The 138,862-nt window shown below is 51.5% G+C and overlaps 5 protein-coding genes across 18 annotated transcripts; 2 read left to right on the forward strand and 3 right to left on the reverse strand.

The window, feature by feature from the left end:
• Positions 1–6,797: 6,797 nt before the first annotated feature.
• MED15 (mediator complex subunit 15) lies at positions 6,798–72,047 on the forward strand. 4 transcript variants are annotated; one of them, XM_034642825.1, is made up of 18 exons: positions 6,802–6,974; positions 30,796–30,883; positions 43,026–43,077; positions 44,816–44,845; positions 46,440–46,652; positions 53,425–53,660; positions 54,786–55,118; positions 56,208–56,336; positions 57,715–57,780; positions 67,061–67,197; positions 67,295–67,422; positions 67,623–67,757; positions 67,853–67,916; positions 68,798–68,864; positions 69,393–69,553; positions 69,666–69,832; positions 70,265–70,363; positions 71,044–72,047. In XM_034642825.1, the coding sequence occupies exons 1-18, from the start codon at positions 6,907–6,909 to the stop codon at positions 71,178–71,180; spliced, it is 2,310 nt and encodes a 769-aa protein (XP_034498716.1). In that variant the 5' UTR covers positions 6,802–6,906; the 3' UTR covers positions 71,181–72,047. The 4 variants fall into 4 exon arrangements, with proteins under 4 accessions (XP_034498718.1, XP_034498716.1, XP_034498717.1 ...); XM_019801100.2 differs by lacking the exon at positions 57,715–57,780 and having other exon boundaries at positions 6,804–6,974; XM_034642827.1 differs by lacking the exons at positions 69,393–69,553; positions 69,666–69,832 and having other exon boundaries at positions 6,798–6,974.
• Positions 72,048–72,745: 698 nt separating this feature from the next.
• LOC100465414 (coiled-coil domain-containing protein 74B) lies at positions 72,746–86,341 on the reverse strand. Its single transcript, XM_034642183.1, has 8 exons — positions 86,277–86,341; positions 78,144–78,589; positions 76,735–76,776; positions 74,485–74,647; positions 73,479–73,656; positions 73,325–73,404; positions 73,172–73,243; positions 72,746–73,018 (listed from the first exon to the last, which is right to left on the reverse strand). Exons 1-8 carry the CDS (start codon positions 86,339–86,341, stop codon positions 72,880–72,882), a joined length of 1,185 nt encoding a protein of 394 aa, XP_034498074.1. The 3' UTR covers positions 72,746–72,879.
• A 15,110-nt stretch (positions 86,342–101,451) lies between these two features.
• SMPD4 (sphingomyelin phosphodiesterase 4) lies at positions 101,452–123,945 on the reverse strand. Of its 9 annotated transcripts, none has more exons than XM_019801099.2 (20): positions 123,723–123,945; positions 121,509–121,592; positions 119,994–120,080; positions 119,235–119,377; positions 119,010–119,085; positions 118,354–118,462; positions 118,194–118,246; positions 117,543–117,694; positions 115,571–115,703; positions 112,927–112,998; positions 109,657–109,743; positions 106,959–107,104; positions 106,129–106,219; positions 105,405–105,505; positions 104,810–104,913; positions 104,147–104,352; positions 103,568–103,801; positions 103,252–103,383; positions 102,988–103,116; positions 101,452–102,891 (listed from the first exon to the last, which is right to left on the reverse strand). In XM_019801099.2, exons 1-20 carry the CDS (start codon positions 123,795–123,797, stop codon positions 102,562–102,564), a joined length of 2,544 nt encoding a protein of 847 aa, XP_019656658.2. In that variant the 5' UTR covers positions 123,798–123,945; the 3' UTR covers positions 101,452–102,561. The 9 variants fall into 9 exon arrangements, with proteins under 9 accessions (XP_019656658.2, XP_002920628.2, XP_034498367.1 ...); XM_002920582.4 differs by having other exon boundaries at positions 104,810–104,973; positions 123,723–123,942; XM_034642476.1 differs by having other exon boundaries at positions 104,810–104,973; positions 123,748–123,940.
• An 803-nt stretch (positions 123,946–124,748) lies between these two features.
• MZT2B (mitotic spindle organizing protein 2B) lies at positions 124,749–132,273 on the forward strand. 3 transcript variants are annotated; one of them, XM_034642681.1, is made up of 4 exons: positions 124,749–125,000; positions 125,228–125,376; positions 126,288–126,467; positions 132,012–132,273. In XM_034642681.1, the coding sequence occupies exons 1-4, from the start codon at positions 124,837–124,839 to the stop codon at positions 132,167–132,169; spliced, it is 651 nt and encodes a 216-aa protein (XP_034498572.1). In that variant the 5' UTR covers positions 124,749–124,836; the 3' UTR covers positions 132,170–132,273. The 3 variants fall into 3 exon arrangements, with proteins under 3 accessions (XP_034498572.1, XP_034498571.1, XP_011224978.2); XM_034642680.1 differs by lacking the exon at positions 126,288–126,467 and adding an exon at positions 131,797–131,902 and having other exon boundaries at positions 124,750–125,000; XM_011226676.3 differs by lacking the exon at positions 126,288–126,467 and having other exon boundaries at positions 124,756–125,000.
• An 837-nt stretch (positions 132,274–133,110) lies between these two features.
• On the reverse strand, positions 133,111–136,270 carry LOC100470688 (tubulin alpha-3 chain). Its single transcript, XM_034642679.1, is given in 3 exon segments — positions 133,111–133,760; positions 135,540–135,588; positions 135,590–136,270. Coding segments are annotated over 3 exon segments (891 nt in total). The 5' UTR covers positions 136,135–136,270; the 3' UTR covers positions 133,111–133,463.
• Between the last annotated feature and the right edge of the window lie 2,592 nt (positions 136,271–138,862).

Here is a 138,862-nt window from a genome sequence, read left to right on the forward strand (position 1 = left end):
AATAGGAAATCTGCTTCTCCCTCTCCCTCTGCCCCTCCTCCCTGCTTGTGCCCTTTCTGATTCTCTCTCTCAAATATAATAAATAAATAAAATCTTTTTTAAAAATTCATACAAAACAATAAAAAGGATATTAGGATTCCATTAGATAGGTGGAAATGGACATGAATAGATAATACTCAAAAGAGAATAAACAAATCATTTAATCCCTGAGAGAATCATCAACATCAGTGAAAGTAAAAAAAAAAAAAAAAAGCAAATGATACAATCTATCAGTGAATAATTTTACAACATATATAAAGATATATACAACAGACAAAAGACTATTATCCAGAATATATAAAGAACTTCTAAAAACCAATAGTTAGTCAACCGGCTAAATATCTGGTAAAAGATACTTACTAGAAACTCACAGAAAAGGAAGTCCCAGTAGATATAAACAAAAGAAGTCAAGTTCAATCTCATTAATCATCTGGAAATGCAAATAATACACCACATTTTCATACATTGTTAAAGAAAAAAATCATTCTGAGACCTGTTAAAACAGGAGGGAAGACTTTCAGGAAGACTATGGCAACAGGGGTATGTCAAGAGGGAGAGAGATCCGGCTGAATGCTGAATACGGTAAAGACAGCTGGGGATTTATAGCTAAAGACCGGACTGAGGGGATCAGCAGATGTAAGTTTACTAACACTAGACTTCAGGGGAGGGGGATTCTTGCTAAACTGTCCTAAGGGTCTTATCAGAGCTGGAGGATGAGGAACCTGACTAGATATCAAAGGTGGGGGGAGGCTCCCTGAACTGATTTGGTAGAATTCTTTGTTAAGACTGAGCTAGACAGGCCAATGTTGAGGCCTGGTTAAGAAGAGTGCTCAGACTGGGGCGCCTGGGTGGCGCAGTCGTTAAGCGTCTGCCTTCGGCTAAGGGCGTGATCCCGGCGTTCTGGAATCGAGTCCCACATCGGGCTCCTCCGCTGGGAGCCTGCTTCTTCCTCTCCCACTCCCCTGCTGTGTTCCCTCTCTCGCTGGCTGTCTCTCTGTCACATAAATAAATAAAATAAAATCCTTAAATAAAAAAAAAAAAGAAGAGCGCACAGACTAACCCGACTAAAGTTTGGTCAAGCTTTGTCAACATCTGCACGGCAAATATTAATAAGATGAAATCCAGTGTTGGTTGGTGAGGGCGGAAATGTTCATACATTGCTGACGAGAAGGTAAATCGGAGCAGCTAATTTGGAGCATAACAGTGTTTTCAAAATATATCTGCAAATTCTTTGACTCTCCTCCCTTCCAAAGGTAAAGCCCAACCTCCTCCCCTTGAATGTGGGCTGGACTTAGTGGCTGTGACTTCTAAGGAACAGAATGGGGCAGAAGAAAAAGCCTGTGGGTTTCAAGGCCAGGTCACAAAAGGTGTTGCAGCTTCTGTCTTGCTCAGTCTGCAGGAAGCAAGCGACTATGTCATGAAGACACGCAAGCAGCCCTAAGGAGAGGCCTCCATGGAACCGAGATCGCTGTCAAAGCCAGTACTGACTTCCAGCCACGGCAGATCCCCCCCGGTCTCAGCCAGGCCATAGTTTTCTGAAGTCCCACATCTGCCTGGAACCTCAGGAGACACTGAGCCAGGACCTGGCTAAACCTCCCCTGAATTCCTGACCCATAAAAACTGTGAAAGATAATAAATGTTGATTACTGTCATTTTAAACAGCTTGGCTGTGGAGTAATTTGCTATGCAGCAGCATTAAATAACTAATACCCCAGAACAACTGGCAGTAGCTATGAACATTTAAATAAAATATAAAGTGGCTCTCTGCAAACCAATAATTCCACTTCTGGCTGGCTGTATTGGAGAAATACTCCCAGGAGGAGGCAAGACAATATGGTGCAGGATGTTCATTGCAGCATGTTTTCAATTGTAAAAAAGCAGAATCAAAGTGAATGTCCATAAACAAACCACGGTGCATTGCTACTGTGAATGACCTGCAGCAGGTGATCTGGGGCGGGCGGAGGCGTAGCAATAACTTCTATTAAGTGACAAGGACAAATTGTGGAAAGATACGTATCCTATCATTGATGCCGAAAACAACCAGCGTTTGAGGACTGAAGCCATCCTAAACTTTAGTTCACTGTCTCTGTCAAGACGACTTATTGTGCCATACTAGGTGAATAGGACTTTATCCAGAAGGATGTAGTTGTGAATAACTCTATTGTTTCTTTCAGGAACTTCCTGAGAATCCATCTATCTGAACAATAGGTTACTCAACTAGCCATCTTCAGAAGGAATAGTCCTATGTCGGAAAACAGCTCAAAATAGGATGCCTTCAAGCCTAGTTGACTCTTCAGGGCTGCTTCCAAACCTCCCCTGGCTGTACCCATCACTCCTGAACTATTATATACCAGGAGTTCTGCCCCATTCTACGCTGGCTGCAATGTTGAAAGACCTGCCTCCCCCCCCTTTATAAATACAGTTGACCTTTGAACAACTTGGTTTTCAGCTCCACGGGTCCACTTACATGTTGATTTTTTACAGTAGAGTACTATAAAATGTACTTTCTCTTATGATTTTTTAAAAATTAATTAATTACTTATTTAATTATTTTTAAGTAGGCTCCATGCACAAAGTGGGGCTTGAACTCACAACCCTGAGACCAAGAGTTGCGTGCTCTATCGACTAAGCCAGTCAGGCACCCCCTCTTAACAATTTTCTTAACATTTTCTTTTCTCTAGCCTACTTTGTTGTAAGAATAAGGTATATAATAAGTATAACATGCAAAGTATGCATTAATTGATCTTGTTATCCATAAGAGTCTTGGTCAAACCTAGGCTGTCAGTAGTTACTCAAAAATTATATGTGGATTTTCAACTGTGTGGAGTTGGCACCTCTAACCCTTGACTGGTTCAAGGGTCCACTGTATAAACATCCTGCCTTTGACCTCCTCCCCCCACACAATTCCATTCTCACACACACACAATCAACAATTTCTTAATATCACCAAGTAGTCAAGTGGTCACATTTCCCAATTATCCTACACATGTTCTTCTTTGTTGCTTTTTTGGGTGTTTGTTTTTTAATTTCTATTTTTTTTTAACTAGGTTCCACTCCCAGCATCAAGCCCAACTTGGGGCTTGAGCTCACAACCCCGAGATCAAGACCTGAGCTGAGATCAAGAGTCAGATGCTTAACCGACTGAGCCACCCAGCTGCCCCTTAGGTTTTGGTTTTGTTTTGTGTTGTTGCTTTAAAGTTTATTTGAATCAAGATCCAAACAAGGACGTCACACTGCATACAGTTGGGATACCTTCAAAGTCTCTTTTAATCATTGGGTTCCCTTCCATCTCGTATTTTCCTTCTTGTTGAAGAAACCAGGTCCTTCGGTCTGTAGCTTCACCCAGACTGAATTATGTAGTCTATAATGTGACCACAGCTGGTGGGTATGCAAAGTGCTCCCTTCTTAGAAAAAAGGTAAAAAATTGTAAAAATTATGTGATGGGCCCTTAAGGAAAATTTCATACTTCAAGGGGGTATTGTGCTTTGTATAGAATACACCCTTCTCATCTATCAGATTCCAGTCTTTCCTTGCCCTAGCTGATTTACAACTGTACCATGTAGATAATAGCAGTGCAAAATAATTCTTATCCATAGACATGCAAATCATACCTGGCGGAGATTCAAATGATTTCCCTCCCCCACTGTAGGAGAGGCCAGTTTTGTCTCACTTACATATTCATTGTAATATTCCCCAATACTAAAAAACTGGTAAGATGTTACCAGCTTGTTGCTTTTAAGATTTATTTATTTATTTTAGAAATAGAGAGAGAGACAAAGAGAGAGCATGAGCAGGAGGGGCAGAGGGAGAGGGAGAAGCAGACTCCCAGCTGAGCCAGGAGCCGGATGTGGGGCTCAATCCCAGGACACTGGGATCATGACCAGAGCTGAAAGCAGACGCTTAATCATCTGAGCCACCCTGGTGCCCCCATGTATTGCTTTTAGAAGAAATAATCACCGCCGCTGCCTGCGCCACACCCCCTCCCTCACCATTCACACACAGAAATGATTGCATGCTCTAGGCTAACCACAGCAGAAGGGTTACACTGGGCAGGTGCTAGGGTGGAAGGAGGGGCAGGTGAGCACCATCTGTGGACTGAGTACCAAAGCAAGGAAGGGAATCGGAGAGGTTCTCAAGTCCAGCTGAAGGGACACAGAGACAGAGGCTCAAAGAGCATGTGCAAGTCTCCCTAGAGGGAAGTTTCATCTGCCCCAGAAGCTTCTAGTTCCCAGCTCCCAGCTCCTGCAGAGCCCTGGATGGTATTCACAGTGTGTGACTAGGCACAGGATCCAGCAATGGCAAGGTAGCCTGCAGGAACCAGGAGGGCGGAAACTTAACCACCCTCAAGTGGTATGGGATACATGTCGAGCTTGGGCATAGCTTCAGCTCCCTCCATCATTCCTCCTCAGGGTCTAAACCACCCATATTCACACTAGGGTCCACAGGAGCGTCTGTGGATGCTGAGAGAGTGCAGATCCATTTCAGGATCCACCTTCCCTTGGACTTCTTTTTTCCCTGAGGCTAGGAGCTCTGTGGCTATCTCTGCCTCCTCTCCTTCCCTTGTCACCCATCCAGATTCTAACTGAAGACCATTGCCCTAGGAGTCACCACTTCTGGGCCTCAAACAAAGGGACAAGTAGAAATAAACCTCTGGAGCAAATATCAAAGGGGGTAGCACTTAATTTTATCCCAGTGACAAACTCTTGGCAGTCTCCCGGCCTCTGTCTCTCTGTGAATCTGTGTGTCTGTGGCTCTATCAGCTTTCCAAAACCAGAGTGCAGATGGGGAAAAGATGTCCTAGGGATCCTATTCACATGCTCAATTGGGTTGGAGGTGATATGATGTCCACCCTTTTCTTCCAGAGCCCCAGGGAGTCTCATTTGCCCAAGGGTTTGACAACGAGGACTGGTTTTGCCAATGAGGTTACGGGACTAATATTTTCCATAAATTGATGAATGGAATGTGCAAGGCCAAGGATCTAAATAACAAAATGCATTTGAAGCCCATATACAATATAGGATACACTGCAGTCACACCATTAGAAAGATATTTAGGAAAATATTTAGAGGTCAACCTAAAAATGTGCAAGCTGGCTCAGTCGGTAGAGCACGTGACTCTTGCTCTGGTGGTCATGAATTCAAGCCCTATGTTGGCTGTGAAGCCTATTTTTATTTTATTTTATTTATTTTATTTTTCAAAGATTTTATTTGTTTATCTGTCAGAGAGAGAGAGAGAGAGCACAAGCAGGGGGAACAGCAGGCAGAGGGAGAAGCAGGCTCCCCGCTGAGCAAGGAGCCTGATGGGACTTGATACCAGGATCCCAGGATCATGACCCAAGCTGAAGGCATATGCTTAACTGACTGAGCCACCCAGGCGTCCCTGAAGCCTACTTAAAAAAAAAAAAGTTAAAAATGTGCAAGAGAGCGGTAATAGTTGTATAATCTCATGAATATGTTAATAACACTAAGAAACAGTGGATTGTATACTGTAAAAAGGTGAATTATATCTCAGGGTTTTGTTTTTTTTTTTTAATGTGCAATAAAGATATAGATAGGGTGATCAATCATGCCAGTTGGCCTGGGATTCCAGGGGGTCGCAGGGATGCAGGACTTCTGTAGCTAAAACCCAGAGAGTCCTAGGGAAACCAGAACAAGTTGATCATCCTAAATACAGAGTTTTAAAAAATTATTTTAAGGAGAATGAACAAAAAAGTTTGAAGATGTGAAAAGGTCTCCTATTAACACAAGACCTAAAACCCTGTGGGCAAGAGGGGCCCATCTGGGGAACCTGCTCACATTCTCTCTCCCTGTGCTCCACCCCACCCCACCCTAAGCTCCTGCCTGGTACACGGAGGCAAGGGGTGTACACAGCCCAGCCTGGGCCTAGCACTTAACACGCATCAGTAGATGCCAGTTCACACTCTCTGAAGCCTATGTTGGTGATTGCCCACTTGGCACTTGTGGACCATTTGGGCTTAGGATTTTTGCCACCGCCCCCTCCAAACCCCAGAGGTGCAGACAACAGCCACATAGATTCCATCTGGCAGAACTCTTATCCTCCTAAAATGATCCTCAGGCTCCCCCACCCCCTTGCATCCTACCTCCAGGTCACTTGCCTCCACCCAAGTTTGTGTCAAACAGGACATGGCTATTGGGCCAAGCAAGATTGCCCATGTCAGTTTTTTAATAAATGTGTCTTAGGCTCCTTATATCACCAGCCCCTACAAAATACAGTGGGATATGAGAATCCAAAAGTCTGTTTAACAGAGAGCAGTGACGAAAGTCTATCTGGTCACAGTTTGATGTGGCGCTGTAAGGAAGTGGCGGGAAAGCAAAGCCTGGATCATGCTGGCACAGTACTCGGCCCACAGCAGGTGCTGAGAAATAGTTGATAAATAAACAATCTCTCCATGGCATCCGTTGTAGATTGCTAGCAGCTCGGCCGAAGGGTGCGGATCTCGTGGAGTCAGGCCAGCACACAGTAGGGTCACACGAAATTCAGGTGGCCAGCGTGGGCCTGCTGCGGGCAGTATCAGGAGTATTATGCAGCTATGGCTCTCCCACACCCGTTCTGGTCAGCCCGGAGCATATGGAGTCCCCGTCCCGCGCGACATTGCGCTGGGAGAAAGGCCAGGCACTTGAGGTACGCCGGAGTGGGGCTGCCGAGATGACGCCCCCGTGAGGCCCGGAAACTCCATTTCCCACAGGCCCGTGCGCACGACTCCATTTCCCACAATTCCCGGTCGGCTTCCGGCGCGGCGGAGGCGCCTCCGACGGCTTCCGGGTTTGGGCCTGGCGCTGCGGTAGAGGCGGCGGCGGCAGCGGCGGCGGCAGAGTGGGACGCGGACGGTGGAGCGAAGGGACCGGCATGGACGTTTCGGGGCAGGAGACCGACTGGCGGAGCACCGCCTTCCGGCAGAAGTTGGTTAGTCAAATGTGAGTAGGGGCCGGGCTAGAGGGCGAAATCTCCGGACCTTGCCCCTTCAGCCCTTCCGCGCGCGGCGGGCGAGGCCCGAGTCGGACTCGCGGGAGACCTAGGGCACGAGGACCCACTGGGGCCTGGGGGCGCCAAGAGGCCGATGGCTCCGGGGACTCGCGTGAGTCGCAGGGCCCGGCTGAGCCCTCGGGCGTCCCTTCCGTTCTTGGCGGATACAGACTGTTCTTTACCTTTCCCGGGGCTGAACTCTGCAAACCAGCGAGCCCTGGCTTATGAGTCATCGTCCTGAGCTTTCTCATTCGTCATTTGTGTGCTTTGGTTGCAGACTTTTCCCTGCTTTGAATCACACTGAATTCGAAAAAGGAAAGGGGCAGCCGTGGCGGCTTTGGCACATCTGGGTGTTTTGTGATTCGTCTTTAAGAAAAGCGCATCAGAGTGAGAGAAAGAGATTGGAAAGGGATGGATGGAAGATGAGGTTGGGAGGCTAGGTACTTGGGGCTGTGGGCGGTGGGTGATGGAGAATCTGCGGGTATCCTGCCTCCCCTGCCCCCACTCCCTCCCCAGCGTGGATTTTGCTAAGGGTGGCAGGAAGAGGCCGTAAGGAAGCGATCGTCGGTTGGGAGGAGGGAGTGAAGAGCTGGGGTTAATACCTCTTCCCCACAGTTTCAGCTGCTGAACCCCTCAATGCAGGGGCTCCCAGTGCGCTCTAGGCTTCACCTAGTGGAACTCCAGCTCCTCACCACCCACCGCTTTCATTTAGCAGTTTTTTACTGAGCTTACTGGTATGCTAGCCACAAATTTGCCTGAGACAGCCCCTGCCCTCGGGAAACGCACTACCGTAAAGGAGCAGTTACAATACAGTCTTTCTCCTAGAAAAAACTGACGGTTTGCTTGAGCCGGGCAGAAGGAGCCTTCTGGAGTAGGTGGCGAGTAAATTGAGCCCTAAAAAGACAAGTAGGAGTGTGAAAAGGCCATCATTCCAAGCTGAGTGGTAGTGAAGTGTGAACTCTCACTGCATTGGAGGACATTGCTATAGACTGAGTTCTGGGGATTGAGGAGAAAGGAGGTTCAGGAGATGGTAATGGAATGAGGGTGAGCAGGTGCTAACATGTTAGTGGTGGGAGTGCTGTGCTAAGGAGTTGAGCTTGTATTTGGCTTGTGGCCTGCTTTGAGGTGGTGAAATGCCAGAGTTGGGAAGATTCCCTGAATCCCTGGAGATGGATCAAGAACAGAGGAGAGAGGCCAGTTAGGCCATTATGAGTTTTGAACTCTTGGGGTTTGAGGACCTGTCATTTTTCATTACTCTGTTCCTTCTGCTAGATCACTGCCTGTCACATTGCTCCATAAAGTGGTTGTGGAATGACCTAATCGGCAAGAGATTATAAAGGCCTGCACTAGACAGTGGTAGAAACTGAAAGAGGAAGACCATTCCAGAGAAAGGGGAGAGCAAGCATAGGCAGTCCTTGATGACTAAACTGGATGCAGGGGGTGGAGTGCAGCAGTGCGGAAGGAAGTGGGACGGAATGCTGGGAAGCCTCTTAGTACAGTGGAAGGCGTGGGGAGTGTAGAATAGTGGCTCTGGGCACTCTTATGGAATAGTCTGGGAACAATTCTGCAGATAGTGCAGAATTAGTAAACGTTGTGTTGGGTTTTTTTGGGGGGGGGGAGTGGATCCCCTGGAGTTGTCTATAGATGAGATTTTTAAAATTTATTTGAGAGAGCGAGCACAAACAGGCGGGAAGGCAGAGGGAGAGGGAGATCAGAGAGCCTGAAGCAGGGCTCGATCCCAGGACCCCAGGATCATGACCTGAGCCGAAGGCAGACCGCCCAACCAACTGAGCTACCCAAGCGCCCCTATAGATGAAATCTTGAGGGATGGCCTGCTTCAGGGCTCAGCAAGAAAAGCCCTCAGGGCAAAGATTCTTCTTCAGGTTTGGGGAGACCAAAGAACCAGAAGAATGACTTGCCATCAGAGGAAATTGGGGAGGGTGGGGGAGAGTCAGAGGGCAGGAGGGCAATTGAAGAGTCTCTGGGTGTCAAGGACTGACTGGATACTTCATACAGGAACTTCCTTCTGCTTCTAGGCAAGCTGGATTCTTTCATTTATTTGCCAGATTGCTGCCTGTGTATTAGTTTTTCTCTTGCTGACATAACAAATGACCACAAATATACTGGCTTAAAACAACACAAATTTATTACGTGGCAGTTTCTGTAGATGCAAGGTCTAGGTGGATTCAGCTGAGTCTTCCACTTAGGGTCTTACAGGACTGAAATAAAGATGTTGGTTAGGTGTGCATTTCTTCTAGAGGCTCTGTGGTAGAATTTGCTTTCAAGCCCATTCAGGTCGTTGGCCAAATTCAGTCCATGAGGTTGTAGGACTGAGGTGTTCTTGCACCTTACTATTTGTCAGCCAGTGGTCAGTCTTTGTTCCTAGAGGTGGCCTGTATTTGGTCTCATACTTTCTATGTGGCCCCCTCCATCAGGGATGGGTTCTTCAGCTGCATCTTTCTGACTTCAGCCAAGAAAATTCTCTAGGTTAGATTGGGTCCGCTCAGATAATCCAGGATGATGTTCCTATTTTAAAGTCTATAACTTTTATTCCATCTGGAAGGTCCCTTCTGCCATATAACATAGCATGTGCCCAGGTTCCTGGGATTAGGGCATGGACATCTTTGGGGAGCCCTTTGGGGTTTCAGAGGTTGTCTGCCTGATACGATGTGGTGTTCTCAGTTCTCAGATTTGTGTGTTTTCTCTCCAGGGTTCACCTTGAAAGTCATGATTCTTGGTGCCTTGATTTGTTGTGTTCACAGGGTTAATTCTACCTTCCTCTGATATTTATGCTGTTGCTTGAAGGTGGGTATCTTGGGAAATGTTTTGAACCCAAGTAATTTGTATAGATGAGGGGGTAAAGAAATCACAGTGAAGCACTGGGGAGTTTCAATAGAAGGAGAAACATCTGATAGCTGGTTTACTGTCTCCACCTGGCTCTTGAGTATCTACCAAGAGAGAACAGTGCTTGAGATCACAGGCCCAATAATAATCTAGTCTCTTGGCTACCATGAGAAAAAGCGGTTTTGATTTGGGGCTGGTTAGGAGAGTCCTTGCTGGGACTCCGTATAATCTCTTCTTAGCCCTCCTCTACCTCGACCTCATCTGGACCCATCCTGGACTGCTGCCAGTCGTGACTTCTCTTAGCATTAGAACAAGACTCCAGATGGCCCACCCTCCCAGCCCCTCACCATGGCCTGGCCTAGCTACCTCTTTTCAATCCCCCCAGTTTGCTCCAGCCTCTCTGGTCTTTCAGCTTCTTGAACATTCCAAGTTCTTTTTTTTTTTTCTTCCTCTCTCTTTTTAAACAAGTTATTATCAAGTATTTAGGGTATTTAACAATGGGTAGACTTCCCCCTACTACATTTATGACCAGTTTCTCTTCCTTTTCTTTAGATGTCTGCTTAAATATCAAATCCTTCAGATCCTTCCCTGCCTATCCTGCCTAAAGTGGGTCACCGGCTCTGATATGTTGGATCTCAGCCCCTTGTGGTTTCCCGTAGGACCCCAGTCCTATGAAGCCTGGCACCAGGCACATAAAACACTTGTCGAAGTGTGCAAGAGTACGTGTTTTCCTGAGGGCTGTGTGTGCTGCCTCTCATACTACGGTGGTCTTCTTTACCTGTGCCAGCAAGCATTGTGAAGCTCTGGAACCCCCACTTTCTCCACTTGTTAGCCAAGTGACCGTGGGCAGGATACCTAACCTTTCTGGATCATCTTCCTTATCTATGAAATGACTGGAGTCCAGTCTGTGTCACAGGGAAGATGGGGGGAAAATGAAAAGACCTCCACCTGAGCCCTAGCAAATGCCTTCTCCTTAGGTTCTTGCAGGAGTAGGAGCCTTGGAAGGTGAAGGAGAAATCCCCAAGCCTGGTTAGGCGAGTTGATGACACTCTAAGGAGCCTGTGGGGAGGGTAGTTGTGACACTGTTGGTGAGTTCAGATCATCTCTTCATTGAATATCCACTCTCCCCACAGCACTGCAGGGGAAGTCCCCCCCCCCGCCTTTAGAGTTCTCAGGTGGCCTTTGTGGGTCTTGGGCCTTCCTGGGGTGATTGTTGGGTTAGTGTTGAACATGTGTCTGATCTATAGGATTCCGGAGAGCAAGCATGTATCTGTAGTAGCTGGCACTGCCCCTGACATAGAGTGGGTAAGTAGTGAATGAATGAAAGGGCTTCGTCAATCAGTTCTTCCCATTCTTTTACATTTTCCTGCCATCTTATTCTTGATACTTTTATGCCTCCCACCTCTCAGTACAGCAGATTGCATATATAGAAGTGAAATAAATAAATGTCTGTTGGGCTGAACAGATTGCAAAGGGGAGGAGATCCGGGGAGGGGGGAGTGGGTGGTGGGGAAGGGCAGTGTGTATCAGGGCTCTACTCAAGTGCCAGGAGATAGGGAGCATGGAGCAGAGTCAGGGCAGACAGGTCAGCCATCTCGTCTTCGTCTGGTGAAGCCCCCAAAGGAGATGTGAGCTCCAGGTTGGGACCTAGGAGATGCAGAGCTTTCTGCCTGGACTGTAAGGGGAAAGTTGAGTGCTCTTTAGCTAGAAGCATAGTGAAACAAAGCAAAAAAACCCATAAGGAACAAAGAACAGACAACTGAACAGCAACTTCCAAGGGCCTGGAGAGGCCTTAGGACAGTGGGAAGTGCCCTGAAACTTGCATGTCTAGATTCTGCCTGTGGGTTATGTTCTTTTGTTTTGTTTTTAAATATTTTATTTATTTATTTATTTGAGAGAGACAGAGCACAAGCAGGGGGAGGGGCAGAGGGAGAAGTGGACTCCCCGCTGAACAGGGATCCTGACGTGGGGATTGACCCCAGGACCCCAGGATCATGACCTGAACCGAAGGCAGGTGTTTAACTGACTCAGCCACCCAGTGGCCCCCTGTGGGTTATGTTCTATCCTCCAAGCAGAAGTGAGGGGTCTTGGCTGAGCCTTTTCTGTGGCTTATCCCACTCAGGCTTCCCAACAGCCCCATGCCCTCCTGGTGTGATTCTGGCCCGTTTTCCAGTGGGGAAGCTCCTGAGCCCCACTGCTTTCTTCGTAGCCTGGTTGGTATCTAAGCAACTGGGCTGGCTTGCAGCCTTCTGTGTATAAGCCACCACTAAAATGTCCATTCCCTGAGGCAAGGGGCTGTCTCTCTGACCACCTCCAAGCCTTAGTGTCCCTGATGGCAATCAGGAAGTGATTGTGGAGCTATTGACTTCAGAGTCCTGAACCTTGGCCCTACTGCCTCTTGACCAGGAGTGACAGTGACCTGAGGGGATGTGGGCCCTCATCTGCTCAGGGTTCAGGACTTTCTCAACAGCAGCAGCAACAGCAGCTGATATGAACCCTCACTGCAAGAGTTGACCTATGTTAGCTTGTTGACTTCCCACTTGCACTGTCAGTTGATGTACTTGTTACTCCCATTTTTAAGATGAAGAAACTGAGGTCTAGAGGAAAGGTCACTGCTGCTTACAGTTATACTCTGCATGTTACAAATGAATGCTTGGTGCACCATAGCAGGACAAGAGAGGCAAACTGCCTTTTAATTTTTGAAAGACATGTCGTGCCTTTTGGGAGTAGAGGGAAGATGGCAGTTGGAAGTTAACCCAAGCCAAGTCCTGAGGGGAATCCTGTTGGCAATTTGAACAACTCCCCATGAGTCAGTGGGGCTTAACAGTGGCAGAAGGGCTAGCCAGCAAGCCTCCGATGATCTTTGGCCTCCGCACAGGCTATAGCCAGCCTCCTAGCCTCACCAGCAACCTTTTGTAAGAGACCCCACCCACCTACCACACCTGCAGCCCTTGCATCCGTTCCGACCAGAAGTCTCCCAACTCTCACTGCCATTTGTGACAAGGTGGCTGTGGTTAGTCCAGGCTCCGTGTGGGACATTCCTGGGTGGTCACATGATCATCTCCCCATCACTGTCACTTTATTTATTTTTTTTTTAAAGATTTATTTATTTATTCGATAGAGATAGAGACAGCCAGCGAGAGAGGGAACACAAGCAGGGGCAGTGGGAGAGGAAGAAGCAGGCTCACAGCGGAGGAGCCTGATGTGGGGCTCGATCCCACAACGCTGGGATCACGCCCTGAGCCGAAGGCAGACGCTCAACCGCTGTGCCACCCAGGCGCCCCATCACTGTCACTTTAAAGCATTCCTCAGGGTAATAATGTTGGTTACATACCAGAAGGTACATTTTTTGAGGAATTGTGATGAATTTTTAAAAATTCAAAATGGAAAGTTTAAATCCTAAAACCAAGTAGTGTAAAGACCCCATGCCCATGTATCTACATTCAGCTTCAAGCTATCAATTCTTGCTTCATGGACTCCACCCCCTGCCCCCAATTATGTTGATGCTGGGAATGTTTGAGAGGCTGCCCACCACTTATGGGTTCAACTCTGAGCCTGACTTCCTCCTCCAGGGTCTGGCCCACTGTACTGGCAGCCTGTGAATCCTCAGAAGAGCTCAGCTCTTTCTTTCCCTGGCTGTTTTGTGTCCTGTTTGTTCCCCTGCCTGAGAGACCCATCCCTATCATGGCTGAACATTGCGGTCCCATCCCACTCACCCTTCCAGGACACCAGGCTACTGCTGGTCCCTCCTCACATTCTGTGAAGAGTTACCAGTTTGCACTTGAATAGTTTGAACACTCATTTCCCTACGGTCTGAATTCCTTATGGGGATTCCTGCCTCACAAGGCGAGTGGATTCCCAAGCACCGCCAGAGGCCTGTTCAGGCTCAGTGGTGATAGTGGTCTAACTTGATGGGTGTTCACTTCAGAGTTGGAGAAAGTCTTTTTTTTTTTACGATTTTTTTTTTTACTTTTTTTTTTTTAAGTAATCTCACACCCAACATAGGGCTTGAACTCATGACCCTGAGATCTAGAGTCCCATGCTCTTCCGACTGAGCCAGCCAGGCGCCCCAAGATTTTATTTCTTTATTCATTCATGTATTTATTTTTAAGTAGGCTCCACGCCCAGCGTAGAGCCCAATGTGGGGGTTGAATTCATGACTTAGATCAAGACCTGAGCTGAGAACAAGAGTTGGACACTCAACTGGCTCAGCCACCCAGGTGCCCCTTATTTTTAAGTAATCTCTATATACAATGTGGGGCTCGAACTTAAAACCCTGAGGTCAGGAGTCGCATGCTCCTTGACCTGAACCAGGTGGCCCCCCAAGTTGGAGAAAGTCTTAATACTGTGCATGGGAAGATGCAGGCAAAACGACATCCTCACAAGCTGCTGCTGGAGGCAGGTAAATGAGGCCATTTTTCTGGAAGCCTGTTTGGCAATACTGTTTATTCCAGTAATCTTAAAATGTCTACTTCCTTAGGCATTTCCTCCAAGGCCATACGCAGGAGAGTATTCAGAGCCTGTTGGCAGTGTGGATGCTTATATCCACATCAAGTCAGGAGTGGAACAGGGGGAGATAAGCCAGCAGTGGAGCTGGCTTAGATTTGTTGTGGGAGCTGGAGATGGCAGGTTCAATGCTGCTGTTAAAAATGACATGGGAGAGGGGTGCCTGGGTGCCTCAGTTGGTTAAGCCTCTGACTCTTGATTTTGGCCCAGGTCATTGTCTTGGGGTCCTGAGATTCAGCACCATGTCAGGCTCCCCGCTTGGTGGGGAGTTTGCTTGAGTTTCTATCCCTCTGCCCCTCCCCCCCACTCATGCTCACACTCTGTCTCTCTCTCTCCCTCTCTCAAATAAGTAAATAAGTCTCAAAAAAAAAAAAAATGACACCCAGCTGGCTCAGTTGGTGGAGCATGTTACTCTTGATCTTGGGGTTGTAAATTTGAGACCCACTTTGGGTGTAGTGATTACTTAAAAATAAAATCTTTTTAAAAAAAAAAGGACATGGGAGATGTTCCATAACCCGTCAATACTGAGAAGAGCAGGTTAACAAGCAGGACACGTGGTCCACAGTGAGGTTTTTTTTTTTTAATTAAATATTTTATTTATTTGAGAGAGCGAGAGTGCATACACAAGTGGATAGAGGGGCAGAGGAATGGGGAGAAACTCCCCACTGCGCAGGAACCCCAACTCGGGGCTCGATCCCAGGTTCCTGGGATCATGACCTGAGCCAAAGGCAGACAGATGCTCAACTGACTGAGCCACCCAGGCGCCCCGGAATGAGTTTTTGTTAAATAGACATTGTTAGCTGGTTATCTGAGTAATTTTCATTTTCTTTGTAACTTTCAGTATATGTGTATATTTGTTAACAATAAACATATGTTCCTTTTGTAGTCAGAAGTCTTGAAGAAGAGGTGGGCCCTGCTTACCCATGAGGAGGAGGGAGCCATGGTCACAGATAGCTTACCATAAGGTGGAAAATCACATGTGCTCAGCCTTCAGGGTGGCCCTCACCAGGGCCCTGAGTGCCACCACAGCCTTCCTAAGATGATTCTTTCCTTTCTGCGCCTGCTAGGAAGCATTCTCCTTTCGATCTGAAACTGTCCTTTCAGATGGCCTTCCCTCCGTGCTGGTATGAGAGGCCTAGCCAGATGCTCCCTGCTCCATGCCAGGCCCTCTGGTTTCACTCTTTTCTGTTCTTTCTCTTCCCCATTGGAGGTTTGGCCTTAGCCTCATCTCCTCATGAGCCCTGATGGCTCAGCCCATGGTAGTTCTTACTTCGTCTTGAGTTTGTAGGGCCCACACTGTGTGCATCCTGCATGTACTGAATAGATGAATTCTTTTTTGCTGGTTTTACGCTCATTATTATTTTTTTGCCTTGCCAACAATTATTATAAATTCCTTGAGGGTAGGACCTGATCTTATACTTCTGCCTCTTGTTGAGCTCCTGGCACTGTGCCTTGGCTTGGATAAGAGGTGCATCATAATCGCAGGTAGGGTGGTGGAAAACAGTGCTGGCTTCTTTTCTGGTGGCCTTCCAGGGGTTTCTCTCATCAGTACTCCTCCACATTGAACCACTTCTCATTTGGAGCCTTTTTTTTTTTTTTTTTTAATGGGAGACATTTATTTGAAGACGGAATCTGGAACAGTTACAAGGTGGTTCTCTTTAACAGATAAATAAATGAGTACCCAGTTCTGGAGAGCAAAGAGGATATACCAGAAGCCCAGGTGTAACGATCTGGAAACCCACCCTGTGAGGGAGATGCTGTCTTCCACTTTAATAATGACTCTCTTGCTAACCGGGGCGGGGGGGTGCAGTTAATAAAGATCCCTGATTAAATGGGTTAAGTATCTTGAGGTGGAGTAGCTGTTACTTAGGGCAGTGAGTCCTTGGAGAAGACATTAGACCTCTGGAAGTCCCCATTGTCCTTACTTTGAGCTTTCTATTTTGAGAGTGTTCCAAACATGCAAAGTTGTAAGGGTAGTATAGACTTATGCATTCTCTCATCTACACACCTCAGTGCTCGTACTTGGTGGATAGCAGCTGAGTTCTGTCTTGCTCCCTCCACCGTCTGGACCCTGTTTCCTCTTAACCCTTGGCCCCACAGGCTTCTCTGAGTTCTCTGCCTGGGAATCTGCTGGAGGTGTGGGGGCGGGTAGTGAACAGGAGTGACCTGGCTGCTGGTTAGCCTTTGAGCTGAGCCACTTGCATCCAGTCCAGGAGACGGAAGTCTGGAGGTGTGGAGAGGATGCTTGTTGGTTAAGAAGTGGCTCATCCCCTATGGGGCACCTGGGTGGCACAGCGGTTAAGCGTCTGCTTTCGGCTCAGGGCGTGATCCCGGCGTTATGGGATCGAGCCCCCCGTCAGACTCCTCCTCTATGAGCCTGCTTCTCCCTCTCCCACTCCCCCTGCTTGTGTTCCCTCTCTCGCTGGCTGTCTCTATCTCTGTCAAATAAATAAATAAAAAATCTTTAAAAAAAAAAAAGAAGAAGTGGCTCATCCCCATCCCCACTGTCCTTCTTTTCTGCTCCCCACCCCTTTCCAACTTTGCTTCAGTCCTGGGGCACCTGGTGGCTCAGTCAGTTGGGTTTGTGTCTGCCTTCGGCTCAGGTCATGATCTCAGGGTCCTGAGATAGGCCTGCATGAGCTCAGCAGGGAGTCTGCTTCTCCCTCTCCCTCTGCCCCTCCCCTGCTCGTGTGCATGCATGCTCTCTCTCTTTCAAATAAATAAATAATCTTAAAAAACAAACAAAAAAATTCCTTTGCTTCAGCCCTCATCAGAGGTGATGTTTGAGGAGGCGATCTAGCCACTGTGTATGGGATGGAGCTCCTGTTGTAAACTAGAAAGAATGCCAGATTTGCCTTGAGAAGCTCTGATGGATCACCCTGGGCCCTTCAAAAGTTACGGGTCTGCTTTGATTCATGTTGGGGAGGATTCATGCTTATGAAAGTGCAGAGGGAATCGCTCTGTACTCACAATTCAGGCACAAGGCCTTTCCAGTCCAAACCCGGGGATGGGGTCAGGGCTTAGGAGCTCTGGTCATCTCACATGGTGCTTTTTTTTTTTTTTTTTTTTTTTTTTTTTTTTTNTGATTGATTGATTGATTTTAGACAGTGTGTACGTACTCATGTGCATGAGCTAGCACGCGAGCAGGGGAGGGGCAGAGGAAGAAAGGGAGAGGGAAAGAAGCAGATTCCCCTCTGAACATGGAGCCTGATGTGAGGCTGGATCTTAGGACCCTGAGATCATGACCTGAGCTGAAATTAAGAGGCTGAGGCTTAATTGACTGAGCCCAGTGCTTCTTTATATTGAAGTATAACAGACCTACCTCTGTGAATGACACAAGGACACCTCTTCAGCGTGATGCCGCCAGATGAATGTTTACATGTAGCCATAGCCTGGGCCTGCATCTGGAACAGGCCTGGCACCCAGCAGGCTCCTCTCCTTGAGCTTTAGCCAGTGCAGATTGTGCCCCCACTCTTCTGGCTTCCGGGCCATGGAGACATGTGTTCTTAAATTTCCTGTCATTGGAGTCCAAACTGTGTCTGGCTTCTTACATTCAGCATCATGTCTGTGATGGGTGATCATCCTAATGGGTAGCAGTTGTTCTTATTTATGCCATGTGTCGTCTGTTATGTGACTCTACCCCAGGTTACTTTTCTGTCCTGTGCTTGATGGACGTTGGGGTTAATTCTAGTTGTTGGTTATGTGAAGACAATGTCAGGGTGTTCGGGGTCATGTCTTCTGGTGGGTATATGCACTTACTCTCCGGGCTGTGCATCCAGGCTGGGTTGAGAGGAGTGGCCTGAACATCACTGTGGTCTGCCAGATGGTTTTCCCAAGTGGTATGTACCCATTCCTCCCAGCCATGTGGGGGAGTTCTCCTGTCAGACATACTTGCCAGCATCTGGCATTGTCAAGGAACCTGCCTTTAATAACAGGCATCCTTGTTGATTTTGAAAGCACACTCAAATTTGAGACCTAATGGGTGCCATAACAATGGGAATGGAGAGGGTGGTTTAGGAGGGAGAGAGCCTGTAAAGAAAGAAGCTTTGGAATTTGGTGACTGTGTGTGTGTTCACTCAGGAGGAAGGGAGGAAAGAGACACAGGTATGCACCCTGAGGGAGAGGGACCGTGATTCTGCGCTGCTTCTGAGGGGTGGGGTACAAGGTGATGGTGTGTGGAGTGTACGGGGGTGTCAGCCCTTCCAAGGAGAGAGTCCAGCAGCCAGTGGGTGGTGCAGGGAGCGAACCTGGAAGAGCAGTCAGCTGCAGGAGTGAAGTGGGTGGGGGCGGCAGAAGAGGCTGAGCAGAAGGCCCTGGCGGTGGCTGGGGTGGGCAGAGTAGATGAGTGGAGAGACTGAGGTAAGGCAGTGTGGGCACGGGAAGCCAGTCCCAGCAGCTTGGGCCCGCCTCTGTCTTCTGTTTTGGTCCCTGTGTTCAGTACTGGTGGATGCAGTACTTGATTCCTTTTCAGATAACATTATAGAGGATTTCAAAACAGGAAGATGTTTTCCATAGTCTTTCTGCCCAGAGATGGCTATTAGTGACATTTGATTTTTGCCCTCCAGTCCTGTGTCTGTGGGTGGATATCTTGATATGTATGTATTTTAAATATGTAAGTACATGTATATACCAGTATTTTTTAAGTGGAGTTAGACTGGAGGTCAGGTTGAGTTTTGGCTTTTTCACAGCTCAGGTTGTGTTTGTCTCCTGGGGGGGGGGTGACTCTGGCTGGGACCTGTATGCTTATGTCCCTGGTTCATACAAGGCACGGGCACAGCTAGACTTCTGGCTGATGGGACTCTTCCCGTAGTTGGGCTCTGTCTGGGTAGCGAGGGACTGGACTGACCTCTGGTGTGGAAGCAGATTTCTTAAGACTTTTATTGGTTACTGCCCTCCAGAGGGCCAAGGTTCTCCAGGCTTGGGGGGGGGGCGCACTGTGCAGCCGGGATGACTCAGAGTGCATGGTGACTCCCTGTGTGACAGCCAGGATGGCCTCACAGTGGGGCGCTCTTGGGAGTAAGCCTCCTCCGGGCTCCTCTGAATAGTCATCCTGCATACTTGACGTGAGCATTTTATTTACTATCTTGTTAAAAGTTCCATTATGGCCTTTTCCAAACATTCACAGAAGTAGGGATGGAAGAATGATCTCCCAGGTACTAGGAGAGTTAGCAACATATGGCCAGTTTCACCCATCCCTCTCCACCCCCTCCTGGACTATTTTCAATCACATTCCAGACACCGTATGATTTCAACTGCCAGTCCTTGAGTGCAGATCTCTAGAAGATAGGGCTTTCCTCTCCCCCAGATACCACAAAATCATGTGAGATAAGCATTTTAATAAATTCTTGGGTTGGCGGAGAGTGTCCTCACCCCATGGTTGCCTGGTGGTGAGTGGGATATGCTGGGGGCTGGAACTGGGGCTGCTGGCATGGTCCCAGGCCTGGAGCCCAGAGGCCAGCACCTGAATAGGGATCTCAAGGTCTCTCCAGTCTCCTGGTCCTGTGGAGGGCAAACCAGCAGATTGGAGTAAATGACAAAACTTGTGTAGTCTTCTGAACTAGCTCAAATAACAGCATTCCCTTTTAAGGACAGTGGTATTCTCTTTAGTAGTTCTTCCATTGATCTAGTTCGTTGGGGATTGAGAAATCTTAGCAGAATTTGGAGAGCTTGATCAAACAAACCAAGAGGAATGTGAAAAGAAAGTGCTTTCAGTCTCTTGTGTTTGTATGATTAAGAAATTTCTTTCTGCAAGACTAAAATACTCTTTCCTACATGTAGGTGGCTGGTTAAATTTTGAAATACATATTTTTATCTGGTTAGAAAACACTTTGTTTCTTCAAAAAGTCGGAGAACCAGAATGCAGAAGGGTGCCGACAAAGACAAGGAGGCACTTGCAGTCTGGGTTACTGTTTGGCAGACATGCTAACGGCTACCTGTGAGGTCAAGAAGGCCCCACTCCCTGTCGAGACCAGGTGTTTGCATTGGTTCCTGTTGGGAATTGAACAATTGGTGTGTCTAGTCATTTCCTGCCTCCGAGATGAAAGCACCTGAGGCAATGGGGCAGTAAACCGCCGCTGGGGAACCAAGAGGAGGGGAGCCCAACGGAGGCGCGGAAGGCTGCTCTGGAGCTTTCTAAGAGCTTGGTGAAGGTCGGAAGACCCACTGAACAGTCCTTCATTGGTAGGGGACAGGGAAGGGGCCTTTCCAGCCAGATGGGGGTTGCAGGGGACTCCTTTGCCCACGGCCTCTCTGACCGAGGGCCCACTGGGAGAACGGTGAAATGTGTGCTAGGGTTTTCTGGGATGCTCCTGGGGTCAGACTTGCCAATGAAGTATGAGCATCCTGTCTCCAGGTTGCCTAATTTCTAAAGTTTAGAAAGGTGAAGGTGACGTTTTTCTTTTTCTTTTTAAGTAAACTCTATGCCCTACATGGGGCTTGGACTCGGGACCCTGCGATCAAGCACTGATGCTCCTCTACCCACTGAGCCCGCCCTGCACCTCTGGGAGGCCTTTATTAACATACGGCGCTCACCAAGTATTTCTGTATGGCAGAGTCTGTGGCACACTTTTTATGTGCATTTTGTCATTTAACTTTTAATTCTTATTTTATCAAAGTAATATAGATGCATGTAAGTATTAAAAGTCAAGGAGTGGTTAAAAAATAAAATAAAACATGAAACCGGGGTACCTGGGTGGCTCCGTCTGTTAAGCCTCCATCTCTTGATTTTGGCACAGGTCATGATCTCAGGGTCTTGAAATTGAGCTCCATGTGGGGCTCCGCACTCAGTGGGGAGTCTGCTTGAGATTCTTTCTCTCCCTCTGCCCCTCCCCCAGCTGGTGCGTGTGTGTGCTCGCTCTCTCCCTTCTCTCTCTCTCTAAAATAAATAAAATCTTGGGGCGCCTGGGTGGCACAGCGGTTAAGCGTCTGCCTTCGCCTCAGGGCGTGATCCTGGCGTTATGGGATCAAGCCCCACATCAGGCTCTTCTGCTAGGAGCCTGCTTCTTCCTCTCCCACTCCTCCTGCTTGTGTTCCCTCTCTCGCTGGCTGTCTCTATCTCTGTCAAATAAATAAAAAGAGGGGCGCCTGGGTGGCAGAGCGGTTAAGCGTCTGCCTTCGGCTCAGGGCGTGATCCCGGCGTTATGGGATCGAGCCCCACGTCAGACTCCTCCGCTGTGAGCCTGCTTCTTCCTCTCCCACTCCCCCTGCTTGTGTTCCCTCTCTCGCTGGCTGTCTCTATCTCTGTCGAATAAATAAATAAAATCTTTTAAAAAAAAAAATAAATAAATAAATAAAAAGAAAATCTTTAAAATAAATAAATAAATAAATAAAATCTTTAAAAACAAAGAACAACCTCCCCCCCCCCCGAAACCATGGTGGGTCCCCACTCGCTGAGCCCTCCTCTCCAACTCCGCTCTTTCTCCCGGTGTGTGCCTGTGATTCTGAGTCATGTGCACGTCCTGCTGTCTTGGGTCATCACGTTGATGAGTTTCATGAATTATGTATTGACTTTCTCTATAGCTTCCTTTACATAGCCATTATCTCTGCTGCTCCCTGTTCTACCTGTATTTTACCTCCTGGGTAAATCTGTAAGGAATACTGACGTTTATGCCCACGCAAATGATACTCTATGGACGACTTTTGTGGCATACTGTGATAAGCCGTTTTTTAAAATTTTTTTTCTCCAGAATAAAATTGCTTTCTTAAAAATGTGCCCAGCTTTCTGTGTACCTGTGGCTCACTTTTCCCGTACTTTCCAGCTGCCTCTCAGTATAGTTATCCCCGTGCTCAGTGCTGCCAGGCTGGCTGTCAGCTCCAGCTTTTTCTCTTCTGGAACTCTCAGGGCATAGGCCAGAGGCAGCGTTAGTTTCTCAAGTTGCATGGCTCCGGTGCTTGGTTTCTTGTTTCCTGTATCCTGTGATGTGTTCTTTTTGGTTCCTTCCTTCCACTAGCTTCTAGAAAAAGAACTCAATTTCTGGAGACCATGTCCATTTGGGTGCACATGGGCTTCTAGGTCGGAAATGCTTGGTCAAGGATTGAGAAGCACGTCCCTCTGCGTTGCTGTTTGTGGTGCTGCTGCTGTGCAGCCCAGCACTTCTCCTAGTAAGCTGAGGGCAGCTTGCCTCACTCGCAGGCCTCCTGTCCAGCGCTGCAGGGCAAGTTTCTTCGAATCATGTTTCAGGGAGCCACATTTCCTCTGCTCCCTGTGTTTCCTCTGCCCCCTGTGTCTGAATGTTGGCCCCTCGGTCCTCTTCTACTTTATCTTTTGTCTCCTGTATCCATCGTTTTGTCTTTTGGCGTCACTCTCTGGGAGATTCCTTCCATTTTATCTCTGGCCTTTCACTACCGACATGCTTTTATTTCTAAGAACTCTTTCTTTGCTTGCTTGCTTTCTTTTTTTTTTTTTTTCCCTTTCTCTCTTTTTTTGGTAATCTGACTTCCTGTTTTTAGAATCCTGTTCTTGTTAAATGGATGCAATGTCTTATTTCTTTGGAAAATAAAGATTTTTTTCGGCATTTTTTTCTCATGGTCTTTCTCTGCCGTGTGAGGGTGTCTGGGAGCCCTTGGTTGGTGGCTCACTCTAAGAGAGGGGCAGGGGGAAGACAGGTGGACACTCTGAGCACGAGGGGCTTGTCCACTGCCAGCTTCCCTGGAGGCTCATGTAGCTTCAGGTTCTGGGTCTTTCCTCCAGAACATGGTCTTCCAAACACTGGGCTGTAGGGTGAAGACCTGGGTGCCACCCTGGAGGAGGCCACAGGTGGGCAGAAGGGCAGGCGGGTAGGCGTCAGCAGTTAGTGTGGATCTAGACACTCAGTGGGCACATAGTCTGCTTCTTTCATTATCCTCCCCGAGCCTTCTCGGCTGGGTGGGTTGCCCCCCTCACAGTCCAATGACTCTCCATTTTATGCTTTTCCAGAGAATAAATCTCTGGTGTCTGCTAGTGTGGAAGTGGTTACCCAGCAGTGTGAAGTGGAGGAGGGGATGCTGAGAAGCCTTTCACCCAGGAATCTTTCCATTTATCTCTGGTCCCTGAGTGCCTGGCACACCCGTCCGGAGCCTTACGAAGATCTGGGGCTGGCACTGGATTGGCTCTCAGCCCTCCTCACTGTCACTTACTTAGGACTCCGCTTTCTTGGTTGACTTGCTATGTCCATCACCACTGGGCCATCACTGTTCCAGATTCTAAAATCCTGTTGTTGGAGCCATCACTTCTGACTTTTCTGGCTTTGTGAGTTTGTGTTAAAGAAAAACAAAATCCCCCCTTTTCTGTAGTTTTAGTGGGGTTTTGAGAGCAACAAAATTAGACATGCAAGTTCAGTTCCTTATGCCAGCCTAGAGGTTCATATCTCATTTAATTTTATTTTTAAATGAAATTGTTGTAGGGAACATATTTATTTAGACTGTGGCTTAAGCTAGCTTAATTTAAGTCAAAGTTGTGTTTCCTGCTCAGGGCCAGTATAGCGATTTGCTTTCCTTCTGGTCTGTCTTCATTTCCTGGCCCTTCTCCTGGGGGCAGGCTCACAGGATTCCTTGACGCTGCGGCAGGGCAGAAGCTTCGGGCTAGGTCTCAACCACGGCAATGCTTGGACTCAGCTGGCATTTAGAGAGGGTGGAATAGTTCTCTCTTGTGCTGGCCCGAGCTCTGGTTTACCAAACATAGTGTATTCCTAGGCTGTACCACAAGTGCTGGGAGCTTACTTCCAAACATACAGGTCCATTGCACAGGAATGGGGTGTGGGGGGTGGGTACTGCCCTGAGCGCCTGATAGGGAAGCAGGGCTGCCAGAGCCTTCCTTCTTAGACATCAGGGGCGGGCTCGAGCTGCTGAGGGCCGGGAGTATCAAGGGTACCTTTTCCTTATCTCTTTGGTAGATGGTTGGTTAAAAATGTGGTAGGAGGGGCGCCTGGGTGGCACAGCGGTTAAGCGTATGCCTTCGGCTCAGGGCGTGATCCCAGCATTCTAGGATCGAGCCCCACATCAGGCTCTTCCACTATGAGCCTGCTTCTTCCTCTCCCACTCCCCCTGCTTGTGTTCCCTCTCTCACTGGCTGTCTCTATCTCTGTCGAATAAATAAATAAAATCTTTAAAAAAAAATGTGGTAGGAATCTTTTTTAACTTGGCAAGATCTTTTTCCCTATATGGTATCTACTTTTTGATGGTGTGCTTAGGAAAGCCTTCCTCAGCCCAATATTATATAACTATTCTCTTGTTGTCTGGCACTTTTATGATTGGGGCTTTTACACATACAGGGTGAAGGGTCACCGAGGCAAGCTGCAAGGTCTGTCCCAGGTGGGTGAACAGACTCTTTTTACACACAGGTGCCACTTCATCTGGAAGCTTCTCTTGTAGGGTGGGGTGAGGCAGGGCTGGCAAAACTCCTGCCCCATGAGAGGTCAGTTGGTTGGTGAGTGTGTGGTTCTCAAAAGAGGGGAGGCTTCCTCTGGGCAGAACAAAAACCTCCCATGGATGGGTGGGCATCTTGTCCACCTAAGGCAGGAGGGTGAGTCTGACGCAGAGAGGAAAACACCTTCCTGGTTTAGACAGCAGCAGGAGACCAACCAGATGGCCTTGCTCTCCTGCGAACAGGCACGTGTTCAGCAATGGAAAAGGAGGTTGAACCTGGAGAAGGCGGTGTTGAGGGGGGTGCTGTCAGGAGAGGTGGGAAGGCCCCTGCATGTGGCCCTTTGGAATGGAGCAGGAGGGGAGGGCCAGGCAGCTGGAGGGCAGAGAAGGCCGCTGAATGCTTCTCATCAGCGTACCTTTGCACAGGCCCTTTCTGAGAAGTGTTTTGCCGGCTGGGCAGCTGAGGGCATGCTTCCAGGTGGCTCAGCTTCAGGGGGACAGCAGCTCTGCCTGAGGGAGCCGCACGCACTCACTGCTGTCATCTGCTAGGAAGGGGGCGACACCAACGTCATTGAACGTTGGAGGTATTTTGGGATGCAGTCTTACTGTGCAGTTAGGCACAGTAAATTTCTGTATTTCTGTAACACACCCTACTGCTTCCTACGTGCCAAGTGCCTGACGTCGTTAAACTACTATAATCCTCAGACCAGCCCCATGAGGTGAGAACGTGCAGGCCCCGCAAGGTGATGCCTTATCCAGGGTCACCGGCTTGGGGGTGGAGTGGCGAGGGGCAGGCTGGAGCATTAGCATACTTGGAGCTTACATCCACGTGTACCTTCCCAGCACACACAGTTTGCTAGTTTTTTAGCTTTATCTTGCACTGATTCAGATTACAAAGACTAGGAACCAGCTCCAGGTGATGAATTGAGTTTCCCAATTTGGGGACAGGGAAGAGGTGAGGCAGCAGAGCAGACAGATACTGGACAGGAGCTGCAGTCTGGGCCGAGGCTGTGCACCCTGGCCACCTCTGTGCGCCTCCCTTCATCCTGGCCACAGCCCTTTCAGAGAGTTCCTTTAAGAGGAGCATGTGTGTGGGGGATAGAGCGTCTCTCCCAAGACCCAAGCTGGCCAGTGGCCAGGTCGGAATTTGAGCCCCGATCTGTGTGAGGTCTGTCTGATTCTGGAGCCCAAGCCCTTCCTCCTCTGTCTACTTCCTGCAGGGTCCAGTGCCCAGCACTTCGCCCATCCCAGCACATACTTTCCCATCACCCTGACCTCTGCTGTCTGGACATGCTCGTTGAAGACCTGGTTTCCCTATACCTATCACACTGATTCTCGGTTCTGCACATCATGTCCCATCAAAATGCATGGCATTACCACTCCTTGTGTTAAAAATAGCCAATTATTTGTCTGGTGCCACTTACTGCCTGCTGCATACCAGTCCCGGCTCTCAAGGTGTTTGTAGGACGGCAGGGCTGACCAGCAGGGAGCCAGCAGTTCCCCCAGGAGGTGCCACGGGTGTTGCCAGGGTGACCACAAGGTTTCTGTGAGGCAGAAAGTGGGGTGCCTTGGAGCACGGCCAGAGGGCTTGACAGGCTGGCGGGATGGTTGAGCATCAGCATGCTTGGCAGCAGGGCCCTGGAAGAGTGAGGGAGTGGGCTCCATGGCTGCCTGCCTTGCTGGTAAGGAGTAAGGCCCTTGAGGCAGTCAGGAACATAGCCTGGACCGCTTCCCACTCCTCCTGGCTTAGGGTGCCGGTGGAGGTGTTGGGGGTGGAGACAGAGGCCCATCAGGAAGGACCACCACAGGTGCAGTGAGAGATGAGGTGAGGGTTTAAACTTCAAGGAACAGAAGTCAGAATTGGGAAGTGAAGAGGGGGTTCCCAGGTTTCCAGTGTGCACATTCGGTGGACACAGAGCTAAGGTTACAGAGTTGTTTTTTTTTTTTTTTGGTGTGTTTTTTTGTGTGTGTGTCACTGCCCTCTGCTCAGGCAGGGTCTGGACAAGAAGGGGCTTCTGCCACCTCGTGGTGGTGGAGTTCACAGGGCCTGTGGGATGGATCAGGTCCCCCCCCCCCCCAGGAGACTCGAGTCTAAACCAGATGCCAGTTGAACCCTGACCAGGCAGACCTGTGTAACCATGGCGACCAGGAAGAAGCTGTACCTGGGGAGCTGGGGAGCCCTGGTTGAAGCAAGGGGCTGCGAGCTCTGAGCCAGTGTCAGTCCTCCATCCATCTTCTCAGAGGGCTCGGCACGCCCAGGCAATGGCCAGGAGACAGGCCCCTCTGTTGTGCTGGCGCCTTCCTGGTGGCCTCAGGTTTGGGGACAACTGCCTTAGTATTGGAACTGTGGCACGATAGCCACAATTAGGGTCCACCCTTGTGAGCTGACCTTGGTTTTGCTCCCTGACCTCCCCTGACTGGGCAGGCCCTTGTATTCCCGGAGCTGACCTCAGGCTGGCTTGTGTGTGGGCGGAGCTCACTAGGACTTGCTAGTTCTTCTAAGTTGTTTCTCTGAGGCTGTAACCACCACTCTGTCTTTAGGGCTGTCTTTTTGTGTGCTAGTTTGCTTTTGTTTAGTGACGGTTGCTGGAAGGGTTTTGTTTTCTGGACACAGAGGCTGAGGAATGGCCATCCAGGTCCAGCTGCTCCTGTAGGCATCCTGGGGACAGAGCAGAGGGGGAGAGCAGCCGGTCCTGCATCTGTGCGGGGGCTGCCCTGAATGTGGGGCTGGGACCCACAGCAGGCTCATGCAGTGGGCATGCTGGTACTTGGTACGGAAGGAGGGAGGGCCACCACCCGTAAGCACTGATGCGAGAAGCTCTTCCCTGTGCAGTTAGAACCAGATAATGGATGGGCGCCCTTGACAAGATGCCGAGCCGGCTGAAAAGGAAAGGACAGGGCCTCCTTGGGGGCAAACGTGCGAATGGTAACAGAGAGCAGAGCTGCCAGGTTTCTTTTTTGCTTCATCTTCTATTTTGTGGAGCATGATCTGCAGACTAGAAACAGGAGCAAAAACATTTTTTTAAAATATGGTTTGCAGAACTGAAAACAGTGCTCAGGGCGCCTGTTCATTCTTCAGCCAACAAACACGCAGGGTCTGTTTGGGCAGACGTGGCGTGCAGCCATGGAAGGGACACGTACGAGACACGGGCATGGTGCTGTCTCGCAGAGCTCTGGCGCCTGGCTGAAGAGCAGCCTTCCTTCTTGGCTCCGTAGCTGTGCAGCCCCTTCATGGGTGTTTACCCCAGTTGTGTTTCCTCTTGCTAAGGTGTGTATTCTACCTTGTCAAGACAGGCCTGATTCTGGCCCCCTGTCCTGACAGTCTTCCTTAGGCTCTTTCAGTCACATAACAGCCAGTGCCCCCAATGTCTGTGTCATCAGTGATGTTGTGTGGACCCGGAGGGGACAGGGTTTCTCCTCCAGCACATCCCTTGGCATCTGGTGCCTTCGGGCCTGGCGAGGTCCCCCCACCTCAAAGCTCTTAGGCTGGTGTCTGTGTATTGTCTCTGGGGATTGTGCCAGGTGTCTTTGCTGCGGTCAGGGTTCACAGAGTTTGTGTGGGGCCTGTGAGTCTGCCAACTCCATCAAAGTGGCCAGCCAGCAGCTTGGGGAGGGCTGCTTTTTTTTTTTTTTTTTTTTTTTTTAAGATTTTATTTATTTGACAGAGACAGCCAGCGAGAGAGGGAACACAAGCAGGGGGAGTGGGAGAGGAAGAAGCAGGCTCCTAGCAGAAGAGCCTGATGTGGGGCTTGATCCCATAACGCCGGGATCATGCCCTGAGCCGAAGGCACACGCTTAACGGCTGCGCCACCCAGGCGCCCCGGGGAGGGCTGCTTTTAGCCAGCCAGGAGCCTGCCTGAGCCCTCGGGGATTGCTCATCTTGGGCACAGAGCCCATGTGCATAACTGAGTCCCATCTCGGAGCTCTCAGGCCCCCTCTCTGCCTTTTTGTGCTTCACAACTTGGTCCTGGCTCCACCTTCTACCCATGACCTCTCCACTTCCCTATAGCCAGCCTCCAGCACGTCCCACGGGCTAGCAAGTGCCCTCTTGGCTGTGTCCATTGCTCTCTCCGTTGCTCTGCAGCTTTGTGGCCCTCAGTCCTGGGAAGCCTCCATGACAGGGTTTGCCTCCCACTGCTTTTGGAAAGTGGGGAAGGGAACAGGTATGGCCCTGGGGGACACAGGTGAGGTGCCCTTCTGAAAGCTGGTTTGCTTAGTCACTTCTCTTGTCGGAGATGCTCAGTGACTTAGAGCCTAACCAAGTGACGACTCTCGATCTCTGTGTGTGGACTCCCGCCTCACACTGGCTAGGTCCTCTGTGCCTGCCTCTCTCACTTCCTGGAGAGTTGGGTACTGCGTTGTCCTCCTGCATTGTTCCTTTCACCCTGCTCTTTTGGCCGTGATCACATTGCCCCTCATGGGGGTGTCTGCTCCATCCGGGCTGCCTTGCCAACAGGAACTCGTTGCTCCTGCTTTGCCTCAGTGCAGCTTGAGGAAGCAGACGGGGGTAGAGACTCTGCACTCATGTGTTTAATGAGTTATCCAGCAGTGGGGGGGGTCAAGGTCATTTTATGTTTCTTTACACATTAATACAGATTTGTCCAAGTCTCAGCACCGAGACTCCTTTCTTGATTTCTTTAAGGATCACAAACATGACCGTGCATCCCATGTGCACACTCTTTCAGTATCCTGGGGTTGGTTGGTTTGCTTTTTCATTTGTTTGGAGTGGTCAGAAGGCTGTCTAGCACCAGCTGGACTGTTTGTTTAATTCTCTTGGGGTGAGGCAACAGATCTTTGACATGCTCGTTCATTTGTTTATCAGCGTGCTCTGCTCTGGGAAGAAGGCAGGCTGTGAGCAGACGCGCCAGGCCCTGAGAGGCCCAAGTGTAGTATGCCCCTTCCTTTCTAAGAGACGCACACCTGTTTTTAGCTTTGTGTGTGTTTCTCGGGCTGTGTGCTGCCATTCACAGGGAGCTCAAGCTTGCTGGTGTGTGTGGCTCCCTCCTAGCAGAGCATCAGTCGGTAAAGACTAGTGATTGCCTTCCATCTCTGATTGGACATGTTTTGGCAAATATGTGTTTTTTTGGTTTTTTGTTTTTTAAGATTGATTGATTGATTGATTGATTGATTTAGAGCATGGGGGTGGTGGAGCAGAGGGAGAGAGAGAGCATCTCAAGCATACTCTGCACAGAGGATGGAGCCTGACCTTGCAACCCTGAGACATGACGCAAGCCCAAATCAAGGGTCAGTTAACTGACTGAGCCACCCAGGTGCTTGTTGGCAAATGTGTTTTTAAGTAGTTTCCACATTTGTGAGATTTATTTCCTTGGTCCCACTTGGAGAACCTGCACATCCTACATAAGGACCTTTACTTTGGGACACCTGGGTGGCTCAGTCCGTTAAGCATCTGGCTTTGGCTCAGGTCATGATTCTGGGTCCTGGGATCAAGTTCCGCACTGGGCTCCTTGCTTAGTGGGGAGCCTGCTTCTCCCTCTGCCTGCCGCTCCCCCTGCTTGTGCTCTCTCTCTTTCTCTGACAAAATAAATAAAATCTTCAAAAAAAAAAAAAAAAAGGACCTTTACCTTGGGAGGGACTGTGAGTTGACATTGCATGGCCCCTTTGTTTTATAGAGGAGAAGACCGGAGCCAGGGTCCCACTGTTCTTAATGCCAGAGTTGGCTGGGCGGGGGGAGACACCCAGGCCACTCAGAGGGTAGGAAGTAGAGGGTGCTGGCCCCTCAGCCATCTGCGTATACCTGATTTTGTGCTTGTTGTGAGCAACTCCGAGGGCCTGGCTGCTCTCATCCTTTCTGCCAGGGGTAGCTGCTTTGCTTTGTGGTGTCTACCTTTCCTGTTTCTTTCTTCTCATGGCTCTTCCCCCTTACCTTGCTCAGCTTGCCTTTTATCACTCTGCTGAGAGTCCCTCCTTATATGCCTCTCCTGGACCTTAGCCAGGCTGTTACGCTGGAGGACAGTACCTCTTCCACCCAGGGGTAGCTGCTGAGCAGGGCCTGCTGGCCAGGAAACCTACAGGAGCAGACTTACAGGTATGTGTGAACATCTTTTTTTCTTCTGTGTTACAGTGAGGATGCCATGCGGAAAGCTGGTGTGGCCCACAGTAAATCCAGCAAGGATATGGAGAGCCATGTGTTCCTGAAGGCCAAGACCCGGGTAAGGCCCTTGTGGGTGGAGCAGAAAGCTCAGAGGCTCAGGAAGGGGAGGATACAAGGCAGACTCTGGAAGCTCTCTGCCTGCGGAGTGGGGGTGGGGTGGCCACTCACTGATTGACCATGGGCACCATCAGGTTTACCTGCAGCATGCTGTGGGTCTTCCCACACGTTCGTGGTACAGTTATAGGGAGGGTACTTGGGGGGACATGCAGGATGCAGGCCCAGCCTTGACCACAACCCTGTTGCCAACACCCTCCATTCGTGGTCAGCTCCCAGGAATCTTGTAGGATGCTCATGGAGGTCCTCTGAATAAGAATGCTCCCCAGGGGATCCTCACTAAAGCTCCACAGGGCCCTGACACGTGGGCCCACAAGCGTTCCCATCCTGCTTTGTTAAGTGCTAAAGGCGATGCTTGTGGAGGTTGAGGCCTTGAGCCTAGGAATGTCACAGGTGGAGTAGTTGGGAAGGATTTCAGCTGTGTGAGCTCTTGTCCTGGGCTGGGTGCCATGGGCTTCATGTGACCACCTCCTTTCATCCTTTCATCAGAGTGTTCTCCCCAGGGCAGAGCTGTTTTAGTAGAAGTGAAGCAGAACAGGCACAAGGAAGCCAGGGACTTGTGTCGGGTTACCCAGCTTGCGCAAGGAGGGGCTGATGCCCGCGTCTTTTCTTCTGCACCCGCCCTGCCTCCCTTGCACATCCTGACCGTGCAGTCCCTCAGCTGTGCCGGGTCTGCTCCTCAGCACTTTGTGCCTGAGTGTGGTATTGGGAGTTCTGGGACATCCTTGTGCATCAAGAATTAAAAGCCGATCCTACTTATAGCCCTTGGTGGGATACTGGTTTGGATAAACCAACTGTCAAGACATAGAGAGGTCAATTCAGGAGATTTGGACATGGTCTGAGTGTTGAGATGAGGTGAATATTTTTCAAAATAGAAAGATAGAGGTCACCAGCTGGAGAAAGCAGTATCCAGAAGAGAAGCCACCTGCATAATCTGGTCTTAGAGGTTAGAGCACACAGGTGTGTGTTTGTGACCACATGGAAGTGTAAAGAAGAGCTCTGGGCACTGAGGTGCAGGGGCTCTGCACTCTGGATATACATAATAAACATTTTCCTTTGTTTTAATAACTTTATTGAGATCTGTTTCATATACTGCACAATTCACCCATTTAAAGTGTGTAATTCAGTGGTCTTAAGGATATTCACAGAGTGGTACAACCATCACCACAATCTGAATTGTAGAACATTTTCTAAAAGAAAATCCATTCCCGTGGGCTGGCGCTCCCCATTTTCCCAGCCCTGGGGCACCACTTTCTGCTTTCTGTTGCTATGGATTTGTCTTTTCTGAACATTTCATATAAATGGAATCATACAGTAAATGTTTTTGTGCCTGGATTCTTTCACTTAGGATAATATTTTCAGGTTTCATCCACGGACCATTTCGTTGCATGTTGTTCATTCCATTTTACTGCTGAATAATATCCTGTCGTATGGATCACTGCATCTTGTTTATGTTTATCCGTTGATGGTCATTTGGATTGCTTCTACTTTTGGGCTGTTACCAAAAATGCTGTACACATTTGTGTACAAGGGGCACCTGGCTGGCTCAATCAGTGAAATGTGCGACTCTTGATCTCCGGGTTGTGGGTTCGAGCCCCACGTTGGGAGTAGAGATTTCATAAAAATAAAGTCTTCAAAACAAAACAAACCCAAAATCGTGTGTAGAAGCTTTCCTGTGGACCTAACATTTCATTTCTCTTGGGTAGATACCTAGGAGTGGAATTGCTGAATCAGATGGTAACGTAACACAGCCACACTGTTTTTGAAAGCAGCTGTATCATTTTACACTCCCACCGACAGGGTATGAGATTCCCGTTTCTTCACATCCTTATCAACACTGATTATCGTTTGTCTTTTTTATTATACCCATCATGATGAGTGTGAAGTAGCATTTCACAGAAATTCTGGTTTTGATTTGCATTCCCTGGTGACAAACGATACTGAGCATCTTCATGTACTTGTTGATCATTTGTATATTTTCTTTGGAGAAATGTTTATTCAGATCCTTTGCCCATTTTAAATTGAGTTCTTGTTTTTTTTTTTAATTGATTGTAAGAATTTTTAATGTGTTTTGGATCTAAGTCTCTTATTAGATGTAGAATTTGCAAATATTTGGGGGGGATGGGATGTTATTACTGGTTTTGTTTGTATTTTCTTAGAATTAAAAGAACTTTGGTGAGGGCTTATTGAACTATTTCAGCTTTTGAAATGGAGAACTTGTTGGTTCCTTATTGTTTGTTATCTATTGTTTGATAAGGAACTACCATAAAACTTAATGACCTAAAGCAATAAAGTATTTTTCCTGATTCTGTGGGTCAGCAGCCAGGGCAATTGGCATTGCCTAGCTGACCATCCTGCTGATCTCCCGTGTGAGCTCTCATGCAGCTATATTCAGCAGGCGGCTGTGCTGACCTGGAAGGTCCATCAAGGCTTCACTCCTGTATCTGCACATCAGTTTTACCACGTGGCCTCCACGTGGTGTCTCCAGCAGTACAGCCTGCACTTCTTACTACCTGACAGCTGGCTTTTGAGGAGGGGGATGTGGAATCTACCTGTCCTCAGAAGTCCTAGAAAATCACTCTGATACAGCAGGTCCTAAGGGCAGTGGGAATTACCTCCTTTTTTTTTTTTTTTTTAGTTTTATTTTTAAGCAATCTCTACACCCAACGTGGGGCATGAACCCACTGCCCTGAGATCAAGAGTTGCATGCTCCACCTAACTGAGCCAGTCAAGCGCCCCTCACCTCTGTCTTTCGATATAAGCAGTTGCCTGTTTGTACAGGGAGGCCAGTGATTATTGGTGGCCCTCTTGGAGATCGGCTATCACAGACACTCTCCTATCATCTGGGATGCTTTCCATCCCAAAGACGGCATCGAGCAGCACAACAGCCCCCTCACTGTCTCAGCCTCTGCCTCGCCCACACTCTGAACCTTAATGACCGCAGTCCCATTTCCTTTGGTTAAGCTGATTCTAAATCCCTAACTCCAAAGAGGAGAGCCCCCCCCCAACTATTTGGAAGAGAAGTATTTTTAACAGGTGTTGAAAATTTCCTGTCTTTTTTGCAGAGACAGACATACTGCTTGGGCACCGTTGTCTGATGCCCAGCTTTTTACTACTGCCTAAGCTCCTCGTAGAGCTGGGTGCCAGTCAGTGCAGTGAGGCCCTTCTGTGAGGACTGGTCAGATGGCACCCCGGGAACTCTTATTGCCCGCCCTTCCCATCTGAGACTCCATCAGAACAACTGTGAAAGAATTGAAAAAGTGGGGCCCCAGGGGCGCCTGGGTGGCACAGCAGTTAAGCGTCTGCCTTCGGCTCAGGGCGTGATCCTGGCGTTATGGGATCAAGCCCCACATCAGGCTCTTCCGCTATGAGCCTGCTTCTTCCTCTCCCACTCCCCCTGCTTGTGTTCCCTCTCTCGCTGGCTGTCTCTATCTCTGTCGAGTAAATAAATAAAATCTTAAAAAAAAGAAAAAAGAAAAAAGTGGGGCCCTAGAGCAGGGAGAAGGACGGGGAAGAGTAATTTCTCTGTTTCTGGATTCTAGGAGGGACTGAGCGGTGTAAGAGGCCACAGTGAAGGGGCTGACCTTCCCGGGGAATCCTGGCAAGCTGGCAGGTCCAGAGGTGTCCACCCTGAAGGAAACTGGGGTGCTAATGGATACCTCAGGCTGCCTAGTGTATACCCCAAGGCCCTGTTCTGTATCCCACATCAGCTGTATGAAGCAAAAACACTACCACTCTCCCCAGTTTCAGAGAAGGAGGCTCTGGCATGCAGGTGCTAGTTAATTTAGCCAGGAGGTCACAGATCTGGGTGGAGGTAGAGCAGGGAATGGAACCCAGATGGTCTGGTGTCACCACACTCTTAACCACTTCTTTTACTGCCTCCCATCTGTCATAGCAAAAGATACCCAAACAGCCACTTTAATTCCTTTACACCTTTGATTCCTACAGATGGGACTACTTTCTGCCTAAAGGAGGCTGATGGAAGCAAAAATAATTGTGCCTGGGGATGGTGGGTTGTGAGAGTGGCAACTCCGAACACTTGAACGAGCCTCTGAAACAGATTTGGCAGCCACTGGATGAGAGCACAGTCAGGGGTCCCAGGAGCTCTGTGTCGGTGCCTACTGTGGCAGTGTGTAGTGATGCTTACTAAAGCTGGGTGCATTTCCGAACCTTTGCTTATTACTTGGTTGTTTTTACATTAAGCCTGTAAGTTAAACACTCATGTACTCTTTTGCATTTAATACAGTGTTATGCAAAAGTAGTACATGTTTCTGGTTTACAGTGTAGAAAGGACTAGTACAGAACGAAAACCCCACTGGGAGGCCAGAGTGAAACACGGGGACTAGGGAAACTGAACATCAGAAGTGGGAAACTACCTTGGGATTAGCCAAAGAGGAGGGCCTGAGCTGAGCAGCCAGCCAGCTGGAATAAATGGGGACCAGCACAGCCTGGGAAATAGGATCGAGCTCAGCCGTGCTCCCAGCCAGGGAAGAGGAGCATGTCTACATACATCTGATAAAAGGAGGTGTTTTCCTACCTTCAGCCTTTTTAAGGGCCCTCACAAGCCTGGAGTCTGGCTTTGACTGAATCTGAATATACCTTCTGCTGTCCCTGTTTCATGAAGAGCAGCTACTGGACCACCCAAGAATTCAGGCATTAGAAGCACTGCATCTTGGAGCTGAGAGAAGCACAGCTGTGCACACTGAGAAATGTGAGCACATGAAAAGACAGCCATTTTCTTTCTTTTTTTCTTTTAAAGTAAGCCCTGCGCCCAACATGGGGCCTGAACTCCACGACCCTGAGATCAAGAGTTGCATGCTCTACCAGCTGAGGTAGCCGGGCACCTCAAGACTAGCATTTTCTTAACAATTGCTGAGATCTGCTAGGAAAGCCTAGCTGGGTGTAGCTGGTTCATGAGAAAGGTCTAGTAGGCAGTGCTCCTTCCCTCCGTTCTGTCCAAAATGTGTGGCAGTCGGGGCTCCTGCACCATCCTTAGTAAGCATACTTGTTCAGAAGCTTCTCTGTCAGTTCTGATTGTTTCGTTTTCACCAGCTATGTTTGCTGTAGCGTGTTTTGAGGCTGAGAGAAATACACACTTTAGCCCTTGTGACGCTTTCTCCTGTTCACCTGTGAAGAAACAGCTATATAGGGCAAGTCACTTGTAGTATGGGGAGCTAGCTTGCTTGTTCACTTGCATTTTTTTCTGTTATTTTTATTTTTAATTTTAATTTTTATTTATTTTTGGTTTTGGGGTGTGTTGTTGTTGTTGTTTTATTTTTAAGTAGGCTGCACGCCCAGCCTGTGGCCTGAACTCATGATCCTGAGATCAGGAGTCACATGCTTTACCAGCTGAGGCAGATGGTTGCCCCTCTGTCTTATTTTTACATGTAAGCTGGGTAAGAAGACCACTGGCATTTGTTTTATTATTCATTTTTTGTATGTCTAAAATATTTTAGAATATATAAAAATAAAATGTTAAAATCCATGACTCCCAATGCGATGCTTATCCAAGGCCTCCTTTTGCCAAGAGCACTGGCTCTGGAGTACCTGCTCTGGGATTTGATACATTTTTCAATATATGAGGAAAACTTCAAAACAGACTTTGTAGAAACTGACAAACTGATCCTAAGGAAATTCAAGGGACCCAGAATACTCAAAACAATCTTGGAAAAGAAAACAGTCAGAAGACTCCTACTTGTGAATTTTTAAATGTACTACAAAGCTACAGTGATCAAAACGAGGTCATACTAGCATAAGGATGAACATACTAATCAATGGGATAGAATTGAGAATCTACAAATAAGCCTTTGTGTTTACAGTTAATAGATTTTTTTTGACATGGGTGCTAAAAGATTTCAGTGGGGAGAAATCGTCTTTTCAACAAATGGTGCTGGTACAACTGGATTACCATATATAAAATATTGAGGTTAGATCCCATCTTCACACCATTTACAAAAATTATCAGAATCAAAAAATTAACTCAGGATCAAAGGCCTAAATTTAAGAGCTAAAACTATAAAGCTCTTATAAGAAAATGTAGGCATAAATCTTTGTGACCTTGGATTAGGCAACAGTTTCTGACATGTGACACTAAAAGCACAAACAACAAAAGAAAACCTAGGTTAGTTTGACTCATCAAAATTAAAAACTATTAAAAAGAATTAAAAACTCTTGTGCATCAAAGGACACCATCAAGAGTGAAAAGACAACCCATGGAATGGGAGAAAATATTTGCAGATCATTTATCTAATAAGGGACTGGTATCCAGAGTATATATAAAGAACTTCTCCAACTAAACAATAACAACAAAAAACCTAATTTAAAAAAAAAAAAGGGTAAAGGGCTCTAACAGACATATCTCCAAAGAAGGCGTACAAATGGCCAAGAAGTACATGAAAAGCTTCTCAGCATCACTTGTCATTAGGGAAATGCAAATCAAAATCACAAGGAGACACCACTTCACACTCATGGTGGCTGGAGACCTTGGAACCTCCTACGTTGCTGGAAGGAGTGTAAAATGGTGCGGTCACTGTGGAAAACAGTGTGATGATTCCTCAAAAAATTAAACAGTTACCAAATGTCCATAAAAACTTGTACACAAATATTCATAGCATCATTCATAATTGCCAAAAAGTGGAAATAACTGAAATGTTTATCAGCTGATGAATGGATACACAAAACAAAAGGAGGTATATTCATACAATGGAAATGAAATACTGATACATGCTGTAACACGGATGAATCTCGAAAACACCATGCTAAGTGTAATAAAACAGTCATAATGGTCCATATTATGCAACATGATTGCGTTTGTGTAAAATACCTGGGATAGGCAAATTGATAGGGACAGTGTATTAGTTTCCTATAGCCGCTGAAACTGATTACCAGACTTGTGGGCTCCAATCTCCGGGCTCATGGCTTTGGCCTCTTGGCCTGAAGCTCTGCCCTTGTGATCATCTTTCCTTTTCTTGAAGAGTAGCACATGTTTGCAGCTGAGTCATTTTATCAGCCTGTTTCCTGCCTATAGAATTTTGGGTATCTGTCACCCTTCTTTGATTTCATCCAGTCTCTCTCCTTTTCAGGCCAAACTGTCAGTGTTTCTGCGGTTGTAACACTCACATGCCTTCTTGGGTTTCCCATGTATGTGACAGGATTCACACCATTAGACAAGGGGTTTCTCCACCGATCTTTCCTGTATAATTTCGTCCCTGCCCTTGTCTTCTGTGAGAGGATTCATGATTGAGGGGATCCGTGAATTCTGTGCCCACTCTCTCTGGCACTAGCAAAATTTGTGTTCAGCCACACCCTAGCTTTTTCTGCAGGAGTGCACCTTCGTAACAGTGAACCTCCTCAGTTTAGCTTGATTTTTTTTTTTCTTTCCCCGATTTGGATAGCCTAGGAGTTCCCAAACCCATCAAGTCCAGGTTCCTTTTTGCTTAATAGTTCTTACCTCAGTTTCTCTGTCTCCTCCCGCATTTTACTCTGAGCAGCAAGAAGCCAGGCCAGACCTTCAACATTTTGCTTGGAAGTCTACTCAGCCAAATCTCCAAATTCATTGCTTACAAGTTCAAGTTCTGCCTTTCACACAACTAGGATACAATTCAGCCAAACTTCTGCCACTAAATACCAAGGATTCTCTCTGCATCAGCTTCCAATGACATGTTCCTCATTTTCTCTGAGCCCTCCCCAGAAACACCTGTAACATTCGTCTTTCTACCAGCGTTCTGGCTTTGATGATACACATGTATTCTTTAAGATGATATGGAGCTTTCTCTGCCAGGTTCCTCACTTCCCTGTGAGTCCTAAGTGGCTGAGTCTTTGGCATGTGTGTTTCTACCAACAGTTTCCCCTATTGTCTGACTCCCTCCCTTTTGCCCCTTATTTCTTGTGAACTGAGTGTTAGATGGGAAGAGCTCAGGATTGCAGTGGAGTCATGAGTAAGAATATGTCTGAGGTGGTGCCCTGCATTCGTATTTCCCCACGAGACCACAGTTTGTCCGGAGTTCAGAGAGTGACAGCCTGACTCTTCAAAAAAGTTCCCCATCCACTTGTCATCTGATGGTTCCACCATTTAATGGGATGTCGCAAAATGGTAATTGCCCTTAATTCCGGACACATTTCCTTACACATTTATTAGAAGGAATTTTTCTGCAAAGAAGGGGTTTTTTTTCATCAACCAAGACTTCTTGGTTGCTTGAAACACAGCCTCTTCTGGGTGACCAGGAATGCTTTCCTGTCCGTTGTCCCTTTGTAGCCCAAGGACTTGCTACCCTTGGTTACCCCCAGGGGCGATCAGTAGGGCGTGGGGATAGGAGTGAGGGTGAGTTCTCTTCCTGTGACTATTATGAGCTTGGGGCTCTGCATCTTGTGTGTTTCAGTCCATTGCAGTGGTTCATTTCGATGCTTCCGTGGTCCCTTCCTCATCCAGGGGCAGCCCCCAAGCACCCTTTATCCCTCTTAGGGCCTCTTATCACAACTCCTTTTGTCTTTTGCAGCTTACTGCGTCTTGGTCCTGGAATGGGCCGTTCCTCTATGGAGCCCTGGTTCCTTTTTGAGGGTGAAATGGTATTAAGAGCATGCAGTGTGGGCACTGGTGCTGATGGCTTCTGCACCTTTTTGTGAACAGAGCTAAGAAGTAATACGTTTTGGTGATAACAAGCAACAACCTCAAAACCCCCATAATTTCACACTGATATTTCCCATTCCAGTTTAACCTTACAGGGTTTTACTTTCATTTTAAACTTGTATCTTTTCTCTTAATGTGACTATCTTGGCTTCTAATATCATTAGCATAATTACTTGCTCTACTCTAAAATACTTTTGGGGGGCGCCTGGCTGACTCAGAGGAGCATGAAACTCTTGATCTCGGGGTTGTGAGTTCGGGCCCCACAATGGGTATGGAGATTACTAAAAAAAGTAAACTTAAAAACATAAAACAAAATACTTTAGAAATGAACAGATTAATGTTATCGCTAATATTGGTAACAAATAGTAACAAAATGTGGAATGAAGTGTAAGATGTCTTTGCACCTCTGTTAGTCCTTAAAGTATATCCCTTCCACTAAGGAAATGCAGTTTTTTGTTTTGTTTGCTTTTTTGTTTTTTTAAAATGATCACTCAAAGGGCTGTTTTCCCTCTATGATTCTGATACCAACTGGATAGTGAGCTCATACATTTCAATTTATTTTGAATTTTTAGGAATTGTACTTTTTCTTTTGGTTTAGCTTTATGTTCAATTTGATTAAAAAATGTACATGCTTCCAATGTGAAAATCATATAACAAGGTGTGAAATCTCATTTTCAGCCCAGTCCCTGATAATTCTGGGGGTAACTGTTTATCTCCGATTTTGGTTTATCCTTCCAGCATTTGTTTTTGCAGATACAAGTGCATATATGTATTCAGATTTCCCATGTCTTATACAAAAGGTAGTGTACAGTGTGTAGCGTGTGGTGCCTGGAATTTTATATGGAGCCTGTGTGTTTCCCTGCTCCTGTTGCTCCTTCCACATCCATGTGCATCCTTCACCCTTGTCATTGGGCCTTCATGCTAGTCTTGCACAGGTCAAGCAAGGGTTTAAACTATAAAGCTTTTCCCCACACGTTCCTGTCTTCTCATTTGCAAACCAGGCACCACGCACCTGCTTCAGTAGGTGGTTGGAAGAATTAAATGCATTGATAAATGTGAAGGTTTAGAGCTGTGCCTGACACCACGTTAAGTGCCAGAGTGTTAGCTGGTATTACCTTGGTCTGGTAGCACCCAGCCTCATGTTGTAGCTGTGACACTTAGATTTTTGATGTTGAGTGGGGGAGATGGTCAAGACTGAGTGAAGGTAAGGGATGTCACATGGTCTTCAGCCCTTTGTCTGGGGCAGTCCCAGAGAGGTGGGGTGCCTTGGAGCAGAAGAGGGTGGCAGAGCCTGAGAATTCTCACACGGGGGTAGGTCAGTCAGGACTTCGGAGTTAGGAGCCAGGGGAGTGAAGCAGCCCGCCCTGGGGGACACGAGAGGTGCAGTCTCGGACCCCGGGGCCTTCTGAGGGAGAAACACTGGCAGCGGATACGCAGCCCTCAGCTCCCACTGGTTCCTGGGGGGCCTAGCCTTTGCAGGAATCTTGGAGATGTATTTAACCTGCAAGAAAACCTCTTGGTGGCTGTAGGACTAACTGCTTCCTCTGTCCATGTCTCCTGTCAGGTGGCCACATTCCTCCCCCCCTCCCTCCCCTGTCCCCAGGCCTATCATGCTGGTCTGGTCTGGTTCCCAGAGCCTCCGCTCTACCCACCAGGCAGTGGGTGACCCCAGCTGAGAGCAGATCACGTTGGCCATCCATGTGTGGGCACAGGACTGCAGCAGGGCTCTGAGCACCTCATCCTGGTTCTATATTAAAGGCTTTGGGGACATGCTCCTGAGCTCCATTTTTACTGTATGTTGTGTCTGAATAAAAGTAACTGGTTGCTTTTCAACCTATTTCCTCATTTTATCTTTTTTGGAAGTGGAGAAAACTCTACAAATTCTTTTAAGGTATCCCCAATTTAACAGATGGCCCATGGCCTTAACAAGACGTCAGAAATTGACCTGGAAAGCTCCCAGTCCTTGTTCCCTTGTACTTAGCCACCTCATTTCCTGAACTTCCTTCAGGCTCCCCACCTTCCTTGCTCCCTGCTCACCACACCACTATCCTTGAAGGACCAGCCTCAGCAGGTGATCCACAGGCAGGAGCCCCAACCGCAGGGGGCTTCCTTTACCCCTAGCACATAGTCTTTCCCATCAGAAATTGGTGGGGGCAGTTGGCAATGGGGAGTGTTGACAATACCTGCTATTCGTCCCTTTGCTCCAGCAGAGGCTCACTGTCCCTCTTCCTGTATGTACCCCGTTTGCATGTGCTCACCATCCGGCTTTGCCTTTCCCCTGGGCCTTTTCCCCTCATGTTTGCCTCTGCGGATTCCCCTGGCCAAAAGAGAGTGGTGGGGTGAAGTTTGGAGGTAGTTGAAGAGCAATGAAGATTTACAGTGTGCTTGTATTTTTGTATTCGCCTGAGACCACTTTTCGCTGAAGGTGTCTCTTATGACAGTAGGTTTACTGTTTGTGCTTTGGCTCACTGGCCTTTGTCCCCAGGGTAGTAGCACCGCAGGTGGCGTGGCTGGGGCCTGGGTTGTGTGGGTGTCATTCCATCAGTCTGCTGTCAAGTGGACTCTCAGTGTTGCAATGACTTAGGAAGGAGGGTTGTGTGAACAGGGCGGAGAGCAAAGACTTTTCCCATGCAGGGATGCCTTGCCGGAAGGATGGGTACTTAGGGGGGCGGGGGGGGGGGAAGGATGGTACAGCTTCTCTGAAATAAGATTTTAACTCAGACATGCCTTCGTTGACCGCAGGACAAACTCACAGTGGTGATTTCCCCAAAACCCTAAGGAGCGAGCGTTCTTGGTTGCAAAGAGGACAATCGGTAGAAGGCAGGTCCTGCTGTGCAGTTCCAGAAACCCGGCAGCTGGGAAGAAGAGGGCCCTCAGCAGCAGCCGCCACCTGCCACCCTTGAGTGGCCTTGTGCCCTCACCCTTGCCTGTGCAGTAAATTCAGATTCGCGCAGATCTCTGAAAAGCACAGCCAGGGGCACACATCCAGATTTGCAAGCAAGCACGTCAGCAGTGAAAGAGCAACAGGCTGGGTATTAAAAGCGAAAGTACTTGGATACAAATAGTGCAAAGACAAAAGCGGCCTGCCCATATCTACTGCTGATGTGCCTTGTGACCTCAGGCCGGCCCCTCGTCCCCTCTGTGAAAGGAGGGGCGGCTGAGCTGGCTGGCGGCCCTCTTGGTGGAACATTTACCCCAGAGTGGAAGGAGCAGCAGTTTGACGCCTCTCCGTATCCCTTTTGGCTTTTTGTTTCTTTGTGCTTTTTGTTGGCCTGCTGTAGCTGAGCACTGACAGCTCTTCTCTGAGAGATGGATTCCAGAGGCTGAGCCAGGCAGGCCAGCAACCTTTCAGGAAGAACCCTGTGCTTGGTGACACGGCAGTGCAGGGGGGGCGGGAAGGGGCGTTACACGGCTTCACTTCTTCATCTGGGATTAAACTGCTTCCTGTTTTTACTTTTAGGACGAGTACCTTTCTCTCGTGGCCAGGCTCATTATCCATTTTCGAGACATTCGTAAGTAAAAATTTACATTTCTGGGTGGTTTTGATGGCCAGGAGGGGCTGGCCCTTTCTTGGGACTGGGGGGGCTTTCTTGGCCACAGTGCCTACGGCAGAATGTCTGTATTAAAAAGCTCCTACTTCCTGGGAAGTTCTACATTGCTTTGCATTTTATTCCGTTTCCCATCTCCTCAGAGCCTCAACCTCAAAAATGCTGATTTTGGCATAATGGAAATGTTAGCCTCCAAGTGGTCTGGCCTGCTATTTTTGCTTGTCCATGGACGTCTCCTTTTTCAAAAGACTGTTGCCTTTGTCTCTAGGCAGTTCTTAAATAAGCCAGGTTTACCCTGGAAAAGAAACTTCCTTCCTTAGGAGTCGGTTTCATTGACCCATGGGGGTCTGACCTAAATGCATGTTCCTGTCAGGCTGGAACTTCATGAGTCTTGCCTCTGGCTCCCTGTCCTGCTGAGGGTCGCCTGGCGCCTGCTGCATTCCACCCCCTCTGATTCACAAGGTCTTGCTGGGGTAGCTGGGATCCTGTCAGCCCAGCCTGGCAGCAGCAGTGGCTCTTTAGAAGTGTGTCCTTGCAGACTGGGCTCAGGGATCTTGGTGGTCTTCTGTGTGTTATACATAAGCATGGAGGACACTGAGTATTCCTGGATGGTCGGTCACAGTCTCTAAAGGAAACCAGGTCAGCGGGGCCCTCTGCGGTTTCAGCCAACAGTGCCTCCTGCCTGCCTGTCTGCAGTTGTGTGACCAGGAGATGGGCTCCTCTTGACACAGCCTGTCTGTGGAGTGCACACTTGGCACGTCCGGTGGTTTCTACCCGTGCTTGTAGAGGTGGCAACAGCTTTAGTCAGTAATCTCAGACAAAAGGAGATGTTGCAAACCCCAGAGTCCCTGTGTGGCCCGTAGTTTTTGCTTCTTTCCATACTAACTTTCTACGAGAATGGCCAGCCAGATGAACTTCACTTGATTCTACTTTCTTTGGCATGTTTGGGAAGGTCCTATGGTGTTTAGAACAAATTGTTGAAACTAGGAGCCTGGGGAATGAGCCGCCTGGATGAGATGCCTTGGTTTGTCCTGGCAAGTGGCTCTGCTTATTGGGGCTGGGTTGTCCTGGCCTGTTTGGGAGGCGGCCCTGGCAGAGGAGCACACAGCCCTGGGGGCCAGGCGTGTGCCCCACCTGCTCACCGCTCATCACTCACCAGGGGAGGGAGGCCCTGTTGCAGCGCTTGTCTCCTGGTGCTAGGGGCAGCTATAGATCCGGCTTCTAGCCAGCCTTGGACAGACTCACTTTCCTCATGGAGAAAGTAGGGATGCTGCCTCATCAGAGTGGGCTGAAAAAGGAGGTGTCTTGGAAGTCTCAGCACCACTCTGGACCATCGTGGATCCCTGCGGCTCTCGTGTTTGTTACTTGGGGCCCCACTGAGGCCCTGCACCTGGGAAGGAGGGAGAGCCAGAGTAGGCCCACAGCGGGCTTCTGCCTGGGGGCAGTTCTCGGAGGCCCTGGGTTGACCTTGGGTGGTTCTGTACCCTCTTCCCTCAGACCCCCTTGAGTGTCAGCTCTGCCAGGAGTGGACACACATGCGTGCACACATGCATGCATGCACACTTGAGAGATCTTCTATCTTGTGTTTAGTTTCTGCAAATGACCTCTAGGCAAATGCCTACAAAGCTGACTTACCATGGAAATATGTGGTTATATAAAACCTTGTTTACTCTGTTTTTTGTTTTTGTTTTCTTAAATACAGATAACAAAAAATCTCAAGCTTCCGTCAGTGGTAAGAGTTTTTCCTGTTTGAATTAAAGTTTTATCCCAGCCTTGGGTTGGGGGCGGCAAGAATGCGATTGTGGATGCTGCATGTGCCTGGGTTAAGCTGTTATTAGAGGAGAAAGTTCACAGAAAGAAGAACTCTGGGTGGCGGTGAGAACTGCGAGCCACGCCCGACCCTCCTCCGAGCTTCCTCTTCCTGGGTGGCTGCAGTCAGACCTCCCCATCCCATGTCACTCAAATACTGTTTTCGTCCAGCAAAAAGCTGATTAAAAACTCCCACACTTATGGAGACATCATCTAAATTTTTGAGCTCTCTGGAAGAAAATTACCATGATCTATTTACTATAATAATCTGTAGTAGTGTTTTTTTAGAGAGTAGCTGTGAATTCACTTCCTCAAGTTACAAAGTTTCTTTGTAAGTTAAGAATTACTTTTTTTTTTTTTTTTTTTATTTAATTTTAAGACTTTTATCACATGGGAACTCTGTTGATTCGGCCCTGGTCTTGCTGACTGAGCTGCCAGTGAAGGGGTTTAGCGAATCCATGACAGCCAGCTGAGCTCTGATCTGTCTGGAAGGGAGCCAGCCCGGCATGCTGTTTGTCTTACCACAGGCAGCAGAGCTGTAAATGCTGGGTGCCCAGGCTTGCCTCGGCCGAGCTGGCTGCCCCTGTCTGTGTGGGCCCCGTCTCCCTGCTGGGTTCTCTTGGCACGGGCAGGGATGATCTGCCAGCCAGGGCTGGGTGGGATAAAGAACATGTGGCCAGGAAAATGTCTGGGTTCTTGGCCTTGGAGTGTAGGTTCCTTTGGCACCCAGTTGTGTGCAGGGTACCCTGGTTGGGCCATACCTTATTTGCCGTGAGTTTACACTGTTCTGACGAGAGTCTTGGGCTCCTTGTTCCAGGTCATGGCATTGCTCACTGTGAGCAGAGTCCACTGCCTCCTGGCAAGCGTCACTGTGCCTCGTGGCAGGCACTCTGTGGACCTTTTCCCCAGCCCTCCTACACACCTTAGCTTGTTTCGGTGTGGTGTCCTGAGAACTCCTTAGCGGGGGTCCACACAGACTTAGCAGAGGTGGGCTTCTGGTGTACAGGGAGACTTCTAACTTCCCCGAGAGAACATCTGTCTGTGCCCCCTCAGTTCTCTGGCCCACAGGGTCTTTCTTACCATGAAGAAGGACCTGCTGTCCTTTCTTGTCTTTGGGGTTCCCATCTGTATCTCACCCAGCAGGAGGGGTATACAGCCAGGAGGGGTGTACAGCCAGGAGGGGTGGGGGCTGCCCCATGCCTTCAAGGGCTTGTTTGTCCCTCAGCATTAGGACCCTGGCACACACCAGCCTAGGGTTTGAGATGTGTTCCCTGCCTGCGAGGGTTCACAATCCAGGAGCAAAGACATACACACTGGCATTTGGGCTCCTGGGGTGTGATGGGCAATTGTGGGCCCAGAGGCTCCCGGGATTCCGGCCTTTCACCGCTTGGGGCTTTGAGGGAGTCGTGCCTGTAGGTGGAAGGAAGTGTGTGCTCTCTGAGGCCTCCTAGCCTTCGGCGGAGCCTTGCGGTTCAGCCAGCATTCGGCTGAGACTCTGTGCCCTTGTGTTCCCACAGACCCTATGAATGCGCTACAGAGCCTGACTGGTGGGCCCACTGCGGGAGCAGCTGGAATCGGCATGCCTTCTCGGGGCCCAGGACAGTCTCTGGGCGGGATGGGTGGCCTTGGCACCATGGGGCAGCCAATGCCCCTCTCAGGGCAGCCACCCCCTGGCACCTCGGGGATGGCCCCCCACGGCATGGCTGTTGTGTCTGCAGCAGCGCCACAGAGTGAGTACCGGGCCACTTCCTTTGCAGGTGATGTGCATTTTATTCCTTTGCTTAGGATGGTATTGAGAAAAGCTTGGAGAAATTGCAGGTAGCTCTGTCTTTTCATCTTTATTGTGTATGGAGAGAAAAAGTTCCAGATCTCCTTCGGGCTATCAGAAGGGTTAAGTGACACCGAGGCCCTCCTCCTGCCCCTGAGTAGGAGTGGAGGACTCACAGGAGGTTGGAGTAGTCTGGGACTCCATCCAAGGGGTTGTGTTTTGTAGCTGAAATAGACACAGTCATGTCTCAGGCTGTTGTCACCCACAAAGCAGTGCTGTCAGCACCCCGCAATGCCCAGAAGGCCCTCATCTCAGGAGCCATTTCTTCCAGTGCTGCCCTTGCCTGTTGGCCAGGCTTCCCTTCCCCGATAGGAGTTGCCTCTCCCTCTTTGTGCTTCCCTGCAGGACCCAGCCCCTTGTCTCCTCTGTGCAGCTACTCCAGCTGGGAGTGAGTGTGTGGCTCCGGTCTCCCTCTTCTTTCCAGGGCCTGTCTTATTGGCCCTTTGATTTTCATAAACGGTGATTCAGCACTCGGAGTGTACTTCAGTACTGCAGAGTGTTTCGGTACTTTTTCCCCCTTTGTATTTATTTTTTTGTATGTATTTTTCAAAATTGTTTAAGAGTCACAGGAAGTTGCAGAGTGGCATAGAGAGTACCCATGTGCCCTTCACCCAGCTTCCCCGATGCTAGCCTCTTACTACATTGTCAAAACCGAGAAATGAACGTTGGGATGATGCTGCCAACTCAGGTGGCCTTTTTTCCGACATCACCAGTTTTTACATGCATTGTTGCGCACGAGCTAACGTGCGTGTAGTTCCATGAGATTTTATCACGTGTGGTATCACCACCACCGTCAGCATGCAGGACTGTTCCATCACCAGTAGCAAGCTGTTGTGTTATTTCTTAATAATCCCACCCGCCCTCCAACTTCAAGCCCTGACAACCGTGGAACTATTCCCCGTTGCTACAGTTATGTCACTTTGCAAATGTTACAGCAGTGGAATCGCACAATGTTTGACATTTGAGACTGGTCTTTTTTCACTCAGTGTAATGCCTTTGAGATGCTCCAAGTTTCAGCAGTAAATCGTTCCTGTTCATTGCTGAATTGTATTCCATGGACGGGGGTGTACCACGGTTTACTTATCCACTCACCCGTGAAGGACGTTGGGTTGTTTCCAGGTTTGGGCTGTAACAAATAAAGCTGCTGTGTCCATGATTCATGTACAGGTTGTGATGTTTTGATGTATTTTTCTCACGCATCTCTCATAATAACCCTCCGAAGCGGGCAGTGTCCTTGCGTCTGTTTTGCCTGCTCCAGCTAGGGTTGAGCCCACGCTGCCTGACCCAAGCACCCCCGTTCTTTGAGTTTCCTGTGGGAGCGTCACTTTGCTCTTCACAGAGGTCATGTGCAACCTCATTCCCACCCACTCCTGCACCGGAGCCCTCTTCCCCAGGCATCCCCTTTTCCTCACTGATGTCTTGCCATCTGACACTCATCTCTTTGCTTTATTGTTCATCTCCAGCTCTTGTGTCCCCTCCTTTCTAGTAGCATACCCGACACACATGCGGGGTGGCTTGTGGAAGGCTGCCCAGGAGAAGTACCGCTTCTGGCTCTTTATGTTATGCTCTGGTTGAACTGTTTTTTTTAATCACAGACTTATATTTTATAATAAAAAACAGTTTAAAAGTGTATGAGTTTAGAATGCTACAATTATTTGCCTTGTAGTCTCACTTCTGAGACTTCGTCAGTTCAGTGGCAAAGCTTGGGCATTCTGCCCACACCCTCCCCAATCTGACCTTGGCCCACATCCTGTTTTCAGCTTCGGAGGGACCTGGTCTTCTGTGTAGGTGGATCTGGGTTCTCTACTTTCGTGTCCTACTGCTGCCTTTCAGAGTCCCCCCCGGTCTGCCTTGGACCTGTTGCCTGCCTGGTGTACCTGAAAAAGGTGTCATGGCCTTATGGGCCTTTGTTACTTCCTTCTGACATTTTCTCCAAATGCCACTGTGTGATTAAGGCAGCTTCAGGGCAGGGCCTGGGTCAGAGGTTTTGCATAGGTTCTTAAAGGATAGTCCGGGGTACACTGTGATACTTGCCAGGTGACCTAGATCAGTCCTGGAAACAAATCACTAACTGTAGGTGAGGCTGGGGGCTTGAATACAGCATTAGAAGGGAGATGTACTTTTCACTCTACATTTCTGTTCCTCAGTGACTTTTATATCATGTGCCTTTAAAACCAACTTTGAAAATAAGTCCTGTTTCTGGCTGTTGGACAGACTAAATATTGAGGAACCATCCTCCTTCTAGACAACTAGATCCTAGCTGCATTTTGGATTGTTGGGCCAGCAGAAGGTAGCGGGGTTTGCCTGCTGTGCCTTGGCCCACTGCAAGATTGGGGAAAGTAAGTCTGGCATCCCTCTATGTAGCGGGATTTGTGCTAGGGCTTTTGGCATCCCTAGCTCCCTGGAAGCAAGGGCAGATCGGAGGACAGTGCCCCTAGTTTAGGCCAGTGGGAATTGCATAGGAAGGTCAAGCAGTGAGCACACAATCAAAGACCAGCAGGCCTGAAAGAAAGCAGAGACACCATGAGGAGGAATAGAAACGATAAACAGATGTGGAGATGCCCAGGGACCACGCACATAACCATTGTTAGCTGTGGACTTGGCCTGATTAAAGAAATAAAGAATGAAATTCCAAATGAGCAGACAGTGTGATGCCTTGTGGACTGACCAGGCGGCTTTGAGAAGGAACCAAGTAGAACTTGTAGAAATGAGAAATAAAATTATTGAAACTAGGAAGTGGAGATGAATGAACAAGGGATTAGATAACAACTGAAGAAAGAATTTGTGAACTGGAGACAGCATTGGAAGAAATTATCTAGAATGGAGCCCAGAGAAGGGGACAAGGAAAATAGGAGGGTAAGAAATGCAGTGGACAAGGGGCAGCTGGCTGGCTCAGGTCATGATCTCAGGGTCGTGAGATGAAGCCCCATGTCGGGCTTCACGCTGGGCATGGAGCCTGCCTTAGATTCTCTGCCCTCCGCCCCAAAGAAATGCAGAAGATAAAATCAGAGTCTGACAACTAATAAAAGGACCAAGTGAAGAGAACAGAAGCACACCAGTATGTGTAGATGGTGGCTGGAAAAGCCCCGAGGTCCCGTCCAGGATAAATAAGGCATCCATGCCTTAATCTATTTTGGGGAAATCACAGAACACTAAAGGCCAGAGGAATATCTTAGAAATAGCCAGTTTCTAGAAAGGAGCAAGAAGTAGACTCAGTGGACTTGGTGATGGTGTCAAGAAAAGAGTAGGAGGTTGTTAGAGCCTTGGGGATAGAGCTGCCGACCACAGTTGTATGCCAGCAAAACTCCCAAGGACTAGGGTGAAGGAGACATTTTAGATAAACAAAGCCCAGGAGACCTGCACTAAAAGGTGTTTTATTTGCTCACCATTTCCTCTTACCTCTCAGACTGTCCTTCCTGTGATGCCAGATGTAAAATGGGAGAAGAAATGTTTTTATGTAAGGTAGCAAGCGTGTGTAAATCTAACCCAGTGATTCTCATCTATTTTGTACCGTGGGGGATATTTGGCAATGTTTGGAGCCATTTTGGATGTCACAACTGTGGGGGTGCTACTGGTGTCTAGCTAGAGGCCACAGATGCTGCTAAACCCCTTAAGTGCACAGGACAGCCCCCCACAGCATGGAATTGTCTTTCCCAAAATGTTGGTCAGGACAAGGTTGAGAATCCTTGGTGGTTTATAAACAAGAATCACCTCTGTAAATAACAATGCTCCCAGTTAACTATACAGACATGCTACATTCCAAGCACTATTTGGAGCGCTTTATCTGTAACAGATTTTTAATTCTTAGTGCGTGTAGGTACTATTATTGTCTCTCTTCCACAGCTGAGGAGACTGAGGCACAGAGCAGTGACAGAGTTGGGATTTAAGTGCAGGCAGTCTGGATCAGAGTCTGTATCCCAACCATTATTTTGTCTGCCTCTTTTTTTTTTTAATTAATTTATTTTTAAGAAGATTTTATTTATTTGAGGGGGGCAGATCTTGAGGTGGGGGGCAGAGGAAGAAGGTGAAGCAGGCTCCCTGATGAGCAGGGAACCTGATGCAGGGCTCGATCCCAGGACCCCAAGATCATGACCTGAGCCGAAGGCAGACACCACCAGCTGAGCCACCCAGGCGCCCCACTCTCCTGCCTCTTAATGCAAGTGTGCTGTGTGGGTGTAAGAAGGTAAACAGGGACCAAACTAAATGGAAGTCGGGAAGTGTATCCAAGGATAAATACCAGGTCTAAAAAACTGAGTGTTCTGAGGTTCTTATGTGTGGGGAAGAGGTTAAAACATGGGTATATTTTATACTTTGGTAAGTTAAATATACATGATGAAATTGAAAAAATAATTAAATTTTCCATTAAAAAAGGAAAAAGTAATTGCCAGAACAATAGAAATATTCCCAATTTCCAATAGGAAAAAGTGGAATAAGAAAAAACCAAAAATCCAAACGACATGCAAAATTTAGCTCAACCACCCAACAAAAATATAATCCAGAGGGTGCCTGGCTGGTTGTCGGTGGAGAGTGTGTAACTCTTAAGGTTGTGTTCGAGCTCTGTTTTGGCTGTAGAGATTACTTAAAAATAAAATCTCTAAAATATAAAATTCAGAAAAGGAGGAAAAAATTTGTCAGTTATACCTCAATAAAGCTGGAAAACAAAAAAATGGAGGGAAAGAAGCTTAGAAAAGGGAAGACATAAAAACAAGTTGGAAAATATGAGCAATTGCAATATACGTGAGTGGACAAAACTTTCCTGCTAAAAGATGGGAAATGTGAGATTGAGTGTAAATGAAAAGCAACAGTACAGCTGTATTATCTTTACAAGAAACCCACCTAGAATATAAGATACAAAAAGAATTTAAAATGGAAGGTGTATTGATGTAACTCTCAGTTATTGATAGTTAAGCAGACAACGGGGTGCATTTAGCGAAGATTTGAACAGTCATCATCTAGGCATGTGGAGGGAGCAAATACACACAAGAGTAAACCATAAAGCAAGCCTCAACACGCTGAGTAGTGCCGCCATACACACAGTATCTTCTCTCAAACAGAAGTCTGTAACGAAAAGATAAATTTAAAAATTCAAACACCAGCAGAATGGCTAAAATAACACTCCCAAATGCTGGCAAGGATGAGAAGAAACTGGACCGCTCACACACTGCTGGTGGAAATGTAAAATGGTTCAGTGCCTTTAAAAATTCAACATACAACTCTGCAGTCGTGCTCTTGGGCATCTGTCCAGACCCATGAAAACTTATATTCCCACAAAAACCTGTACACGAATGTTCATGGCAGCATTACGATAGCCCAGATCTGTGATCATCTCCAAATGTCCTCTATGGTGTGAATGGTTGAACAGAGATACCCATAGCATGGGATACAACTCGGCAGTGAAAAGGAAAGAGCTACTGATACTCATTACATCCTGGATGATCTTAGGGAATCGTGCTAAATGAAAAAGCTGGTCATCTTATAGAGCCCCCACTTCCATAACATTTTTGAAGTGACAATATGTTAGAAACAGAGGACCCCTCAGCGGTTGCCTGGGGTGCCAAAGGGGGTGACACCAGGTGGCACTGGGGTATCCCTGGGGTGTTGGAACTGTTCAGTATCTTGATTCCGATAGTGGCTGAATCTAGCCAGGTGAGGAAATTGTGTAGAGCTTTATATACACACCCACACAAATGAGCACACATTCTGATTGTGTTATGATGTTACAATTTTACGAAATGGTACCCTCAGGGAAACTGGGCAAAGTGTACAAAGGATCACTCTGGATTATTTCTTTTTTTTAATAACAAGTTTATGGAAATATTCATATTCTTGTGGTTCACCCATTTAAAGTGCAACGTTCAGTGATTTTAAGATTTTGAGAGAAAGCGCGTGCACGCATGCACGAGCTCACAAGCTGGGGGAGTGGCAGGCAGAGGGAGAGGGGAAGCAGACTCCCCGCTGAGCAGGGAGCCCCACACAGGGCTCGATCCCAGCACCCTGGGATCATGACCTGAGCCGAAGGCAGAGGCTTAACTGACTGAGCCACCCAGGTGCCCCATGTTAAGTGATTTTTAAGCATATTCACAGAGTTGTGCAAGATTTGAACACCACAGTCAATTTTAGAACATTTTCATCACCCCAAAAGAAACTGCATCGCAGAAAATCTTATAAATGTTTGTTCGTATCAGTATGATTCATAACCACCAAAAGGTGGATCCAGTCCAGATGTCCATCCGCTGATGGGTGCATAAACAAAATGTATCCGTATTGTGGAATACTGTTAGGCAATAAAGAGAAATGAAAGGCAGGTGCACCCTTGTAAATATTACTCTCAACAAAAGAAGCCAGTGACAAAGACCACATACTGTGAGATTCCGTTGATAAGAACTGTCCAGAATCAGCAACTCCATAGAGACCGAAAGTAGCTCAGTGGTTGCCAGAGGCTGGGCCTCTTGGCCATTTGAGAGACTTGGCCCTTTTCTCTCCTCTCTATTGTCAGAGGGAAATTCAGAATAATGAGTTCCGTAATCAACACGAACGCTGCCCCCGTGGGTCTCTCCTAAATGAAGTGTCGGGCTCCAGCGCCTGGGGGGGCCTCCAGCGCCTGGGGGGGCCTCGGGCCCCGGGCCCGCCCTCCCGGTGCGCCGCGCCCTCCTGACTCGCCGCTCTGCCTCCAGCCCAGCTGCAGCTCCAGCAGGTGGCGCTGCAGCAGCAGCAGCAGCAGTTCCAGCAGCAGCAGGTGGCGCTGCAGCAGCAGCAGCAACAGCAGCAGCAGCAGCAGCAGCAGTTCCAGGCCCAGCAGAATGCCATGCAGCAGCAGTTCCAGGCGGTGGTGCAGCAGCAGCAGCAGCAGCTCCAGCAGCAGCAGCAGCAGCAACACCTGATTAAATTGCATCATCAAAACCAGCAGCAGGTACTAGGTGCCCCGGCTGCCCTGCTCAGCCTCTGCCCACCCCACCCTCCCACCCCCGCCCAGCCCTGGGGTCCTGGAGTCCTGGACACGCACCAGCCAGAGTGCTGGGTGCAGGGACCCAGAGGCGGCCACAGCTCCTCCTGATGCCCAGTGCCCGGGCTTCCTCTGCTGGGAGCTTCCCGCAGAGCCTGGGGTAAGGAGGAGAGAGAGGCCCCAACTTGTCAAGAGGGCACTGGGATGGCACGAGGAAGGCCTCTCTGTCAGGCTTGGTGTCTGGCTGTGGGCCTACTGTGTGCCGGGGGTGGGGGGGTCCCTGGATCCATGGAGGCTTCTGGGTGCAAGCAATTTGTGTAGGAGTTAACCGAAGCAAGAAGTGAGAAGAGCACTCCAAGGTGCAGGAATGCCTGAGCCGTCCTGTGAGCGTGTTTCTATTGAGTACTTGCATGCCTCCTGTTTTGTTTCTGAGCGTTTTGGTGTCTGGACACAGCTCTAACCGGACCTCATCTCTCCCGTGGGGGGGATGGCAGTGTCACAGTAGAAGCCCTGCTTAGAAGAAACTGTTTTCTTCCTCCTGTGGTTGGCAGGCACCATCTAGACATATTAAGCATCCGTCGTCAGGTCTGCTCTTGGATGAGGGAGGGAAGACCTAAGGGGACCTCTCCACTTGCCCACCCTCCCCAGGCCTTGGCTGGCTGCCTCCATTTCCCAGAGGCCACCCTCCTGGGTCTTGGGAGCCCCCTCCCTCAGAGCTGACTGTGGTCCTCAGTCTCACTTTCCCTCCTCATCCTGGAAAGCGAACGTTGGCTGTCTTCCCAAGGCTCGTACTGTTGCCCACTCTGGTGACCAGACAAGCATCCTGGGGGAGGCCTCAAAGGTCTGCAGCCACGCCAGCTTCTGTGGGGCTGCACCTCTGTGTAACCCTTCCTGAAACCCTCTGGATCCTTCCCTCACACCCCCATTCTCTCAGACTCCGGCGCGGCCAGTGTCCGGTGGCGAGAGCACGGGCACACACTCGGCATGTCCTTGGTGTCCTGCGAGGGCAGTCCAGACCGGCTCCCCGGGCCGAGGCTGACACAGGGCCCGGAGGCGGGTGGGGTGACCGAGTCCGGCTCCTTCTGCCCGTAGATACAGCAGCAGCAGCAGCTACAGCGGATGGCACAGCTGCAGCTGCAGCAGCAACAGCAGCAGCAGCAGCAACAGCAGGCTTTGCAGGCCCAGCCGCCGCTCCAGCAGCCACCCATGCAGCAGCCCCAGCCTCCCCCCTCCCAGGCCCTGCCCCAGCAGCTGCAGCCCATGCACCACCCGCAGCACCACCAGCCGCCACCGCAGCCCCAGCAGCCACCAGTCGCTCCGAACCAGCCATCGCAGCTCCCGCCGCAGTCACAGACCCAGCCTCTGGTATCCCAGGCTCCGGCCCTCCCTGGACAGATGCTGTATGCCCAGCCGCAGCTGAAACTCGTGAGTACCGGTGGCTTGTGGGCGGAGGCCCTTCTCCTGGCGCGGCAGGTGGCCGGCAGCTGTTTCCGGGCCTCCGTGGCTAGAGCCAGCATGTCCTCTCAAGCACTGGGGTGTAGGTGGCTCTTCCCCACGCCGGCCTCTGCATCCAGCTCTGCAAGGGAGAGTGCGTTCCAAGAGCTGCTATACCCTGCATGGAGGTGCCCCTGCTGCTGGGCGACGGTGTTCTTCCAAGCAGCCTGCCTGATTTCGGCAGCGGCCGTGGCGTTTTAAGGCTTTGTGATCAGGAGGACAGCGGCACACGTGTTCTCATTGTGAGGGAGGGTGTGCGGCTGCCAAGTGCTCAGAATTACGTTCTGAGCAAAGACCCCTGTTGTTACCGTATTTTTGAGGAAGGGTGTTAATAGAAAATAGTGTTATTGTCAGTCTTATTATGCATCTCTGTACAAAGCAAATCCAGTCAGTGACATTTATACGGAGGACACAGTATTGGCGTTAAGTCGGGGAGCTGTGTCAAGGGGCCGTTTTAATAGTTTTTTCGGCTCGTTTCCTTGGTTTTCATGGACTTTGCTGTTTTTGATTCATTGAGTGGAGTAGGGATGGGCCATGCTTAAACTGAGTGGTGGGCAAATGGGAGGCCCACAGGACCAGGCTGGAAGGCTGGGGAGGGTCGTGAGGAGAAAGGTATGGTCACACCTGTCACCTGGGGACCAGCCCTAGTTTCATTTGAGGAGTAGGTGCCTTAAGTGGGGCTCTCGCAGACCATCATCATGCTTGGCCCAGAAGTCGAGCAGGCTGGGCTTTGCACTTGGCCTTGGGAGCCATCGCTTTGCTTGCAGCAGTAGATGGTAGTGGTGGCTGTATGCTGACACCCCAGTGGAAGGGCCATGCTGCTCATCATAGTCAGGAGAGGTGGGGCTCAGCTCAGAGCCAGGCTGGGATGGGACATTTCTAATGAGATAGGGGTAGGGCCAGCATAGTGACTTCAGAGCCAGTGAAGTCATGACTATCCCGTCCCTTCTCATGGAAAGCTTCAAGATTCAAAGCTCCTGCAGAGGTAGTGTCCAGATCGCATTCTCCCTCCTCCCTCAGGTGCGAACTCCGATGGTGGTGCAGCAGCCGCAGGTGCAGCCCCAGGTGCAGCAGGTGCAGCCGCAGGTGCAGCAGCAGCCGGCAGTACCGACTGCGCAGGCCTCCCAGATTGTGGGCTCAGGAGTGCAGGTGAGGGCCTTTGTGGCCAAGAGCTCCCATAATTGCTGGCAGGTGCCTGTCCACCTGTGCGTGGAGCTGGATGTCAGGCACCCTACAGTGAGGGGCCTGGTTGGATCAGGGGCAGTCTGGGAGCCAGTCCTTGGGGTCCTCGAGGTGGTCAGTTCGGCTTGGTCCTATCTGAGCCCCCTACCTCTCTTCAGACACCTTCTGTCTTCCCCCTTCCCTCCTTCTCTGAGAACACGTGTTGGAGAGGAGAGCACTGTGGTCTCAGCCTCCCCGCGGCTGGGAGTGCAGGGCTGGCAGCCCGTGTACGGTAGTGCTCTGGAAACAGAAGAGCGCCAGCATGATGGCGCCCGGCGCCAGCGGACTGCACAGGCTTGTGCTACAGCCCCGCGTTCGGCTGGCTGCCAGGACTGGCCCTCTGTGCCAAGAAGTGTACCCGAGGCCTTCCATGCCCACCCTCTGTGTATTGGATGTTGATGGGGCAGAGTAGGCCTTGCCCAGCCTTTCCTAGTAGAAGCCAGATGCTTGTTGGTGTTTGGGGTTGGGGATCAGGCCTCGTGATTTTTCCACAGACTGCCCCCCCCACCTCCTGCTGGTGCCAAGGATTCGGGGAAACGTCTAGTCTGGGGCCTTGGGTCTTTCTGTCTCCACCTGGCAGTGGGAACACTGGCTCAGGAGAGAGTGTTGGCTTTAGACAGAACAGACCGGCTAGGCGAAGTGCCACCTGTCCAGGTGCTGCCCCGGGGTGGGCTGCTGCCTCCACGCAGCTGCGCTCCTGCCCTGCTCATTACCGGCGAGTCAGCCAAGCACCTTGTCGGGTATCCAGCACATGCTGAGCGCTCGGGGATAGTGTGTGTGCTGTTCGTGTTTGATGACATCTCACGATGAAGGAGGCTCAAAATTGGTCCTGTTTGGTCCTAGCCACGTTGCTCCACTCCACAGGAAGCTGCCTGAGGAGAAGTGTGCCAGTGGAGGGACCTGACGTGTTTGCATGTAGCTAAGCCCTAAAGCAGATGTGCTCTGTGCATTCAGGACCCCGCACTTAGCCCATGTTTAGGGCTTTTCTTCCTGGCAGTTACCCTGCTCTGCTTCTGCTGGAGGACCCAGCCGAGCCAGCGTGGGAGCTGGACTGTGGGCTCAGTTACCTCTAGAGTAACCTTGATATGTCACCTTCTTCCCCCCTCAGTGGAGTTCTGCTAAGGCAGGACTAAGGTGGGCCTGGGATTCTGCTTTTTAGATGGGGACACTGGGAAGACTCTGGGACTCTGGTAGCTGGGGAGGATGAGGGGGTCATTACTTGAGTATTCACGGGCGGGTTTGCTTTTATGAGGCATGCGCCTTCGGGTTTTTCAGGAGTGATGTCCACCTCTCTCACGTGTCACAGACCAGCCTTGGGGAGCAGCTGAGACGCTCTGCTCTGTGCTGCGTGGCCGTGGAGTGGGATTCCCAGGTACTGGCAGCAGAGGGAACATTCTTTTTTTTTTTTTTTAATTTTTTTTTTTTTTAAGATTTTATTTATTTGACAGAGATAGAGACAGCCAGCGAGAGAGGGAACACAAGCAGGGGGAGTGGAAGAGGAAGAAGCAGGCTCATAGAGGAGGAGCCTGATGTGGGGCTCGATCCCACAATGCCGGGATCACGCCCTGAGCCGAAGGCAGACGCTTAACCACTGTGCCACCCAGGCGCCCCAGAGGGAACATTCTTGAAGCCCAGCCATGCACACAACGCACTTGTGCTGTGCCTCTCACCCCAGTGGCCGCACCCCGGGGGCCTCTGCTGCTGGTCTGCTGGTTTGTCTCTGCACTTGGGCCTGCCTCGCTGTGGTGTTCTAGTAGTAGCGGGGTCCCTGGGGTGTGACAGGCCTTCCTGGGAGCATCTCTGGATTCACAGCCTTCCTTTGCAGCCTGGGTTGGCACAGTGGACAAGACAAGGCTGCAGATATCTCACCCAAAAACTTTAATTTATTTATTATTGTTTTTTCAAGTAGGCTCCCCACCTAATGTGGGGCTTGAACTCATGACCCGGAAGTCAAGAATTGCACGCTGTACTGGCTGAGCCAGCCAGGCACCCTGACCCGAAAACTTTTTTTTTTTTTTTTAAGATTTTATTTATTTATTTATTTAGAGAGAGAGCATGTACACGTAGCAAGGGGAGGAGCAGAGGGAGAGGGAGAAAGAAAATCCCAAGCAGGCTTCACGCCCAGAGCAGAGCCTGATGCGGGACTCAGTCTCACGACCCTGAGATCATGACCTGAGCCGAAACCAGTAGTCAGATACTTAACCAACTGAGCCACCCAAGCACCCCCTCACCCACCCAATCACCCCCTGACCCAAAAACTTAAAAGGATGTGGTGACTATAGAAGATAGAAAGCAGAGGGATATATAAATAAGAGAAACATTCTAGCACAGGACAGTTTGGCTTTTTTTCTTTCCGGTTCTCTTACGTAGTTCAGGTCATCATAGGAAGTACATGGGATTTTATGATGGCTTCTTTCCTGTTCACATTACAACAGAAGTAAACCATTCTGTAAATTTTTTTTTCTTAAGTAGGCTCCATGCCCAACATGGGGTTTAAACTCACAACCCTGAGATCAAGAGTCACATGCTCTGCCGACTGAGCCAGCCAGGCGCCCCTCTCCTATAATTAAAAACCCTCAGTGTTGCTTTACGCTGAATGCTTATGAATGTATTCTGCTGTCTTTAATTACTGTCTTGTTCTTGGACCCTGAAATGTTCTTGGACCCTGTTACTGATAATGCGTGTCCTGATGCATGGCCAGGTTCTGGTGGTTCTGTAAGGGAAGCGCTGGGGGCAGGGGGCCCGAGCACACAGCCCTCCCAGACAGAGCAGAGGAGAGGCGCCCCATCACGCTCACCATGCTGTGACCCTGATGGGTGACTAGGGCTCTCAACCCGGGGTGAAGGTTAGTATTTTGGTGTTCCAGGAAAATCGGTGAGCCCTGAGCCCAGGCTCTGTTTTATCTGACATTAGTTGTGTAAATGAAAGGTGATATCATTGTCACCCATAGTGGGATTTACTAGAACACGACTGGAGAACTGCATTAACTTCCTTTTCTCCCCTGAACTTTATCTATGACTGTAGATAAATCCAGAACAGAATATGCCTTCATTTCCCAAAATGCCTAGGCTTTTGTCTCTTAACCTTCTATTCTGTTAGTATATGGAAATTTAACTACAGTTCTCAAGTTACAAAGAATTGTCCTCAAAGGCACACCTCCCTGGTTCGTGTGCAGGTAACCTGGCTGCTGGACAGTGATCTCGCCCTGAGCCTTGTTGCTCTTTTCAGGCCTCAGTCTCCTCTTCCCGGGCCCTGTAGCCCAGTGCCCTGCAGGGGAGCAGGCCTATACCCTGTGGAGTGGAGTTTGAATTCCTTCCTGGGTAGATGTGTGTTGGGAGTAGTGAACATAGCTGCTCGTGAAAATGCAAGGAGTTGCTGGTTGTTGGCTTTGCGGCTCACGTGATCCAGTAAACACTACCAGTGTGTTTTCATTCGGATTTATGGTTAAAAGGAAATGAACTTGCCCTCTCAGGAGTTCTCAGTTACAAGAAAAACAGTCAGTAGCAGATTAGATTTAAGCTTTTCATTCCTTATTACTTTTGTTTTTTCCTGGAAAAAAGTTTCTGCCTCTCTCATACTGCCTGACTTCTCAAAGCCTTTCTTCCTCTGGAAGGGGCGCTGTTGAGTTGCCCGTGGGCTTCTCTGAGTGCAGTGCTGTTGTAAATGGACACTGTTCGCTGTTGCCCCAGCTGCCCACAGGCCGGAGAGCCAGTCCCAGGGACACTTACTTTCGGCCCCACTCAGTGCGGGCAGCGAGCCCTCCAGGGGAGGACAGGCATGTTACCCTGAGTACCCTGTGAGTGCCCGCACACCCCACTAACGTCCCACTTCGTGTCTGACGGGCTGGTGGGCTCTATGGGACTGTGCAGTTCTGTCAGACACCAAGAGAGAGTGGCTTCCTGGCCTCCCACCCTGGCAGGTTCTTTGTTGTGTGGCTGTAGGAGCACCTACTCCCCAGCCCAGCAGGTTGGCATCTGCCACTGCTCGCGTCACCCCTAGTGTCTGATGCATGTGACCAGTGGGTGTGAGTGTGGAACACACATGTGATGCCAGGGACTCCTTGGAAGAGCAGGCCTTTGTCTTGCTTCAGAGCCCTGTCCCTGGCATACCTGCCGTAGGGACTGAATGGCCATCCATGCCACCCTGGTCACAGGGACCAGCTCACAAGCCTCCCGTCACAGAGGTTTTGGTTTGGATTTTTCTCAGATCTGCTTCCTTTCTGCCTGGCCCTGCTGTTTTAGTTGGTTTCATCTGAACACTTGTGGGTGCATGCAGACTCTGCTCTCCGGGGGCCAGGTGCTGGCTCCAGCCCCCGACTCAGAGCCCAGAGCTAGGGTGCCAAGGCCATGGGAGACCACCGGGTTCCCATCAGCACAAGCCAGGCCCAGACTCACAGCAGTGTTCAGCCTGCCTCACCACCTTTATGCTCCTAGAAGTCTGTGTGGCTGAGGAGAGCAGTTCCAGAGCATGCTGGAGCTGGAGTCTGCAGGCATGGTGGATGCTTAGGACAGACCTGATTGGCATCCTTATAGAGGCGTACTTGGGAGGAGCAGAGTGCCAGCCTTCTCTTGTCCTCCCACCGTGATTGTCCTTACAGAGGGAAACCAGCTCCCTGAAAGCTGCCCAGAGGCCTGAGGAGAGGAGGATGGTTTGAGCTCAGGCCCTCAGAGGCGTTTTGATCAGGCAGCATACCCCTAAAAAGGAGAGGTGCTACGAGCTAGCTTCTGTGGACTCTTCTGTTTTAAGGATGGTCGACTTCTCACAGCCACTTCGGTGGAGTGCTGTCTTTCAGAGTCTGTCCCCAGAGCCTAGTGTCCCAGAACCACCCCCATGGCCCATGAGGTCTGGCCCCGACGGCTCTGTGGGCCCATCAGCGGATCAGAGGTTTGTTGAAGGAGCTCGGCCAACAGGACAGAGAGGTCTGGAAGCAACATTCGTGGAGGCTCCGGCAGACTCTTGATGCCTACACAGGCCTCAGTGTTGTAGGCTGGGACATGTAGGCCAGGCTGCCCCGAGCCCCAAAGACCCCTCACCCATGGGTGCTCCTTGTCTCAGAGGCTGCACACCCCTCTCTGCTGGCCCACACACTGTGTTTCTTTGGTGGTGGAATCACTTTGTTTTCCCCCTACCTCAAGATGGTCACCACAGCCTTGGCCCCGAGGTGGAATGCAAGTAGGAGCCCAGTTCCTGCCCACCACCCCCACCTGCCACCCCGTAATGTGTCACCCCTTTGGGCGGATAGCCCTCAGCACAGCTGTTTATGGGGCAGCACCCAAGGTCCTCTGAGCACCTCTGTGGGAACATCGTAATCGCCGGTGACTTCCTTCACTGTGATTCTCAGAGTGACTAACCAACCTCACATGAGCCAAACCCAGCTTGTGTGTCTTGAGGATATATGAGTAAATACCTGGGTTTATTTTCATTTCAGTATTTTGGATAGTTCTAGTGTTTTCATTTGCTGGAGAAGATGGGAGCTAACTTTCTTTTGAAAAAGTTTAATGTTTAGGGGCGCCTGGCTGGCTCTGTTGGTGGAGCATGTGACTCTTGATCCCACGGTCATGAGTTCAAGCCCTACGTTGGGGGTAGAGTTTACTTTAAAAAAAAATTTTAAAGTTTTAATGCTTTAGATAGTTATGGTGGTGTCTTTTTTGTGGTAAAATGAAACCGAAGGGAAGCAGAGAGTTTTGCTTTCTTGAGCTGTGCTATTGATACTATATAATCCTTGGCCACATGTAGGTATTTAAATTAGTTAAAATTACATAAAACTAAAAATTCAGTCCCTGAAGTTGAAATTCAGTTATGTGTCAAGTGCCCAGGGGTGCCATGGGGAAGCCAGTGGCTCCTGTACCTGGCAGCACAGATTATAGGGAAGTCTGTTGTGGTGGAAGGTCCTGTAGCCCTGTGCTGTTCCAGAGTTTACTGTGCGGAGTGTAGAATTTACTACATGCACTCCCTTCTGGGTGTATGAAGACTTCTGTGTACATTTTTTCAGAGAGATGAGCTCCTGGCTCTCCATTACTGTATGACATCTGGAATTCTCCCATGGCGTAGTCATTTGTTTAACAAATTGTCATGATGTGCATTCCGTGAGCCAGGCCCTTTACTAGGTCTCTGAGAATAAAATGGTAAGAAGGTTCCCTAGTCTGATGGGCTCTCCATTTTAGTGGATTTGCTGTGAACACCTCAGATTTGCCAAAACTGGACAGTGCCATTTCTCTCGGAAGGCAGCTGCATCTGTAACCCTAGAAGACAGCCCTGCCCTTTCCCGAGGGCCCATGTGCAGACAGCACCATTGCCACCCGTGAGGTGGGCAATCTGTGCAAGGCGGCCACGGGCTGCTGGCCCCAGGCCCTGCGCCTCTCCACCACACGCCACCGAGACAGTGGCAGGGGCCTTCGTGAGGCTGAGGCATTGCCGTTTGGCAGCATTGTCTGTTGTAACCCTTCCTGCCCCCTGACCCCTAAGATTGTTACCCCAAATGTGCCAATAGCAGGTTCTCACTGACTGGAGTGTGAGTTCTTTGGCATTGGCCTCCCTTTTGGTAGTCATTGCATAGCGGACGCAGAAGTGGCTGGAATCTGCTGGTATGAAGGCCTTCTGAGCGCTCACTAGACGAGCAAGTGTGGGGCAGGACAGTGGGTCCGGTCCGTTAACTGAGGTGGCACAGCGTGCTGGGCAGGACGGAGCCCAGGTGCAGCTCCTTATGACCTAATGCTCCATGGGGTCCTTTGCGTGACTCCTGGCTCGGGGCTCCATCCCTTGGTGCATCAGGCACCCCCGGCCCCCCAGCCCCGTTACCTGCGCACCTGTCACTAGTGAGTGTCCCCCTCCTGGTCCCTTTGATTCTCATCTCTGTTCCCTTTCCTGCAGCCTCTGGCTCAGTATCCATTGGGTTGACAGGTTGGGTTGTTGGGGGTGGGGGAATGCCCTTGGCATCGACATGCAGGGCTGATTTTTATAAGAACAGTAGAAGTCCCTAACATTTTGAGTATGTGGTACATGTCAGGCCTTGAATTACTTGTGTCTGTGGACTTGTTCATTCTCACTGCAGCAGGTCACAGTTCACGCCTGTAGGAGAACTTCCCATTTCACCCCCCTCAGTGGAGGTAAGTTTCCACTGCTGGGCCCCCGGCGGAGCTGGAGGCCAGAGAATCCCCCACCCCCTGTAAAACGGGCCCAGACACTCAATTAAATCCTCGGCCCAAGCTCCGCAGCTTCCCCCTTCCCACCCTGGCCTCTTGAGCCTGGCTTCCAGGCTCACACCTATTCTCCCCCGCCTCCCTCCACCCCTGTAGCAGTGGCAGGCCCCCTGTGGGCATTTGGCTGGCCACAGACCCGGGTCCAGAATCGGTGTGCAGTTGCTCTTGTGTCTCTGTCTTTCTAATCTTGTCCCTCCTGAGAAAATCTTGCTTATTCCAGAAATGCATCATTATAGCATAGAGCTGCCCTGCCATCCTGCAGGCATCCCAGCGGCTCTCTCGGCAGCTGGCAGCTCCGGGCCCTGCGCCCACGGTGCCCATCTGCTTTCTTCCTTCCTCGTGGCAACAAACCGGGGTCAGGAAAATGGGCAGAATAGAAGGTCTCTTCTCTTGGCCTTTCAGGAAACAGGACTCTCATCTCAGCCATTTGTCTGTCCCCAACCCTGCAGCATGTCCCATGGCTGCGTCTTCATATGGTGGGGGAACACCTCATGACCCCAACACCCATGACAGAGGAGGATTCTGTGCTGGACACATGCTGGACGCAGTGCCCTGCTTAGGAGTCCGAGAGTGACATGGGGTCCCTGGCAGTGTAAGCAGGTTGTGCCATGGTGGGGTCCATAATACTCTTTGCTCTGGAGAGAGATTCCTGGGGACATGTTATGTGCAGGGGCCAAGAATAAGGGGCAGTTCCAGGGATGTCTGGTGGGCGTGGGTGGTCCTGAGAGGGCTAGAGGGTGTGGTGCCACCAGCCTCCCCTGAGGTTTCTTCATAACTTAGCTCCCCAAATGGATGTTTGCCCAGCAGCCTGGCCCTGCCACTCACCTGTGCTCTGGCTGTGTCCCCCCTGCTTCAACCTTGCCTTCCGCCCCTCCTCCCTTCAGGCTGTTGTGCAGGGTCTCTTCCCAGACACTTGTCCTTGCTCCCTAGGAAAGTAGATGGCGCTGAGATGCCTGAACTCCTCTACTGGCCGAGTGACCTTGAACAAGTCACTTCCCTCTTAGTTCCCACTTCCTCTGTGTGATTTGCAGGTGACCGCTGGCCGGCGCAGCATTAGTGTCACATGGTGTGTGCTGGCCACTGTGACATGCCTGCGCCTCTGGCAGAACATGCCCAGGGAGGGAGAATGCAGAGTCGGGGCAGCGGTTCTCCCCTCTGACGGCTTGCTGTGTCTCTCATGGGCACAGCCGTCTCAGTCTCACTCCCCTCTGCCCCAGAAGCCAGCTGGACGGAACATAAACCTGAAGCCGGGGGTTCTGTCTCATTAGCCTCCTTGGTTGGCCATTTCTTTCTTGACAGAGGCCTTTGGGTCGCTGCCCGTCATCCTGCATGTGTCTGTGGCATCTCAGGATTTGGGAGGCCTGGGAGCCTCGGGCTGACTTGGGAGGGGATCTTGAAGGCCTCGGAAGGGGAATATGTTTACTTCAACTGAATCAGGCATTTTTCCAGAGGAGTTGTCAGATGTAAACAGATCTGGATTGGATGTCGAAGGCCTAGGGGTTTCCTGTAGTGGCCTGGAGAGTGGCCGAGGGGAGCCTGTGGCTGGACGGAAGAGACGGGTTCGCAGGAGGAAGCAGAAGCATTGCGCTTGCGCCCTGAGCAGGCCACTCTTGCCTGTGTCTTGTGGACTCTAATGCCCAGGGGAGCCATGGGTGTTCCGTGGCTCCGTGGAACCCAGAAGCAGAGGATGTGTGGTGTGTGTCCTGTTTCCCCGTGGTCAGAGTGCTGAGAGTGCCTTCTAAAGTACAGCTTCAGACATTTAGGTGGGATGTGAACTGTGCAGTGGCCTTCTCATTACAGTGGCTTTGTGCTGGCCGTGGTGCCCTCACATACGTCATTTCCCTTCAGAGAAGCACCAGCTTTAGACTACAGACAAGAGCCAAACATCTTCTAGAAGGGACACTGGCCAGAGCAGAAGCTAAGGCTGAGGCTCCTCGCTGGGGCAGGTGAGGGCAGAGGGGGGGCCCATGCCATCAGGGAGAGGCCAGGTGAAGAGGTTTGAGCTCAGGCAGGAAGAGGGCACGTCAAGAGGCAGCGTCAGGGAGTGCAGGGCAATGTGTGGCAGCAAGTCGGGGAGAGGGAAAGGGGAGGTGACAGCAGGGGCTTTTCAGGAAATCACTCCAGGGAGAGTTCCCAGGCCTAGCAAGCCGGGCCCAAGGTGTGGCGGCCCAAGGCCTGTAGTTCTCCCTCCTTGGCACCGTCTGCTTCTCGGCATGGGCTCTTCTGAGATGGCCTGTTCACCTTCCTAGTCCTGGGAGTTTGTTGGTACTTGGGTGGATTCTAGAGCCTCTTTTCCAGTGCAAGGGCATGCTGTCCGCCCTGGGACTCCGTGTAGCCCAGCACTGTGAAGGCCAGTCCTGCCTAGGAGAAGCTTGCTGCGCTTGGTGCGGCTCAGCAAACTAAGCTGCCTCAGACCCCATTTCAGCCCTCGCTGGCATCAGTGCGAATCACCCGGGACCAGTTTGCTTCACTTGGTAGAACAACTGGGCCCAGCAGCTGGAGGCCTGAGCTTGCATGTTCCTGCCCCTCCACTCCCATGACAGAGGAGTGTGTGGGAGGGAGGCATGAAGCCATGGCCCCAGATGGCTCCAGGGTCTGGAGTGCCCTGGGAGAAGCACCAGAGTTGGTCTGCAGAACTGAACGGTCCAAGAGTTAGCAGGGGGCTGGGGGCGGGGGGGGGCTAGGCTCTAGGAAGCAGGCTCTGAGGGGGCGCTCAGCATGTAGGAGCTTGACTAGGTTGTGGGAGAAGCCACCTCCACTGACCTTGGAAGCCCTGAAGCTGGCAGGGCCTTTGGACTGGTCCTGGCCGGGCCCTTATGCCACCATCACCATGTCCTGGGCGAGGCAGCTCTCTAAGGGGCTCACTCTACCAGTTGAGGGCAGGCTGCTCAGCCACCAGACCGAGGATCCTCAGGCCACACATGCTGGCAAGGACTGACACGGGGCCACTTTGCTCCCATTAAACATGAGACAGCTTCCCTCTGTGGCCTGAGAGCTGAGGGGGCTCATGGAAGCATGTGGGAACATGGCCCCATCTGTCACAGAGCGGGGTCCTCACTGGCACACACAGGAGAGCATCGTAGGCTGGGGAAGCCAGGCGGCACCATCCAAGGTCATAGGCCTTCTCTGGCTCCCCCACCTGTCAAACAGAAACACGGGGAAGTCCTGTGCCAGCCCAGAAGCCTGTGGACTTCATGGTCTCCCTGCCAAGGAGCAAGAGCTACCCAGCCTGGCCTTTCTGCCAGCAGCTCAGTCATCGCGGACTTGTGTGGGGGTCTGTGTCTGTGTTGGTATTCATGAGGCAGTGTGTCTGAAAGAAAGGGTGAGGCTGAGAGGGTGAGGGGGCTTCTGTGTGCAGATGGGGTTTGTGCGACTGGAGTGGGTGGTGGGAGCAAAGGCGCAGCAGGAGTGAGAGCATGTGGCAGGCAAGCAGGCTGCCCCCTCCACTTCCAGGTCAGCCAGAACAGCCTCACCATGCTGTCCTCACCGTCGCCGGGCCAGCAGGTGCAGACCCCCCAGTCGATGCCCCCTCCCCCCCAGCCGTCCCCGCAGCCTGGCCAGCCCAGCTCACAGCCCAACTCCAACGTCAGGTAGGCCTGGCCGGGGTGGCCCTCCCCACCTGGCTCCCAGGGCGGGCCCCACCTTGTGCCCCAGCTCACAGGTGCGCCTGATTTTGCTTTGCTGCAGCTCCGGCCCTGCCCCTTCCCCCAGTAGCTTCCTGCCGAGCCCCTCACCACAGCCCTCCCAGAGTCCAGTGACGGCCCGCACCCCGCAGAACTTCAGCGTCCCTTCCCCGGGACCTTTAAACACCCCCGGTAAGTCGGGCCCGGGGTGGGTGTGATCCGAGGACGAGAACCCATCATGTAACCCACACACAGCCCTGCAGGTTGAGGCGTGTGGTTCGCCCCTCACCCTCTGGAGGCCTCCGCTTGAGCTCCAGATCCCCCCACCTTGAGGGTTTTCGAGAGCCCGGCCTTGAGGGCTGGAGCCACGCTCACCACGTTGTACCCTGCAGTGAATCCCAGCTCGGTCATGAGCCCAGCTGGCTCTAGCCAGGCCGAGGAGCAGCAGTACCTAGACAAGCTGAAGCAGCTGTCCAAGTACATCGAGCCCCTGCGCCGTATGATCAACAAGATCGATAAGAACGAAGGTGAGGCTGGGCCGGGGCAGGGGCGCAGTGTGTTTGGGGGTGGGGAGGTGGGGAATACCCCAGGCACGTGTCTTAGTGGCCCCTCTCTGTCCCAGACAGAAAAAAGGACCTGAGTAAGATGAAGAGTCTTCTGGACATCCTGACAGACCCCTCTAAGCGGTGAGCTTTGCCCCCAGGCTCCTGGGGGAAGGATGATGCTGTGCCCATGTCCGGCTGCTTGGTTGGCCCAGCCTTGGATGGGCATTTGGTGGTGATGTGGAGTTTAGAGAAGGGGCCTTAGGGCTCCACTTAGGTGTGTCTGCTGGGGCTCCAAGCCCCTGGCCCCCTACCTTTGCCCTGCCCCTCTCTTACCAGTGGCCTTGGGCAAGTGGCTCCGTATCAGTTACCCCGTCCGCAAAGAAGTACAGTTGTGGCTCAGCCGGGTTGGCTGGGAAAATGAAAGCAGGTGCTGCCTTGAGAAGAGCTTGTAAGGCAGTGGAGCCCTAGCTTCTCAGCACAGCCCGCACGCCCTTGCCTGCAGGTCCCGAGGCTGCTGTGAGCACCAGCGCTTAGTCAGCGCTGCAGAACTGCGCACGTGGACTGGCCTTTGGATTATGTCCCTCTCCCTGCCTCAGCTAAGGCTGTGCTCCCTTCTAGAAGATCTTTTCTGTTCCATTTACTGGGCAAAATGCTGGAAACTGCAGAACTAGGCCTCTTGGATCTGGACTGCCCTCTAAGCCCTCTTGGATCGATCCCTCATTGGGATTATAGGGGTGGGGGGCAGGGGCCTGGCCTCTGTCCCTCCCCCCAACCCATCACATTTATGCCCCATTCTGCCAGTCAGGACTGGGCCACTCCTGGGGACGGGACAATCTACCTTCTACTTTGGATCTAGGAACAGCTAATCAATGGCTGGGGCTCCTGTGGAGGGTTCTGGTGACCGAGGCTGGCTCCATCCACACCAGGGGAAGCCAGCGGGGCGGTGGTTGGAATCAGCACCCGAGAGCCACCAGCGCCCCATCCTCAAGCACGGAGGGTCAGCCACATCCCTCTCCCTACAGGTGTCCCCTGAAAACACTGCAGAAGTGTGAGATTGCCCTGGAGAAGCTCAAGAATGACATGGCAGTGGTGAGTGGGGCACTGTGGCCTGGTGGTGTTCAAAGGCCCGCAGGCATCTTTGGGAAAACCAGGCCTCACCACACAGCAACTCAGAACCACAAGCTAGGAGAAGCCTTCACAGTCAGGAGTGGGTAGAGGGGGCACACCACTCAGCCTGGGGTCCTTGCCCAGGAGTCTTCAAGGTCAAGTTGGCTGTGAGGAAGGAGAGCGTGTGTGGGAACATGGGAGAAGCCACCCTCCAGCTGTGGTCTGTGGGTGTTCCCTCCATCCCTCAGGTTCACTGAATTTTGTGTATGCCCATCTCCACCATCATGCTTCACCTGCCCCTGCCCAGCACAAGGCCAAGCCTTTGGGGGAGAGGCCTCTGGGGAAGGTCAGGGCTGCAGGAGTCAGGAGAATGCATCCAGGATCAGCTGTATTTGTCTCTAGGGGGTAGAGGTGGTGGGGAAGCCGTGGAAGTCTGGCTGGGAGGATGAGGACCTCAGGGTCTGGAAAGCTCCCCAAGAGTGGGCTGCTGACCCCACTGTCCTGCCCCAGCCCACGCCCCCACCACCTCCGGTGCCGCCAACCAAACAGCAGTACCTGTGCCAGCCGCTCCTTGATGCTGTCCTGGCCAATATCCGCTCACCCGTCTTTAACCATTCCCTGTACCGCACGTTCGTGCCGGCCATGACAGCCATCCACGGCCCACCCATCACGTACGTATAGCCCAGGGCTCAGCCTCACACTGGATGGTGGGCGGTGGGCTGTGGGCCGTGGGCGACGGGCCACAGCCTAGCCCAGCGTGGTGACCACAGCTGCCTCCTCCAGAGCCCCGGTCGTGTGTACCCGGAAGCGCAGGTTTGAAGACGATGAGCGGCAGAGCATCCCCAACGTGCTCCAGGGGGAGGTGGCCAGATTAGACCCTAAGTTCTTGGTGAATTTGGATCCTTCCCACTGCAGTAACAATGGCACCGTCCACCTGATATGCAAGTTGGGTGCGTACCAGGGAGGCGGGGCTGGTGCTGTGGGAGAGTGAGTCCTGAACTCCAGCCCCAGGGCTCTGCCACTGCCCCTGGCCGCAGAGCAGGCCCAGCCCAGGCCCGCATGCTCCATCTGGACGTGCACTTGGCCTCCCACAAATAGGCACACTCACACTGTACCCCGAGGCCCACCATCCCCACATCCTCCCTGAGCCCACACCCTCTCACCTCTCACTGCCTGCCGGGGAAGCCCCCTCCCTGCCCTCCCGGTATGGAGCCCGAGTTCCTAGGGAGATGGAAGCCTGGGAGTCAGCTCAACCTCCAGACTTTTCAGCAAGCCTCACCAAAACCTTTTGGGATATGAGGGGCCCTGTTTGGAGCAGGGCTGCGAGGCAGGGCAGGCTGGGGCCTAGGGCCAGGTCACAGGCACGGCCACGTGTGTTCCAGATGACAAGGATCTCCCGAGTGTGCCACCGCTGGAGCTCAGTGTCCCTGCTGACTACCCCGCCCAGAGCCCGCTGTGGATCGACCGGCAGTGGCAGTACGGTGGGTGAGCCGAGAGGACAGCCGTGGCGAGGCCTTATGGCTGCGGTCTAGGGGCCCTGGCATGGGGGGGTCAGCTCTGGACAGCCAGGGCTCCCGCAGCGGAGGCCCCTCCTCCCCTTTCTCTGGCTGCCCCTTTGTGGACAGGAGTGGGTTGCCCAGAAATCACTTGGAGAGAAAGGTGTCTCTGTAGCTATGGTGTTCTTCTGTCTGTCTTCCATCTTCAGGACAGCCATGGTTAGTGGGTGAGGAGTGAGCAGGCCCAGCCACCCCTGGGGGCCTCTGCAAGGCTGATAGGGGAGCACAGAAGGAGCTAAGGCTCCTGGGGACCCATATGGGTGACACGGCTTCAAACCAGAGGCCCAGAGAGAGCCCTATTGATGGGGACCAGTGCCCCTGCAGCTCAGAGCTGGTGCATAGGGCTGGGATCCCAAGGCTGTCCCCGAGACAGAGTCCTGGGCTCCAGACCTGTCCACATTCTAGTTCTCCACTGACAAGTTTTCCTGGGAGGGGAGGCCATTGGCCACCCTGCTGTGTGTGTGGGAGATGGCATCCGTGGTCATGGTGGCTGGGTGGAATGCCCCAGACGCCAACCCTGTGTCTGTGGGGCAGCCTGTTCATAGAGTTGCCGTACGGCCCAGTGTCAGGCCCAGCAGCACTCATGGCCCACTGCTCTGTTGCAGACGCCAACCCCTTCCTGCAGTCGGTGCACCGGTGCATGACCTCAAGGCTGCTGCAGCTCCCTGACAAGCACTCGGTCACAGCCCTGCTCAACACCTGGGCGCAGAGCATCCACCAGGCCTGCCTCTCAGCCGCCTAGCTCCCCAGCCACCAGGGACCACGGGGAGAGCCGGCAGCCCTGTCAGGGCCACAGAGGACATGCACCTCGTGTCGGACATTTCTAGGTGTTGGCTCCCTTAGAGATCCTGGGCTTAGATTAGCTTTCCTGCTTTTATCTTCTACCTTGGGGACCTGCCAGACATCCTCCCACACTTGTACATGACTGGGGCAGGTGGCGTGGAGCTGGCTGCATCAGTGGTGGGGGTTGGGACGTCCCCCAGGGAGTCGGACACACCACAGCCCTGTGCGCTCCTCCCTGGGCTGCTGTCCCTGGCCTCTCCAAGGCCCGTGTCCTTCCTCAGTAGCACGGGGGAGAACTCAGGGTCTCGTTAGAGCCTCTTGTGTGTGTACCAGAAAACACTTCCTGTTTCTGTAGGGGAACACAGAGGGCGAGCATAGGAAACCCTGAAAACACACACACAATTCTCTGGCACGGTTCAGACCCTGCCACCATTGGCATGTGGGGCAAGCCACAGGGAATCTCCTGGATCCAAGGGCACTGGCCGCGTCTCAGAGGGAAGGTCGGCCTGCGGGCAGTTGCAAGTCCCCTGCCATCGCCCAGGCCTCATAACTCATGGCAATCTCCCTTAAGGCCATGGGGGTCTGCTCAGCACTGTGGGGGTGCCTGGGGAGAAGGGGCACCTGGGTGGATCCTGTCCCTGGCACCGTGCCCACTCCTGGGTCAGGGCGGTGTCCTCGGGACCTGACGTCCTCAGAGCCACTCCAGAGAGGGAAGGCTCCCTGACGGCGTCAGCGCACCGGCCCTCTGGTGATGAGAGGTTTCCCTTTTCTATGTGCACTACCGTGTCATCTGTGGTTCTTACAATAAATTTATTATTCCTGTGTTTGTCATGAATTTGTCACTGTGTCCCCTCCCCTCCAAAAGTCTGGGGACCGCTGTCTAGTGAGGAATGCTGACAGGGCTGAGCCAGATTCCCCACCTTAGAGGTGGCCAGGGACACCCAGACCTTAGTTCAGCCTTTTGTGAGTGTCAGTGCGTCAACCTCACCCAGGTTTCTGGCCAAGTTCCTGCTGCCCGAAGCGAGAAGAGGCAGAGGTGAGCACTGAGGAAACGGCCAGTGGGCCAGGAGCATGGTGCTGCCAGGGGCGGGTGGACACGAAACTGACCGCCCCCGTGAGCCGTAGGAAGCTGCGGCTATGAGGCCCCCGTGGGCTGGAGTGTCACAGGGTGGGGCCCCAGAGCCCTGAGCACCGCTCTCCCGTGGCCGTGGCCCTCCGTCGTGGAAGGCAGGCTCGGCAGGACGGCTCAGCTGTGCCCGTCAGTGTGGAGGCCCTGTGTTCCGAGAAGGGAGAGCACGCCGGGACCGCCCACCCGGCCCCTCTGCAGGGAGCAGAGCTGGGGCGCAGAGCAGGGCAGTGATACCCGACAGCAGTGAGGGATGAGATGCACAAGTGGAGAAACGAGCTTTATTTCCAGTCTTTAACAGGTAGGGTAATACTTATTTCATAACGTGTTTTCATGTAAATGCAGAATAGCAAAATACTGAGCAAGAAAATAAAAAATTTCCCAGTTCTGAGACCAAGTACTTTATCTGCCACGAGTTTTATTTGTCTGGAATTTCGCTTGGCCTAAGTGCTGTCTGGAGAGGTGGGCGTCTCCAGCGGGGGGTCACGGGCCCGGCCGACCCCGCTGCGCAGACGGGCAGGCGCTGCTCACCTCAGAGCGCAGAGCGGTGCAGCCGCCGGCTCTTCACCGCCTGCAGTCGTTTCTGCCGCTCGGTGAAGCTGCTCTTCAGGGTCTGCTTCAGCGCAGGCAGGATGGAGCGCTCCGCCACCGGCATCGGGCTCAGAATCAGGCTGTTGGGCAGAGGGAGGTCACTGCAGGCACCCTCGGGGGCAGGCGCCGAGACGTGGCTGGCAGTGCAGCCCCAGACGAAGTGCTGAGCTGTCTGGTCCCTTCCGTCCTGGGCTCGGAGGCCACCCCACCTTCCCCCCGCCAGTGGGACTCACCATTTCTTGGGGACGCCCTTGGTGGGGACCTTAGGGAGCTGCGTGGCTCCCGGGTGAAGGGCCTCCTGGTCCCTGGTGAAGGAGGAGTCAGCAGTGAGCCTCAGCGGAGCAGACCTTGCTGGGATGGGGTGGGGGCCGCGAGGGGTCACTCACTTGGGAGAGCTGGGCCCAGCCTCCTCGGGGGTAGCCTTGGGCCTCTGATTCCCTTCCAGGAGGGCCTTGAGGTGCTGCAACTGGAAGGCAGGGAGCAGAGGGGCAGTGGGCGGGGCCCGCAGAGGCGCGGGGGGCCCCGTGGCCTGAGCCTCACCTCTTGGGCCTGCAGGAGGTTGGCATTCCACAGCCGGCGGATGACCACCTCACACTGCTGAAGCGTGGTGGGCTTGCGCAGGTACGGGGGCAGGCCCATCGCAGGGGGCTGCTTGCCCCTGTGCTGGTTGCCTGCCGCCGAGGCGGCCACTGCACCGGAGGTCTCCACTTCTTCATGTCTGGAACAGTCACTGCAGCAGCCCACAGCTAGCCTGCCAGGGTTGGTCTAACCCCCCACCACCTCTCTTCCGGGCTGCACCAGCACCAGTGTGAGGCCGGTGCGGGGATGAGGGGTGTCCACACTGCCTCCTCAGGGCCTGGTTCCCTTCTGCCGACCGGGGTGCTACCGGCACGAGGTGGGGGTCTCCGGTGCCAGCTGTGACCTGGGCCCATCCCTTCCTCCTCTCTCAAGGTGCACTGAGGGTCAGATGGGGTTCAAGCTGCGTGGCTACCCTCAGTCCTGACCCCACGCCTGTGGAGCTGGTTGAGAGAGCATCTAAGGACTGTGCGGAGAAGTGGGAGCCTGTCCTGCTGGTTGCGCTACCCAGGGGACAACGGGGCCTCCATTTCAGATGCAAAGTCCAGGTTCCTTGCTGCTTTCCAGGGAAGTCCCAGAAGCTCAGGTGTCAGCCCCAGTCTTGCTCTGGCCTGCTGGCTCTGTGCCTTGCAGAGGCCAAGCACACTTCCCCGGGGGGAGCCCAGGAGCCCAACTTACTGTTCCCTTGGTGAAAAGCGAGTTAATTTAAAGGCCAATTTACTTTGTTTTGTTTCTGTGAGCAAATGGTTTCAGGGCTGTTGTTGGCACGCTTGCGTGGGCTCGGGTCAGCACAGGGACCCTGCAAGCCCTCAGGGGAAGGGGGAAGGCAGTGCTCACCAGATGGGCAAGCCTGGAGCGAATGCTTTCACCAGGAGACTGGCCCATTTGGAAGGCAAAGCAGCTGGCTGGTTGCAGAATGTGAACCTACTAAGTGCGGCGCTGGGCCCACGGGGTCCAGGTGAGCCCTTACTTGGCCGGCCCCTGCATCCCTGCGGCTTTGTCCGGCTTGCTGTTGTGAAACAGGGCAGCAGCTGGGATCTCCTCTTCCAGGTCCATCTTCTGGGGAACGTCAGCTTTCGAGTCTTGCTTCTTGGAGAAGCTGAGCTGGGTCCTGGCCTTGCCTTGAGAGTTGGCTGCAGCCAGGGCAGTCAGTGGGTGCCGAGAACCAGGGCCTAAGTCACCCCCCGCCCCCTGCCTCGGTTTCCGCCTTGGAAAGGAAAGATGGTAACAGAACCCCCATCGGGGGGCTGCTGGGAGACCCGAATGAGGCTCTGAGGGTCTGTGGGTGATGCCTGCTGACTGCGGAAGGAGCTGCCTCCATGAAGCGGGCCGGCCCCACGTGTACTCAGGGAAGGCCAGGGCTGGGGATGGCCCCACAGCTGTTCCCGGACTCCGAAGCAGCACCCCATTTTGGGCAAAATGACACTGAATGAGAGGTCTGGGACCAGACCCGCACAGGTTTCCTCCCCAAGGACAAGGCCCACTGCCTGCCTGGGCCCCGCATAGAAAGGGCAAGCCAAGGGCTGCTCCTGGGAGGACTCCCAGCCTCAGGAAGGCCGAGCAGGAAGAAGAGGCTATCGGCTGCCTCACTCTGCAAAGGACACCACAAACCCAGAACTCTAGGCAGGGCTGTCCCATCTACTTCCTGCCTGCTTGGGGGGACACGATGAGCAGGGCTTCTGCCAGGCCATCTGTGTGCCACCCCATCCTGGAAGACCACTTAGGGAGGCTCAGAGGCTCCTCTCTCTCTGTGTCGGGGTGCATCTGCCATAGGGCCTTGTGCCCCACGTTGGTGTTCACTCCCTTTGTAGCCAAACCCACTGGGCTTTTGTAGCCTCCCTCTGGGCAGCCCAAAGTCCTGTAACACCCCGCCCCAGCCCATTCCTGCTCCTGTCAGCTCACGGTACCTGGGGTCGCCCTCCTTGGCTCCCTTGAGCCACCCACAGAGCCTGGCTAAAGGTGCTCCCCTGAGGTGTGTCCAGAAAAAGACCACTAGGGGTTTTCAGCAACCTGGTCAGCGCCCCGCACTAGCCATTAGGCCCAGGGCCCCAGTGGGGCGTGCGCCCCTCCCCTGACCCTGAGTTCACGGAGGGTGCTGGCGTGCTCACCTGACGTCAAATTTGAGACAGACTTGATGGACTGAAAGCTGGAATTGGAAATTCTGCCTCTGGGTGAACGCACAGGGCCAGTTGGAGATGGCAGGAATGCCACTTCCTTCCTAGTGTCTCCAGACACTTCCGCGCCCCCTCCCCTCCATGGGTGAGGGGCTGGCCACCTGTGCCCGCCTCCTGGCCCTGCAGGCCTGTGTGTTCATGCACGGCCCTCCCCCACTCTGGTGAGGCAGAGCCAAGGTGGGGGGGAGGTGATTTCTTGAAGGGTCATCCAGAAAGCAGGGGGCTTGAGCCCTAAGAAGCCCTGAAGGAGGATGACCTCTTCTGATGTCCCACTGGGGACCCCAGGCACCGCAGGACTGGGACCACAAACAGGCCCTGCCACTTGCCAAGTTCACTAGAACTGTTCTTGTCCTGTCAGAGGAGGGCCCACTACCACCCCATTCTCTGTGTCTCCTAGGAAAGGAGCCCTGGACACCCCCATGACTGGGGCATTCCAGGCAAGCACCACTCAGACTTGGCCCCAAGGTAAGTGGGGAGATCAGGCCCTAGACAGCCTGAGTCTCCCTGGGCTGGGGTGGGGGACCCGCAAAGTGAATGGGCCACTGTCAGGATGAGGAAGGGCAGTGGATAGGGGCTGTAAGTCTCCGCGTTTCCACTTCCTTCCCCCAGCCCTCTCGGTCACTGTGGGAGGTGGCAGGGAGGCTTCCGGGAAGGACTGTGCCCAGAGCCTTCCGTGCCAGGAGTGATGGACGAGAGGCACAGGGCTGGGGAGTGCTTGCCAAGGTTTCAGAGGGAGCCTGGGGCCTGCCATAGCAGCAATCCAAGCAAAAGAATCCATCAGAGCAGCAAGGCTAGGAGGGCAGCTGCTCTGCCTGCTTCCCTTACTGCACAGACCTCAGGCCTCGGGATCCCCGAGAGCCCCACCTGCTGTGCTTGGGTGCACAGTCACTCAGAGCATGGCTGGGGGCAGTGGCATCTGTCCACGTCCCCCAGGACCCCTCCCCACTGGGACAGGCCAGTGCAGCTAGCTGTGTGGATACAAGACACCCAGGGGCTGCTCCAGGCACCAGTAACATCCCATCAGGCACCTGAGGGCCTCATCTTACCTATCTTTGGCTTCTGATTCATTATTAGCTTGTAATGGAGATCTGAAAGCAAACACGTGCTCCGGTCATTTTTGAAGCTGCTGCCACTTGAAAGAAGAGGCTTGCTTTGCCCTGGGCACTCCCTTCCAGCTGACTTCACACATGACCTTGGCAGCCAGGACCCTGCCCATGTGCCAAGTCTTTGCCCTGGGTGCCCTAGGACCAGGAATCCCTCCGGCTGTTCTTGAGCCAGAGCCTTTAGGTGAGAGCCTCGGCAGAAGTCCACCCATCTGCCCATGACATCTATAGGGCACCCTCTGCTAGGTGGGGCCCCTGCTCTAGGAGAACAAGAGGTGAGTCAGGATGACCCAGCCCTCCAGGAGCCCCTAGCCATGGATGTGCAAACGTGGTCAGAGTGATGATCAAATGACACCCAGGACGTGGGCTGGCCACATCCAGACTGGGCATCAGGGAGGGACAGGGGTGAGACGCGAAATTCCTTATGTCAAGAGTGGGGAGTCCTGACACGATGGATACCCCTTGATCTCATACTTAGCACTTCAAATAAAGACAGCAGGAGAAAGGTGGGGAGAAACTGAGGCAGGACTCGGTGTGTGGGGGGCGGAGCTCTAGCTAAAACATAAGGGAGAAGAGAGAGGGAAGCCAAGTAAAAGACCTTAGGTTCCCCTTCAGGCCTGGCCCGTGGTGGTGAGGAGCCACCTGCGGGGCAGGTTAGGAAGGCCCTGCCCTGAGGAGACACGTCTGCGCGGGAGATCTGGATGGTGCCGGGCATGTAGGCCCTTGATTTGGGTGCGTTTAGTTTGTGAAAACCATTGAGCCGTTATGCTAGCACTTTCTACTTCCACAAAAAGTTTTTTTAAAACAGGCGGGCCAGGGGCGCCTGGGTGGCACAGCGGTTAAGCATCTGCCTTCGGCTCAGGGCGTGATCCCAGCGTTATGGGATGGAGCCCCACATCAGGCTCCTCTGCTATGAGCCTGCTTCTTCCTCTCCCACTCCCCCTGCTTGTGTTCCCTCTCTCGCTGGCTGTCTCTATCTCTGTCGAATAAATAAAATCTTAAAAAAAAAAAACAAAAAACAGGCGAGCCTGACTTGCCTAGGGACTAGACTGCGGCCGGGCTTACTATGGAAAATGCCACCGACAGGCTGCCCTGCCAGATGGCGGGGTGGCCCTGACGCGCCCCCACCCCCAAGACGACCCCGGTTTGGGGCGGGTGTTGGGGGGAGTCCAAGCCCCGCGTGGCAGGACCCGGGGTGGGGCTTGCTGCCCTGTGTCCCCCTTAAAACCCTCCGTGTTCTAGAGTCCACGCGTGTGTCCGTGCTGGAGCCACCCGGGGGCGGCAGGTCTGCGTCTCCCTCGGGCCCCAGCCGCGGTGGGCACCCCACCCGCGGCCCCGCCGCCCGGACTCACCCTTGTTCTCCCGCTTGAGGTACTCGATCTCCTCGTGGAGCTTGACCAGCATCTCGGCGTGCTGCTGCTGCAGGAACTGCAGACTCTTCTCCAGGTCCAGGATCCGCTTCTGCGCCTCGCTGTGCCCAGCCTGCGCGCCGTGCTGTCCGGGGTGCTGGAGGACTGCGGGCGGGCGGGGGCGCGGGCGCAATGCGTCCCGGGAGCCCGGGAGCCCCGAGCTGGGGGGCCGCCGCCCGGCCGCCGCCACCCCGGCGCTCATGTAGCCGCTGCCGCCGCCGCCGCCCGCCCACTCGGTGGCTGGGCTGCCCAGGCCTGGCGCCGCGTCGCCATGGAAACGGGAGCGAGCGAGGGGGCGTGGCGTGCGAGGGGCGTGGCGGGGCCGACCGAGGGGCGGGGCTGGTTGTGGGGGCGAGGCCTGCGTCAAGTTCCGCCTCAACTCGAATACCCTGACTTAAAAGGCATCCTCTGAATTAAGGTGAGATTGTCGTCTGCCTTTATGTACGTTTTAATATCTAATTTTGTATGCTTGTTTGTTTTAACAATTCACTTTTTGAATAGATGATACGGATTGTAGATTCAAAAATGAAAAAGGTTGAGTTTCCACTTCCAGTAATTACAAAACCCTCTGCTTTATGAAATGTGCGCAAAATATATGAAACAAATGCCTGAAAGCACACTGGAGAAGATCACGCAGACAGAAACTGGGCGAAGGCAGCTCTTGAAAGAAGACCGCTTTTCCCTGAGGGGTCTCTCTAGTCAGCCGGACCTCAAACAGGAAGTCTGGGGCCCACTGGCTGAAGAGGCAGAGGGTGGGAAGGCCACTGCAGCTGGACACAGGGGGCAACACTGGGAAGTTGGAGCCTCTGCGGGTGAGGAGCCGGCCTGAACTGCCCACGTGTGGGCACAATTCCGGGGACTCCGGGGAAAGACAAAGAGCTGGAAGGCCAAAAGCTGAGGCGATTCATTTGCTACCAGTTCCTAGGTAGACTGAGTCTGGAGTCTGACAGAGGAGCCTCGGTTTTCCTTCTAAACCCCAAAAGGGCCACACCTTGGGAATGAAGGCTATGTTCTAGAAATGAGATTTGCCGTAGAACTAAGGGCAAAATCAAAATATATCCGCCCTCATTAAACTCCACAAGTTTTGGGTGATGTTCCATAATTCAACCACCTGAAGAACAAAACTCAACATTCTTCAAAGAATTATAACAGAACCCAGAGTCTGTGTCACATCATCCATGATGTCCGATATAACTAATAAATACTGGACATGCAAAGAAACAGACAAAGGTGACTGAGTCAAGAGAAAACAATGCAAAAAAAAATTCAGATTCAGTCAACAGAAATAGATCTGCAAATAATTCTAGATAATAAAATTTATAGGAAAGTACTTTATAATAAATATGATTAAAATCTACAGAAAAAAAGATGGCTGTAGTGATTGGTCATGGAGAGTTTTTTTAAATGATTGATAAAGTATTGGGAGGGAAAAAAAAAGGAAATCCTAGAATTACAAACCTATCTGAACTTCTGGTTTCCTGGTCTGGCATTGGAAATCATCACTCCCATCGAACACAAGAAAGAAAATAGCTGAACAAGGTGAAAATTCAACAACTCTTCTTGGCTCCATCAGAGGGCTGAGATCACAGGACAAACTGCTGCCCCAAAGTTGGAGAGACGGGCAGGTGGAAACAGAATCACAATTCGCTGCAGCAGAAACCTCTGTAGGAAACACTACCAGGGGAGGAAGATCCAAACTGTAATTGATGAATTGCTGATGTGGCTCAGTGTGGACCAGTTTGAAAGTTTAAAAAAATCCCAGGTGGGGGTCCAATCTTAAGGGACCCTCACATCTTTGTGAATTTAACCTTGAGGGGTGCTACCAGATTCTCACGAGGAAGAATGGGGGAAAAAATCCCCTTGTGAACCCAGCAGGAGGAGGGTAAAGCAGCCATTCTGAAATATTGCTCAGAGCATTCTGTTCTTCTTTACATGGCTTGCCCTCAAAAGAAGCTAGGATGGCCCCAAACGCCAAACCAGACCTGGAGGAAAAGAAATACCTCTCTAGCCTCCTCAAGCCTTCCCCTCTCTCCACACCTTTCCATCACATCAGTGGGGCTCCTGTATAAAAATGGGATACAAGTGAAAGAATTGCCCACCTCAGACCTAATTTAAAAAGAAGTTCCTAGGAAAACCCAAAGATAACAAGACAAATTGAAGGCACCAGAGGAATATTTTGCCTCTGACACCTATGGCTATAGCAAACAATAAACATGGACCAAACCCTAGCAAGATAAATATAAAATTTCACATGAAAGGTCTGTTTACCTCAGTTTCTTCCACACAATGCATCATGTGCAACTTTCAACAAAAAAATTACAAGGCATACTAAAAAACGAAAAACACAGTTTGAAGAGACAGCAAGCATCAGAGCTAGACTTGGATCTGGCAAAGATGTTGGAATATTCAGATTGGGAATTTAAAACAACTATGATAAATATACTAATGGCTGTAATGGAAAAAGTGGACAATATGGAAGAATAGATGGGTAATGTAAGCAGAGAGATGAAAACCCTAAGAATAAAAAGGAAATGTGAGAAATCAAAAACAACATAACCAGGGCACCTGGGTGGCTCAGATGGTTAAGCATGTGCCTTCGGCTCAGGTCATGATCCCAGGGTCCTGGGATCAAGCCCCACATCAGGCTCCTGGCTCAGCTGCGAGTCTGCTTCTTCCTCTCCTTTTGCCTCTCCCCCTGCTCATGCTCTCTCTCTCTGTATTTCTCTGTCTCAAATAAATAAATAAACTCTTTTCAAAAATTGTTTAAAAAAACAGCAACTCTGTAACAGAAGTGAAGAATGCCTTCAACATGGAGGAAAGAATCAATTAACTTGAAGATATGTCGAGAGAAACTTCCAAAATTGAAATGTAAATAGAAGAATGAATGAAAAAGAACAGAACATCCACAAATGTTGTGACTATTACAAAAGATGTAGCATATGCATACTGGGAATACCAGAAGGTGAAGACGGGAAAGGTGCAAAAGAAATATTTAAAGCAATAATGACTGCTAATTTCAAAAAATTAATGAAAGACAACAAATCACAGATCCATGAGGCAAAGGGAACACTGGGGAGAATAAACACACAAAAAAATCTAGTCCTAGGCATATCATATTCCAACTGAAGAAAACTAAAGATGGAGAAAATCTTGAGAGAAACCAGAGGAGAAAAAACCACCGAAACAAACAAACAAACCCTTATCTATGAAGAAGCCAAGACAGAATTACATTGGACTTCTCAGAAACCATGCAAGCAGTGAGAGAGCGGAAGATGTTTCGTGTGGAAAGAAAAAAGCCACAACCCTAGTGCACTGTACCTAGCTACATTTCCCTTCAAAGGCGGAGGAGCGATAATAAAGACTTCCTCAAACAAACAAAAATTGAGGAACTTTGTTGCCAGGAGTCTGCTTGGCAAGAAATGTTAAAAGAAATTCTTCAGAAAGGAGAAAAATGACATAGGTCCAAAACTCAGATCTACATAAAGAAGAACATTAGAGAAGGAATAAATGAAAGTAAAAAAATATTTTCTTTTTCATATTCTTAAGACTTTTTTGTTTTTATTTTTTTTAAGTAGGCTCCAGACCCAATGTGGGACTCAAACTCACGACCCCAAGAACAAGAGTTGCATGTTCCACCAACTGAGCCAGCCATGTGCCCCTTCTTTTTTTTTTTAAGATTTTATTTATTTATTTGACAGACAGCCAGTGAGAGGGGGAACACAGCAGGGGGAGTGTGAGAGGAAGAAGCAGGCTCCTAGGGGAGGAGCCTGATGTGGGGCTCGATCCCAGGACCCTGCGATCACTCCCTGAGCCGAAGGCAGACGCTTAACTACTGCGCCACCCATGTGCCCCTTCTTTTTCATATTCTTAATTAATCTATCAGGTAACAGTTTGTTTAATCATAGCAACAATGCATTCGGTAATTATAGCTTATTGATAAGTGAAATGAATGACAGCAGTCTTATCTGTGAGGGAGGGAGAAATTGGAAATATTCTAAAGTCTTGCACTACCATGAAGTGGTATGGTGTTATTCTAAAGAGAACTTGGATTCACTGTAAATGTATACTCAAAGGCAACCATTAAAATAAATCTAAATAAAAAGTATAATTGATATGCTAAGGGAAGAGAGAGATGGAATAATATAAAAGGCTCAGTTAAAGGAGCACACAGCTGGCTCAGTCAGCAGAGCTTGCAACTCTTGATCTCGGGGTCATGAGTTTAAGCTCCATATTGGGTGTAGGGATTACTTATAAGTAAATAAACTTAAAAAAAAAGGCTCAGTTAAAAGCAGACAAGATGGGAAAAGAGTGGAAGACGAAAAGAGAAACAAAGAACAATGAACAGAAAACAGTAACAAATATGGTAGATAGTAATGCATCTATTTAACAATCACATTAAATATTAATGCCATACCTACACCAATTGAGAGACATAGACCACCAGAGTAGATAATAAAAAATGAAGCTTAGGGGCGCCTGGGTGGCTCAGTTGGTTAAACATCTGACTCTTCATTTTGGCTCAGGTCATGATCCAGTCGTGAATTCGAGCTCCACACTGGGCTCCATGCTGGGCGTGGAGCCTGCTTAAGATACTTCCCTTTCCTCTCCCTCTGCTCCCCCCGCACTCTTTCTCTCTCTTAAAAAAAAAGAGACATAATTTTATATTGCCTAACAAGAAACCCAACTTCATTCATTTATTTATTTTTAAAGTAATCTCTATGCCCAGTGAGGCTTGAACTCACAACCCCAAGATCAAAAGTCATGTGCTCTACTGACTGAGCCAGCCAGGTGCCAAGAAACCCACGTTAAATATAAAACACAGATAAATGAAAAGAAAAGGGATGGAGAAAGATATATGATGCTAATGCTAATTAAAAGAAAGCTACAGTAGCTATAATTTCAGAGAAAGCCAACTTCTGAGAAAGGAAAATTTACAGGGATAATGCCACCAGAGCAGCATTACATAATGATAAGGGAGTCATTTCTCCAACAAGACGCACTGTAACAGCACTCCAGCTGGTCTTAAGGTTAACACACGGGTTGCTGGCTGACTTAAGGCCCTTGGTCTGTAACAGAACTAATTTAACTTTCTTTGAGATTTGCAGACCACTGGCCTTGGGGAGTAAGGGACCAGAACAGGGGCCATTCCCAGGCCACAGAGGTTAGCAAGGCTGTTTGAAGACCCCTTAGCTTTCTGATCAGCACAGTAGTCTTTTAGCAAAACTTTTTTTCCTTTTTAAGCTCACACAAATGACTTTACTGACCTCCCTTTGAACATCTGCAGACCTTGCCCTCCATTGCAGAAAGAACAGAGTACCTTGCACAACCCCTGGGTACCAAGGAACCAGACCTTCTGTCACAACTCCGAGCACTGAGATAACTCTGTAGCTGACATCATCGAGTCTGCACAGAATCAAGAAATGTCACAGACCACTGCACTCCCTTAACTGATAAAAATCCCTTTCGAAATCCCTGGCCCAGGCAGAAGACTTGGAGTTGGCCTTTGGACACGAGTCCCCCTTTTCCCTAGGTGGCCAGCCTCCTGAATAAAGCTCCTATTCCTTTCCAATCAAAACTCTGGGAAACAAACAAAAACAACAACAACAATAAACCCCTCCTCTCTTGAGTTTTGGCCTTTACAGCAATGGGCAACTGAACTTGGGGTTCAGTAACAACACCGATCTTTAATACACATGACCCTAACAAGAGGACGGTAAAATATGTGAGGCAAAAACTGATAGAACTTCAGGGAGAAATCAATGAATCCAATCTTGCGGTTGGAGATTTCAATGCTGGTCTATCAGTAATGGACGGATCCAGCAGGCAGAAAAATAGTAAGGATATAGCTGAACTCAACAGCACCATAAATCAACTAATGGGCACCGATAGTGTACTTCATCCAACAACAGCAGAATACACATTCTTCTCGAGCTTATATATAATATTCACCAAGACAGACCACATTCTGGGCTATGAAACACTCCTTAACAAATTTAAAAGAATAGAAATCACACAATGTATGCTTTCAGAACACAAAGGAATTAAACTACGGATTGATAACAGAAAGATGGCTGGAAAATACCAAAATACTTGGAGATTAAAGAGCATACTTCTAAATAACACATTGGTCAAAAAAGAAGTCTCGAGTGAAATTTTAAAACTATTTTCAACTAAATGAAAATGAAAATACAACTTAATGAAATCTGGGAGATGTTAGGTTAAAGCAGTTTGCAGAGGAAAATTTATAGTACAGAACGCATAAAATATTAAAAAAAAATTTTAAGATTTTATTTATTTATTTGACAGAAGGAGAGAGACCACAAGTAGGCAGAGTGGCAGGCAGAGGGAGAGAGAGAAGCAGGCTCTTCACTGAGCAGGGAGCCCGATGTGGGGCTTGATCCCAGGATCTTGGGATCATGACCTGAGCCGAAGGCAGGTGCTTAACTGACTGAGCCACCCAGGGGCCTCTAAAATTGTTTTTAACCTTCAGTTAGGGAAGATCTTCTTAAATAAGATACAAAACATAGGAACCATAACAAAGAAGACTGATAATTCTGACTTTATAAAAATTTCCTGTGCCTCAAAATTAAAAAGACAAAGACTTAGAAAAAATATTTGCAACATACGTAACAGAGAACAAATTAATATCTAGAATACATCACTGATTCCTACATATTATTTTTTTTAAGATTTTATTTATTTGACAGAGAGACAGCCAGCGAGAGAGGGAACACAAGCAGGGGGAGTGGGAGAGGAAGAAGCAGGCTCCCAGCACAGGAGCCCAATGTGGGACTCGATCCCATAACGCCGGGATCACGCCCCGAGCCGAAGGCAGACGCTTAACGACTGCGCTACCCAGGCGCCCCCTGATTCCTACATATTATTAAGAGACAAATAATATAATAACAGATAAAGTTTAACCCCATAAAGTGATTAAGGAACAAGTGAATGAAATCATGTTCAAGAGAAGCTAGAAAAGAAATGGGGGGCTCCTGGGTGGCTCAGTGAGGAGTCTGCTTCTCCCTCTCCATCTCCCTCTGCCCCTCCCCCACTCCTGCTCTCTCTTTCTCTCTCTCTCTCTCAAATAAATATTTTTTAAAAGATTTTATTTATTTATTTGACAGAGAGAGAGAGACAGCAAGAGAGGGTACACAAGCAGGGGGAGTGGGAGAGGGAGAAGCAGGTTCCCAGCTGAGCAAGAAACCAGATGTGGGACTCGATCCCAGGACCCTGGGATCATGACCTGAGCCGAAGGCAGACACTTAACAACTGAGCCACCCAGGCACTCCTCAAATAAATAAAATCTTAAAAAAAAAAAAAAGGACAGTATCAGGCACCTGAGAAAAGTTACTTCTTATTGAAGCGACACAAACAGTCGACTGTTTTAACACTATAGTTTTTTAACAACTAAGGCAAAAGGAAGTCATCATGGAACAGAGTTTTCCTTCTCTGGCAAAGGAAATATGCACATTCTTCTTCAGAAACAAATTTCTTTGGGACCAAATTGGAGGGATTTAGCATTTTGGTGGTATGGATACAAAACATTAATTTATTGAGTAGAATGGATGATGTCTTCAAGAATACTTTTCCCAAGAGACAGGCAAGCCAGATGGAGTTCATTTTATCCTTTTTCCTTTTAAATTTATATATTCCTTTAATAAAATTAAGAGATAATGAAGATCTTTTAAAACCTACTGCTATATTGGGCACCTGTGTGGCTCAGTCGGCTAAACATCTGACTCTTGATCTTGGCTCATGTCTTGATCTCAAGGTTGTGAGTTCAAGCCCTGCATTAGGCTCCATGTTGGGCATGGAGCCTACTTTGAATAAAAATCGGGGCACCTGGGTGGCTTAGTTGGGCATCTGCCTTCGGCTCAGGTCATGATCCCAGGAGCCCCGCGTCCAGCTCTCTGGTCAGCAGGGAGCCTGCTTCTCCCTCTGCCCCTGCCCCTGCCTGTGCTCTCTCTCTCTCTCTGTCAAATAAATAAATAATAGTCTTGAAAAAAAAACCATCTGTTACAGAAAGGCTTTAGTTTTCCCTCCCATTATTCACAACTCCCCAAACATAAACATTACATATCTGGGGGCTCTTTCTTCTTGTTGTTATCTCCATAGCTTTCAGTGATGTGCTTAGCTACCATTTCTTGATTTATCGAAAATGAGCCACATTCACTGGCTCCTTGTTCTAACAGATGAGGATTTAACTCGTATCACCAATCCAGTACAGTCCTATTATTATTCTTAGCGCCTCTCTTATTTATATTTGTAATCTTACATCTTCGTTTTTGGTTTTACCTTATTTTACAGCAAATGAAGTGTAGCCAGGGGCTCGTGAAAGCATGATGTTGTCAATGCCTCTGCTTGGAATTCTCTGGTCTTACTATGTTTCCCATCACTCTCAAGCTTGCCCTGATGGAGTGGGGTGGACTTTTGAAGATGTGGTTACGGTGCCAGCTGGGTGGAATCACTTTGTGGAGCTGGCAGAATGTCCCGTAAGACACAGGACATGCTCAGAACCAGGGACTGATGTAGAGTGAAATTTCCCCATGGCAAAGATACCGAAAGATTTCAGGAATCAAGGGGTAGAAATGGGAGTAGCTCCTTTCATTGTTGACCTACAGTGCAGTTTTGGCTTCCCATCCCCACAACTTTGGGTTCTACTGGTTTCAAGGTCTTGGTTCCCAGGGATGGGAAGGGACACGCTGGTCCTGCTGAACAGGAAGCCAAGACTGCCACCTGGTGACTTTGTCAGGCAAATAAGAGGGTTGCTGTGCTGGTTGGGACGACTGGTCTTGATGATCGAGGGTAAATTGGTTTGCTACTCGACAATGGAGGCCAGGACGAATACCGGACACCCAGGAGATTCTCTTGGTAATCTTATTTAGTTAGAGAAAACTGTAACAACCTAAAACAGGCAGGACCATGGAAGGCACAGAAACTTCAAGAATAAAGATTTAGGGGCGCCTGGGTGGCACGGCGGTTGAGCGTCTGCCTTCGGCTCAGGGCATGATCCCGGCGTTATGGGATCAAGCCCCACATCAGGCTCTTCTGCTAGGACTGCTTCTTCCTCTCCCACTCCCCCTGCTTGTGTTCCCTCTCTCACTGGCTGTCTCTATCTCTGTCGAATAAATAAATAAAAATCTTTAAAGAAAAAAAAAAAGAATAAAGATCTAGGTCACCCCACCGTATTACCTCCACCACCATCACCAAAAATATGACTGGCTGAGGAGCTTGCTAGGGACAAATAGAACGGGTGGTGGAAGAACACCAGTCATGTCACGTGACCCATCACAGAAGCAAGCATGGTAGTGGTTAAAGATGCCCTGTGTCTTTTGTACCTGATATTTTTCTTTTTCTCCTCTCTCATTCTCATGCTATCTGATAGTATTTTTTTTAAAGATTTTATTTATTTATTTGACAGAGACAGCCAGTGAGAGGGAACACAAGCAGGGGGAGTGGGAGAGGAAGAAGCAGGCTCCCAGCAGAGGAGCCTGATGTGGGACTTGATCCCAGAACACTGGGATCACGCCCTGAGCCGAAGGCAGACGCTTAACGACTGCACCACCCTGGCACCCCTACCTGATAGTATTAATGTGTTATTTCTATATCTCAATAGTAGGTTATAAGGGGGCGCCTGGGTGGCTCAGTTGGTTAAGTGTCTGCCTTTGGCTCCGGTGTCGATCCCGGGGTCCTGGGATCGAGCCCCACATTGGGCTCCCTGCTCAGAGGGGAGTCTGCTTTTCCCTCTCCCTCTGCCCCTCCCCCCACTCATGCTCTCTCTCTCAAATAAATAAATAAAATCTTTTAAAAATTAGTAGGTTATAGGATAGCATAATCAGGGGCTCCTGGGTGGCACAGTCAGCTGAGCATCTGACTCTTGGTTTTCGGTTCAGGTCATGATCTCAAGGTGGTGGGATCAAGCCCTGAGTTAGGCTCCATGCTCAGTGCGGAGTCGGCTTGAGTTTCTCTCTCCCTCTGCCCCTCCCCCCGAAATAAATAAATAAATCTTTTTAAAAATAAAGGGTAGTAGAATCAGAAGATAAAGAAACATTTGTTCAGAGATGGATAAATGTTAGGTTCTTCTTTGGGTTTGGCCCTAGGAAGGAAAGCTGACTTGTACAATGTGAAAACATGGTGTTCTGAATACTTTTACTTGGAAGTAAAATGTCGAAAAGGAGTTGTTTGGATGCTGAGCTGGCAAAAGGGTAGATTGTGCTGGGTTGGTTGGTAGCACCACCACCATTCATTTTTAAGGCAGGGAACTGTATTTTCCAGAATCTTCTTTCCCATATGTTTTTTTTTAAATCTTTTTTTAAACAATTTTATTTATTTTTGAGAGACAGAGAGAGAGTGAGCAAGAGAGAGCCCAAGCAGGATGAAGGGCAGAGGGAGAGGGAGAAGCAGGCTCCCCACTGAGCAGGGAGCCCGACGCAGGACTGGATTCCGGGACTCCGGGATCACAACCCGAGCCGAAGGCAGATGTTTAAACGACTGAGCCACCCAGGAGCCCCCCCCCCTTTTTTTTTTTTTTAAAGATTTCATTTATTTATGAGAGAGAGTGTGGGGAGGAAGAAGCAGACTCCATGCTGAGCCTGGAGCCCGATGCAGGGTTCAATCTCAGGACCCTGAGACCATGATTGGAGCTGAAACCAAGAGTCAGATGCTTAACTGACTGAGCCACGCAGGAGCCCCTCCCGTACGCTTTTGAGGTAGAGCAGGCCAGAGAGGAAGCTGTATGTGATTTGGAAGCTGGAGGTGAATCAGTCCCAGGCAAGTGTGTGGATAAACAAGAGATTCACGTGGCTTCCAGGATCAGTACCCTGTTCATCACTGAATTCTGAGATGATCGGTAGAAGCTTCTCAGAGATTCTGAAGAACCGCAGTGCTTCAGGCTGAGGTCTCTAGCATAGCTCCTTTGAACTTGGAGACGGCACCCTTAACCTCTGCTCCTTCGGCTCTTCCAACACTCATGGAAGTTTCTAATTCTATATTAAATTCCTGTCGTTCGCAGAATACCTAATGGTCCTGACAGTACTCTGATACAAGATTATAAAGCTTCCTGAGGGGTGCCTGATGGCTCAGTCGGTTAAGCATCTGCCTCCAGCTCAGGTCATGATCTTAGGGTCCCAGGATCGAGCCCCATGTTGGGGCTCAGCAGGGAGCCTGTTTCTCCCTCTCCTTCTGCTCCTCCCTCCTGCTTATGCGTGTGCATGCGCTCTCTCTCTCTCTCAAATAAATAAATATTTTAAAAAAATTTTTTTAATTAAAAAAAATAATAGGGGCACCTGGGTGGCACAGCGGTTAAGCATCTGCCTTCGGCTCAGGGCGTGATCCTGGCGTTATGGGATCGAGCCCCACATCAGGCTCCTCTGCTATGAGCCTGCTTCTTCCTCTCCCACTCCCCCTGCTTATGTTTCCTCTCTCGCTGGCTGTCTCTATCTCTGTCAAATAAATAAAATCTTTAAAAAAAAATAATAAAAGCTTCCTGAGAGAAAAGGACAGATTGCCTACAAAGAATGAGCAATCAGCATGGCATTGAACACGTATCAACGGCCACATTGGAAGCTAGAAGAAAATAGAGCAAAGCCTTCAAAATTCAAAGGGAAATTGATTTCCAGGTCAGAATTCTCTACCCAGCTAAACGATTAATCGATAGGGTAAAATAAAGACATTTTCAGACACGCAAAGTTTCAAAATTTTACTTCTTGTCCATTTTTTCTCAGGATGCTGCTGATGGATATGCAGCATCAAAATTAGGAAATGGGGGGGATAAACAAACAAAAACCAAGAAACAGAAAGAGAATCTGGGAAACAAGGAAGCCAATGCAAGAGAAAGGGGTCAAGCATGGTGGTGGAGGGAATCCTAGCGTGGCCATTGTGCGAGAGGCCTGGAACCAGGTTGGCCAGATGGGGCATAAGGATCAAAATCTGCAGGAGGCCCAACGGGAAAACCAATGGAGTCAGCGGTTTGTCTGATGTGCTTGTCCTCACTGGCGCGTTCTTCCACTCTATGGGAAGGTGTAGGAAGATTTAGGAACAGTACATAGAAATTGAAGTGAATGAACAGGTGGGCCCATTACTAACTCCTAGAAGAACAAAATGTATAAGAAGGAATATAATTGTACTACAGTACATAGCTCATCAGTGAACAGTATTTACATCATCTTAGTGATGTCAATACTAAATATCAATTTCGCCAGAAATTCTGACATGCCATGGAGGAGGGGGCGTCATGTGGGAGAGTGGCGGGGGGAGACGGGGAGATGAGTGGGTATTTTTGTAAGAGTGATAATATCTTATGTTCCACCAGAAGTCAGTAAAAAATATTTAAAATAAGGAAGAAGTAGAAATGAAAGAACATTATGTAAATATGGAGCTAGGGATGCCTGGCTGGCTCAGTTAGCAGAGCATGAGACTCTTGGTCTCAGGCTCAGGAGTTCGAGCCCCATGATGGGGGTAGAGATTACTTGAAAAAATAAAATAAAATAAGAAACATGGAGATAAATAGCAGAAGAAACAGTTTAAAGAGTTGAAGGATTATTTGTAGGAAGCTGGACTGCTATTTTTTCCCTATAATCTCAGAGCACTATTTGACTTTTTTTTAATTAAAAGTGTTCTTTAAAATAATTCCAATATAATTAAGATACAGTGTTATATTAGTTTCAGGTGTACAACATAGTGATTCAACAATTCTATACACTACTCAGCGCTCGTCACGGGAAGTGTGGTCTTAATCCCCTTCACCTAATTCACCCATCCCCCACCCACCTCCCCTCCGGTGACCACCAGTTCGTTCTTTGTATTTAAGAGTATGTTTTTTGGGGCGCCTGGGTGGCTCAGTCGTTAAGTGTCTGCCTTCAGCTCAGGTCATGATCCCAGGGTCCTGGGATCGAGCCCTGTGTCGGGCTCCCTGCTCAGCGGGAAGCCTGCTTCTCCCTCTCCCACTCCCCCTGCTTGTGTTCCCTCTCTCGCTGTCTGTCAAATAAATAAATAAAATCTTTAAAAAAAAAAAAAAGAGTATGTTTTTTGTTTTGGGGTGTTTTTTTTGGTCTCTTTTTTTCTTTCTTTTTTTTGGTTTGTTTTTGGTTTTTTGCAAGAAAGCGAGAGAAAGAGCGCGAGCAGGGTGGGTGGCAGAGGGAGAGGGAGAAGCAGACACCCCTCTGAGCTGGGAGCCCAACAGCCGGACTCCATCCCAGGACCCTGGGATCATGACTTGAGTCGAAGGCAGATGCTTAACCGACTGAGCCACCAGGGGCCCCAGAGATTTTTTTAAAAACTTACTTCTTTGCACCTTGTTTCTCAGTAAATGGGAAATGCAATAACACTTGCCTGGCAGAATTTATTTCAAGGACGCAATGAGACAATGCATGAGAACCTTAAACACTTTACGTGAATACAAAGGAATGAAAGAGAAGGAAGCTACCTCCACGTCGCAACCCCGAGATATGGCTGAAAAGACAGTGGTGATTTTCCCATGCGACATTCTCTTATATAAATAAGAAGATAATTCCTGTTATACAAACATTCCCCCATGAGAGGCCACAGGCCTCTGACTGGCAGGACATTTTCCTGTTTCCTGCCTCGGCCTTGTACACAGATGTCCATTCTCCATTCATCTACCCACTGACACTGGTGGAAAGGAGTTGGAGAAAGAATATGTAACATGCACACCAGACTCTTCTCGTCAGAGGCTGGAAAGGCCTGGGCCTCATTCAGGGTGACCGAACATCCTGGTTTGTCTGAAACAGTCCCAGTTTCTGCCGGTTTTCTGGGGGTAGTTACAAACAGCAGCTACTTTTATCCTCAAAGTGTTCTCATCTGGGTGATAAATTATATGGTTGCCCTAGTCATAGTCCCTTAGATTGCAGGGATTCATTTAGGCTAAAAACACAGGACAAAATGCTTTAGGTGCCACATGGGAAGAGGGTCAACTTGTTACACTGCATGCATTTTAAGAGATTGGGTTATAGGGGCGCCCGGGTGGCTCTGCCGGTTAAGCGTCTGCCTTCGGCTCAGGTCATGATCCTGGGGTCCTGGGATTGAGCCCCGAATCGGGCTCCCTGCTCGGCGGGAAGCCTGCTTCTCCCTCTCCCTCTGCTCTTCCCTACGGCTTGTGTGCTCTCGCTCCCTCTGTCAAATAAATAAATAAAATCTTAAAGAGAGAGAGATTGGGTTACATTCTTGATGACACAAAAGACTCCCGTGTGTGCGGCTAATGCAGGTAAATGAGCTCCCCACCCCCCAAGATCATCAGATCTGCTCAGGCAGCTGCAGAAATTCTTCATTGTGAGCCTGCATGCTCAGGGTATTGACAAGGAAGAAACAGCTTTATCCTGGAAAATATTACAGTGAGATGTTGCAAAGAAACCTCGTCTATAAAAGCACATGAGTATAGTTCCTGTGGGACGTGTTATTTTTAGCAGAACGTTCTCTTTTTAGTGCCATTCGATCTACTGCAGGGTGTGCCACTTCGTTGGGTTTTTTTTTTTTTTGTAGATGTATTTTATTTGAGAGAGAGCGAGCACAGTGGGGAGGGGCAGAGGGAGAGAGTCTGAAGCCGACTCCACACTGAGCGCAGAGCCCGACGTGGGGCTCAATCTCACGACCCTGAGATCACGACTTGAGCTGAAACCGAGAGTCGGCCTGTGCCACCCAGGCCCCCCCCAGAGTGTGCCACTCTTTACAAGTGATCATCGTAATGGTGAGCCAAAAGATTCACAACATTCCAGACTTCTTTCTATATCATGGAGGAAAATTTAAATTGTGTTTATTACGGTGTCAGCTCCTCCTGTCAATCAAAATCCCTTGGAATGGCTGCAGAAAAACAACACAGGGTTGGGGAGGCATACCAACACCCCGAGCAGTCAAAAGTCCACTTTAACCCCTAAAACTTAGCTACAAATATCCTATTATCTCTGTCTCTCTTTTGGGGGGGGCACAAAAAAGGTGATTTTATTAAAGCACGGGGGCAGAAAGAGGTGGTGCTGAGAGAGATAATCTTTTTTTTTTAAAGACTTCATTTATTAATTGTCAGGGAGGAAGAGAGAGAGAGCAGCAGGGAGAAACAGCAAGGAGCCTGATGCAGGGCTCGACGCTTAACCATCTGAGCCACCCAGGCCTCCTGGGAGGGAGGACCTTAAGCAGGCTCCACACCCAGCACAGAGCCAGACTCGGGGCTCGATCTCACAACCCTGAGATCACGACCTGAGCAGAGATCAAGAGTTGGATGATTAACCAACTGAACCACCCAGGAGCCCCCCAAAATATTTTATTTTTAAGTAATCTCTACACCAAATGTGGAGCTCAAACTTACAGCCCCGAGATCAAGAGTCGCATTCTCTTCCAACTGAGCCAGCCAGGAGCCCTGCTAATATCCTACTCCTGATGGGAAGTCTTACTGATAATATAAATAGTCACATATAAACACATATTTTGTGTGTTACAATATATAACCTATGTTTTTAAATTACATGTATGATATATATATCATCTATATTACCTATAATATACAATATATTATGTACCTATATAATACACTGTATCTTACAATAAAGTAAATAACGAAAATGCTAGTAAGAAAATCATAAGGAAGTGGTGCCCGGCTGGCTCAGTCAGGAGAGCATGCGACTCAATCTTGGGGCTGTGAGTTCGAGCCCCACGTTGGATGCAGAGCTTACTTAAAAATAAAATCTTAAAAAAATAAAATCATAAGGAAGAGATAATACATTTACTGTACTGTATTTATTTTTTAAAAAAATCCGTGGGCCACGTGGGTGGCTCAGTTGGTTAAGCATCTGCCTTCAGCTCGGGGTTGTGATTCCAGGATCCCGGGATCAAGCCCCGCCTTGGGCTTCCCGCTCAGCGGGGAGTCTGCTTCTCCCTCCACCCCTCCACCCACCTGTGCTCTCTCTCTCTCTCAAATAAATTAAATCTTTTTTAAAAAATCTGCATATAAGTGGACCCACACAGTTCAAACCAGTGTTGTTCAAGGATTAACAGTACTTCCCTAAGCTATGAATGCACTGGCAAGTGGGAAAGTGCCATCAGCAGACTAAAAACTGAGAAATTCACGAAAGAAGGAAAGCAGACAGCATCATATTTATAGAGTAATAAGTCTAGAAGGAACCTTACCCAAAATTGGTGCAAGAGAGAACTTCTGCAAAAGTGGAAGATGTATATTCCCAAGGGGGATAAAAGGTGCCAGGAGAGGCTCCAGGGAGAATTACTGGGTGATTTGTTGGGGCATTGCTCTTAGAGCAGCTTGGCCAGGTTCAGACTGGGCTGAGCAACAGACAACAGTGACATTTGCTGTCAGGATGAAGCAGACACTGTGGACTCGGGATGGAGAGGTCAGTAAGTGCCCTGGTAGCTAATAAACCCCTTATCAGTAACCTACCAGTACAACTTCTCTAACGTTAGAATACTGCCTTCTCCCCCAGAGTTGTTGTCAGCAAGCTGCATCCACAAATAAGGATCCTTAAAAACACAGAATACAGAGAATCACCCTGTATTTGAGGAAACACACCATAAAAGTAGAAATGCAATAAAAGGAATGAACACATGAGGACACAGAGCTAATAGAGCAACCAGGAGAAGACTTAAAAAATAAGTATAATAGTTATTATCAAAAGTACTCAAAAGGCTGTTTACGTTCACGAGAAAGAAAGAAAACTTCCTGCAAAGCAGAAGCAGTTCACCTTCTGCCAGCGCGACCACCTCCTTCTGCTTCTGCCGCTGCCTCTGGCACGGCTTGGGTACTCAGTGCTGCATACACTCTACCTCTCGTGATGGATGCTGTGCGCACCCTGGCCAACAACAGGCCCCAGGAAAGAGTCAGAAGGCAGAGCGATCTCTTCAAAGTAATATTTGATGGCATTAATCCCCTCATCTAAAGCTAAAAAAATGGCTTCCTGGTGCTCTGAAGATGAACACCAAATGGCTGACACGGACTTTACTGTTCTGTGTAAGCTAGCTCCTCTCTACCTCTTGGTTTGTTCCAGGCTTCCTCTCATCCTCTCTGCCCCTCACACTCCCTCTTGGGTCACCTTGGGCTGCGTCTTCTACCTAAAACACATCCCCCTTTCTTCAGTGTTGTGAGACATACTCTTCCTTCAAACCTTAGGTCAGTCATACTTCTGAAAAAAAAAATAGGGCTTTCTGACGTCCACCGTTGGGTCAGATCTTCCTACTATTTGCTTCAGCGTACCTATTTTTGGAGTGTTTATCAAAGTTTCACTTTTACATTTAGCTTTTTGACTCTAAACTTTTGGAGGCCAGATCTGGGGTCTGGTACTGTTCACCATCATATCGCAGCACTAGCTAGGGTATCTGGATATTTGTTGAATTAAGTAAAAAGTAACACTGCAAAATTTTTGTACAATAAAATTCACAGAATACAATCTCAGAGTTAAAATGCCCTAGGATTTGACCTGTTCCATGATTTTAAAAATGGTTTTGTTGAGATATAATTAACTTACCTACAATTCATCCACTTAAAAGCATATTCAATTTTTTGTATATTCACAAAGTTGTGCAAACATCATTATAACCTAATTTTAACAATTTTAAACAATTTTTAAAAGATTTTATTTATTTAGAGAGTGAACAACTGGGGGAGGGGCAGAGGGAGAAGGAGAGAGACAATCTTCAAGCAGACTCCCCGCTGGTGCATGGAGCCCGACACAGGGCTCAATCCAAGGACCCTGAGATCATGACCTGAGCCAAAATCAAGAATCGGACGCTCAACCAACTGAGCCACCCAGGCGCCCATAAACAATTTTTTAAAGTTTTTATTTATTTAAGTAATCTCGACACCCAGTGGGGCTCAAACTCACAACCCTGAGATCAAGAATTGCATGCTCTTCTGACTGAACCAGCCAGGCACTCCGACAATCTAATTTGGGAGCATTTTTGTTCTTCTAAAGAAACCCTGTACCCATTAGCTGTCACTCCTCATTGCCTCTCTTTGCCCCAGTCCTAAGTAACCAGTAATCTACTTTCTGTCTCCATAGGTCTGCCTATTCTGGACACTTCATAGGAGTAGAATCTCACAGGGTGCCTGGGTGGCTCAGTTGGTTGGGCATCTGCCTTCAGCTCAGGTCATGATCCCAGGGTCCTGGGATCAAGCCCCGCATTGGGCTCCCTGCTAAGCGGTAAGTCTGCTTCTCTCTATCCCTCTCCCTCTGCCACTCCCCCCGCTTGTGCTCTGTCTTGCTATTTCTCTCTCAAACACATAAATAAATAAAATCTTAAGGAAAAGAAAGAAATAGAGCCTCACGGTATGTGATCTCTTGAGAATGGCTTCTTTTACTTAGCGTCATGTTCTTCAAGATTTACTTGGGTGCCTGGCTGGCTCAGTAAGTGGAGCACGTGACTCTTGATCTCAAGGTTGTGAGTTTCCCCACGTTGGGAATAGATTTTATTAAATAAATAAATAAATAAATAAATAAATAAATAAATAAATAGTTAGAAAAAGATTCACTCACACTGTGCTGTGTATCAGCACTTCCTTCTTCTTTCTGGCCAAATAATATCCCATTTTATGGCTATACTGCATGCTGTTTATCCATTCATCACTTGGTGGACATTTGGGTTGTTTCTGCATTGGGGTTATTGTGACTACGTTGCTACGAACACTTGTGCATGTGTTTTGTGTGGACCTAGGTTTTCAGTTCTCTCGGATTATATACTAGGAGCAGAATTGCTGGGCCATGTTTCCTTTTTGAGGAATTGCCAAAAAAGGTTGCACCATTTTACATTCTCACCAGCAATGTGTGAGCGTTGCAGCTTCTCCACGTCACCAACTCTTACTATTGTCTGCCTTTTTGATTCGAGCCATCCTAGGGACGGTGAAGTACTGTCTTATTGTGGTTTTGATTGCATTTCCCTGGTGGCTGCTGGTGCTGAGTATCTTTTCTTGTGCTTTTCGGCCATTTGTACATCTTCTTTGGAGAAACATTTATTCAAATCCTTCATTTCTAATTTGGATTATTTACTTTTTTATTGTTGAATTTTAAGAACTCTATGTAGATTCTAAATATAAGCACTTGATTAAATATATGATTTGGAAATATTTTCTCCCATTCTGTAGGTTGTCTTTTCACTTTGAAAGTGTCACTGTTCAGTACAAAGTTTTTTAGTTTTTTTTTTTTAAGATTTTATTTATTTATTCGACAGAGATAGAGACAGCCAATGAGAGAGGGAACACAAGCAGGGGGAGTGGGAGAGGAAGAAGCAGGCTCATAGCGGAAGAGCCTGATGTGGGGCTCGATCCCACAACGCTGGGATCACGCCCTGAGCCGAAGGCAGACGCTTAACTGCTGTGCCACCCAGGCGCCCCGAAAATTTTTTAGTTTTAATAAAATCCATTTACCTATTGTTTCTTTTGGGCATTTATACTCTTGGTGTCATACCTAAAATGCGATTGACTAATGCAGGGCCGTGAAGATCTACTCTCTGTTTTCTCCTAACAGTTTTATAATTGTAGGTCCTCTATCTGGGTCTGTGATCTGAATGATTGGACAGGTCTCTTCCAGTGCCCTGATCATGTTTTTCCCCAGTGATTTTTGTTCAACCTTAGACTGAAGAGCCCCTCCCCCACCCCAATCCTTTCCTACTCATGTAGGAATTAACTCATCCAAGCCATTTACACTGTGATTCCTGAGCTGTTAGGGGCTGGATGTGTCTATAATAGGTGTAGAATTTGTTGGGGCGCCTGAATGGCTCCGTTGGTTAAATGTCTGACTCTTGATTTCGGCTCAGGTCATGATCTCAGAGTTGTGAGCTCGAGCTCCATGCTGGGCGTGGAGCCTGCTTAAGATTCTGTCTCTGGGGCGCCTGGGTGGCACAGCGGTTAAGCATCTGCCTTCGGCTCAGGGCGTGATCCTGGCATTGTGGGATCGAACCCCACATCAGGCTCCTCCGCTATGAGCCTGCTTCTTCCTCTCCCACTCCCCTGCTTGTATTCCCTCTCTCGCTGGCTGTCTGTCTCTGTCAAATAAATAAATAAAATCTTAAAAAAAAAAAAAGATTCTCTCTCTCCCTCTGCCCCTCCCCATCCCGTGAAACGTACTTATTGGGGGAACTGCTATGTACTTGCATGGTGCTGGACCTAGAAAGATGAGTAAAATATACTTGTCTTCAAGGATTAAACACACTCGCTGGAGATTCATTTAGAAATATTTATTCAGCACTTTGAAGTGTCCAGCACCAAGCAAGTGATAAATCAATCCCTCCTGACTTAGGGCGCTAAATCCAGCCGAGGAGGAGGGGAGGTGGAGGCAAGGCAAGGTTCCCTAGAGGAAGTGACGAGACTGATGGTCTTCCAGGATGAGTGAGAGTCAGCTGGTTGAGGAAGGATGTGTTCCAAGCAGACCTTCAGAAACCTGGCCTGAGGAGCTGACTGTCCACGTCAGCAGGGAGCACCGAGCCGTGTGTGGTGAAAACAGCAGTCCTCCCACCCAGGAAGGTAGGGTGCGGGAAGTTAGAGCCGGGCTGTCTGGAGCCGTCCCAGGCAGAAGGCTCGCTCCCCGCACTGTACTGCGTCACCTGGAATGTAGATCCTTAAACAATGAGATTTCAGATGCACAAAGTCAGAGCCTCCCAGATCGTGTTGTGGGAATTCCACAGTTCTCCAGGGTTGGGCAGTTTTCACCTGCTCATCACAAGAAATAAGTGCTCTGAGTACACACTGGGAAATGCCATGTTGGCACTCAGGGGGCGTGGGTGCCAAGTGGCAGGTCTCAGAGGTCCCATTCTCCCTAAAGAGGCTGTTCTCCGAGAGTGAGCACAGCTGCCAAAGGCAGGCGGCTGCAGATGTGTCGTGGTGAGAAGACACAAAAGAGAAAGTGAGAGCAGTTGTCCAGCTGACCGACCTTCACCTTCCCCCACCGCAGCTCGTTCTGGGTGCAATAAGCCTCAGCTCTTCCAAGTCAGCCTTATGCTATGGCTGGAAGGCATTTGCTCTCTTCTCTGACCTCTTAAGGCAGTAGTGACTCATGGTCGGCTGGGTGGCTCAGTATAAGCATCCGACTCTTGGTTTTGGCTCAGCTGATGTTCTCACGGTTGTGAGACAGAGCCCCTGGTCAGGCTCCATGCTCAGCGTGGAGCCTACTTGAGACTCTCTCCCTCTCCCTGCCCCATCCCCACTCTCTCTAAAATAAATCTTAAAAAATAAAAAAACAAGAAAACAGGCAGGGGCACATGAGTGGCTGAGTCAGTTAAGTGTCTGACTTCAGATCTCAGGGTCCTGGGATCGAGCCTCATGTTGGGCTCCCTGCTCAGCGCGGAGCCTGCTTCTGCCTCTCCCTCTGACCCTCCCCCTGCATGGGTACTCTCTCTCTCAAATAAGTAAATCAAATCTTTTTTAAAAAGGCAGTAGCGACTCATGTGGATATTAAAGTCAGTGGTTATTCTCATAGCTGGACTATCAGTTGGGAGGAAGTAGGAATTCTTGAGGGGGAGAGGCTGAGAAATAATTTGCTCTATTTTGGTCACTAGATGTTTGAGAAAATTATGCTAGGAATTCTGGTTTTCAGAGCCAAACAAAGCCAGTTAAATTTTTAAAGTGAAAGTTATGCGAGTCACCTCTCAGCTCTATTGATGACGTCAGGGTTATCACTGAGGGCTGGTCATCTGGAGGGTCTGACCTACTCTTGGACATCAAAGCAGGAAGTACCAGATTCCTCCTGAATCCAGAGCCTCAGTCCTTGGGTCTCTCACACTGACCAATGAGAGCCTGAACCACCCGGGGTCCGGGATGGAGCTGGCTGAAGCCTCAAGGTCTGGAGTCGGCGTCGAAAGGCAGTGGGGTCAGCGTGGGCTCCTGGGAACCATCTCACCTGAGAGGCTGGCGAGTCTCAGAGGCACGGGAGGCCGAGCGAAGCCTCCAGAGTGTCACGCAGCTGTTTCCTGTGCCTAATGCCACCAGGAGGCCTGTGCATGCGGCCCGAGGGGTCTGGATTTGGCTGGCCCTCTGGCAGCAGCTGGGGCGGAGGGGTGAGCAGGAGTGGCAGGGGCAAGCCAGTTAGCGGGAGGTGAGACTCCAGGAGGCAGGAGTGCATGGGCGGCAGGAACCCCATCTGACCCCCCGAGCCAGGCTCTGCAGCCCCCGTTCCCCCAGCTGGGACCCCAGGGCTCCTGCACCCCTGCCCTTGCCCCACAGCCCTCCCTCAAACTGTGCCGCAAGAGCTCTTTGCAAACTAACTTGGTGAGGAGTCATCATGAAGGTAAGGTCCCCATTGTCCTCACCTGGAATACCAGCCACCCAGCCACCAGCTCTGCTCCTGCGGCAGAAGCCACAGAGGGCGGTGGGCTGTCCCAACATCACCGCCCGGACCACTGGAACCAGACCCTCCCTGACCTTCGTTATGGCTGCTGGACCACACCACAAAGTCCCGGGCCAGCGGGAGCTCTGGCCTGTTCCCCCTGGGCGCCAAGCTCTGTGCAGGGCGCACACAGCAGGTGGCTGCTTCCGAGTTCATGGATACATGGGTGGGGTGTTCCGTTTTTGCTTTCTAGGGTGTTGGAGAATGTTCTCAGGTGAAAAAAGGGCACAAGAGAAACGTGGACAAGGGAAGTCATGGAAAAGCAGAGGGTGATGGGGACACCCCATCCTTGGGGGCAGGGGTGGACGTCTGTCACAGGGAGCTGGGAAGGCCTCGTGGGCAGACGGTGCCACTGACATCTGACCCCAGACCATCATCTCTGTGTGCTCACATCCCTTTTCTTAACGAGTCTGGGGACAAAAGCTATTCAACTGTTACCACCGAACTTGTAGAAATGACATCTTATTTCCATCAATCTGACAAAAGCAATTGTCCTGTCCAGGGACAGGGGGACATGGGACACTTGGGCCTAGCCAAGCACCCCAAACAAGGCTGGTGGGTGCACATTTCAGTTCCCAGTGGTACACACGACCCTCCAAGCTTCCGGAAGCCACAGAAAACTCGACTTGCTTTTTGTATCAAGGCCAACCCTGATATGCTGAATGGAAGGCAAAATTCTCCCAGCTTTGACCCAGCTCGGGCCTGTGCTGGCTGAGGCCGACTCTGGGCCTGGTTCCCAGGGCTCCAGGGAGCCTGTCCTCTGCCATCAAAGCCACCTCACTGTCTCAGTCTGCCCCGTCTGTTGCATGTAAACAAACCCACCCGCTGTCCCCCTGGGCAGGAACTGTGGCGCCTCCCCGGTTGCTACCATGCCCAACCATTTTGGGGGGGACCATAAGGGCGACTGCGCCCCAGCACTGGAAGACTCAGGAGCCAAAACAGGTTTTATTCAGATCCGTGGTCGGTTACAAACTTGGGTTTGATTTTTGGTCGCAGGCCCCAGAATGCCATTATTCTGAGTTTACATTGAAATATGAAACTCGACATTTACAGTTTGAAAACTTAAAAACAAAAACAGAAACAAGGGCTTGGTTTAAAGTCGCTGTTGTGATGTTTTCTCTGCTGCGTCACCCGTATAATGAACGAAAGTGCCTGAGACCCCGTGGGGATGACTTCTGACAACAAACATGAAATTGAACATTTAAATGTCATCAGAGTTAGGGCCTTTGCACCTGATTTTACTGAAGACCAGATGGTGCCTGACTCCCGCGGCCCTGCCCTGTCCCCTCCACCCAGGGGACGTGAGCACCTGTCCTGACTAGGCAGTGAGGCTGGGCCGCCACCCAGCGACAAGCTCAATGGCCTGGGGGCGAGGAGGGAGCCAGAAGCCAAGCCTATCCCACCCAGCACCTGTGCTCCCGGAGGATCTTTTCTCCTACAAAGTGGAACCCTATGGCCCAGACCGGGAATGCTGGGGAACACGTGCAAAGTGACCCTCGTTTGTCAAATGTGACGGGAGAATCTCACTTTAAAGTGAGGAATCAGAGAACCACCCTCTAACTTTCTCAGGAACCTCCAGGGTTTTGGATTCTTCTCTGGAACCAGAGGCCAAGCTCCCATCCTGCTGTCGCCAGGGAGAGGAGACTCGCGGCACCCTGCCACCCTGCGGACGGCGAGGCCCCAGAATGCGGCCTCCCCAGCTTCACACAGCTCAGTCCAGGACGGTCAGAGCAGAGCAAAGCCTCGAGCGCCATGTCACTGCGAGGCCCAGGGCTGAGGGAAGCAGGGAGGCGCAAGCGGCCAGGTCTGGGCTGTCCCGTGAAACAGCCCTTGATGCCACGCTCGTCCTTGCCAAGCCTGGACCACACCCTTCCTGCCCTAGCTTCTCCCCTTTTAACTTCTCACCCTTCCTTCTTTAGCACGGGCTCTGTGGCCGCAGGAAAGCGCCCCGTCACTCGGAGGCGGCCTCCCAGGCTCAAGGGCGCGGTGGCGGGGCGGTCTCGCTGGCTTGGCCAGGCTCGGCGCCCAGCCCGAGGTCAGAGCTGGTGCAGTTTGCTGCGCTCGGTCAGCAGCGTCATGGCCACAGCGTAGAGGAGGTAGCCCAGCACGAGGAGCAGGACGCAGGGCAGGGGCCCGATATGGAACAGGGAGGCCACGACGAAGGCCAGAAGCAGCGAGAGCAGCGTCCGGTAGCTGCCCAGGAGACGCAGGCTGAGCCTCGGGCCCCGGGCACGGCTGGCCGCGTACCCGCGCGCCACGGGGCTCAGCAGGTGCCTGCCTGTCAGCCCGGGCTCCATGAGGTGGTAGCGACAAAAGCTGCCGAGGAAGTCGGCCCGGGAACACAGGGCTGCCATCTGGCCTGCAAACTGGGGCGCAGACAGAGGCGTGGGGCGTGGGCGCGGGCAGGGCCACATGCTCACCCGGCCTCTCCCCGAGGGCGGCCCCCCCACCCCGGCACTCACCCTGTGGTTGATGGCAGACGACAGTCGGAAGAGCATGCGGACCAGGCTGGCAATCTCGTAGCTCCGGATGGGCTGCAGCTCCGAGTCCCCCTGGTATTCGATGTCAAACCTCCGCAGCCCATTAATGATCTAGAAGCAGGACGAGAGGTGAGCCCCAGGGGAGACCGGGGCCAGGCAGGCAGATGCGTCAGTGGCGTGGTCTCTGCTGCACGGACTGCTGGGGTGACGGGGGACGGGAGAGGCCCTCCGGGACGTGGACCCTACCTGGTACCGGCCCAGGGGCGTGAGGATGAGTCCGTCCTCTCCCACGATGCAGTCTGGGAGCTGCTTCTTCCCGTTCTCATCTCGTGTTGTCCCCATGGCGAGTGTGAGCTGGGCGAGCTGGGCCTCACTGAGCTGTCAGGGAGGAAGCGCTCTGAGCACGCTGTGCTTCCTTTCACTTGCCGGGTGACGGGGGGAGACGGGGCTTCATCCCCTGGGATGTGACATCGCAGCTATGGGCTACACCCCCACGGGCTGGGCGGGGTTGGGGGGTCGTGGGAGCGAACACCGGGGAGGGGGCGGCCCGCACAGCTCGTACTCGGAACATCTGGCACAGGTACTCCAGCGCCTTCTCTAGGTACTCGTCTGTCTTGCGGACACTGTCCTGGCCCATCTCGTCCAGGTCGTTGGCTGGGTAGCAGCCATTCGTGTCTGTGGAGCAGAAGCCCAGCCAGGACAGAAAGGGCCGGCCGGCCGTGCTCTCCCCACACTGGTCAGAGATGGACTTGGCCGTCTGCTTGGCCTGCGTGATGAGCTGAGCCAGGCGCAAGACCTGCGGGGCACGTGGGCAGGTCAGCCAGCTCGGGGGGTGCTGCTTCGTGCCGCCCCGCCACCAGGGGACTGGCAGGCGGCCCTGGGGGAGCCCCCAGCTGGCCAGGAGGGGGCGAGGAGTTTTCAAGACTAAGACATGTATACTCTAAATGTGAAGCTTTCTAACAAATGTTGCCTTTATTACCAGAAAAAGAATTAGACCTCAATGAAAAAAAGGGCAGGCAACACCCACCCTTCCTTCCCCACCCGCGCCCCCCCCGCCCCGGGCAAAAGCGTAGGCCCTCCCCGGCTCTGCCCTTCCCACAGCTTCCGGATGGCCATGTGGCCCAGGGGAGCCCCGACTCACCAGCGTCCGGACCTCAGGCCCGAACATCGGGGTGTACTTGCAGTCCTGGCCCTCCAGGCTGTAGACATGGCTCTTCACCTTGAAGGAGGTGTCAGTGACAGCCGGCGGCCATGAGGACAGGAAGCTGCCGGTGAAGGGGGGAGCTGTGAAGAGGCGGTGCTGGCGGTGTGGGATGACGAGCTCGGGCTCCAGGAACAGCTGCTCCCCTGGAAAGCACGACGCAAGTCTGGCTTCAGCTTCCATGGCGCCCAACACCCCATCGCCACTGGCAGGCTTCCCAGGCACCCGCGGAGGCTCCCGAGGGGCAGGGGCAAGGCCCCTGCAGCCCCTGCCGGTCTCCAAGGGGAGGCCAACGTTCACACAGGAAAGCCAGAGAAGCTAACGCGCGACAGAGCCATCTAAGACGTGACAGAAACCAACACTGCTTTCCGATGCCACCGCCGAGAGTCACCTGCGGACAGAGCCCTGACCTCTGCCTCTCCTCCCGCCCACACACCCACAGCTCCCACCGACAGGCCTGCCTCGGGGAGGGCACGGCCAGCCAGTCGCAGACCTGCACCCTGCCCCCGTGCCCCCTCGGCCAGGCTGCCACAAGCCTGCAAGGCACGGGCACGGTCTGTGGGTCCCTCTCTAAGTGCTGCGCCCCGCTGGCTAAGGGCTTACCTTTCTGGATCATCTCAGCCAGGTTGGGCTGGGCAAAGACTTTGGCCACTCGGAACACCATGAGTGCATTCTTGGGGCTGACCAGGTCGGTGCGAAGCGCGCGGCTTAGGAAGCCAACGAACAGTTTGGTGTACATGAGCAAGTTCTCCTGCACAAAAGGCGCCCTGGGGACCGAGGGGGAGCGTCAGGGGCCACCTCCCACTGCGCCCCCTGCTCTTCCTTGGGTTCCGGACTCTCCCCAGCCACCACCTCAGCAGCTGAGAGAGCAGACAGGCAGGAGACAACCAGGCCTCCTGTGGACAACAGTCCTCTACAGGGTGAGGCCCTTTGCACGAAGACAAGGCCTCTGTGGCAGAGCGCTAGTGAAGAAGGGTGCGAGGGGTCGAGGGGCGGTCTGGGGGTGAGTGTGAACGTACACCTGAGCGGACAAGAACAGCAAGGAGACAGAGCAGAGGAGAGCCACCAGCTGTTTCTGTGGGAGAGCAATCCCAGGGCCCAGTCAACACAGCCCAGTCAAGGAGGGGGCGGCCTGTGTCGCCCTGAAGCAGCCACCCCCTCCCCGCCCCGGGAGGAGCGTGCGCCGGGCTGGGCTCACCATCTGTCAGACACACAGCGGGGCTGGCAGGCGCTGCTCTGGGCCTGCTTCTCCGGCGCGTACCTCCAGGGCTGCAGGTAGCTCAGCCACATCTCCAGGACCTGGTGGGACACGTGTGCGCTGGGGGCCTTGCGGCCAGCACTCCGGTGGGCTGTGGGGCTGGGGCTCTGGGCTGCATCCTGGCGCCCGGCTCCCGGGAGGCAGCTCGGGTGAGCGGGGGGTGAGTCTAACTGTGGGGCTTCGGGTCCCCTGGGGGCACCACCAAGTTCTGGCTTCTTCCCACTGCCCTCAGAGGGCCCAGGAGGGAACTCTGCACACCCTCCCGCGATGTTGTTTTTTTTCAGTTGGAACAATTTTTTAATGTGCATGTCGCTGACACAGAGTGCTACGTCAGTGCCAGCCCCTGTGATGTCGAGCCCTCCTGCTAGCCCTCCGGGAGCACGGAACATGGAGTGTTTGCTCCGCCGAGCGGGGCAGGTGCAGCTCAGTGAGGCTGGGAACCCACCCGGCGTGGACACCTGGGGTCAAAGTTAGCGCAGACAGAGCTTTTCTGTACCTGAGGGTTGGCTTTGGAAATTCAAACGAGCAGAACATGACCCCCAGGGCCTCCTCACCAGGCCTTGGCAGTAACAGCTGATTCCCCACTGCGTCCGCCCCATGGGACCTCCCTCACCAGGCACACACAGGGCAAAGGCAAAGGCGGCAAGATGGGGCTGACACTCACAGCTCTGAACGACGCGTCCAGGGGCCAGTGGCCGAAGCAGTGCTGCAGGAAGAGGTAGAGCTTCTGCTGGACAAACCTCGGGACGGCGGCCCTGCAGGAGAGCAGAGGAGACGGTCCCCTCAGAGGTGAGCCCAGTGGCTCCTGTTAGCAAGGGCCAGCTCTGCAAGGGTGAGTGGTGGGCACCCCCTGGAGGTAAGGCCTCCTACTTTGGGGCCCATTTTTCAGAAGACGAAACCAAAGTTCAGAGAGGTTAGGTAACGTCCCAAGCACACACAGCACATGTGGACGATCTAGTGAGGCTCCTGTGACCACGTCTGCTTGGCTCGCCACACACAAGTCACCTGCTCTGCTGGCCCCAGTCAGCCTAGGATTCAAGCCACCAACCCAGCCCTCCTCATGGGGGGAGAGCAAGAGCAGAGAGGAAGAGAAGGCGGAGGGCGCGGCACAGAGCTCAGTCTCCAGTGACAAATGAACCACTTTGCAGCAAAGGGGCTCCCAGCCCACTGGCTTTCCTGGGCGTTCTGAGGAACGTGGTCACTGTAGAGCTCCCACTCTGCCCACCGCTGGGGAGTGGGGGACAAGACAGGGCACAGGACGGGGCCTCCCTCTGGCCAGTCTGGCTCTTCCTACCAAAGAGGGCAGGTCTCAAAGGGAAGGCCTGGGTGGGGGTGGGGAGATAAACCCAAGGCGATTTCCCACCTGCCCCACGCCGCAGAGGCCTCACAGGCCGTCCCTCACATCCCAGGGACAGGTCCCTGCGGGCCATGTGTGTGCAGGAAGAGGCGGTGACAGCCAGGGCCACGGGAGCCCGCACATGGCCCCGTACCCACCGTTTGAACTCCTCCAGGGGGCTGGTGGCGTGCGAGTGGGCGGAGGCAGAGACCTGCTCGGGCTTCAGGCTGCCGGAGAAGGCGTGCAGATGCTTCAGCAGCAGGCGCACCACCAGCACGTGCTCCTCGCTGGGCGTGAAGGACTCCTGACGGGGGAGGGGCGGCGTCAGGACCCAGGCCAGTCCAGTGTGGGGCCCCCAGTCTGGCCATGTCCTGCCCAGAACGTTTCTCCCCCACAGGACACGTGAGCCACCCGCAGGGCCCTCCCGGTGCCTGGTTCACTGGCTCTGAGACCTGCGGAGAGCATCAAAGCCCGCGCACGGCACCCGTGGGCCCAGGCAACATGCCCGCGGCTCAGTGCGCCCGCGGCTCAGTGTGCCCGCGCAGGGAGCTAACACACCTGCAAAGGGCTTCTCTGTGCACTTCAAACCCGTTTTGTACCCTCCGCGGCTGACTCGGATCATTGCTGCCCGTCCAAGTCCTCAGGGGTCCCCACCTCCTGGGCAGATGGAGCAGCAGCAGAGAGCGAGGCAGGCCGGCATCCCCCCCACACACCCCGGATCTAGACTCCAGGTCTCCTGCTGCCTCCCAGGTGTGTGGAGACAGCTCCCTGGGGCCCCTGGCTTCCCCTTTCAGGCAGAAACACTCCCCAGTTCATTCTCCTGCTGCAACCCCCACCTTTCCATCCACTCCCTGTCCTGGACCCGCCAGCTGGGGGCTTGGCCCTGGGTGACCCTTCCTCTATGGCTACCGGACTGTGGTCAGCACGGCCCCCAAGACAAGAGCGCTTTCAATCTTGAGGGCTGAAGTTTCCATTCACAAAGTTCACACAGGCTCTTTAAGGCTCAGACCTGAGAGGACAGCCCGCCTGCTGGCTGTTCTGTGATGGAGAACAGGGTGGTCTCCTGACCGGCAGAGGATGGCACGAGCAGGCCCCGCTACCTGCCAGCTCCCAGCTCTGGGATGCCCAGACAGACGTGCTCCTCTACCCACACTCACGCCCCCCCCAGGCCTCTGGGGCCCCCACAGACTTGATGCAGGAGCTTTTGGAAGCCTAGTCCAAATCCTGAGCAATGTTGAGGCTGGCAGAGGCCATGCCTCCTGGCACAGCCTGGGCACGCAGCCGCCGCCCCGCCACAGCTCGCAGTACTGTCCTCTCAGCCCGCCCAGGCCCAGGGAACAGACCCCACAGCTCAATACGCCCGCACAGAGACCTGTGGGGCTTCGTGAGGGGATTCGCTGCTGCTTCTCTGTATGTTTAAGGCTTTGTGCAATGAATTTACATCACATCAAGAAAAAAGTGGAAGATACTTTCATAATCACGAAATTTCAGAGGGCACTGATGCCAGGCTGTAACTCCCCCCACCCCGGGAGCCTCCCCCTTTCTCATTCCTGCTCCCTAGCCAACCCCGCCACTGTCTCCCCAACAAACAGCATCCGCACTGAACCAGAACAGCCTCTCCATCCCCACGCCCTTCCCATCACACTGGAAGCCCCTCTGGCTGTCTTCCCGCTGGGGGAAGCCAAACCTTTCTTCTGACCTCCTCCCCAACCCCTTCCCCACCTCCAGAGCCAAATCCTCACAGGAACCTGGCCACAGCTGAACTTGGCTGCCTCCAGCTGCGTGCCCTTTAGGGACACTTTCCCAAACCCCGTGGCATTTCTCACTGGGCCCTGCCCTTGGCGAAGCAGCCCCTCCTGCTATGGATGTTTCTTTAGGGATCCTGCTCTTAGCCAAGTGAGACTTCCCCAGCACCCGCTTCTGTGCTCAGCCTGCCCTGCGGGCCCTCCTGGACCATTCTCTTCCTTCCTCCCAGCAGCTGCTGCTTCAAGCGGGAACCCTGTGTGCTCGCCATCTCATCCCAGCAAACCCCATTTCTCATCCTCCGCTCAAGCACCAGGTTAAGTGTTATTTTGTGCTCCCACCAAGGGGAACTAGACAGACCCCTGGCCTTGAGCACGGACCTAGACGCATGCTTTCTGCCCAGACTTCCTGGCATTCATCTCATGAATCTGTGAGCTACCAGACTCCACCAGCCCTGAAACAGCCCACAGGTCTGAACTCTACCTACCAACCTCAAATCCGTGCACACCGGTCACCCCCTGCCTAAAGCAGACCCGTCTCCATGAGGCTCTTGCCCACTCTTGCTCACCTCTGGAGAAGGGCACAAGGCCACAAGAAGCCAGGGCCCGGCATGCCCAGGGATCGACAGCCTCTCCAGGCTGGCGGGCCAAGCCCTTGTCCTCCCCGTCTCTGGCCTCACAGAGGCTTGGGGTCAGCAGAGCCACGCCGCCATGAGCCCTGGGGCCTCCCTGTGCTCAGTCGGCTCCTGAGCGCCAGGCCTGCACTGCGGGTGAGGAGGCTGCTGCAAAGGCTGCACTGCTTCCGCTCCCTCCAACCACGGCCAAGCACAGAAGCTACCAACTCCCAAGAGCCTGCAAACTCCGGTTGGCTTGGGGCTCGGCCAGGCAGATCTGGCGGCCCCACACCCCAAACCTGGGCTAATCTGCCAAGCTGAGGGCCAAGGCAGGCTGAAGACTGCCACCCACCACCCGCAACACTGGCCTTGCTCTGTCTGGAACTGGTCTGAGTCACCCCAGCCGGCCGGCCCCTCGCTTTACCACTGCACTGCCATGCGCTCCATGGCTCACACCACAGGGCAGGGGTGAAACAGAACAATAGGAGAGCAGCCAGTACTTGGTAGGCGTGGAGGGCCTGGAGGCTGGGTTGGGCAGGGCTGTGTAGGGCGCTGGAGACACTGAGTCGGTAGTGCAGAACCTCCAGCTGAGAGACAACAAACAGAGACACCGAGAAGAGGCAGGGAGGGCAGGGGGCAGGGCAGGGCAGGGGAGGGGAGAGACGGGGAGGGGCAGCAGGGAGAGAAAGACAAAAGTGAGCCCAGGAGACAAAACAAAAAACAAAAACAAAAGCACGTCAGTGACAATCCACACAATGAGAGCCCCACAGCCAGCAGCCCACAGGGGCCCACCTGGTGGGCGACCAGAGCCAGGCCCGGGCTGCTCCTCCACCTGCCGGGCAGAGAGAGCACACCCAAGGTCGCTTGGGCAGCCTCCACGTCACTGGGGCCCCAGGGTCCCTCCAGCTCCCTGAGGTCCGCCTGCCTCACTTTCCTGCCAGAGGGCCCTGCCGTCCCCGAGCCCCGCGCGTGCGGCATGTGCGTGATGCAGCCCGCCGGGACCCGGGGGCCTTGCAGGGACACACCACCAGCCACCGAGGCCCTGAAGGCCCCGAGGCTCAGAAAAGAAACTTTTGAGAAGCCAGTTCCTAATGGAGACCTCTCTGCTCAGGAAAGAAAAATATGTCATTTACTGGACTTCCCTGGGTTGTCCCAAGAGAAATTTACCAAGTTGATATATGATGTGATCAGTTCCTAGGTATCAAAGATCCAATCAGTGGCCCCTCCTGAATGGTTCCCTCTGTGGGGCGTGATTCCCAGGGTGGCATAGAGGCAAGCAAGGCTCAGCCCACCAGGCCTGACACCCTCCACACCCCACATTCCAGAAATCGTTAAAGGTGGCGCAAACACTCATGGGTTCGAATTCTGGGAGACCCACCTCTCCCACCTCACCAGGACTCCCCAACATCCAGACACACAGAGCCCTTCACCAGTCCCAACAGGCCCCGAGAATCTGGCCATGGCCACACACACCCAGAGGCAGCTGGAACGCTGAGGCTGGGACAGCCTGGGACATGGGCGATGACAGCTGAGTTGGCATAGCTGTCCACCCCGGCCCTACCCTCTGCCCTCTCCCCCCACCCCGCAGTGACAAGGCCTGTTAAAGCAGTCCCCTTCAGCCTAGCACAGCCCAGAGCCAGCCCTGGCACACACCCTGCCCAGTGAGGGCCATGCCTCCCACTGAGGACCGTGCGGCACACAGGAGAGGTCAGAATGCGTGTGCCAGGCCTTGAGGAGACAGGCGCAGCCAGAGACACACAGAGCAAGGGCAGGAAGGAGCACAGCAAGGAGGGGTCTGCCCTTCAAGGCCTTCCTCTGGGCCAGACCCCAGGCTCAGCCAGAGTTCAGTGGGAATTGGGGAGCACATGGTTCCCCTGTTGGGGACCTGCCCAGCCTATGGGAACACCAGGCAGGCCCCACAGTGGCCTGCAGGAGTGTGTGGACTTCAGTGACCATCTGCCTCTCCAGTGGCCCTGCTCGGGAAGCCAGGGTGGAGCAGAGGCCCGGGCTCTAAGAGGCAGGCATCCACTCTGGGTGCAGGTTGGCACGGAAGCACCGTGGGACCTCTCGCAGCTGTACTTCCTGCATCTCTAACATCGGGAGACAGTGACCCCAAGGCTAGGATTCAACATGGCACATCAGAGGCCTGGATAGATGGTAAGGAGCCTGGGACGAAGGAGACCTCTACAGCTGTCTTTCTTTCTCCACTTCCCACACACCAGGTTTACTTAGGTTTTGTTTTCAGCCTCAATAGGAGGCAAAAAACCCCAAACAAACAAAAAATACAAACCCTCTCCGGGTGCCTGGTAGGGGTTTCCCAGTCGTCCGCCCAACTACCAGTCATTCTGAGCAGCTCTCACCCGCCCTGTGGTCTGGCCAAGAGGAAGCAAACATGGGGAAGAAGGGGAAGGTCCCCCCGCCCCAGCAGGTACAGCCCACCATCAGCCCAGGTGACAGACAGCCTAGAGGACCTGTGTGACCGGCAGATCCACTAAAAACTACAGCTCGCACTAGCTCAGAAGACAGCATGAGCGGCCAGGAAGGCAATGCAGCAAAACAGCCTCTGCGTCTGCAAGACCAAGCCACATGCACAGGGGCTGCGTGAGCCCCCGGAGCACTGTGCACCAGCCGGGAATGTGCAAGCCCGCTCTGGAAGCAGGAATCGCAGCACAGGTACTCAGTGATACAAGAGGCCCAAGAGGGAGTCCTGGCTTTCCCTCTGTGCCATGGGGTGCCAAGGACAGAGATTTGGGGTACTCTGCACTTTAGGAGAGCAGTAGTTGGTGGCTGCTCCCCAGACCGGTACTCAGCAGGGAGTAGGGAAGCTGAGCTGGATCCCGAGACTCTGTAGCGGGAAAACAACTGCTCCATGCTGGGATTGCAAAGGAGAGGTCACGGGCCACCCGTATGTATTTCAGGCTCCGAGAGACTGAATTCTTAAGGAATCTCTCAAGCATTCCATCTGGCATCGACAAAAGCAACGTCTAAGAGGCAGCCCAGAAGCACACAGAAGCCGTGGATCGTGCAGCTGGTTACAGGACGATGGCGCCCCCAGCAGGGGCCCGGTTTGCGCATTTCAGGCTGTTTCATGGAATGTGAACCTAGATGCCCACCCTGCCTCTTATTAAACCAACAGAGCTGTTCTACCCTGACGAGTCCAGGGGGCAGCCGGCACTGGGGACGGCGACCCAGGGAAGGTTTCGGGGACACAGCTGCCTCCATGCCTCTGCGAGTGAGCATGCTGCCCTGTGAGGGAAGGGAAGGAAAGGAGGAGACAGGCCAGGGCACATGTAGGAAGGCATCAGATCCCACCCACTGCACAGATGGCTACCTGCCACCGCTCTGGAGGAGGGGGAGGGCAGTGTGGGCACCAAGGGGAGCGAGGTCTGCCAGGTGCCACCTCAGCAGGAAAGCAGAGACACTGTCACAGTAGAGGGGACAGACCCAGCTATAACTCCCAGAGGCATCCACGACTCTCCTGCCCCCAGAGCACGAGCACCACAACCTCATCCATTCCGGCTGCCGGGGAGGGGGCTCTGGAAGGAGCATGGGGAGGACCCCAGAGAGGACAGGTCTCCAGCCCTCACGGTGGAAGCCCACCACAGAACCAAACCCACCTGCTGTCCAGCACTGGAGTAAGGGGTGGTGGGGAGTTTCTGCTTCCTACCATCCAGCCCTTGAAAACTAGCTGGAATTAAGGATAAGAAGTAGCAGGTGGACCAGGCACACCAGGGCCAGAGCAGAAGGGACGAAAAAGTGCGGCAACGTACCTTGGCGTGAGGGGACTGCATTTTTTGGTACATCTCCAAGGAATAATGATGAAGCCACATTTCAACAAAAACCTGCAAGAGAGCATTGGGTGGTCAAATGATTTTTATCTAGGGTGTTGTGACCACTCAAAGGCAATTCTTTTCAACAAACAGTGTTGGGAAAACTGGATATCTACATGCAAAGAATGAAGCCAGACCATTACCTTCCATCAGAAACAACAAATAACTCAAAATGGATCAAAGACCTTCATGTAAGAGCTAAAACTATAAAACTCTTAGAAGAAAGCATGGGGAGAGAACTTTATGACATTGGATTTGGCTGTGATTTCTTAGCTCAGGCTCTAAAAGCACAGGCAACAAAAGAAAACAGGTATATCAGACTTCGTGAAAAATTTTAAAATTTTGCACATAGAAGACACTATCCAGAGTGAAAAAGGCCACCCACCGGATGGGGGAAAGTATTTACAAATCACCTATGTGAGGAGGAATGGATATCCAGAATATATAGACAACTCCTACAACCCAGCCACAAATAAGTAAAGCCACTCGATTAAAAAATGGGCAATGGACTTGAACAGACATTTCGCCAGACGACATACAGATGGCCAATAAGGACACGAAAAGATGCTCAACATCACCAACCATGAGGGAAGTGCCAATCAAAGCCACTGGGAGACACCGCCTCACATCCACTAGGGGCGCTCTAATCAAAACCAGAACATCATGGCTGTGCACCACTGGTGGGGACACGGGGACATTCTAAGGTACGGCTGCCGAGGAACACAGTACGGCACTTCCACAGCACATCAGGCGGGATTACCACACGATCCACCAGTTCTGCTTCAGGGTATATACCCCAAAAAATTGAAATCAGAGTGTCTAGGAGATTTTTATACATCCGTGTTCGCAACAGAACGATTCACAATGGCTGAAACATGCAAGCGACCCCAGTGGCCATCCACAGATGAACGGAAACACAGAAAATGGTAGATCCACGTGACAGAGTATTACTGAGCCTTAAAAAGAAAAGAAATTTGGCAACGCACTCCCACATGGATGAACCTTGACAGCACTCTGCTACGTGAAATAAGTCAGTCATAAAAAGCATAAGTACTGTGTGATTCCACTTTTACGAGGTCCTAGAGTAGTCAAAATCCTAGACGCAAAGAGCAGAGTGGAGGGGGCCCGGGGCTGGGAGGACGGAGTGTGGGAAACTTCTGTTTAATGGGTGCAGCTTCATTGTTACAAGATGAGAAGGTTCTGGAGATTCCTTCCATAGCAATATGAATATACGTAATGCTACTGACCTGCATACTAAGAAATAATTAAGAAGGTAAATTTTGTTATGTATATTTTACTACAATTCAAAGAAGTTTTTTTTTTAATATTTTATTTATTTATTTGACAGAGAGAGAGAGACAGCCAGCGAGAGAGGGAACACAAGCAGGGGGAGTGGGAGAGGAAGAAGCAGGCTCATAGCGGAGGAGCCTGATGTGGGGCTCGATCCCATCACACCAGGATCACGCCCTGAGCCGAAGGCAGACGCTCAACCGCTGTGCCACCCAGGCGCCCCCAAAGAAGTTTTTTAATTAAACAACAACAACAACAACAACAACAACATTAACGTTCTGGTCTAGAAAACAACCCTCCAGCATTTCTGCCAACAACAACAACAACAACAACATTAACGTTCTGGTCTAGAAAACAACCCTCCAGCATTTCTGCCCCATAAGCCCGTGTCCTGGCCACCAGCCCTCCTCTTGGGCTGGCACAGCCCAGAGTCCACATTAGCTGGGAGACATCTGAAGCACCAGGGCCCCTCTGCAAACAGGGACGACGAGTCCAGCCGGCTGATCTCCCGGCTGATCTCTCACCAACAACACGATGGCCGCTGAAAGCACAGCAGCCCATACACCAAGAGTTATGGACGAGGCAGGAAGGACAGAATCCCATCTTATCCACGTGTCAGGCTGTCAGTAAGTGATGTTCATGGCTACCAACTGAGCCCCGGAGTCGAGCGTCAGAAACAACTGCACCTCTCCAAGGCATATTTGCAAGAGACAGCCTGGCCTGGGAGGTGGGCAGTGCTGCACTCGGGAGTGAGCCAGCCCAAGCCTGCGTGGGAGGCTGGAGCCTGCACAAGGGCAGACAAGGGGCCTTACCACCTCCCACGTGGATCCCCCAACCCGGAAGGGATAGGGGCTACCGGCCAACCAAGGTGAGAGGCTTTGTAAGCCTTCTCCAGCCAGTGTTACAAAAACGCTACTGGGCCAGGGGCTTAATATGCCAATGAGGGTGATCACAGGAAACCTTTCCAGCAACACGGGCACAGGTCGGAGGTGTGGGGCATGGGGCAAGCCTTCATGCGGAGCCACTGGAAACTGACCAGCATTCATGCCACCATGAGAAAGACAAAACTCCACAGACAGCAAACCCCGGGATGAAAAGCACTGCCAATGACACCCAGCTTAGACAGGTGGGCACGTTTCTTCTAGTCTCTGATTTCTACACATCAAACAGGAAAACCAACAACGTAGAAGCACCGTGAGACTGAGGGCAGTGTTTACGCCTCTGCCCCTCAGTCAGAAGATGGCCAGGCAGTTTATTTTGAAATAGAAGACAAGAAGGGCCTCTTCACTCTCACCTGGAGCAGAGTTTCGGACCTCCAGATCTCATGGGAGGCGGGGTCTGCGTTCACAGACGTCTGATGAGAGATGTGTCGCTTCAGGAGGCTGGTGTGATGGAGGCCATAGGAAGCGAAGGGCATGGCTGGCGTCCTGAGGGACACAGGGAAACAGGCCTTCATTAGGGGCTCCTACCGATCCCAACCAGGGGCAATCTGAACGTGAACATCGGTGGCAACAGTAGCCATTACCACCTGCTGAACCACAGGACGGCCCCCAAATCCATATGGACACACACAATCAATGAACGGGAAAAGCCTTCCTTAACGCAGAGCACGCACTGATCAATGTAAGGGATGAAAGCAGACAACCGCCCTTAGGCAACCATCCTATTAATAACTGATTTGGCCGGCGATAATCAAGGGACACTAACACCGCTGATAATAATGTAGTCTTAGTGTATCTTCCCAACAAATCCCTCTTGCTAATTAACTTGGTACGAAGTACCCATTTAATTTCACAGTAGGAAAATCTGGCCAACACCCCCCTGGCCCGGTGACCAAGACAATGTCGCCAGCACACAGATTCTACGGCCGTTGGGCCTAATCGCTAGGGAACACCAGAAAACTCAAGATAAGGGCATTTTGTACACCCCCAGGCTGCACACGTCAAAGGTGTCAAGGTCAGGAAAGACATGGGAAGGCTGAGGGACTGTTCCAGACTAAAGGGGGACCAGAGGCAACCGAACGCAGTAAGTGAGCCTGCGCTGCACCCCGGCCAGGTAGCAGACATTAGTGGGGTAACCAGAGCAGCACGAGTGGGGTCTGAGGATGAGATGGCGGCCTAGCAGCAATACTAATTTCCTGCTTCGGATAAAAGCGCAGTGGCTGTGTAGGGGAATACACTCGCTTTTAGGAAATACACTTCAAAATGTTAAAAAATACCAGGCATTGTGTCTAGAACTTATTCAAATAGCCTAGAAAAAACACATACAGATAAACAGAGAATAAAACAACTCAGAAACATAGGTGAAAGACCTATGGAAGTTTTTTGTTATTCATGGCAAGTTTTAAGTTTGAAATTCTAGATTAAAATAAGTCAACAAAACTGGGCCCAGAAAGCAGCTTGGCAGCTGAAACCTGCCTCTGAGAGGGCGTGAACCTGGACAGCCGGGGTCCTTCTCGGCTGCAGCATTTTACCAATGCCTGGGCAGCCTCTGCCCACTTCCATGCCCCCACCTCCTCCTTTCAATCCCCCTCCTCGGAGGCATTCCTGTGCTGGCAGGAAAGAACCTGCCCCCGGGGAAGAAGGTGCACCGGCTAGGCTGAAGAGGGTGAGGAGCACAGGTGGGAGCTCTCGGGTCACGAGTGTCTCCTGGGGAGAGGCGGCCAACTGGCCCCTGGCTACAGAACTCCCAAGGCCTCAGTTCACCCTTGGGTCGAGGCTGGCTGCACACTCCCTTCCTGCACGATGCAGCCGCAGCCCAGCCTGCTTGGAGTGGCACAAAAGGCTCTTTACCCCAGGGCCTCTGGCTCAGGCCAAGACCTGGTCCGGCAGCCTACACAGATTCCTCCTGTTCTTATCCTCACACGTCAGCCCTACTGTGGCCTGCCCGCAGGCCCTTTCTCTCCAGCACCACCTGCCCAGTGCCACCGATCAGCTCTGGCAGCATCGCTTCGAACCCCTGCCACCGTTTCCGTGTGGGGCTTGGATGCCACACATAGGGAGGGCTGCTATGGGCAGAACACAGCCCACTTCCAAACCAAAGCCAGGTCTTGTCCATGGGGCCACACGACCTGCTCACTGAAAACCCAGGCACAGACACCCTCCTCACCCCCACCCTCTGGTCTGTAGCCAGGGCAGCTGGGGTTGGGGCACCCTGAGCAATGCCCACTGCCCAGGCCACTCCCCTGGGGAAGGGCCAGACTTTACAGGCTAGCTGCAGGGATGGGCCACCCCAGGCCAAGAGTCAGGGCCGCCAGAAAGCCTTACCTGGGAGCTGGTGAGGGGCTGGGCCCCCCGGGACTGGAGGAGAGCGGGGGGAGCACACTGCCTTCTGTGGGCAGGAACCATGACAGGTACCTGTCCACGAGGATGAAATACGCACAGTCTGAAGTTCGTATGTGGAGAGTCCCAGGGAGTGGCTGGAAAAGCAAATCTGTGTTGGTGTGTGGCTCTGGGTGCCGCCCTGGCTGCGGACTCCAGTGGCCTCAGGGCTCAAATCAATGCACACAAGCCCTGGGACAACGGGCCACATCCCAGGGGCCAGACCACAAGCACCCTGGGCAGCACCAGGAGAAAAGTTCCCACCATAGGAGGCCTGACGAGATCCCCGAGTCCTTTTCAGCATGCAAGCTTCCTGCCCTGCCCCTGTGCCCAGCAAGCACTTCCCACAGGAAGCCCCTCCAAACACCACTCGAGGTGCCCAGGTCACCCGACATGGCCTGTCAAGTGTGCCCACTGGCCTGTCATCCTAAGTGAGGGTGGCCGGAAGAGCAAAGGCTGGAGGAGGATGTAAAGGAGGAGCCGGCGAAATGAGGCAGGAAGGGAAAAGCAGTGAACAGTAAAGAAAATCCTGGCCCACAGCCCCCACCCTTCACAGGAGCTTTGGTGAAAAGCTACTCAGGGGCACCCCTCTTGTACCTTCTGAGTGATGAGGCTCAAAGCAAAGAAGAACATGTAGTACTCGAACGGATCTGATGGCAGCGTCAGGGGGCAAACAGGCAGGGTTACTGGGCCACCCCCAGCACTGTGGCCTGGCCACCCAGGGCCTCCCCACCCCTGGGGGGCTGACAAAGGATACTGAGGGCCAAGTTCAGGCCGAGGCCCCCCGTCGGGGGGAACTGGACCTTGTTGTGGTACAGAGGGCTGTCGGGGAGCACGCGCTCCTGGATGGATGCTTTCACGGGGCCCTGCGGAGACAGGGCGTTGGGCTTGTGGGCAGGCTCCGGCGGGGCACCCCCGTGCAGCGGAGCTGCCGAGGCGGCCAGCACACGGACCCCGCCTGGGGGAGCAGTGCTGCCCTCTGGGTAGCACTGGGGCAAGAGAGCCTCCACTCCAAATCACTCACACTATCCTCAGGAAGACCCTCAAACAGCAAGGGCAGCAGCTGTGTGTTTCCAAGCCCAGTCCAGAGATTCGTGTTCCCCCTCTTCTTTGCCTCCCATACCCACCAAGCAAGTCACTCCTCAATTTAGCCCTGAAGGACTGTAAACTCAGAAAAATAGAGCAACTGGTCACATAGCCCTGCCTGCCACTCAGCCAGGAACCAACCAGTTCGCGTGGTGCCTTCTCCATGGGCAGAGCTGGGAATGATGCCTCCTGGGCCCTAAGCAGACACCATGGCATTCTCCTGCCCACGAGGCCGCAGCCCCCCAAGCATTGCCCAGCCCCCACCACTGCAGCCGCTGTGCAGGGCACTCTGTCCCAAGCATGACGCTCACCCCACAGCTTACTTACGGGCAGGTAGGTGACAGGAAAGTCAAACTTATAGTCTTCGGCCTGAAGCTTATAAACCAACTTCATCATTGGGCCACTGAACATGAAATTAAACCAACAAAAAGAGGGCAATGAACTGCAAACCATCTTGCTTTGATGGTTTCTTTCTTTGAGAAATATAGTGCTTTAAAAGTGGGATCACTGTGAGGAAACATCCAGCCCCTCTCAGGTGACAAACCTACCTACCCAGGGTCTAGAAATTCCATTGCAATGCTGTACTCCACAGGACTCATGCGTCCGTGTAAGGAGCGGAGGTTCCAGCCGACAAGGACACCGTCCAGGCTGCCAAAAATGCTCTCCACCAGCCATGGGAAGATGGTGTGCAGTTCCTGAAATGGTGTGCAGGGGAGGCTTTGGGCAGGCCTGCTGAGGACCAGTGCCCACTGCTGGGGTGTGTGCCACGTGGGCCTCTTGTCCAGTCCAGCCCCACACCCCAAGCTGTCCACCTCCTTCACTGAATGTGTACACATGAACTGGAAATTTCCAGGGTGAGAATCTTTGTCCAGGCTGGCTTCCTGGGCTTACACTTACTACTTGATAATTCTGGGTGTGACTTAAATAAAATATACGTTTTCAGTGGGAAAACCAGGGTTTCTCAATCTGTTGGGCTGGAGCCTTCTTTGCTGGGGTGCATTGTCCTGTGCAATTTGAGAAAGTGACCAGCATCACTGGCCTCTACCCACTCGATGCCAGTACCACCCTCCCCTGACAACCAAAAATGTCTCTAGACGTTGCCAAGTGTCTCATGCAGGACAGAAGCACCTGTGGCTGAGAACACCTGGTCCACATGTTGAGATGTTAAAATGTGTCCATAAAGGTGACAGTCACAGTACCGCATCAGGCCTCCGTGCAGGGCAGTGCTCAGAGTTGGGAATCAGGGGGCACAAGAATGTTTTTCAAAGAGTATATGAGACACGCCCCAAAAAGATGCTAGCAGAACTGTACCTTTGCTGGAAAATCCTCGATGACTTTAACCAAGTCTTGGCACCGCTGTGCAAACGGCTTATTTATAGAGTCAGCTTTCAGGCTAGCCTAGAAGATAGAACAAACCAAAAAAATCATGAGCACATTCGCTTGGCAGCTTTTGCTGTTATTCTGGCTCGAATCAAAACAGAAAGCCAAGTGGAGGGCAGGAGTTAGACACACCACGGGCATGGCTCCCCAGCACCTTGTGCGTCAGGTCATGTGTGTGTCAGAGGCCTAAAGGAAGCAACTAGGAGAGGTGGGGGTACTTTGCTGTCCAGACAGCCAACTCTCAGGCTGCCTCCCTGCACCCTGTCAGGTATCCCCAGTTACGGCAGGGTGTTACACGGTTTCAGGACAGAAGTGACCTCCACCCAATCCAGAGCAGGGGGTCAGCTCCAGAAATCAGCCCCACAGCCAGAAGAGGACCCTTACTGTGTAGGGCACCCCTCACAGACCACAGAGTACTCCCTGAGTTTATACACACGACCTGGAAATTTCCCTGTGATGCCACCCGTGATGACGCCACTGTGATCATCAGTGAGGATGCCCAACAAAACAAGGAAAACAGCAGAAGCCCTCTCAATCAAGCTATCCTTTGTTCAGCAGATAATGAGCCAAATGAATTCGTTACCTTAAGAAACAAGGCAGGCTAGGAATGACAGATGACTTCAACCAAACGTCGACACTAATCGTGAAGGCGGCAGGCCGGGAAACATTCAAGAATGAAGAAAATCTACCCAAGGTTGTGGGGTGTGGATTAAGATCTGGAGAAAATGCCAGAATCTGAACCTAGAGGGCTTTGCCCAAGGATTATCTAAGGCCTTAGCCACCATCAAATGAGGGTGGTGTCTCAATCAGAGATAAAGATCTGGGCTGTTGCAGCCATGCACTGTGGGAAGGTTCCCCGCATGCTTGGCCTCTACCCACTGGATGCCAGTAGCATTGCATGTGTTGGCTCTAGAAGGGACACCAAGGCAGGATGTCCTTCTGAATAAATGTTTACAGAAAGTATCTCCTGGGAACTGAAATTAGGACTCCTCAACATGGCTTCTGCCTCACACATAACTTCCCGGCACCATGTTTAATACTGAGAGTGCGGTCCTGCCATTTTCCCAGGATGACAGTTATGATTATTACAATACCCCGTGAAGTGTGTAAAGATTTACAAGATGTGAAAATTCTGATGTATATCCTTTCACATAAGCCTCCCCATGCCCCAGGAAGTAGTGAAAATGGCATTTGAATCAACGTACCTTGTAGGTGAGAAACTCATCTGTAGATGAGAAAACCAGGGCTCAGAAGTTGAGTAAACCCAACGTCCCGCACCGGTAGGGGGCAGAGTGAAGTCTAAGGATTCTAACTCCCAGGCCAACTTCCTTCACACCCCCTCAAAAAACCACCAGCAGGAAGTTCAGGTCAGGGGAAAGAACTCGCAAGTCCCTGAGCTATAGAACTATCATCAGGCTGACGCTCCCGCGGGCAGCTGGTACTCACCAGAAGAAAGCTGGGCTGCTGCAGGTGAGGGAACGCCATAGCAGCCTCCTGGGGACCACTGACAACGGCTGTCTTAGGAAACCACTGCGAAAAAACAAAGGTGACAACTCAACATCTACCACACAACAGATTATATCGCCTCACAATGCCCAAGAGAGTATTCGTATAACTCAGTACATCTGCACTGCCAAACTCCACGTTTTACAGAAATGCCAGTCTGACGCAGTCCACAGCGGCCAGCTTCAGAGCCAAGTGTGCAGTGGCGAATCCCTGGTGATGCTTGTATGGCACTTGCTAGGTGCCATGCCTGCTTCTAAGGACCCTCCGTATATTTCCTCATTTAATCCTCAGGGGTAGGCAGAATTTTAAAGATAGCCCTCCAAGATTCCTATCCTTGGGTATTCAATCAAATGCTCATCTAGGTTTTATGAAGGAATTTTGCAGTTATGACTGAAGTCTCAAGGGGGCGGACCATAAGATACAGAGCAGTTCCAGCTGCCGGCCAGTAAGGAAACAGGGACCTTAGCTCTACAATCTGAAAGAACTGGATTCTGCCAGCAACAATGAATAAACTTGGAAAAAGACTCTTTCCACGGGCTTCTAGGAAAGAACAAAGCCAACCAACACCTTGATTTCAGTCTTGTGATATCCTAAGTAGAGAACCCAGCGGAGCCTGCTGAGACTCCTGGACTATATAACTGTGAGCTAATAAGTGGATGCAATTTTAAGCTGCTAAGTTTGTTAAGGAAGAACAGAAAATACATATACCCTCTCAACAATTCTCCGAGGTCAATACAGATAGAAAGAAGTGGAAGCAGAGAGGAGGTAAATCACTTGCTCTCACTTAGCTGGTGAATGGCAGAGCCAAGACTCTAATACACAGACTTCCTAACACACTTCCACGGAGACAGGTATGTCACCTGTGCTCTATGAGAATGAATGGAGGGGACAAGCAAGCTCACCCGAAGGACCTTTTGAATAAGCCATCAGAAAATCAGGAGCAACTCTCTAGATTCCTGTATCTCTGTCCACCCAGGTCAGAAACTGAAAATATCCAGATGTGGACTAAACAGAAAGGGAGCCTGCCAAGTACCACTGATGATGGCTTTACTGGCATAGCTCTGCCCACAGCATGAGTAAGGTGCTGAGGTAGCAAATGAAGTGTATGTGGATGAAAAAGACTAGGTGCAAGGAAGCTGTGAGGCAGTGGAGGAGTTGAGAGGAGATATGCATCTCTGCCTATTGGCAATAGAAACACTTCCCGGGTTTTTTCAATTCTTAATGACACTGGCTATCAAATTCAGTTTTAAGGAAGACCTAAAAGGCCTGTCCTGAACCAAGAGAACACTGGGATTAAAATGATCAAAGCAGCGTAAAGTCCTGGCCTGTTTGCAAAGGGCAGAGCTTTAGAGATGATGAGGTGGAAGTACCTCCTTGTTCAGAGGAAGCCTACACTGGCATCAGCTCAAGGCCCCAGGCCCAGAGGCCCCAAACCCAGGGGCAGGCTTTCCGAGAGAGGGCAGTGTTTCTTAACGCCCTGTTCTCTAACCCTGCCACAGCCAGGCTCCTCCATCACACCCTTCTCCACTATGTACCAAGTGTTCCCTTCATCCGCCACTTTACAGCCACTTTCCTCAGTGGCTGCTTCGGACCTTGTTTTGAGGTTTCTTCTCAGAGTGGGAACGCCAATCATGCCAAGCAAATCACTCTACTGCCAAGGCCTCCCTCTGGCTGCGCTCTGAGAAGCGTAGTATGCTCCCATTTGTTGCTCACAACTGCCCTGTGAAGTGAGCATCGGGATCTCCATATTACAGATGAAGAAACTGAGGCTCAGAAAGGTCGGCCCACACAGGGAAGAAGAATCTGGTGAGAATCCACGCCCGGCTCTTCCTCCCGTACAGCTTGTTGAGCCCAAGGCTCAACTTTAACTCGAATCTCTCCCTCCGCCAACTCCTTCAACGAACGTTAACCAAGCACCCACCAGGACCGGGTGTGCGAGGCGCGCGAGAAAGTGGCATGAGGGCGCAGCCCAAGAAGATGGTAATGAGGGCGCAACCGGGCCCCTGGGTTTCCAGCCGGCCGGCCAGGCTCGGGCACAGACACCAACGCCCGGCCCGAGGCCTGCGGCTCATGTAGGAACGGAGATGGCTTCAGCGGAGGTTCGGGGGGCCGCCGGGACATGAGGCTGTCCCGCACGCGGCTCCCACCACGTACCTGTGGGGCCCATAAAGTCGCTTGCCTGAGGGACGGAGACCGCCATTCGGCTACCCGGCGCCGAAATGTCGTCATCAAGCTGCGCCTGCCGTCACGCCTCCCCTGGCCTGGCGGGAAACGCACCACCAACTCCGCGGGCAGTTAACTCAAAAGGCGCGTGCGCAAAGTGAAGGCCGGCCGGGTTTATGGGTTACATCTCCGAAGACGCGTGCGCAGCGAGGGCAGCAGCGTCCCTTAACCCTGAGTTCTGCGGCCTGTAGGTGCTGTAAGGAGCGCGCATGCGCATAAGGAGAAGCTGTTCATTAGGGTCCTGGAGGCGCGCCCCCTAATGGGGAGCCGGCGTGGAATAATTATACACTGCAATGACTGACCTGACAGGCATTTTATTGAGCGCCTACTATATGCCAGGCACTGCGCTGGGCGCTGCTGCCCAAGTGAAAATGACCACTGCAGTCTGACCCTGAAGGCCCAGAAACGGGTCTCTGCGGTCCGCCTCGGTATTCCCCACGCTTAACACATCTCCCTATTGTGGGATCACTGAGTGCAATCGTCAAGAAAGAATTGAGACTATTGGTGCAACTTAGAAAGTTCGTTGCAGTAGCACAGGGACAGGACCCATAGGCAGAAACTGCTGCACTTTTGCTGTATGAAGCCGGTGGTTATACGCTTAGTGTTCAAGGCGGAGGAGGCGTGCAGGCAGTATTAGATCATAAATGTCTTCTTGGAATTTCTGGTCCTAAAGCTAGTTTTGCAAGATTTCTCTGGTGCTTATCATTCAGCGCGATATTAACTGTTGATGAGATGTACAGGCAGTCATGAGAGCCTTTAAGAATGTAGCAGCCGGTACTTATTTGATCCTTATCAAAACTATGCAGGTTCTAGTTCAGCCTTGGGGGCTAAAGAACATTTTTCTGCTTTTATCCGGTCTAATCCCGCAGGTAAACGCGGATCAAGTGGCGGAGAGGAGACAAACCGGTCCCGGCCCTCTGCGGCGCCGCAGGGAAAGGAAGGGCCGGCGGGGCCAGTAGAGGGCGCTGTGGGAGCGGCGGAGGGGCTCGGCGGAGGCGGCGGCAGAGGGGCGAGCGAGGCGCTCACCTTCCCGCTGGCCCGGTACATGGCGGCGCCGGGCGCAGGGCCCGGGCCGGGAGCGCCTCCGGGGCTGGAGGCGGCCCTGCAGAAGCTCGCGCTGCGACGGAAGAAGGTGCTGAGCGCCGAGGAGATGGAACTGTACGAGCTGGCGCAGGCGGCGGGCGGCGCCATCGACCCCGACGTGTTCAAGTGAGCGCGCGCGTATGGGAGTGCGCGCTCGTCCTACCCCGAGAGCCCTTGGGCCCCTGCTCCCCCGCTCCCCCGCCCCCCAGCCCTTGCCCTTGGTCTGGAGGAGCCCTCCCGCCCTTTTCCGACTCCTTTGGGCGTCCAGAGTAGAGTTGGGGTCCTGAGGGAGGTGGCCCTCCTAGGCCTGGGCGTCAGGAGGGCTCACTGCCCACCGCGTGTGTTCTCTCCAGGATCCTGGTGGACTTGCTGAAGCTGAACGTGGCGCCCCTCGCCGTCTTCCAGATGCTCAAGTCCATGTGTGCTGGGCAGAGGCTGGCGGGCGAGCCCCAGGACCCAGCGGCCGTGTCTTTGCCCACATCGAACGTGCCCGAGACCCGAGGTCAGAACTGGGCCCGGTGCTCCCTGCCCCTGCGGCTCAGGGGGTGGGTGGCAGGGGAGGGAAGTGGGCAGCGCCAGGCACAACGCAGCCTTGGCCCTGAGTGGCCCGATCCTACTGTGGGTCTTCTCCCCGGACCCGCAGGGACCATCCAAGGGCTCCCCTCTTGGTTTCCAGTCCCCAGCTTTGGCTTCATTGCTGCCCTTGAGAGTGCACATGTGCGAGTTCAGATCAGGCGGATGCAAAATGGGTGTCCAGGATGCCCCAAGCAGGCTAGGCCTCATCTAGGGTTCTGCCTGCCTCCTTGGGGAGAAGAGCTTCCATTCCGCAAAGACAGGAACAAGGTGGTTTTGGTTCCTGTTCTCATGGTGTGTACAGCCTCAAGGAAAGTGCTCAGGGAGTGGGCCAGGCTGAGGCCTTCCTGCCTGCTCTTCGCCTGTACCCTCTCTGGGCCCAGGTGCTGCTCAGGAACGTAGGCAGCTGAGCTTCCTTTCTCAGATTGCAGGACACAGGTCACCATGGCAGCCCCGGGCTGCCCTAGACACATGGGGTACACACAACACTGGGCTCAAGTTTCAGGGACCTCCTCACTCCTGAGAGTCACAACTTGGGGGCTAAGCAGGTGCTGCTAACAAGGGTGTCACAGTGGAGCTCCAGCTGCGTCCTGGTGTGTCACATCTGCTCCCAGTTTCAGACATGCTCTGAATGCTTGGCCAGAAGCGCTCAGGCATTCACAGACATCCTGAGAAGGGGCTGGTGTTCAGGTTGGGGGCAGGCTGGGCCTCTGTGGGTGGGAGTGCCAGGGCCCTGGGTACCCGTGCCCCCTGTCCTGAGAGGCCCTGGGCACTGGAGCGCAGGCTTCCTTACTGATCCACGCTCTGTCTACTCTCTTTGTGTCTCTCTCTGACCTCCAGAGGCCTCCTTTCTCTCTGCCAAGAACTGTAGTCCCCCTGCAAGGCCCTCCTTTTCCTCGGCCCCGCGGCCTGCGGCCTCTCCGGTTCTGCTCCACGGCCCAGCTGCCACGCACTCGCCTCTCTCTCCAGGGCCCCCCGGTTCCCTCCGGTTCTCTTGCTGCCTGTTCTCTCCTTTCGCAGGTTGCGTTTATTGGTTTATCTCTGGGGGTTGGTGCTCTTTCTTGTTTCTGTGGAAACTGCTGTGGCCCCCAGAAAGTCAGAGCAGCTTCGAGATGAGCTGCAAGGACCTTATGGGCCATTCCTACCACACAGCTTAGAGGCTGGGACATGATTTCATGGCTCAGTTTATTAGAGACAACCTGCAGTACTTCTAGAATGGGACCGACACCCTCTGCTCCCCAGAGGTGAGACTTTGTACTCTGTGGAGGTGCCCTGACCCCAGAGGAGGACAGTAGGCAGAGGGGCAGGAGAGCCTTTACTTTGATATAGAGAGTGAAGCCTCAGGTGTGAGAAATGCCTTGGCCCCTTAGATGCTATTGCCCACCTGAACAGGTAGCCTAGAGGATAAGCTGTGATTGCCCTTTCCTGCCTGCTTCCTGAGCCAAGGGTACCTTCCAGGGATTGCCACGTGTGATGAGGCTGCAGCCCCAGAGCCAGGGGTGTGTGAGGGCCTGAGATCCTATGGGTGCCCTGACTGTCCCCTCCATGTTCCTCCTCACATCACCCACCTTGCTGTTCTGGGTGCTGCCTGGAGCTCGGGCCGGCCAGGTGGGGGAGGGCCCAGGGGCAGGTCAGGACGGAGGTGGGTAGACTACAAGGCTGAGTTGAGGAATCAATGGGCAGAAGGAGGGAGAAACTGGAAACAGCCCTAGTCATTGGAGGGGGTGTTGCCGCTCGCTTACCCAGTGACTGGGTGCCAAGCTGGCTGTCAGGGCTGAGGACTCAGGGGGGCTGTGAGATGGACAGGTCCTCCTTCCAGTGAGGGAGATGGCTAGATCAATCAGTGGTGGCAGAGATGGGAGGAAGCCAGTGTAGCCGGCGTCGCTGGAGCAGCAAGCATTAAGCGGGTTCAGAGTCCTGTTGCCCTGCAGCCCTTTGAGGTAGGGGGAGTGGGGAGGGCCCCAGCCAGAGATGCAGGCCCAAGCCCCTGGTGGGAGGGGGCCTGAGCTTGAAGGAGGGAAAAGAGGAGGGGAGGGGAGGGGGTCAAGAGGTACTATGGGTTTGGCACTGGGAACACTGGCATAGAAGGGCTCTGAGGGAGGTGGGGAGAGAGCCCCAAGCACAGGAATAGAAGTCGTCTGGAGTGCTGGGGCCCACGAGGTTTTCTCAAGTGCTTTGGCTTTGGGTCTGCTGGGTTGGGCAGCCAGCAACCAGGATATGAGGACACGGAGGCTGTGGGGAGATGCCAAGTGAGGGTTGAGGGCAGCCTGGAAAGGGGGTTTGGTGGGGAGGCACTGAAGGGGAGCAGGGCAGTTGAGAGGCCATGCCAGGAGCGTGCGGTGGCCAAGAGGAAGAGGCTGTCAGAGACCAAGAGCTCTGAGGCCACATGCACAGAATCTGTCCCCACAGAGCTTGGGCAGGGTCTAGGGTGGAGAAAAGGAGGAGAGTTGACAGAGTGATCAGCTGGGGACTGTGGTAGCCTAGGATTGTGATGCAGGTTTGGGGCTGTTGGGGCTAACTGGCCTTAGGTTTCCCATGGAATCGGGTGTGGAGCTGCTGCAGACCAGGGGCTGGAGTCCCCACTCAGGAGTTTGATCCGGTAAGCTGCAGCAGGCACAGCAGGTCATCTGGGTTCCTGTCCCCTGGCCATCCAGGCAGTCTGTGGGGACTGTCGCTGATAAACTCACTCATTTCTGCCTTTACCAGGCAGAAAATGGAGAAACAGAAGACCCCAAGAGCACAGAGGGGTAAATGCTTGTCTTGGTGGGGGTGTGGTCACTGAGGAAAAATAAAATTCGGTTGAGTATTCTCTGTTGAAGTTTAGGGAAATTGTATACTTTTTTTTTTTTTTAAGATTTTATTTTTGAGAGAGAGAGCACGAGCTGGGGGGGGGTGGCAGGGGGAGTGCAGAGGCAGAGGGAGAAGCAGACTCCCCGCCAAGCAGGGAGCCCAGCGCGGGGCTTGATCCCAGGACCCGAGCCGAAGGCAGACCACGTAAGCGACTGAGCCACCCAGGTGCCCCGGGAAACTGTATTTTAAAAAGATGTTCCTCCAGAGCATGTAAGATGAAGTTTGGTGTACAGAAGCTGTGAGCCTGACACAGAGCTTCATTGTCCAGTATGGAAGCCATGGGCCCCCCAAGGCTGGTGCAGCTGAGACTCGCTGCAAGGTTAAGTACACATCAGATGCCCAGATGCCAAAGAACTGGCGCAAAAAGAGAATACCTCACAAGTAATTTTTATACTGATTACATGTTGAAATGGTAATATTGCACATTTGGGGTAATTAAAATACATTATTTAAATTAATTTCCTGTTTCTTTTCACTTTTGAATGTGGCTAGTAGAAAATGAGTGACCTGTGTGGCTCACATCCTATTTCTATTGGACAGCACTGTTCCAGAAAAATCACAGCAACACTTTGCCTGAAACTCTGAGTCAGGGCTGTATGTACACATGCAGGAGGGGTCACACCCCCCAAGAAACAAGCTACAGTAAGGGTTAAAGATGCATGTGTGCATGTCCACGGTACACAAGTCCTTGTCGTTGCGTTCTGTATGTGTTCTTAAGCTCCTCCTGTGTGCTCAGCCAGAAAGGGCAGCAGGACTGGCTGGTGGGTGTAGACCTGCCCACGGGCTCTCTAGTAGCAGTGACGGAGGGTCCTGGCCGCACACTCACCCTGGCCACCAGACCTTGCCAGGCAGCCAGGGCGCCTGCTATGCTGTCTCAACCCCCTATTCTTTTCCTTCCTCACACAATATGCTTCTGGGGTGCACTTATGGTCACTAATATTTGGCCTCAACGGCCCCACCAGCCCATTTGAGCACAAGGGAGCACTGGCACCACGAAGGAAAGGGCTGCTCCTGGGCACCATAAGCAGGATGGGAGCAGCAGCCCACACTCAGGCTCTCTGTGAACCCTTGAGCCCCCCAGCTCTGCTGGCAGGGCTTGCGGGGGATGGGGAGTCAGGATCACATGGGCCACACCAGAGGTAAATGGTACAGTGGGTCCCACCGGGCTGGGCCAGCTCCCCGGCTGTGGGGTATGTGTTTCAGGTTGCATTTGGGGTTTTGGTTGGGGTGGGATGCAGTGAGATTTTAGGGGTAGGAGGAGCACCAACTTTATAACACAATAAGCCAGACTTTTTAACCTTCAGTGGTCATGGTCTTCAACTGTTTGAGGGCCACTCAGGTATTGGGGCCTGGGGGCATATCACCCCTCCCACCTTTGGCTCAGCTTGGTCCTCCGTTCCCTCTGACCCTAATTACCCTATGCAGGGACCTGGGGCAGATAGGACCAGCTCCAGAAAGTCTCTTGCAGGGCCCAGGGGCGCATGGCTGAGCAGGTCTGACCACTGATAGGCCCTGCACACCATTTTCCTGAGACCAGAATGTCACTCTCCTCAACCTCACCAGCTCTGCATAAAATGAGGCCTGCATGGGTCTCCCCACTAACTGAGAGCACATGATTCCTGAAGGTTCTAAAAATTGCAGAGCTGGATAAATGATCTTTCATTGTTAGATGGTGCTCTTAATGCCTTTTATGGCTCAAAGTTACATTGGTGTCTTATTTCCAGGGATTATCAGCCTCATCAAGGTTAAAGATGAACATTATTTGCTGTTTTCTCCTTTAATCTCATCCTTGAGTTTCCAGAAGGGCCCTGGTCACTATACTGAGGGGGAGAGGAAATTCCAGCGTGTGGCGTGCTGAAGAAAAGCTACGTTCAGACTCAGGCCCACATCTGAGATACACCCTGCCATTTGCTGGGGTGAGCTGTACTTGCAAGTCCTTCAGTGAGTGCCCCGAGCTGACTTTGCGGGGCACCTAAGTAGCCCGGATTAAGCCAGGGGCTACATAGGAGTTCAGTCAGCCTGGCCCAGCCTGGAGAGGGACATGGCCTCAGAGTAGGCAACAGCATGTTGGGAGCTACAAGGCGGTGGGGCTCATGCCCTCGCAGGAGACGGGATCCTTGCCCACTGACCAGTCAGTGGGGACCAGAATATCAGGATCTGTAAAGGAAAAAGGAAATGTGTGGTGACAGCTCTCTACTTTGTCTTTTCCATGAGTCACCGGCAGGCTGAGTTGGCCCAGCTTCACCCCACTACATGCCCTCAGCTGTGGGTAACCTGTTATTACATCTTTGTCGAATCAACTGTATGCAAGGACTTGTGAAACTCAGGGTGGCAAAGCAAGGGAAAATCTGAGCTGTCAGAATTTCAAACGTGCCACCAATTTCACCCTTTCCAGCCCACTGGGCAGCAGAGACCCCCTGTGCTCTGGAGAGGACCTGTTCAGAAATGCTCTGTAGGAGGGCTGTCCCATCTCTGCAGGAATCCTGGGGAGAATGTGGTTGTAGCAGAGAGCCTGGAAAGCAAGTGTGATGTCCTGGAGGAGCCAGGGTCTGCAGTACTGCAAATGCAGGTGCCTCCCCTTGTTCAAGATGACAGGAAAACAGGAATGACTTCACATGCCCCCCAAGAAAACTCATGGTGTCTTTTCTCCAAAAACCTACAAGTCCTCAGTGCAGGCGATTTATTTGACTACTGACATTGAGGTTGAGGGTCAAACACGGGACACATCCCCTGGTCAGAGTCTGCAGGGTGGACCCTGCCAGGCTGGAAAAGAGCCCTGGCCAAGGGAGGCCCAATGGGGATGGACCGTGACCCAGTATGGGGATGGACCGTGACCCAGTGGGTGAGCCTGCTCCCTGGGCACGTTTTGTTCACTGTGGTGTCCTGTTAGTCTTATGAATGCTATCAACACCTTGAGGCCAGGGAAGCCATTCCTTTAAAATAAAGCTCTGGCCCAAGTGTGCAGATTTTCCTGTCTTCACAGAAAGAGGGTAAGGTAAGTAAATTACAGGTCAAGGGATATCTGTGCCAGTGGTCTCCATCTGAACGTGACTACCTGTGGTCAGGGCAAGTCTCGTTGAGCACTCAGGCCTTGGCAGGAACCCAATCACAGGATCCGGGAGCTGAACTTGACAGCAAGAGGCTTGACCTCCGAATGTTTGCAAAATACTTTGAGGTAGGTAGGGAAACGCCTGTGAGAAAGAGCTTCCGAGACCCAAGTCCAAAAGCCTGACTTCCACTCTTGATGGTTGGGCCTCCTGCATCATCACTGCAAGCAGTTCAGCTGTGGGTGATCTGGAGCGGGGAGTGCCAGGAGAGGCAGGAGGCAGCAGCCCAGCTGGTGACCCCTCCTTCACTGCTGGTGGTCGGCCGAGTCCTTTCACTTTTCAGGGCAGGAGTCAACCAGCTGAGCTCACCTTTCCCAAAAGAGGCCTTGTGGACTTTCCCCATTGCTCCTTCCACACTTTCCCCATTGCTCCTTGCACTGCTTCTGTCCTAGGACCCATGCCCGAGGGCCTCCTGCACTCTGCCCAGGACTTCTCTTGGATGTGCCATCTCCAGGCAGTCCTCAGCCTGAGGGCTGACAGAGGGTTCCTGACTCAAAGGTCAGACAGAGATGTGTTAGACATAATGTGCAAGGAACACAAATGTAGTCAATGTGCCCACTGTGGAGTTTGCCCTGGTTCCTAATGATTGTGTTCTGTGTCTGCTCAGGGAGAAACAAAGGCAGCACGGCTCTGAGTGGAGGCCCAGCACTGGCAGAGCGCGGTGGCCGGGAAGGATCCAGCCAAAGGATGCCCCGACAACCCAGTGCCACCAGGCTGCCCAAGGGGGGCGGGCCGGGGAAGAGCCCCACTCGGAGCAGCACCTGAGACGGGCAGACTTCTCCCGCCGCCCAGCTGTGGGCTCCGCCAGCCTCCTAGCAGAGGCTACACAGGCTTCCCCCAGTTGGTAATAAAGCTTTGTGAAAAACCAAGGGTCCATCCAAGCTGTTTTCTATCACCTTTTTAATATGTTAAGACACAAAGATTTACCATCAGTTCTGCCTGGTGGGCCTGGCTGTGCTACAGCTGAACTAACCAAGTGACTTAAACCAGTGATTTCACCCTTCTGTACCTTATTGTCAGGTTGGAGAGAAACTATCTGTACAGTTGGCCCTTTAATGGGTTAGGGGCATGGGTTAGGGGCACCAACCCCCTGCATAGTTGAAAATCTGAGTATAACTTTTGCCTCCCCAAAGCCTACTGTTAACAGGAAGCCTTACCAATAATATGAAGTCAATTAACACGTACTTTGTATATGGATTATATACTGTATTTCTTACCATAAGAGGAAGCTAGAGAAAAAATCATAAGGAAAATACATTTACACTACCATACTGTAAAAAATCCACATACAGTTGGCCCTGCACCATTCAAACTCCTGTTGTTCAAGGGTCAGCTGTATTCCTAGGTCTTTTATAAATGGATGTCAACATGTTTTGTTAAAGGGAAAGGTGCAGTGCTTTCGCTGAGACTGTTCCCAGGGTGCTCAGCTGCAAGGGTCTGGTGTGGAGGGGAATGCTGTCATACAGGGTAAGGGCACAGCGAAGTCAAAGATGAATTGTGTTGTAACCTAGAGTTCACCCTGTGGGCTGCGAATGCCATGCAAAATCCAGTAAGACTCCTTCCCCCCTAAAAAATGTCCTCACCCTACACATTTGACTCACAGTGTTAGGGACTTTGTCAACAACCCCTTCCACAGACCTCAGATGTTCAAATTCCAGTTCCAAACTCTTACCATGTGCCGTTAACAGAGAAACGTGAGGAATGACAAACACAACTGAAAATCTAACACCGTTTTCCGAGATGTAGGAAATCTTGGGCTCTGAAACCTTGATTTGAAAACACTGTTTCCCGCAGATCATGGCACATAAGCAGTGGCTCCTTACAGATGTCAGCAGTGCTCCCTGTAGTCCTACAGTGCAGCCGGGGACAGCCTTCCACATGGCCCAGCAGGCTTCGGGTCCTACCCATCCCTGGAGGCAGAGGAGTGCGCCTGGCCGTGCACCACAGTTCACAGAGGTTTTGTACAGAAACTTTAACTGTAAACAACTGGAAACAAGATGTGCTGCAGGGGGGCAGAAGGGGGTGGGGGGAGAGGAAGACCTGCCAGCCCCACCCCCACTCAGTATTCTTCCCCTTCTTCAGCCTCTGCTTCCACGGAATCCACACCCACCTCTTCATAATCTTTCTCCAGAGCTGCCAGGTCCTCCCGGGCCTCAGAGAACTCCCCTTCCTCCATGCCCTCCCCCACGTACCAGTGCACAAAGGCTCGCTTTGCGTACATGAGGTCAAACTTATGGTCCAGGCGGGCCCAGGCCTCGGCAATGGCGGTAGTGTTGCTCAGCATGCACACGGCCCGCTGCACCTTGGCCAGGTCCCCCCCGGGGACGACGGTGGGGGGCTGGTAGTTGATGCCCACCTGCGAGAGAAAGGGAAGAAAGCAGTCTGTGAAGCTTCAGTCAAACCCAGAAATGGTGGCTGCTTTCATGGAAACAGAAGACATGTAGGTGCCTTCTTCATGCCAGGTGAGGTGTCAGGTGAGCAGGCTGCTGGTTTCTACACAAGGACGGTGGGGAAGAAGGAGCCCTGGAGCCGGCCAGCCTGGCTCAGGCCCAAGCTGCCTGAAGGGCTGTATCCCAGAACCTGAGCCATGGGACGTGCTCAGGTAACAGGACTGTTTCTTCTAAAAAGGGATACTACTTTCTATTCTTCACATATTATTTTCTCCACAGATGGGGATTCATTTCTGTAGCTGAAACCTCTTCCACTCGAGTCAGAGCGCTAAGGTTTTATCACGAGGGGAGATTATACCCCCGTCTCCCATTGAATGAGCCAGCCTGTGCATCACAGGACGACAGGAATGCTGTCAGGGGTCAGCTACCGCTGCAACAGGAGGTGGCCTATGTGTGTGTAAGTAGGAGAAAGGAGGTGATATTCAAGGGCTGGGACCAAAGGGGAGGCATTCCAAGTTCCCAAACCAGGGGACAATGTGACCAGAGCTTTCGGCAGCAATACACAGGGTCAATAAGAACCAGGCTCAGCAAACATTGTCTATGAAGGACAAGACAGCACATATCCTATGCTGGGCAGGCCACATGGTCTCGGTTATGATCACTAATTCTGTCTATATAGTACAAAAGCAGCCACAATGACACACCAATGAACAGGTGTGGCTGTGTTCACATAAAATTTTATTTATAAAACTAGGTGGCTGGTCTGCCAACCGTGCCGACCCCTGAACCCAGAGTAGAAAGTGCTAGCTAAGGAAGCAGTGAGGTCTGAGCCAGCAGAGGCGGCATGAAAAGCAAGGCAGAGAGAAGTCCATCTTCCCAGATGGAAAACACTGACAGGGTTTAGTATTCAAGTATTGGACAAAGCTGCAAAGCAACAGCAAATTTCCTATCTTGTATCAAATGGAAGGTTGGTACAAACTACGGAGGAGGCAAACTCAGGCCAAAATTGCTGAGCTTACCAAAAAAGAAATAAATATGTTGCAATTTTTCCCAAAAACATTCATCAAAGTTTTTGTTTAAATCAAACACTGCATGGGACATTTAAATTGGGTTTAATTTCTTTTTTTTTTTTTTTTTTTAAAGATTTTATTTATTTATTTGACAGAGATAGAGACAGCCAGAGAGAGAAGGAACACAAGCAGGGGGAGTGGGAGAGGAAGAAGCAGGCTCATAGCAGAAGAGCCTGATGTGGGACTCGATCCCATAACGCCAGGATCACGCCCTGAGCCGAAGGCAGACGCTTAACCGCTGTGCCACCCAGGCGCCCCAAATTGGGTTTAATTTCTATATGCCTGTGGAATGAAGTAGGATTTAGTGACAGCAATGTTTATAGTAATGCCCCAATTTCAAATATCCACATAAATTATCAAAATGCCTTGAAAATGTCTACATTTCTAAATCCAAACTACATTTCCCCACTCTAATTCACCACCCAAAAAAAGGAACAAAAATTGTTCCAAAATTTCCTGTTTTGTTAAAAAAAAAAAATTCTCACCACAGGTATATAGTGTGATAACTCAGGAAGGAAGTTCAAAAGGCACCAATGAATAAATTAACACTCTGGCTCACTAATTTATAACCAAGGGGCTGGCTGCCAAGGAACAGGGGTATGCTCCACAAAGGGCATTCTGCGCTCAGTCTGCTGTTGCTGACAGGTAAAACCACTGCACAGCGCCCAGTCCTACCTTAAATCCAGTCGGGCACCAATCCACAAACTGGATGGTGCGCTTGGTTGATGGTGGCGATGGCTGCGTTGACATCTTTCGGGACCACGTCCCCCCTGTACAACATGCAGCAGGCCATGTACTTGCCGTGCCGAGGGTCACACTTGACCATCTGGTTGGCTGGCTCGAAGCAGGCATTGGTGATCTCGGCCACGGACAGCTGCTCGTGGTAGGCCTTCTCGGCAGAGATGACCGGGGCGTACGTGGCCAGGGGAAAGTGGATGCGGGGGTACGGGACCAGGTTGGTCTGGAATTCCGTCAAGTCCACGTTCAGGGCCCCATCGAATCGCAGGGAGGCCGTGATGGAGGACACGATCTGCCCGATCAGACGATTGAGGTTGGTGTACGTGGGCCGCTCGATATCCAGGTTGCGCCGACATATGTCGTAGATGGCTTCGTTGTCCACCATGAAGGCACAGTCGGAATGCTCCAGGGTCGTGTGGGTGGTCAGGATGGAGTTGTAGGGCTCCACCACGGCCGTGGACACCTGTGGGGCTGGGTAAATGGCAAATTCCAGCTTGGACTTCTTGCCGTAATCCACCGACAGCCGCTCCATGAGCAGAGACGCGAACCCAGAGCCGGTGCCGCCCCCGAAACTGTGGAAGATGAGGAAGCCCTGCAGCCCCGTGCACAGATCCGCCTGAGAGAAATCACAAACCGTGGGTCAGTGCTGCAGAACCCACACCCCCGACCTCCAATGANGCCACACCCCCGACCTCCAATGACCCGGTCACTTCTCTTTTGCTCCGCAGGACGCTACGTGTTCAAATCGTCTGCAGTGCACATGAATTGACACTCCGAAGCAAAGCAAGGCAGACGTTAAGATGGATGGAAAACTTCTGGTGCTTGAGCACAAATCGGGGTAGTGGCAACAAACTGTTCCAGTGTTCATTAGATTTTTCACATTTATGCACTCACAGTAATAAGAAAAAAGAAAAAAAAAGATCAATTTCATTTAAGAATGTTCTTAATGAAGCAAAAATGATTATAGATTTTATAAAATCTCCAACCTCGGGGCGACTGGGTGACTCAGTTAAGCGTCTCTCTCTCTCTCTTTTTTTTTTTTTTGAAAGCAGATTTAAAAATTTCATTTATTTTGGGGCGCCTCGGTGGCGCAGTTGTTAAGCGTCTGCCTTCGGCTCAGGGCCTGATGCTGGCGTTCTAGGATCGAGCCCCACATCAGGCTCCTCCGCTAGGAGCCTGCTTCTTCCTCTCCCACTCCCCCTGCTTGTGTTCCCTCTCTCACTGGCTGTCTCTCCCTGCCAAATAAATAAATTTTTTAAAAAATAAATAATAAAAATAAAAATTTCATTTATTTTATTTATTTTTTAAAGATTTTGTTTATTTGTCAAGAGTGGGGGGAGCTGTAGGCAGGGCAGACAGGGAGAAGCAGGTTCCCCGCCGAGCAAGAAGCCCAATACGGGACTCGATCCCTGTAACCTGGGATCGTGACCCGAGCCATAGGCAGACGCTTAACTGACTGAGCCACCCAGGTGTCCCAAGCATCTGTCTGACTCTTGATTTCAACTCAGGTAATATTCTCAGGGTCCCAGGAACGAGCCCTGCGTTCATCGGGAAGTCTGCTTGAGGATTCTCTCTCCCTCTACGCCCCCCACGCTCTCTGTAAAATAAATATATCTACAAAAAAATAAAGCCTCCATCCTCAAGAACTGTGACAAAATGGAAAATGTTCATAAAGTACTTATGTTCCTGCTCAAACACAGCTACCTTGAGAAACGGTACTAGTGTGTTTTGAGTTGCGATGTGAACTAGCTGCTTTTCTCATGGAATGTTATTTTGCTACAAAGAGTTGACAAACTATGGCTATTCTGACTTGGGGATTTGTCATTTATGGTAACGCGTGTTGCCTTAATGTGAACAAATATTTTTAAAGTTTCTCGTTTTAATTTCTAACATGACAAATGCTTATAGATGTAACCCACATAAACAAAAGCTTTTTGGAAGTCCTGTTTAATTTATAATACTGGACGGATGTCCTGAGATCCGAAAGTCTGAGAACCGTCCTACTGTCGTCCGGAAGTCATCACTATGGCCGGGCTCCTCGGAGACTGAGTCAAGGCCACCCAACAATCCAGCTGCCAGCCTGGCTCGTTAAAGGCACAATTTCTGACTAGCCGCCTGCACCCGCCCACCCCCAGGATGCAGGTCGCTACTGTCCTCGGGGCCCAACACACCCAGAGGACAAGCGAGAGGACGACCATCTGCTCGTCCCCACAGCCCCAGGCCTTCCGTGCCCACCCCAGCCCTCTCTTCTAGCCAACGCCTGCCCCCCCCCACGGAACCCGGGTTCCGGTGTCTGTCCCAGTCTGGCCCCATCCTGTCGCCTCGCGTGGGGGACTTCGCCCACTCGCTCGCCTGGGCGTCCACAGAGCAAGAGTGCTCGGGGTCCTGCCAATGCTGGCCAGGCCCCGGGACCTTACCATGGTGAGTTCAGCTGCTGCTCAACGCCACTACTCGACCTCAACTGCCGCCAGAAACGCCACGCGCTCAACTGCCGCCGCTGCACTGCGCACACTGCGGGGGATTGGCCAGCCCCTGCCAAGCCTCCTATTGGTCCTCAGCGCCTCGGGGCGGACCGAGGCCTGGAATCCCGCTTCCGATTGGCTATTGCTTGACTCGCGGAGTATGACCCTTTCTGATTGGATGTGGCTTTGGCGGGAAGGCTACCGCCTTGCCAAAGGCGGGGCGTTCTGGTGCATCCTTAGCCTTTAGGGTGGAGTGGCCGCAGTTTCCTTGGCGTGGGGCCCAGGACATTTTCATGCATGTAAGCCCCCAGTGTGCGAATGGCTTCAAGTCAAGTTTGCGTCGCCTTCTCGCTTGGAGCCTCAGGCCCACTCATCTGCCTGTTCCTGATTCAGGTCTTTGCAAACATGACCACCTCGCGGAGGTCTGTCCGTCAACTGCCTGTAACCGATCCAAGGGAGAGTTGCTCCACCCCATGCCCAGCAAGTCTGTAAAAGACTGGCACCGCGCTTTTGCCGTGAAGGTAGACTGTCGGTGTGGTGCTGCACAGGAGAACGGGAAACCAGTGCTCAAAGTCCTGAACTTCTGATGGTTTATAAGTGAGGATTTTTAAGGGCAAAATTTGGGTCAGGGGTCTCCTGAAAAGGCGGACGCTGTTGATCGGAGGCCCATGAAATCACGTTCGCAGATGTTACTTTGTTACTTGAGGTGGCTTTCTCTGGTCCGCGGAAGTGTGCTCTATCTCAGGAGACTTGGAATTTGAAAAACATTTGTTAGGTTAGAAATTTCATTAGGTACAT

This window comes from Ailuropoda melanoleuca, chromosome 14, assembly GCF_002007445.2.
Source record: "Ailuropoda melanoleuca isolate Jingjing chromosome 14, ASM200744v2, whole genome shotgun sequence".
In the NCBI taxonomy this organism is placed as follows: Eukaryota; Metazoa; Chordata; class Mammalia; order Carnivora; family Ursidae; genus Ailuropoda; species Ailuropoda melanoleuca.

Bases quoted from the DNA above. Each gene is read 5' to 3' on its own strand.
- MED15 (XM_034642825.1), top strand. From the start codon at position 6,907: ATGGACGTTTCGGGGCAGGAGACCGACTGGCGGAGCACCGCCTTCCGG. The intron at 55,119-56,207 runs GTGAGTACCGGT...CTCCTCCCTCAG, and splicing joins CCCAGCCGCAGCTGAAACTC to GTGCGAACTCCGATGGTGGT. The intron at 70,364-71,043 runs GTGGGTGAGCCG...GCTCTGTTGCAG, and splicing joins CGACCGGCAGTGGCAGTACG to ACGCCAACCCCTTCCTGCAG.
- LOC100465414 (XM_034642183.1), bottom strand. From the start codon at position 86,341: ATGGTAGCTAAGCACATCACTGAAAGCTATGGAGATAACAACAAGAAG. The intron at 78,590-86,276 runs GTAATGTTTATG...CTTTTAAGTCAG, and splicing joins AAGAAAGAGCCCCCAGATAT to GGTATTCGAGTTGAGGCGGA. The intron at 76,777-78,143 runs GTGAGTCCGGGC...GTTTGCTTTCAG, and splicing joins CCTCAAGCGGGAGAACAAGG to ATCTCCATTACAAGCTAATA.
- SMPD4 (XM_002920582.4), bottom strand. From the start codon at position 123,797: ATGACGACATTTCGGCGCCGGGTAGCCGAATGGCGGTCTCCGTCCCTC. The intron at 107,105-109,656 runs GTACTGGCTGCT...CTCCCCCGTCAG, and splicing joins AGGCCCTCCACGCCTACCAA to GAGTCCTTCACGCCCAGCGA. The intron at 104,353-104,809 runs GTAAGCCCTTAG...CGTGCTTTCCAG, and splicing joins GGCTGAGATGATCCAGAAAG to GGGAGCAGCTGTTCCTGGAG.
- MZT2B (XM_034642680.1), top strand. From the start codon at position 124,837: ATGGCGGCGCCGGGCGCAGGGCCCGGGCCGGGAGCGCCTCCGGGGCTG. The intron at 125,001-125,227 runs GTGAGCGCGCGC...TGTTCTCTCCAG, and splicing joins ATCGACCCCGACGTGTTCAA to GATCCTGGTGGACTTGCTGA. The intron at 131,903-132,011 runs GTCAGACAGAGA...GTGTCTGCTCAG, and splicing joins AGAGGGTTCCTGACTCAAAG to GGAGAAACAAAGGCAGCACG.